General features: G+C 37.7%; 1 protein-coding gene across 16 annotated transcripts; it reads left to right on the forward strand.

Moving 5' to 3' along the window:
- The first annotated feature begins 4728 nt into the window (after positions 1-4728).
- UNC79 (unc-79 subunit of NALCN channel complex) lies at positions 4729-100715 on the forward strand. Of its 16 annotated transcripts, XM_090141531.1 has the most exons (54): positions 4729-4871; positions 6526-6773; positions 8512-8632; positions 14455-14759; positions 18004-18174; positions 20523-20615; positions 21830-21885; positions 22514-22643; positions 24285-24349; positions 26156-26244; positions 27424-27464; positions 28690-28718; positions 29752-29981; positions 30261-30432; positions 31287-31517; positions 33300-33490; positions 34488-34611; positions 35204-35344; positions 36596-36817; positions 37355-37582; positions 38277-38418; positions 38818-38897; positions 38982-39130; positions 40286-40443; positions 40793-40974; positions 41404-41605; positions 43154-43333; positions 44366-44431; positions 47192-47478; positions 50403-50585; positions 51380-51542; positions 53346-53498; positions 54021-55241; positions 57248-57355; positions 57638-57706; positions 61360-61476; positions 63388-63471; positions 65713-65815; positions 67706-67846; positions 70503-70541; positions 71425-71537; positions 71624-71709; positions 72643-72816; positions 74376-74444; positions 75008-75118; positions 80374-80478; positions 84189-84266; positions 86378-86467; positions 88768-88943; positions 90591-90777; positions 92403-92600; positions 94748-94825; positions 98734-98775; positions 99312-100715. In XM_090141531.1, the coding sequence occupies exons 2-54, from the start codon at positions 6728-6730 to the stop codon at positions 99510-99512; spliced, it is 8220 nt and encodes a 2739-aa protein (XP_089997657.1). In that variant the 5' UTR covers positions 4729-4871; positions 6526-6727; the 3' UTR covers positions 99513-100715. The 16 variants fall into 16 exon arrangements, with proteins under 16 accessions (XP_089997657.1, XP_089997656.1, XP_089997662.1 ...); XM_090141530.1 differs by having other exon boundaries at positions 4729-6773; XM_090141536.1 differs by having other exon boundaries at positions 4729-6773; positions 54147-55241.
- The last annotated feature ends 19508 nt before the right edge of the window (positions 100716-120223 follow it).

A 120223-nucleotide genomic window follows, 5' to 3' on the forward strand; every position in this document is an offset into this window, starting at 1 on the left:
TTCTTAAGTCTAAGCACAGAGACTAGGACTGGATATTCTTCTCCTAGGAAGAAATCAATTCTCAGCATCGCAGAAGCACAAGACTTAACAAGCTGTCAGTAAGATTGAACTCTGAGGTGACGTACAAACTCTCTTGCTTTTGTTCATAGACATGATTTTCTGTGAAGGAGAAGAGGTGCCTGTCGCATTTGCTGTGTCCTGGCTGATGCCAGTTAGCCCAGGTGTCTGAGCCTTGAGGAACAGCTCCAGAAATCATCCTGTGTCAACCAGCATACATGATGTAGCATGTCTGATTTGAGCCTAATGGTTCAGTTTAATCTCAGATAGATTTTTTCCTCTAGCGATAATCTATTTTACCATCATTCACGAAGATTAATGCTTACAGAGAGCAAAGATTTAGGGCCAAATTAAATTTAGTGTGGTCTAACTCTTGCTGTCAAATGCACGTCTGAGCCTGAGGGACTCCATCTGCTGTTTGAATCTGATGGGGGGAGGACCTGTTTAGGGCCTCCTGTTCCATACCAACACTGGCATCTGGGCTGGGTTAACCTAGGGGTAGTGCTGGATACCCAGAGAGCAGCATGCAGGTTGAAAAGCCCTAAGGCCAAAGAAGCTCATCCTGTCCTATCTCTGCTCCAGTGGAGTTATATTTTGCTTCTGTTACTGGGATTGCTACTGGCTCATCAGTCAGATCCTTCTCCCTCCTCTCCTCCATTTCATGACAGAGCCTTCAATTCCGTAGCCTGTAGTGACTATAGCAAGAGATTGAGACATCCTCTGCTTTCTCACCTCTGCTGTGGGCCTTAATAACCCCATCACAATGCAGTTTATGATAACCTCATGCCAGATCTGGTGAGCAAACCCCCAGAAATTGGGATACTGGCTTACAATAAATTAAACTGAAAGTTTTGTTTTGTTTTGTGTTGTTTGATAAAGCTTGTGAAGAATTTAAATTCTTCCCTACCAGCTTAATTGCTCATTTGTTTCAAACAATGCTTCGAGTTTCTAAATGTGACAGGTAAGAACCACCTCTTACTTAAAATTCAAATAGAGATTGATGTAATTCCCTGACTCAAGACCTGAACCCTTAAGGATAACATCATGGGAATGTATCAAGAATTGGCAACAGTGATCATATCTGTTTACAAACACATGTAAATATATATAAGCATATACATACATATAGGTAGATGCATAAATAGATGTATTTTTATACATGTATTCATTAATTTATGAACAATTTAAGACATTTTCTGTATGCAGTTGGTGGTAGGAGAGCTTACAGTTTCATATTTTTCAAAAGGATTTAAAAAATAATCAAAAAGATTACTTTTCTAATAGTAAATTATTTAATCTCGGTGATTAAAACCAAAACCTACACTTTATGTCTCTGTTCAGAGACACTTGATGTCTGGAAGACTTCTTACAGTATTTTATTATACATTATTTTAAACTTTACATGCTATTTTGTTTCTGAATTATGTTGCCATTGCAATTCATGCTGTTATGACAAACAAAACCAGCAAAATCCACAGAGGCAGTAAGCTCCCCATCCATTCCAAATCTTATTTGCCTTATCCTACAAAAGGCAGAGTAGAAGGAAATGTGAAAATTAAGTCTCCTATGTTAATGGAAAAAACCTGTGGTCTGTAAATATTTCCTTTGTAAGATGTAGGTGTATTTTGTAGCTCTCTAGAATATACTGTGTCACCTTATCCAGACATCCAGCTGGCTGATCATCAGCAATTACAGTCCCTCCTAACATGAAGTCAAACGTAGGGCAATGGAGGCTTGTGTGGATGAAAGACGTGTTTCTGACAAAAGCCAAACGTAAAAAGGAAGTGTACAAGAGGTGAGAGGAAGGGTAGGTGACCTGAAGGAATAGAGAAACAGTGTGCAGGAATGTCTGAGTGTGAAGAGATGGATGGAGTTAGGAAAAGTAGAGCTCACCAGGACATGAATCTGGTGAGGGAAAATAAAGAACAGTCAGAAGAATTCAGTAAAAAGAAGGCTAAGAAAAATGGGATAGGGGATCTGGTGATGAAGGACATGATAAAGGCTGAAATACTCAATGTCTTCTTCGTGTTAGCCTTTTTTGATAGGGAATCCAAGGCCCTGAGGGCAGTGTGAAATTCTAAAACAAAGGACCCACTCTTAAGAAGGAGAGAATCAGGTCAGGAACATTTAAACAAGTCAGACATACATAAGTCCATGAGAACTAGAGGAATGCGCACCCGAGTGCTGAGAGTAGCCACTGTCACTGTGAGACTGCTTTTGATTGTCTTTAAAAGTGCAAGGGAACTTGGGGAGAGCCCTGAGAAGTGAAGGTGGAAGAAAGCAAATGTCACTCCTAATTTCAAGAGGGGCTGCAGGAAGTTGAAGGGCTGCAGCCTTACCTTGGTCTCTGGAAAAATGATGGGCAAATAATCCTGGAAAACCAAATACACTATGGGGTTTAGGCATTGCTTAGGCATGTACAAGAACTCATGAGCAATAAATCTCTTCCCATATACCTGAGTTACATGCTGAACCGTATAGAGCCTTGCTCAGTAAATGCAGGCAAACCTCCAATTTTCAGGCACTTAAGCCAAATAAATATTTTGCATGAGAAATGGAATTAATATTTCCTCGGTGTACTCCTGCTTTATCAAGCTGAATGGTTTAGGAGGCTCACCACTGTGGTATGTGAACACTTGGTATATTTTTAGGGATACCCATGGGAGCTCAGTCCCTCTCAGTGAAGAGATCCCTATTGTTCTGTAATGAGTGGTAGAACACTTTAGCACAATCTGTTGCAAAACAGACAGAAATTCAAGATAAAGATGAAAGCTGAATTCAACAGCATATTTCTGTGAGGTCTGAAAGCCTCTATTCTGAAAGTCTCCCTTTTCCTCACTGATATTCTTGGGGAAGGGAGGCTTGTAGCTCCACATGACCTTCTTGGGCTCTTCATTACAAGAAATAAATAGAAAAACTCTCATTGACTTCAGCAGGATTTGATATCACATGTCAGTGTCCAATGAAAGAGTGAAGTCTAAGCAATCTCTGCCTCACCTCTGCTGCCCAGGTAGCAATATACAGATCTTGCAGCAAGCTCAGAAGGAAAGACCAAAGCACATGTGGGAGAAGTGCAGAGCTCTTTGCTTTTGTGAAGTACTACTCAGGCAACCAGAGGCAGCTCCTTTCCCAGTTAACTCACGTCCTTCAGTTGCCATCCAGTTCCACTACATGTTCATAGCAGCCACTGGGAGTAGTTAAAATTGGCTCCTCTCTCTCGTGGGCTTGCAACAGCAGGGAGTGTAGGAAGGACTACATGAAGGCTGAGATGACCTCAGGAAAAGGCATTAAGAGCTCTGAGTGTTGTTGGAAAAAATCTTGCACATTCAGTATTTTTAGAAGATCACTGAGGGGGAAAAAAAAAAAAAAAGCCAACATGTTAAATATCAGTGAACAGCATCTGCCCCTTCACCGCTGTTCCTGTCACAGAATGTGCATCACCCTCAAGTCTGGACAGCAGGAACCAGGAGGCACTGCTTGCATGATGAACCAGAACATGCACCCATACTCCTCCACCTACCTGGCACTGTTCTCTTTGTCTGCTCATCCAGTTCATCCTTTTGGGGAGATTATATTGCAACAGTATTGCTTGTCAAGATCCAGATGCCTGCCTTATGGTACCTGCTGACTCCTGCAAAGCACAGGTGCTGAGCAATCTTCTGAAGGTAAACTACTGGATACAGCCATGGACTGCAGGATTCTTAATCTGTGTGCCACCTTCAGCTGTTTAAGCTGGAGTTGGATGAGCACACGTCCATGAATTTGTGTGCCCACTAAATTTTGTGTATTTCTCACCCTGAAAACAGCAGTTATTGTTTCAATTTCCCTCACTTATTTTTTTTTTCCCTCCAGGAAAAATAGAAATATGTATTTGTTTCCTTTCCCACTTCTTTAAATGCAATTTCTTTAAGTTTAATTATGAGGTTATGATGTCCCTGCTCACAGCAGGGGATTGGAATTGGATGATCTTTAAGGTCCTTTCCAAACCAAGCCGTTCCATATTTTCCCATGGCAGCAGTCTACAGGCATTGCTGATATCCTCCGGAAAGTTTAGAAGGAAAGAAATAATTCATTGTAAATCTGGAAGGACCGTGGGACAGGATTTGGTTAGAAAATGCAGGTGTGTCTGTAGTGCAGCTCGTTTATTTAGAATGTGGGGGTTGGCCTCTTCTCCCAGGCAACAAAGATAAGATGAGAGGTAGTGGCCTTAGGTTGCACCTGGGGATGGTCAGGCTGGGTACAGGAGATCTTTCTTCTCAGAAAGAATGGTGAGATACAGGCACAGGCTGCCCAGGGAGGTGATGGTGTCACCACCCCTGGAGATGCTCGAGAAACGTGTAGATGTGGTACTGAGGGACATGGTTTAGAGTGGTCACAGCATGGGTTGATGTGATGGTTGGACTAGATGATCTCGGTATGAATCTATGACACTGTGATGAGAAGGAGCTGCTGCCCTTGGTCCCAAGGCAGCCCCCGAACACCCCCAGAGCCCCACGGGAGAGCACCACCCCTTTCCTGGGAGCTCCTTAGGGCGCCCGGCGCGCAGCCCCTTCGAGGCATCCAGCGGGGCGGGTACCTCAGTGCTGCCCCCCTGAGGCGGGCAGCGGGGCGGCTGCAGGCAGGTTCCCTTTAAGAGCTCGCTCCGTTCCCGCCCCGTCCCCGCCCGCTGCCGCCGCTTCCGGCCCGCATCCCTGCGGCAGCGGCTCCATCCCCAGCGCGGTGCTGCGCCGAGCCGGGGCGTTGCGCCGTCCCCGCTGTTGGGGCAGGCGCTCGGGGCCGCCCCGCCGGCAGCATGTCCACCAAGGCGGAGCAGTGTGAGTGGAGGGGCCGGGCGGCGCGGCGCGACCGGGTGCTGTCCGATAGGAGCGGGTGCCCGGGGGCTGTATCCCGGCTGCGGGGCGGCCCGGCGGGGCAGCGCTCACCCCGCGTTGTCGGACATCCCGGCGACGGGCAGCGGGAGGGATGATGTATGGAGGGGGGCCGCCTACTTTCTGGCTCTTTCTGCCTCCGCCGTTGCGGTGCTGCTGATGGAGAGGCGGCCTTCCTGGGGACGCGACGCGTCCGTCCTCGCCGGGAGCTGGGGCGGAGGGGATGGAGCGGGGATCGGGCCTCTCCGGCATCGGTCCCGGCGCCGTGCCGCCCGGAGGTGCTCCCGGCGTTGCTGCCGTGAGCCTGCCGTCGCTGTGTGATGGAGGCACGGTGCCGCTCTTCCTAGTGACGCGCACCTTTTGGCCGAAGGTACGGCGGCATCGCTGCCTTGCCGTGTTCCTCCACGCCCTGCGGGACCCTCGGCTGCCGCCAGCCCTGCCCGCAGCCCGCCGCGTATCGTGGCAGCCGGGGAGATGTGCCAGCCACCATGTTGGCTCTGCGCGTGGAGCTGCCAGGTGACTGACATGGTGGCTGGGACGGCCGCGCGTGTGTGGCTGCTGACGGCGACTGCTGTTCTGCCAGGGAAAAACACCAGCGCTGTCGGGCTGGTCACCCGCATCAAGGCTACTTTCTCTGCCGATGCTCGGTGTTAGATGTAAGCCTGTGAGGGCAGCCTGTGAGCAGCAGGCTGGATCGATGCCTGCCGTGACTATGTGATGCGATCTAATGGCTCGGAGGCTGATGGCTGTCCTCTGCATCCCGTTGGCCACTCAGGTCACTGGCAAAGAGTCCTTGTTCTGATAAGCCTGTGCTCAACTGCTCTACGGAAGAGATGACTTGTAACTTTTCCTGTAGATCTTGCTGCTTATTTGCAGTAATGAATGATGCTTCTGTTAAAATATTATGTGGATGCGAATTTATTACTGTGGGGCTGCATTTCTGGCCTTGTGAATAGAAAGGCAATGTTCTGACCATACTTCAGGCCTTGAGTGTGCAATGCTCAGATCCGTGGTACTCTGTTTTTTTCTGCCTTCTTCCCAGCCAGGTTCTGAATGTGTTTCCTCTTTCTTTCTCATATGTTGATTATATGTCCCTCACACTGGCCTATAGAAGAATTTCTGTTGCCCATTGTCCTTCCACTGTCTTCAGCATTTTCCCTCTTTTCTGTTTTGCCTCCTCTATTTCCGCATTCCTAATTCTCTTGGTCTTCTCTGCTTGAGCTTCTCTTCCATGTTTTTTTCCCTTGGCTGTCTTTCCTTTTCATCCCCTTGTACCATTTAGGAGACTGCATCTTGGTTCTACTGTGTCCACGTTGCTTTTTGTTGAAAGATCTACTTGGGATCCAGTTTGCACATCTTTCCTCTTCTTGATACTTTTCCATGGCACTTCAGTGCACTCTGTTCAGTTAGCAGACATATCCTGTGCATTCTAACTTACTGAATGTATCTTGTTTACAAAGACTGCTCTCCTGTCTAGTTATTATGACATCACCAAATGTCTTTTTCTCTACATAACTTTAAGATCCACTCACCTGCAATTTTTGACCAGTAGTGATGGTCTCCGACAAGGATTATATTGATGTACATGGGTATTTATCAGGCAAACCTTCAGGCTCCAACTGTTCCTGCTGTTGATTCTGCCCTCATGGACAGACAAGTGAGAACCAGAATGTCTCAAGGAGGAGTCACAAGTCATACTGAATCTGAATTTACCAAGAAACAGAAAAAAAACCAAAAACCCTACAAGTGTGGAAACGGAGTGACCAGTTGGGAAGAGCAACAAGGCATTGGTCTAAATGTGAATGCGTGGCCACCCCTCAGCACTTTGGCAGGTTGTATGGAAAGCAGGTAAAATGGTGGCAATCTGGGAAGTCATCTTGAGAAGCTTCTCTTTTTTTGTGACCACTTGAATTTCATATCTCATTTGAGGGGATACTGACTGGGGATACTGAACATCATTTGACCCACCACCACAGCATGCCCGAGGTATGCTTTTGTATCACAAGAGAATTAGTTCTTTTTCACCTTGAGTTACACTAATTGGCATTTAGTTGTGGTAAGTAGTGTCCTGGGAAACCTGATGTCCATGATGTTTTCCAGGATCATGGAACAACCAAAACCATCTTTAAAAGCTCTTAGTGGTTTCACTCAATTCAGTAAATGCTTATGGGGAAGCTAGGAAGTTTAGTTAGTAGATAATAAAGAAAGACCCAGCAAAATACCATGGAATAGCTTTTTTTCTTTCTTTCTATTTTTAATTTTGAATTTGTTTGATATGATGACCCTATGAGAGTGGCAAAGGAAGTATTTCCACTGATTGACATCACATTTTGAAGTCTGTCTCTGGACGTTCCGGTCATTCACACATTTCACTATCTTTGGGCTCATAAACCTTTGCTCTGGAGCTTTCTTTCAGAAGGTTATTAGCTGTTCTGGGATGCTGTACTGAAATGGTCAGCATTCTGGGCAGCTCTTAGAGGTGAGGCCAAAACCTTGAGCCTAGAGCTATGATAAGTATTTAGAAAGTCAAAATTAAGTGTTTTATTATTTCAGCTTATGTAATTGCATGACTGTGCTGATTAATAGAAAAAAATATATACATGTTATTGAAAATAAGTAGTTATAGGAGGGTGTGCCACAATTTTTGGCATTTCATTAATTTCATTTACAGGCATCTGGCAGCAAGCCATGGCAGCCACATTCAAGGTCAGGCTGGACCAGGCTCTGAGCAACCTGATCTAGCTGTTGATGTCCCTGTTAATTGCAGAGGAGTTGGACTAGATGACCTTTAGAGGTCCCTTCCAACTCTGAAAATTCCATGATTTGGGCAACTGAGGGCTGGCAGGCTGGGTTTCTCAGTAGAGTTGGTCAGTCAGAACAAAGAATGCCCAGGCCATCCTTGATTATTTCTGCATGAGTCTGGCCGGTGTCATATAGGCAGTGCATGGTTTGGTAGCTATGGTGGGTAATTTTTCTTCCAATACTGAATGTGGAGCTTGGTTACATATTAAGAGCACTATTTCTAAAACAACCAGTCTCAAAGAAGGTGTAGAGCTTCTGCTGCTCTTTGGAATGCTCTCACCTTTTTGTTCAAATTTCCTAAGGCACATAAAGAAACAGCACAACTCTTTTCGTGTCTGTGGTTCATTGCATAGTGTACATTTGTAACATTAAGTAAATAATATCAGCTCCCTGTATTAGCTTGTATTTTTCCTTTTCACTATAGAAATGTCACCTCACACGAACCTCCTGTTATCCACTGACTCATTTATTATAAATGAATCCTGAGATTTTTGGAGGCACAGATAACTGCCTTTTTAAAATTACTTTCTTTTTCCTCTTTTTTCCCCCCATTTGCTAGCACTAAGGCAATCTAAAGCACTGCCTTTCTTGTCTTCCCCTTAGCGCTCATGCATGGGAACGTTCAATTTATTCATTAAAGAGAGTAAAAAAGTCTTTTTTTATGGTTTAATTCTTAAATTAAGAAAAAAAAAAAATCAGTTGTGGTAGGAATAGGTGCGATTCCCTCACCATCTGCAAAAAGCTGAATGAAAGTTTCTGTGTTTGTTTTTTGTCTTTTATGTAGTTGCTTCCAAAATCCGTTACCTTCAAGAATACCACAACCGGGTTCTCCACAACATTTACCCTGTGCCCTCTGGGACTGACATTGCAAATACTCTGAAATACTTTTCTCAGACGTTATTGAGGTAAGTTTTAACTAATGCACTTGAAGAAAAAAGAAATTGCTAAAGTATTGTAGGGGTATTCATTGACTTTGAATTGTTTGCAGGATTTAATGGGTCAATGCTCTACCAGAAAGAGTCAGAGCATAATTTAAGAAAAGAATGGTATAAATTTATCTCTTCAGTGGCTGTTGCCCAATTTGCCCAGTTGAGCTGCTTATTGAGTGGCTGATTCTAAAATAAACTTGGTTGTTTACACATTTGCTAGGCCCTCCTAAGTCTTAGGTGAATGTACAAACATACTGAACCCATGAAGAAAGGAGCTAGTGACCTGCAGAGCTTTAGAAGTGGACACTCATGACCTACTTGACAATCCTGGTGCTTTGGGATGGTAGAGCAATGAGCCAGGCAAACAGGACTAGAGTCTGTGCTGTAGTTCAGATCGGGTTCTGGTTCAGTCCCTTATAACAATATAAATAGTTTTGAAGTTGGTACACAGATCTGGATTTGGATGGCAGCAGCAAGAGGTCAGGATTGCTCTGACCCAGGAGTTTGATCTAGTTTGATCCACCATTTAGTGACAATATGTGGTGCAAAATACCGTATGAATACAGAATACATTTTGAATGGGGAAAATTACCTCTTGTCTTTCTAAAAAGATGTGAAAAATTGTGAGGCTTAATTAGGAATGACATGCATATTCTGATTACTCCACAGTGCTATCTAGTGGTTTCGTATTTTCAAATCAGTTTAAAATGGCTTTTGACAGTGAAGATTTGATTTTTATCTATCCAGGTTTTGATTGGCATTAGTTTTCATATACAAAAAAAAAAAGTTAATGCTGCGTTTCTGTGCATAGTTTCCTGAATTTGGAATTTCCTGGGGTGGTTCTTCTTGCTGTCAGAAGCTACTTTGGAAATACAGCCATTACAGTCTCATGTCCTGAGGAAACAGTAATTTATTGCAGTTGACTGTGTATTAGTACATATATCCAGGTGATACAGATAAGTTGAGAAGCATGAATTTAACTTGAAAGAATGACATTAGTTCATTCTAACACTCATTCAAAGCCCATGGAATGTAACATGTCCCTGTTTGTAAACCTATGAGAAGGAAAATACATAGACAGAAATACTCATCAGTGGAACACCTATTTCACTGTTTAAAAACAAACAAAAAAAAAGCAGCAACAAAACCACCAAACAGAAACAAAGAAACCCAGCCCTTCTGTTAATTGAAAATCTCAAGATTAGAATTGTTTAACCACTGTGAAATGTGTTTCCCTCAGCATTTAAAAAAAAGTAAGGCAACCAATAGGGCTTTTTAAAAGATCAGTAAATTGAATTTTGTCTGATAACACAGCAGTGGTAAAAAACAAAAAAATAAAAAATACAGAGTCATTGAAAATACTTGAAATAGGACTTTGTTCCCACATCAGAATGTTTTGATGGTTTGTTTTACACAAGAAACACACTTAAATCATGTTTGAAGGAGGCTCTTAACTAAAGTGTCTCTACTTAAATGCTGTGAGACTTCAAGTCTAACTTTCTTGCTTTAACAGCTTAATTCTGAATGTTTTGTATCTTGTCTCTCAGCTGTAACTACCAACTGCTACAATGAGATCCATTTCTTTTTGGGACAGAAGTTCACTGGAACACAATGAATTTAAAATCTGTTTCTTAAGGAAAATATACTGCCCTGCTGTGTTAATCTTTCTGAGTAGTACAACTGCACATCCTGTGCAACAGGTTCTTCATGCTCCATGGGCAGGGATGATTCTGGGCTTACTGAAGAAACTTTATAATTACCAACTATGAGAGCAGTTTAGAATCAGAATAACAATTGAGCAACTCCATTTCTTTATTTTGTGCTTGGAATGGGACTGAACCAAAATCCTGTTATTGATGATGCTCACCTCATGAGGCAGAAGTGACATTGACATGAAACACATAGATGTACATAATTCACAAATGGCTTTGTCTTTAACGATGTTGGATGTGATCAACTTCAGAGTTAGAGGGATGCCAGAAATTGCAGCCAGGACTTGGATCTAAACTTAAGTGGCCTGCATTCTGATACTCAGACAGGTCGAATCCTTGTAACTGGGGAGTCTGAACTGTGGATGAGAGCCTGATTGCTATGGTTGAACTAGTATAAGTGTATATGCTTGCTGATACTAAGATAGAAGCTGGTTAAAGAAGCAAAACAAAACATAGCCTGTGTTTAGTGTGGCAGATGGAAAGGAGGAAACTCCCACCCACTGCATGCAGATCTCTAAGATTTATCCTGAAACTAAACAGACTGGTTAAGAACTTGTCTTTCTGGACAGTCTGATCAAAAATTTCTTTGCATGCTGAGTCTCCTTTCTGCCTCCTACGCTGATACTCCCTTGTGTAAGGTTTAACATCCATGTTAGAAATATGTGATGGAGAATAACCTTTCTAGCTTGAGACAGAACATATGTAATGAATTCAAGCTGCAGAAAGAGTACTGATCAAACAGCAGAAATGCCCATTGATATTTGGAGATGTGTCTTTGCAGAGCAAGTTGGTTGGGATCATCTATTTTAAAATAACTTTTTAAAAAATATTTTCTACTTTGATGTGTATTCTCTTTGCAGCTGATTTTTAGGACAAACTTTTCTTGATAAACATGTAATCAAAAGAATCAAGAAGGAATAGTGCTTAGTCACAGAAATTCCATATTATGATTGTGTTTTACAGGTGTAGCTTTTATTAGTTACTATACTTCTTACCTTTCCATATTATGGGCACATTGAATGTGCTTTCAGTGGGTATGCCTACTGTTTTGGATCACATTCATATCTGGTGTCATTCTGTTAGTTATCTCACAAGGGATTAGTTTGCTCCTTTGTGCTGTACATAGCTTCAATATAGCACAAGCTCAGGGGTGGGGGGAGCAGATGTGGAATGGCTAAAAAAGTTCAATTCTTTATTTCTATGAACAAACATCACATAAAGTCACCATACACAATGCATAGCATATTGATTCATTTAGTTCTTCCTTAGTTTTCCTCTTTGGACAAAAGCATTTCCTTACATTACCGCATGAATTTGTTTCATGCCCTGCTCATTTTCAGTATTTTAACTCTCATTTGAGGAATGATCTTAAGGCTTAAACATCTTGCAGAACAATTTATTCTTCCACATTTTCTTGGAGAAAAGTCTCCATTTCTAAGTAAAATGTATTTCATAAGAAATAGTGGCAAATGCTTATTGGCTAATTAATAATCAAGCTTGTTTTGCTGCCTTGGTGAGATGCAAATCTCTCATAGACTTTTTAGGAAATGTTTCCTGAAAGACAATAATTTTGTGATAGATTTGCAGCAGAGATGTACAGATCTTTAAGGAAGCCTGACAGTTTTCTTGCATGTCATGGAGCAAGTTTAGTATGGAGTTATGATCTGCAGGCAGTCCTTGTTCTCAGTATGTGCTTTGAGCAGTAACAAGAACAAACTGCATCCATTCTATCTTGGTCTTAAAGGATCTTCTAGATTTTCATTTCTGATTCTTTAATTTATTGCCATTGTAACATATTGGTCAGTCACAAACCTGGGTCTGAAAGTTTTGTATTTTTTTTTTCCCCACCTAAATTTGACATAATTGGATCTGATTTTCAGATATGATTTCATTTCTGTTCCTAGAGTGAACAGAAGGATGACCCAATCAATATATAAGACTATGTGTCTTGGTTTCTAATCAGTTAGCTGTAGCTCCATGTTAAAAAAAAAAAAAAAAAAAAAAAAAGTCTGTAGTGTAAACTCTCCATCACTGCCTTACACTTTCCAAAGCAAGGATTAAGTAATGCAATGATACTCTTTTGAGAAGCAAGACTGATTGAAGTGATGTGCTGGCAAGTTCAGGGATGGATAGTTGGTATCATCTGCTAGTGGGCAGAGATGGAATAGAATTTAGTACCTTCATGTCTATAAACAAGAGCTCTAGAGTACAGCAAATAAACATCAAGCAAATTAAAAGTTAATAGGAAATAAGGAATCAGCACTCTGATCATTTGTTTTTAAAGTCATACTAGATCCTAGTGATTTTTCTGATACAATTTTGTAAACGTTTTCATGGCAGTCACTCCTTTTCTTGTACTGGACATTGGGTAACAGAAATCAAATTAATCTACCAAATACGTAGGGCATGATAATGAAAGAGTAGCCTCTTAATATAGACAATATGCCTGTAATCTCTGACTGCAAGTGTGATGAGAGATCTGCCTGGTAGTAGTCATTTGGCATTCAACTGTAACTGTGAAAGTGTTTTACATATATAGTGAATGAATGGCATCTCTTCTTATAAGCACCTTTGCATGAGTTCAGCTTACTTGTGTGAGTTGTTGCATTGACACAGATGAATCTGTGCCAAGGTGGTTATATGGTAGGGATGTCTGTTCTGTTAAAGATAATGGAGACTTCCAGAAGTCTTCCTCTTGGCATAATTCTGCTCTTTATTAGTCAGTGGAAATTTTGATGCTACTCTCTTGTCTTTTTTAAGTTAAGTTTTAATGCTGACTTTGGGAGTGGAGTTAAACCAACAGAAACTGTTTTTGGGAATCCTGTTTGCTGAGAGGTGCAAAACATGCTTAAAGAAAACAGCAAAACATCAAAAACTGTGTGTGGTTTAATATATTTAAAAGGTGTATTATATTTTCTAGGCACATACAAAGACTGAGATAACCCTATCATTACCTGATAACTAAAATGTAGCACTGCTTAAGTGACAATTTATATCTAAAGTAGCTTTTTATCTTTCTTTTTAGAAAATTAGGTTAACACGTTTACAACATTCTTAAAACTACATTAACAAGGTGGTTGACATATAGCTTCTATTTTGATTCCCACTAAATCCTTTTTTATTTTTTTGAAAATATCTCTCCTTTAGTTTATAGTGAGTTTTGTTGAATAAATAACGTAAGTAGCAGGAGGAATGTATGGTAACAAACTGTTTGATCTGCAGTTATATTATTGGTCTTGCTTGCTTAGCACTTAGATTTTGAAGGTAACTATTTACCAAGGAACATTTGTATTCGTAAAGTAAAATGTTTCCTCCTTAAACATGAGCAAAGTTAAAAACACATAAACAATCATTATCATTAGCTCACAAACATATGCTAAAGACCATCTACTATATATTATTTTATAACTTTTCCAAATGTAGTTTAGTTAACATTTTAGAAATATTATATTATTTCTAAATCCATGTGCCTGTTTAAACTTCATTATCTCAAATGATACTGACTGAGTGGTCATGAAACAGTATCATAAAATACATAGACATTATTTTAATGCAATAAACATGTGATTTTTAAGACTATCTTAACAAACACACATGTTTATTCTTTGCTAAAACATGTTTCTGCAAGTGCCACACCTATATTTTACATGTTTTCAGTCAGTTGGTTCAAAAGATTTCATAGAGGGGGAAAAAAATCCAACAGCCTCTCAAAATCTCAGAGTAAAATACCAATTTGTTTTGGCACTGCTATTTTTCTATAGCAAACATTATTGATACCTAGAATTTTTCTTAACTGTGAAACATGGGTAGGGCACTGAAACATGCATTTTTATATTTTTGCTCCTTATGAACCAGATAACACATGAGATGCAATGAAAATATTCGTAGATGTCAATTTTAATTCTTTTATCTTGAAGCATGAAAATCAATGGTTACTAGATTCGTAGATACACTGGTTTTGGGAGCAATTGCATCTTATGTGGGATGTATCTGGTGTTTTATTATTTGTTTTATAGTGTCATTTCAATGTAATGTGCTGTTCTTTGTGTCTTTGTTGTCTCTTTTTTTTCTTTGTCCCCCCAACAGCATTTTGTCCCGCACAGGGAAGAAGGAGAATCAAGATGCCTCCAATTTGACAGTGCCCATGACCATGTGTCTTTTTCCTGTGCCATTCCCACTCACCCCATCTCTAAGACCACAGGTCAGTTCCATCAACCCTACTGTTACTCGCTCCCTCCTTTACAGCGTCCTGCGAGATGCTCCATCAGAACGTGGCCAGCAAAGTCGTGATGCTCAGTTATCAGACTACCCATCTTTGGACTATCAAGGACTTTACGTGACACTGGTGACACTGCTGGATCTAGTTCCATTGCTACAACATGGTCAACATGGTAAGCAGGCTCTTGAACCCTTCCAGTACGCTTAACTTCAGTGCTGTGAATCCATGAATGATGCTTAAATGCAATAGAAGAGATGGGCCTAAACTGATCTGGATCTGGATGTCATATCTACTGGGATGTACTTACATCAAAGTGTTTGGTTTGCTTTCTGAAATAAAAGATATTTTGTTTTGTGAACCATGGATTTGGGTTTGAATTCTGAACTTGTCTGATTTTCAGTGAAATGTTGGTAGTATGGAACCAAAATAATACAAATGTGTCTAAAAATAGCTGGAACTTGAATATGAATCTGTTGGGATATCTTCAGGCTCGTCTTTCTGAAGTGGCTCTCTTAAACGGGCATTACATGGATATGTATACCTATCTTCTGAGGAATATGCAGATTTAGTGTTTTGGTGAAGGTCCATCTCTGCCCAGAACACAGTATACATTTGATGGAAGAAAAACAATGACAATAGAGATGGCTTTAAAATATTCCAGGTTAAAAAGTTGTCAATATTTCCATCTGACTTGCTGAAAAGCAGTGTTTTCTTAGTTTTTTTTTGAGACTGTGGTGTATTTTTGTTTCTTTTTTTTTCTTTTCTTTTTTTTCCCTCAAGTATTGCAAATATCTGGCTTGCTAATCCATGGCTTCTCATAATGGAGTTTTGGAACCCAGCATTTTCCTTATGTTGCACAAGCCAGAAATTAATTTTCACCATGGTACCAGGGTGTATTATATCATGATGAACTTATGTAGTTCAGTACAGGGAGTACTGTCATCAGTCTGATTCACTGCTAAACTCTTTAGCAGGAAAGCTGCTTCTGTTAAATGCTAAATTACTTCTGAGCTGGCAGCAACATGTTTTGATTCAGTGATTACTGTGCTGGGATCTTGGAAAAAAGGGACTATTAGCAAATTACAGACTTGATGACTTTACCATTTTTCCAGAAATTGAAGTTAATTATCAAAACAATATTTTTCCAAGTAGATAACATGGTGATAATTAAAAACCAATGGAGTCTTCTAAAGAACAAATAACACTGCACAAACATGATTTTGTTTTATGATGGCACAATGGTTCTTCTGGTGAAGTTTTTCTATCCTTAGACTGTCATTGCTGTGTTACTTGACATCCTCATGGGCAATCTGGAGCGTAAGGTTGTCACCTGAATGAGGAAAAGCACTCCAGGAGCCCATGTCGATTGGAAGGTTATACCAAGTGTGAATCTTACAGGAGCCTGTAAACATTTTAATTTTTACTTGGCTGATAGCTTTGAGAAAACACTTTGATTTACAGGGGATATCAAGTTAGTGAAAGTAATGTCCCTTATGTGAACGATTTCTAATTCAAAACAACCTTGGTAAATTGCAGTCTGTTTTGAAGTCTTCAAAGGAGAAAAGTAAAATCCTATATTTGAATAAGAGAAATCAAATGTGGAAATATTGGCTTGAAAGTCATACTGCACAAAGTGCTACAGCAGATCAGAGGCTGACTGATTCATTAATATACTGGCAATATGTAAACATCCTTTATTAGACATCCAAAGCATTTTATTTAATTTTTCATTCTCATACCTCTAGCAAGGTATCAGCTGGAGTAAAATTTTCAGATTTGTTCATCTGGTCTTAAGAAATGCCCAGGCTATTTGGGAGGAGTCTCCAGGAAAAAGAAACAAGAATGATCTGAAGTCTAGAAAATGTGGATGGAAAGGAAAAAGCAAAATATCTTTGGCTTAAAGAAAACTGAAGGGAATTATGGTTACAAAGATTGCTGCAAGGAGAAATAAATTGTTTGTGTTTACAGTTACCTAGGAGCAGGATTAGAATTAGTTGGCTTACATTGCAGCAGAAGAAATTTCAAAAACAAAACAGAAACAAACAAGAAAACAAAAAAATCCAACACCCTTTTATTATATGGCTGGTTAAACACTAAGAAGAACTGGCAGATGAGGGAGTGAAACTTTGTCTTGCAGATTACTAAAGCCAAGTTAGATAAACATGTTCCAGATATAATATGGTTGACTCATGTGTGAGTAAGGGGATTTCACCTGTTATTTCCTGTCCTTCTGTGTATTGATAATTAAGTTTTGTGATAGAACTTAATTATTTTTTTTCCCTCAACGTAGCATTTGACAAAAAGAAACTTTTTTTTTTTTTTTTTTTTTAACTCTGAACAATCCATACTGCTTGGGTAAGTACAACAGGTACACTAGGTGGTCCTCAGATTGGATCCTGCCAGACTATACCAAATTGTCAATACTTAGATGGTAGATATGTGTTGCAAGAGCAAAATGTGCTCTACCATTAAAAGTCTAGTTTTTCCACAGAAGGTTTACTATGTACACAAAAATGAAGTGCAGACTTGTCTGAGCACTCAAATCATCCTAGGAGTAATGATAAGTTTGGAGACTGTAATACAATTCAGTTTACAGAGGGAGTAACAAAATAAATCCCTCTCCTGCAGAGATGCCTTATGATATTTTGTAGTCACCACACAGGTTCAAACCTGGAATTCATTGGGTTCTTGGAGGGTTACTGGCCCCCTCTCAGTTCCTCATTTGGAAGATGTCACAATTCCCACATACACAACAAAGATATCTCCTCTATTTAGATCTTGAAATGTTAAAATTTCTTATGTATCTCTTCCAGAGCATTGTATTAATTAGAATTAGTCTGGAAACTCATAAATTTATTATTATCTTATTCTTTTTAAGCCTTGGGCATTCTTGGTCTCAATGGCTTCTAATGAAAACAAGATCCTCTGTTTAATCACATATTGTTTGCAGAATGCAGTACGGCTCCCCCAAGCCTCCGCGTGGGAGGCAATTTGCAGTTGTCATATGGGTAATTAAGATCAAAATCTGATTTTTGTTGGCAGATAATCTGAGAAGCTTTTTGCAAAAGGGGGCTTTTTCAAACCTAAGTACCTATCAAATCTGAAATAACACCTCTGCTTAAATGCAGGCCACTTTATATAGGTGTGGTCATTTTACTGTCTGAAGTATTTGCATTCCCTCCAAACTGTTCTGGATACTGCTGAACAGCTGTTTCCCTTTGTGTTAGGAGGGGCTTCAGTGATGACTGATGTCACTTATTTGTGACCATGATAATTAAGTAATTAATTATGAAATACTTTGAGTGGAAAACTTGAATTTAAATGCAAACTTTTGATGGATTAATAAATCAAAAAGTACATAGCTGTAATTATTTTCCAATGTAATGATTCTATATTTGTTTCATTTTATCCAACAGATCTTGGGCAGTCTATTTTTTACACTACTACATGCTTGCTTCCTTTTCTCAATGATGATATTTTGAGTACTTTACCTTATACAATGATTTCAACATTAGCTACCTTTCCACCATTTCTGCACAAGGATATTATAGAATATCTCAGCACATCTTTTCTGCCTATGGCTATCTGTAAGTAGAATTTATTCTGGTATTGTTATGGTTCAGAAAATAGTACACTGATACAATATCAGTCTGTAAGAGCTGAAGTTAAGTCTTAGAATTGTTATGCAATATTGTACTGCATGTATAAAAAAGACTTTTAAAATTAAAATTATTCTATAATTTTTGTTTATTAGTGATTCTTGATTACAGAATTAATGGGCAGAATGCTGCTAAATGATGCATGCAATATCAATATGTATACGATGTATAATTTTTGCATCTGTACTGAACGTGGATGAACAATAATGAGTCTTTTCAGTGTAATGATACTGTGATGAATTTCTAGTTTTCTCCCTGCATCTCTTCCTGTCACTGTAATTACTGTACTAAATAGCTGCACACGTAATGTCTTCTACCTGTAAGTTTTAAGGCAGAATCTGATAATGGCTGCCTTTTTGGGGGAGCAGATGGGATGGGGAGTGTGGATTTCACTTTCTCCCCTGAATGTATGATGTGATTACCTAATTCCAAAATTCCTGTAGATTGAGTGATTGAATTCTGAAGTGTATACTTGTCTTTGTTCCTGACCAAAAGCTTGATGGGCTTTCAATAGTAGAGAGAATTTTAACCATTTTCTGCAGACAAAAGTATTAGGTTTAATATTAAAAATCAGTTTTAACCAACAGTCCTTTCCCTGTGAAGTTGATCACTGGGACAGTCTATGAGAAAGTTTACAGATTCTCAAAACACAGCTGGACAACATCCTGAGTACCTGCTCTAGTTGACCTTTCTTTGAGTGGGAGTTGGACAAGATGATCCACAGAGGTTTTCGCCAACATCAACCATCCAGTGATTCTGAGAATATCTCCTCCTTATTTGCGTTGTGGGCCTTTATGGAAGAAACAGGAATGATTTTTAAATAAAGATTTACACTGATGTCAATGAAAAACACAGAAATTCCTCCTAAGACAAGGGAAGAAGTATGGTCCAGTGTTCCAAGATTAAGATTTTGTGGAAATCTACACCTAAATATTTTCAGGCAGTGATGTTGGAAAAATTTCCTCTTTGGGTTAAGAGCAGAATGTTATGTGAAGCTTTTATTTCCTCCATTGATGTTATCTGTTAAAGAACTGCTCATGTACTTACGTAACCTATCCCCGCCATCTTCAGATCTCTAAATAATCTCCAAAAGAGCTGATGGAGCCAAATCCTTGGCTCTCATATATATATGCAATTCTATGGTCTGTGTGGATGACATTCAAAAAAGAATGCTTTAGCTCTCTTTGCATTTTAACATTAGGACATGGGGGAAATAGCACATGATTCTCTATTTTCCTTAAAGAGCACACACCAGTTGTGTGCTCTTTAAAATAGTGTCCTAGGCTTTCTCCCACTGGGGGTGATCTGTTCTTTTGCAAGGCAAGTGTAGAACCTTTCTTTTTCCTGGTGTTCAGCTCTGAGTCAAACTCAGAGCTCCCTAAAAGGGAGGGTACAAGAGATGGCATAAACAGCTGAATAGCCAGTTGGGAGGCATGAAAGTATCTTGCTGATCTATGATTATGTTCTATCCCAAATACTTAGTGTCTTAGTCCTGAAAGAAAGGCTTGGGAAAGAGCTGTAGAACATGAACAGAGAAGATGCACGTCTCCTCTAGTGTGGGTGTGTGCCTTCAAAGATGTGTTGTCATGATGTAGTTCTGCAAATAAGCACCTACACTCTGCAGTTATTCAAAGTATACTATCTGAGAGTAAACATACAGCAGATTATAAGAAACTCTAGCTACTTCATGTGTGAGGTCAAATTTACAACATCTTGGCTACACTGTATTGCTAGTTTATTCTTATCATAGATCACACAGTGGTATATAGCCATAACTTCAGTTCATCCCATGTGGTCCCTGAGAAGTACTCTGTGCTATGTATCACCAGTCAGCCATCACCAGTCTCACAGCTTTGCCAGTATGCATCAAAAGTAAGCTTTCCATTCTCCTTGTTTCCTTACTTTCTACTTCATCCTTGGCATACCTATGACCCGAGTCCCAGCTGTGTGTGACTATATGAGTGATGCTGTTCTGATCAGTCTGTGGATCCTGAAGGAGAGTGCCTGAGAAGATCACTGTCTTTTCTCAAGGCAGCTCTGAGAAAGAAGTCTTACTGATCTAAGAGAACAGATATGTGCTCTGTGAAATGATTCCACATTCTTAGTCTTCTCTTTCTTCCAGGGGGTTGACCCCCACCAATACAAAAAATTTTTTTTTTAATGATGTGATACCTTAGGATTTTTTTTTTTTAATTTGTATTACTTGTATGAGTTGAAATAAGTTATATGCTACTTTCCTTGTTATATGCTGATTTTTTTTTATCCTTTCTCTTAAGTGGGCTCCTCGAAAAGGGAAGGTGTTCCAGCTCATGTCAATCTATCTGCATCATCAATGCTAATGATTGCAATGCAATACACATCAAATCCAGGTATGTGTAAATGTGCAACTTGGTATAATTTTCTGTGAAACTCTGAGTCATGAAATTCTGTGTCAAATGTGATCAAAGAAGTTCAGATGATGGAAAAATCTACCTTACTATCCAACACAGAATGAAAAATCAGTAATTTTAGTCAAAACTGGCTTTTCTGAGCAATGTGCTTGAAGCTGTCATTATGCAGATATGAAATCTCACTGTGATGAAGAAATAGGATTGGGCTCGGGATGAGAGGCTGTTCTTCTTTTGCTTGACATCAGGAAACAGTGTAACTTTATAATATTGTATTTAATAGTAAATGTTTGGTTTCTGTATTCCTCCAAGATGACAACTGATGCTATTTTTAAAGAAGACAGATAATGCTGGCTACAGGCTCAGAACAGAGCTGTTATTCGATTGTAATTGGAAGTACCTAAGCATAAATACCATTCTCTCTCACTGTGGCATAGCCCCAGTTAAATAAGTGCAGTCACACGACCAAAATGAAACAAAATTTTACCTGAGAGAACTGTCATATTTCATGCCTATTTTATACATATGCTTAACTGGTCAGGTGCTGTGTGTAAGGAGGAACCTCACACTGCACATGAGAATTGTTGCATCATGCTAATGCAGTTCAGAGGTAAATAAAAACAGTACACGATTTTTGAAAGCTACTTGTGCAACTTTTTTCATCAACTGTTGCATTTTTGCATGCGAGTTCATGTTCCATCCATCAGAGGAAAATTTGCCTCTGTGGTTTTGGGGAAGTCAGACAAATATTAAGGGGTTCCTTTGGCTCTCGTGTTGAATACAGTATGGCTTCTATACTTTGGTATACAAAGGGATGATGTGCTGTCATGTGTTGTTTCTGTCTCTGTCTCACAGTAAATGACAAAACACCCATTTACAGCTTTATATAGTGCCAGAGAAACAAACTTTAAGTAAATTTGCAGGTATTCCTAAGCAAGATGTCTTAAAAAATGATCTCCATGAGTACCCTCATAAGGCTCATTATCTTACTGCATTAACTGACAGAAAAAGCTAGTAATATTTAAAGTCTGTTATTTTATGATAACTCTCAGGGCAATAATCCTCTGGCAAACTTTTTAAAATAAAAGGTAATTAAATTAAATGCAGACAAAGCAAAACCAGCTGGTTAATTATATCACTTCTGTAACATGAGTTTCCCTTTTAGTATTACATCTATACTGTCTTTTCTCTCTCAGTGTATCACTGCCAGTTACTGGAATGCCTCATGAAATATAAACAAGAAGTATGGAAAGTAAGTTTGTGATCTTATATACTTTGTGGAAATGTCTTGCTGGTAATGAAAACCAGAGGGCTTGAAAATAGAGCTGACTATATGCCAAGAGCTGATAAAAACAATCTATATATCTCATCCTCTGAGTTATGAAGAGGAAGGTACTGATTTTTAAATGAGAGAAGCAACGCTACTTTTTGTAGAACTGACCTCTCTTTCCTACATACTAAGTAGTTGGGGCTCCAAGTGGCAGAAGTTTTGAAAACTACCAATCTTATCAGTTTCTGTGGTATTTAGCTCTTCCAAGGACTCTGTAAATATCGTCTTAGCCCAAATCTGATCTGGATTCAGTTATTTAGCTATATGACACCTCTTTGCCCCAAGAATAGACAAAGGCTTCATTTGCTGTGTGCTGGTGTACCATCTGTGAGGTATCACAGCTGTTGGATGTTCTGGCCAAACTCAGAAGCCAGTTGTAGACATATTTTTTAAGTTTTACATCTAATCTACTTGTAAGAGATTACAAAAAATAATTGGCAGGGCATTAAGTGTATATATTTTATCTGTTCAAGTGTGTTTGTGAAAGCAAATAGTAAATGTTGAATTGTATTTTTTATCTTGCGCAATAAACATGTATTTATTTCCTTAGGATTTGCTATATGTCATAGCCTATGGACCATCTCAAGTTAAACCTCCAGCAGTACAAATGTTATTTCACTATTGGCCCAATTTAAAACCCCCTGGAGCAATCAGTGAGTACAGAGGACTGCAGTACACAGGTGAGTGCAGCTATTTTTGTGTAAGCCAAAATAAATATAAAGTGAATAGTCAGCAGTGTGTTAATTGCATGCTTGCAGTTCTAAGATGTGTTTTGAAATCCTGTTGTTTTGTGAGTTGTGCTTTCATAGGTATATACAATATCACTTTTCCTGTGTTTGCAGAAGATCTTATGAAAAATAAAAAAAATTGATCATGGCTAGTGATTAGGTGGTGTTACTCCAAATACTAACTAAAGGGAACAGGAGGAGAAATAAGTACAGCATTCCAAATGGTCTGTGAAACTGCTTTCTTGGCCTCACAGTGGTTCTGGCTTATGTTTCTTTCAATTACTGCTTTGGTTGCTTTGTTGTGTCAGCTGCTATCACTACTGCTTTTGCTAAGGCTGTTTATTTGGCTGTTGTTGTCAAAGAAGTCAGGTGATGTCAGGTGTAATCATTATAATGGATAAGTGCTCAAGGTTGACTGTAGAGTGAAAATGTCAGCCCTGCAGATAGAACTGAGAAAGTGAATGGTGCAAGTCCTCTGTCCACCAAACTACCGGATGGGAGGATTCTGCTTTAATGGTTGGGACTGTTAAGCAGCAATTCTGTTGCTTTAATGGTTGGGACTGTTAAGCTTGCCTGTCTCTACCTGCCTGTTTCAAATAATCCTTGTCATACGGGAGTGTTAACTTTTAAAATTTCTGGACCAAAATGCAAAAATTTATATAATGAAAATGAAGAAGACCATCTAGACCAACTCAAGCTGATCTTGAATGTTTCTTATAGATATTTGTATGATCTCTTTTAAACATTTGTCTTGATTTTTCTTTTTAAAGAATTCTTATTGTACTCCTCTGCATAACTTCTTTTATTCAGCCAGATTTACAAACGCAGCACCGTATTCAGTCTGAATTCTTACTAACACAGGGCAGACTGGAGTAGTTTTTCTCTATTTTTCTCTTTTTCTAACTTTTCTATTAATGTATCCCACAGTGAGCTGTGTGTTTTCCTCAGTTGCGTGGCACTTTGACTTGAGGGCATTCCATAGAGCATCCAACAGATATCGCTTGAGCCTTTGTTTAAACCTTTTGTTTACTTCTTGTCATTACAAATCTAAGGCTCCTTGTGTGGCTAGAGTGTTTTTCCAGTATTACAGCAGCGTTTTCATTTAGCCTATGAATGTTTTTGAATGTACTGAGCTACTCCTACTGTCCTGCTCTGGGAGGTGGAGAATTCACAGAATGACAGAATGGCCAGGATTGGAAAGGACCTCAAGGATCATGAATCTCCAACCCCCCTGCCACATGCAGGGTCACCAACCTCCCCATTTAATGCTAGACCAGGCTGCCCAGGACCCTATCCAGTCTGACCTTGAACACCTCCAGGGATGGGGCATCCACAACCTCTCTGGGCAGCTTGATTAATTAATTCAAAACCTAGTGAGAACGGGAAGGATCTACAAGGGGAATGTCTGTGTCTTTCTTTTTTTTTTTTTCCTTCATAAGTTGTTTATTGTAGTTGTTAGTCTTCCTGAGGAATTACATCTTTCATATTTATGTAGTACTTATGCAAGAGGATCTTGTTTATTGATACCACTAGACACAAAAAATATAAATAATTTCTGTCTGTTTATTAATCTCCTGTGTTTTGGTTTTGCAGCTTGGAATCCTATTCATTGCCAGCATATTGAATGCCACAATGCAATTAACAAACCAGCTGTGAAGGTACTGCTATGTTGTCAGTGGTCAAACCTGACTATCTGGAGGCAGGGGAAGTTGCACTTTGCCCCAGGTGTGGGGCATGGTGATGTTTAGGTGACTAAGAACAGCTGGGTAGCTAAGAGAATAGAAAAACCTTTCAAGACTAAAGGAGTTAGAGATTTGTGAATGTTTCTCTTTTTTGAATGCCTAAAGCAGGATGGAATATTTCCTCCAATAACTGCGAGTTAAGCCTTAACAATTAACATTAGAATGGTTACAAAGCACCATATAGAATTCTAAGCTGGTTTATAAATATTTTCCTAAACATACGTGTTTGTGTAAATATATGTGCAAATCTTATTATGAAGGTTGCTCTGAAAGTAATGCCTCCTGTTTTATTATATTTCATGATACCAGAGTCAGATGTTGGTCGTATGGCAGTAGAGGTTGAACCTTCCCAACAATAGTCTGTTACATTTTGTTGCTGTGTGACAGGTTGCAGCAGAGGGGCAGTCTGACAAAATGGCATCTGACATGGAAGTGCTTACGAAGCAAAGATGTGGAATTGAATTCCTCCATGCTGAAAAAATTGCATCCATTGACATTCATCTACACTTACTGAATGTTAATGGAGACCAAACAGTGGATGTGAGCACAGTGAGGTGCTGGGTGCTTTGTTTTGGCACTGGGGACAGCAACAGTGAGTCAACTCCGCTAATGCAAATTTTTACAAGTGTGGCATGCAGCCATAGTTCATCCCTGGTGAAAATATATAGCTGATGGTAGTGACTCTGTTGAAAAATAGTATTTTGTAGCTGAGAATTTGTTCTGTCAAAAAGGACTGTTGTGCTTTTTGTGTCTGATGTAGTTCCCATGGAAATAAGTAGGAGACATTACTTTCAGAGGAACCTAAGTATATACATGAAATATGTCAGTTGCATAGATACATGTTCATCTTGGTATCAGACTGATGTCATACAATACTTGTTCTCTCATTGTGATCCTTTCATTCGAATGTGTTCTAAAGCAAATAGCAACAGTGCTTTATATACCACTCTTATAGCCTGCTTTAAGAGGATGCAAATGATGGCTTTTTTGTTTACACACAAAATAACAAGTAAAATGGTTTGCACGGGATCGTAGAGCAGTTCAGTGGCAGACAACAATAGCATCCCAAGTTCAGAGGGTACTATGGCTTGGCACATTAATTAGTTAAATATGTAGGTGCAATTAATTTTCCTGGCATCAGTTTGTACACAAACACAATTAAGTGAGTCAAGAAATTCTTCAGCAAATGTTTTCCACGGATTATTTTGCTGACTGGATATCATGGTGACACTTGCCCCACGTGTGGGGGCATTCTGTCACTGGAATTGTGCTGGATAGTTAACAGCTATGAGGAATGAAAATTAGGTCCTGCTAGAAGGGAAATTACTGAGAGAGAAATAAACTTTTACATTACCTTGTCCTAAGCAATTTTCTCAGTGATTGTTTGGAAGAAATAAAGTCTGTTGTGACTGTGCAACATTAATGAAAGTGAATGTGTAACACAAAATGTACTGGTCTTTCAGAGAATGAAAATTTTCATATTGGAACACAAATTGTTCTTTTCCCATAGATTTTCAATTTCAGTTACATTCCTTTCTTTGTCAGAAATACTTTGAGATCTTTGACTGCCAGATCCTGAGTACCATCTTTTAGAATACTTAATGTTCTCAATAGTTACCAAGGCTGTATTGTATAGATTGTCTCTACATTAATGCATCGAACACTTTCTCAGTGAACTTTCATGGACAGATGTGTTAATTATTTTCCTTCTCTGTGTTTCAGATGTGCATTGACCCATCCTTGTCTGTAGCTTTGGGCGATAAACCACCTCCCCTATATCTCTGTGAAGAATGCAGCCAGAGAATTGCAGGGTAGGTATACTGAGAGATGGAGAGTGATCAGGCACAGTCAGTTAAACTCCATAGTTCAGAAGAATCTGTTACAGAAGACTGTTACACTTTTTTTTTTTTTCCCTGTATGATTAGCATATAATTTGTATAGTTAACTCTCTTCACACATAGAGCACAGTGCAACACAGTGAACAAGGATTACAGAAACTCACCCAAATGGTTAGAACTTGCAGTTAAATGGATCAGTATTGAGTTTTGAAGTTAAGATCATTGAGTGACTAGAGTGTGGGATGTAGTGAGAGTTGTAGGGGAACCTTACTAACGTACAAGATTTTGCTTATGAAATTTTTCTTTCTCCTTGTCCTCTGAATGTCATTAAAGCAGGGTATTACAATGAAAGATCTTTTGCAGAGACTTGGTTACTTTTTTGTGGCATATATTTCAGATTGTTCTCTAATATATACTGTGAAGCAGCAAAGTAAAGAATTGAAACTTGTCCAGGCTTGTCCAGTACATTAAAGGAATATATCCTGAGATGAATGAACCTCATTAACCTCAGTTTTTTAAAATTGATTTTAAATAAATTTTTCTGTGCTTTATCTGCTAATAATTAAGGAGATTTCCAATCATTAGTTCAAATAGATGAAGTTACAGTTAGTTCAGAAGCTACATGTTGTTTTTGTTTTGTCCTCGATTTAACAGCCACCTTTATATCGCACCAGCTGCCAGAAAAAGCAATTACATCTTGTAGAAGTCATCTTAGTTTTTAAGACATTGATTTAAAGCTTCAGGACAGAGTAATTTAATTTGGTAGAGCCATAGCTTCTGAGGAGACTCACAGTAAGTGGTACTAGTACAATTCTTATCCATATCTGTCTGTCACTCTTCGCTATCACTTCTTAGCCTTCAGACTTCCAGAGCACACACTGTTTTCATTTGATAAATTAGTGACTTATAAGTAATTTTTGAAAGCTTTGAACACGATGTACCAATGTCAGAGCAGTAATTTCCAGTAAGTCAGGGACAGCAAAGAGAGATAAAATCAAGCAGCCTGTTGTTTAAGAAGCTGTACTTGTGAAAACACTTCTTTGGACTAATGTTAATGCTTCCACGTTAATGTAGATAATTTTCCTCAGTGCAAAAATAAATGCATACATAAATAAAGAAATGGAAAGCTAATTAGATATACAATTTTTATAGGGATCACAGTGAATGGTTGATTGATGTTCTTCTACCACAAGGTAAGAGGTATCTTAAGGGTAGGTACAAACTAATCACAATTGTACAACCCTATGTTGGTATGATATTTCTGCGTGCTGTGTTACTTAAAATGCTGCATTCTATTTTTAAAAAGTATTGTAGAATTTTAAAGTAGCTTGTTCTTCATGCTGCTAAATGTCTTTAAATTACTGTAAAGCATTAACTAGTTTATACTTGAAATCACATGCAGCTCTTTATTTGTGAGGAAGCAGAGGTAACTGAACAGATTTTAAATTCTTTAAGCATATATTATTGAAGCCAAATTTATAAAATGTATTTTGACCAAGAAGAAGAACTAGTTCTTCTGATAACCTGGCTCTGATTTTAAAGCTTTGAAAGCTTCTGAAAATCTATTTTACAAAGAGGAAGCTGTAAAGGATATCAGAAATGGACATAACGTATTTTTCAATGATCCATTCATTGATCCAATCCTGGTCCCCTAGCCAAAGAATACGTGTGGTATTCTACTATCTGCCAGAAGGCAGGCTAAGCTTACAAGGACAGTCACGTATTCTCTAGAATACTGTTTCAAGGACAAAACAAAGACATTCCCTTTCTCTTTGTTCAGCAAACTGGAAATTCTTAGGCTGTGGAGTTTTTACTTGCTGTTTCCTTACAGTTACAATCTAACCCAGGCTACAAAATGTATCATTTATTTTAAGGGAATTTGAATTCTTTTTTTTTCATTTATTTTAAGGGAGTCAGGGATTCAGAAGCCTCTGAATCAGATAATGGGGTGAAAGACTGAGAGGTACTGCTTACAGATTCAATCTTCAAATATGTCTCTGTGGAGCTAGGGATCATGGATGTAGTGGCTACATCTACATTCTTAATCTAAATTCACTAATACTACCAGCTTTTGCAGACAGTGTAATTATACGAGCCCTGCTTTCCATGGTATGCCAATTGCATTAGTATGCCAACAGGCTCACTGTTGCAAATCCTCCTATGAATAGTGGATAGGAGCACAGCACACTTAACTTACCAAGACTGTTCTTTCATTTCTGTGTAGAAACAGTTAGTAAACAAATGTATGCAGTGTCCTACCTCTAGGAATCCAAGAGACTTCGAGATTTGGGTAGTATCTGGAAGCACAAGTTTAGCCTCAGAGAATTCCTTGCAGCTATTTCATTTTCCCATGGTTGGCATATTAAACCAGAAGAATCATCATTCTATGTTGATTTTTTGTATGCCTTCCCCTTACAGCTGAAATTTCTGCTATATGTCAGAAGAAGGTAAGATTAAGTCATTTATGTGATGAGGCATGATTTGGTGTTGTATGTAATGTCATTCCATTAGTGTGTGGTGCATCCTTTTTGGTACCATTCCAAGTTTTCACAATTTATCCATGAATGCATTTGTTGGAGATGGGAATGATTTAGAAGCCAGATTTCTTTTTGTTTGAACTGTTGATATTTGACTGGAGTTATAGGTTTTTATTCAAGATGTAATGAGTAAGGCAGTTTAATTATACAATTGAGTGGATTTGTTATTCTATAACTGCTTATGAAGTAAATACAGCAAAAGATTGATTTCTTTATCTTGAGTATTCTTGTTTTCCTGAAGTCCTAGATTCATCTTAAATTGGACAAAACTCCTACTGAAACAGTGAATTGTTTTAAATATATGGACTGAAAGTATTCAGTGGTCTAAAAAATTGCTGACAAAAAGAATCTGCTTGCAAAACCTACCAGCTAGTGTGTTTTAATAACAGTTCAGTAATGAAAGATACATATCCTTACATCTCCTTAGAAAGATACATATAACACATGCTAGATCTTGTGTGATAAATAAAGCTTTTCTGTTGGGTCAGACTACTGGAGGGCAAAAATGAAGGTAGTGCATACTTCAGGGGTTTGGACAATTACCAGATTCACACAGAGAGTAAACTGATGTGGCATCATTGATTACATACCTAAGAATGTGTTAGTTTGCTATATGTAAAACTTGAAGGGATGTTTTGGAGTATAAGCAATGGTTAAGAGAACTACTGTAAATTTTAGAGATTGCTCCAAGCCAGAAGTTAATGACTTAAATGTTTTGGCCTGCTCCAAAAGAAGAGCAACTGTGACATTTAAGTCCAGACCTGAGCTCATGTTCTTGAAAGCTCGGTGACACTTGGCATTAGGAGTTTGTACACATCTGTGCTTGTACATAGTGATCTGCAAACAGCCAACACTTGAGTCAGCTCTCCAGTGTGGACTCTCATCAGTTTTCAGTTCCACTGCCTGATATTTATGGCCTAATAAAATTCTTCTTATTTTCCAGAACTGTAGTTCACATGTCAGAAGAGCTGTGGTTACATGCTTCTCAGCAGGATGCTGTGGTCGCCATGGCAACAGACCAGTGCGCTATTGCAAAAGATGCCATTCAAATCATCACAGCAGTGAAGTTGGGGCAGCAGCAGAAACCCATCTTTACCAGACCTCACCACCCCCTATCAATACACGGGAATGTGGGGCAGAGGAGCTTGTGTGTACTGTGGAAGCTGTGATCAGGTAATATTCTAGTTTATACAGAATCTATATACGAAGCTTTTGTGTAAACACTGCCTGCATAACTCATGGGTACTGAACTCCTGCTGCTTTGGACGAATACCAATCAGCTGTGAGTGTTGTCCTCATGGAAGAATCCAGCCTTGTATCCTAGAAGTAAATTTTATTACTGTCTCCGGAAAAATGTTGACATTGAATGCCTTAATCTCGAATCATCATTCGTCAGATATCTGTATCAAGTGCAGGAAAACTGTCTTCACTGCCTACAAACTTGTTTTATAGCTTGCTGAAAGAAGCGGAGTTCCATGCTGAGCAGAGGGAGCATGAACTCAACCGCAGGAGGCAGATGGGCCTTTCCTCTTCCCATCACTCCCTGGACAATACAGACTTTGATAATAAAGATGATGACAAGCACGACCAACGCCTCCTAAGCCAATTTGGTATCTGGTTCTTGGTAAGAAGTATTTGTTCTTTTATTTCTGAAGCCTAAGTTCTTTTTCTCTCCCTCAACCATCAGCTATTGGGTGATTAGAAGGAACTTCCTAGATCTTGTCTTTTTTTTTTTTTTTTTTTTTTTAATTCAGTGCAGTAACCTGACTTGAAACATTCTCCTTCTCCTTAGAAGGTAGCAAAAGCTCAAACAGTAGGTCAGTAAGGGCTTAAAATGTGCCTGGTCTGTGATTTGAGGTACAAACTTTGTCTCTGATTTGGGATAGTCTTGTAGTGCAGACATTGTTTAGAAAAAAAAAAAAAAGTTTGGAGACAGGGAGAAGATTATTGTTAACCATTTTACAGGTATTTTTGAAGGCTTAAAATTCATATTTCTGCCCAAAATGAGACAATAATCAAAATTGTAGAGCAAAGATCACTGATTATACCAATTGAATATCTTCTTTCATGATTTTTTGTTTTTTTTTTTAAAAAAAAACTCTTGATTTGGTTTAAACTTTTTAATTTCTGTGTTTTATATTTGGGTCATATATTTTACTGGACATTAGATTACCTTCTGAAAAAAGAAATGATTTTAAAACTCAAACCAGAATGTTTCAGTTTGTCAAAGCATTGTTTTGATTATTTTCATTGTTTAAAAAGAAAAAGAGAAAAAAATAAATGTTTTTTTTCCCCTCTTTATTGCTATTTTCTAGTTATGGAAATATTTTGTCAATTATCCTGTGCCAAATTCAAAACTAATCAGCTTGGTTACCTTATATTTATTCTGCATTCATGTATCTCTGTGAATATGTGAAATATAGTAGACAAATACTTCCAAATACTTCCAAATACTTTGTTTGTACTTCTGTCTTGCAGGTGAGCCTTTGCACTCCCAGTGAGAATACACCCACAGAAAGTTTAGCAAGGCTGGTTAGCATGGTATTTCAGTGGTTTCACTCTACAGCTTACATGATGGATGATGAAGTTGGTAGCCTGGTTGAAAAGCTCAAACCCCAGTTTGTTACCAAGTGGTTGAAGACAGTTTGTGATGTCCGGTTTGATGTCATGGTTATGTGCCTCCTTCCTAAACCAATGGAGTTCGCCAGGGTAAGAATAATTTATCTGGAGGTTTATTTAGTTGCCACAGACATTAAAGTAAACTGGATAAAGACTATTTCCCCCTCAACTCTATCCGCAGAGAAGAAATTTCATTGATAAAGGAGTAGTAGAGTTCAGGAATTTTTGTTCTTCATAACTTTTCAAGTTCTATTCTGCCAGAAACGCGAAATTATTTACAATAATATGAAGACAAAGTGGAAGAATATAATAGAGATTGAAAGATACTGTGCATTTTCGATAGCTTGACATCTTCATTTTGCGCTAAAACATACATTACAGAAATGAGGTGTCACTTGCCAGCTTTCAGGCATGACCTTCTTTACTAGTCTGCTTTACTGTTATGTTTCCAATTTAAGTGACTCGGGAGACTCATCTGCCATGGTTTGCATTATTGTTAGTGGCGAGAGAGACACTTGTCTGGAAGGTCATTAAGGGGGCATCAGTGAGATCCCTTGCTTGAATAACTCCTTGAAGGAGCCTTCCTCACTTTCTACCATTTAGTTATAAAACAGAACTTGCCTTAACATGAATAGTTAAAGCATGCATCAAAATTAGACATGTGAATATTCATCTATAGAAAATGAAACATCAGGATTAAATTAGGAATTTTATGTTTGTGAGGGGTGTAAGGCAGACTTTCCACGTTTATCACTGCCAACTACACTCCTTCTTTTGTAAGCTTTGGAGATGACTTTTATGATCTCCTTATGTGTAAGGTCAGATGGACGAGTTCATTTTAATTCCTACAATTTGGTGGTTAGTGTAGGAAGTGTCATCTGGAGTCGATACACTACATCATCAGGTATGATATGTGTAGACCTTGACTGTGGGAGGATTGGAGGGCAGCTGAGAGAATCTGGGAGGTGGATGGATTCACTGGGTGTTAGAAATGAAGAGATCTGGGCTTTGAGGTTAAAGAGGAGACGAAGGGCTGAACATTATGCTGTAGTGTGTTGTGGACCTTTTTCTTGGATCTAGTTGGACCTTGTCTTGGATCCAGCCCTTTTCAAACTTTCATAAACCCCACTGCAATGCTGAGAATGGGTTTAACAACTTGCTAACTTGCCAGAAATGCAAGGGTTCACTAGAACAATAAGAAAAAACAGCCATGAAATTAGCTGTGATGAATGGAGTTAAAAATATTTTGTTGGCTGAGAGTAGTAGTAGTTGCTGCCAAAACAGCAGGCATCTCTAGAACCATTAAGGAATAGCAGATGTGAGCTGAGGTCAGTTAGAATAATTAGTCTCCATAGACCAGTTATTTATTTACTTGGATGTATACTTTTTGCCTCCCGTAACACAAAAGTTTCAGTTAAAGAAATAAAAGCCATAAGAAATAAGCCACAAGTAAATAAAAACCATAAGAGCCAAAGACCAGTTTCAGACCAAGCTTTTCAAAATAAAGGTCCTGCACTGTAGCTCATGGCCCAGAGCAAATAATTGAAGGTACAAGTTTAAGCAAACAAATCTGTCCTTCATTGAAAATTGTAGTCAGTGGGATATTATTCTGTGTCATGACCTGGAAGTGAGCAAAATTATTCTAAATCTTGGGCAGTCCTTTTTTGAACTATGGCTCAAATGAGAGAGAAAAAAACAATTAAATCACCATGGCTGAATTCTACGTTTGGGCTGATGGATACTCGTGAGCATCCCTCGTGATTTCTTGGCTGCAACACACTGAGCAAATTGGTGCTTGTGCTGGGCTAGTTATATGGGACTAGAAGTAATGGTCATAATGGTCATCAGTATAATTCCTGAAAATATCCACAGGTTGGTGGATACTGGGATAAATCGTGTAGTGCTGTGACCCAATTAAAAGAAGGCCTGAATCGAATCCTTTGCTTGATTCCATACAATGTAATAAACCAGCCAGTGTGGGAATGCATAATGCCAGAGTGGTTGGAAGCTATAAGGACAGAAGTGCCTGATAATCAACTGAAAGAATTCCGAGAAGTATTAAGGTATGTAGACATTTGTAGAAACCTTTTTATTGTTACATGTGTATATGAAATAAGATGTTGGAAATGAATAAAGAAGTCATTCAGCCTACTTTGTGCAGTAGACAGTAGTGAGTGAATACTTCTGAATTTTTCATGAATTGTATTTAGACTAGAGCACTTAACCTTTGGGAAAGGTTCATTTTATTGTTCTTTGTATCCTTGAATCAGCTTCTTTGTTGAGCAAAGCACACTTTCAGTGTCTTCCTATAGCATGGTGGAAGAAGCTTCATTTTCCTCCTGGCTAGCTGTTGAGGAGAAAAACTGGGGACCAGTAGAGCTGGCACTGAAAAATAGTTGATTCATATTGATTTAACTACTATCTTCTCATGTTGAACAAAAAATTACCAGAATAAGAAAGGTGACTGTTGGAGTCATAATTCCATATTAGCTGTATGCCTTTGATAGCAAAGCTTCACACTGTCTGGCTCTGAAACTAACTGTAAGTTTATATATGTACAAACTGATGAAAACATGTTTGGAGTGGTGAGATGAGAAATTTTTCTATGTATCGAGTATAGAAATCAAATCAAACTGGACATAATATAAGGTGTGATGCAAATTCTTAAAGTGCATACTAAATTCACTGTGGTGAGGCACTAAACAGTTTGCTCAGATAAGCTGTGGAGGTGTTTAAGGCCAGGCTGGATGGGGCCACAGGCAGCCTGATCTGATCTAGTGTAGTGGTGCAATCCTGCCCACAGCAGGGGAGTTATAAATAAGTGGTCTTAAGATCCCTTCCAACTGAAGCCATTCAATGATTCTATGATATGATTCAATCAGAACGGATGGCATCAGCACCGTAGCTCAACTCCCCTGAAGAATGAGGATGGCAGTGAGATTCCAGAAGCATCACAAGTGCTAATTGTGAGATTGCCTTTCCAGTAGTTTTCTGTTATACCCTACCATGACAACATGTCATAATAACTCAGTGATGCTCTACTTTTGTCCTACTTTTCAGCAAAATGTTTGACATTGAACTTTGCCCTCTCCCTTTCTCCATGGAAGAGATGTTTGGCTTCATCAGTTGTCGATTCACAGGGTATCCAGCCTCTGTGCAAGAGCAAGCATTGCTTTGGCTGCATGTAAGTATCTTCTTTTAATAAGTCAGCAAAGGCCATTTTACCTGAGTAATCATGTATCCAGAATTTTTAAGTAAAGTACGATTCTTGTCAATTTTTTTTGCTCCTACTAACAGTTATGACAAGTTCAGATGAACTTATATTAGGTGACAAAGTAGGTGGTGATATTCCCACAGTTATAGGCAGATAACCAACGTTGTCAGTATATTGGCATCTGTAGGCAATCTGGCTGAATTCTTAGAATAAATATAGGAATTCCATTTTAGGTAATAATCAAGACAGTAAATAGTTATTCATACAACTATTTTTAATATTTTTGCTTCACAGAAACATTTTGTGCATAAAACTGATCTCAATGTACACCAAGCACTGTGTAATCAAATATTTTGAAAATATGCTTTTTTTAACAGTTCTCTTTTGCCTTGATTTGAATAGAAACCTAAAATTCACAGCTCACCTCACTGTATTCCAAAATTAAATGCATGCAACTTGCTGATCTGAGGATCATGTGATAAATATGCTTATAGAGTAGCTGGCATTTTTTTATCAATCTTGAAACTTATCTTTTTCTTTTTTACTTATTATCTTTCCTTAGGTATTATCTGAACTTGACATTGTTGTTCCTCTTCAGTTACTAATCAGCATGTTTTCTGATGGAGTTAATTCTGTGAAGGAATTAGCAAATCAAAGAAAATCTAGAGTCAGTGAACTGGCAGGAAATGTTGCAGCTCGGAGGGTAATGGTTATTTCTCCTGCATGGTATTTTTTTTTTTTTTTTTTTTGCTTAGAACAGTTATCCTAATTGAATGCATGTGAAGAGTTAAAGTCATTTTTCAATATGGCAACAGGCAACATTTGATTGGAACCCCAATACAAATTTTGAGAGTGAAATAAAATTGACATGACTTCTTCAGTTAATACCTCTCTGTCAAGTGGTCAGTGTAAAGATAATGCAGGTAGGAATTAACTGCAGTTTTTCATCAGTGAACTCAGATGGGATATTTTTTGAGCGTTTGTCATGATATATTTTCTAACTATTTTCATTCTTTTCATTTGCTTTTAATGTCTGTTAACAATGTTTTTTATGGACAACTGGTCACCCAGAGTTAATTTTTATTTTGATACATGTTTGATGGGTTAGGATGATTTGGGGGGATGACAGAACAATTATTTTTTTTTTGCCTGTATTTTTACCCCTCCAAGAAATGTAAAAATTTCTATAAAGAAAATTAATTTGTCAAAAGCTTATGATCTGTTAAAATATACATATATTTACAAATATGTAGGCATTAACACACTTGGACTGATGGGACTAACTTTCTAGTCATCTTCCACAAAGTGCTTTGTGGACAGAAGAAACAGTGTTAAAAGATTATATCTTTAGATTATAGACCTACAGCATCTAGGCAGTTGATGATCCTGCATGTTTAGTCCTCCCACATTCTAATGTAGCTCAGCAGAGAGCACTTACACAGCTTGTTCATGACCACTTATAAACTAAATAGAAACATTGGATGATATAGTAATCCAGACCCTATAGATGGTCTAAAGATAGTCTTTGTGTAATCTAACCATATATTTCCTCGAAACACTGAGGTTCTGATGTTGTTGTAAGGGATCTATGGTGGTGTGAACATAGATTCGTACAGAAGTGCACATCTTACTGTTGTTATGCCTACTTCGTTTACAGCTACCCATATTCTTGTATAGCTATAATTATACTATTGTCTTGAGATACTCTCTATTAGTTTCCTGCTATTGAAGCTGATATCCCTGGGGCAAACCATTGTAACCTGATGGCCACTGTATTACCAGCACCAATTTTCTGTCTTGTTTATGATGATGCAGGTTAAAAAATAAATAAAAGCTACCAAAAGGAATAGTAAAGCTGTGTCAAAATTCTTGACATTTTCCTCAGTCTTGTATAGAATAAGATTGTTTAAATGCTTAGTATTCATTTGAACATGTTTACTTTATGTGTCTTCAGGTAAGCGTTGCTTCTGACCCTGGTCGCAGAGTTCAGCACAACATGCTGAGTCCTTTCCCAAGCCCCTTCCAGAGCCCATTTCGAAGTCCTATACATAGTCCTTTTCACAGTCCCTTCAAGAACTTTGGGCATCCTAGTGGGAAGGCAATTGATTTTGACTGTGAGGATGACGAAATGAATCTTAATTGCTTCATTTTGATGTTCGACCTCATCTTGAAGCAGGTACTCATGGAAGAAAAATATCCATATTAAGGGACACTGAAGTTCTGTAGTCACTTTTGTCTCTCTAATCCTATATTGAGACCTTTTCTGATGAGGGACTATGACAAAATATAAGGCATTTAAATTTTTCTACAGCTTTCATGTGCCTTCACCTATATAAGAGTTAAGGGTTCATGGTCAGTGAAGAGAAGGTAAACATCTTCACACTCTGTTAAGTTTCTCATATGAGAAAAATTAGCTTTCCTTAGGTGATGTGCTTTTTCTACAGGCTAGAAGAATGTTGACAGGCTTAGATTAGATGCACAATTTTTGGTTAGCTAAAGTTACACATTGAGAATTCAGATCCAACTGTTTTGAGTAATAGTCTCCAAGTAACGTTAATGGTCCTGTACTTGAAATTGTTTATTTACCTTCAAAACCTTACTCCAGCTATTCAGTCTTGGGCTTGAACATTGGAAGAAATGTAGAAATAGGCATAACACTTCGGGCTGTGGTTTCTAAAGAAATATTAAATCCTTACTCTTTTCACTTTTTCAGATGGAACTCCAGGATGATGGTGTCACTTTGGGCTTAGAGAACAGCATTTCAAAAGATATAATATCCATCATAAACAATGTGTTCCAAGCACCCTGGGGTGGTTCTCACACATGTCAGAAAGATGAAAAAGCAGTTGAATGTGGTCTGTGTCAGTCCAGCATTCTGTGTTACCAGCTGGGTTTTGAGCTGCTGGAACAACTTGCTCCAAAAGAAGAGATCAGACTAGTGGTAAGTACAATAACCTGTATTACTGGCATGCTGAAACTCCTCTTCATTATTCTCATTACACTGTGCACAAGGGAGCAAAGCTGCACTGGAACATTTAGGAAGTTAAAGCAAAAATGCCACTGATTTTAAAATCTCCTAAGGTTGAATTTATTCAGAGAACACAGGGAAGATGGCAATATTCCTTCACTGTGAACTCTTCTCCCTGTCAATGCTGCCCACTTTGGAAGTACACTCCCATGATACTGTTTTAAATAAAACGTGAAACATTAATACTTAGTGCTTTTCATCTTCCTTTAAGGGCTAAGAGTAGATACTTTCAAACAATTAATGATTTTGAATAGAAGGAGGCAACTTGAAATGTCTTAGTTCTTGCTTGATTGTTGAAAATGCTCAGAAAAGAAGACAGGTTTGGTGGGTCGAGAGGTCTAAGGATACTTCTCCGCTCAAATATGCAGCCATTAAGTGTGATCACTTAAATCCATGTCTGAAACATGATCTTATTGTCAGAATGCAGTTGCTTCTGGAGGATTTTAGATGTGCAGATAATTTGAATACACAAGTTTACATGGAAGCTAGACAATCTCTGACTCATTTGGGCTCAGTTTATCCACACAAAATGTTACTAACAGCGAGATATGGCCTAATGTATTTAGAAAACATCAAGAAATGAATTTAACTTATTATGTTCTTAAAGGAGCCCACAGATAACCTTGAGGATAGTCTTCTGTATACTAGACCTGAGTTTATTATAGGAACTGAAGGAGAAGAGGAAGACAAATCGGCACCAAAACATGGAGAAAACCCAGGGAATCACACAGAGACCACGGAAAATACTGGTAGGTTTGGTGAGAAGACTGAGTATTTACATTAGGCCTTGAAAGAAATGTTTCATTCATACAGAATACAGGGTTTTGAAGCAGTTTTTCAGAAGCCACAATACGTAGTCACTTTTCTTCTCACACATTTTATTCTTTCAGCATATCAACAGAAGACTGTATTATGTTAGTAGTAGGTGTTTTTGACTCAAAGTGTTGGAATAAATCTTGGCTTTGTGAACATATCAAGTAACAAAAACATTGGATGCCAAATTCTGTTCAGTTGTAAATTTACTGATGTCAGTGTTACTATGGCAAGAATTAATTTGCTTCTGATTACTTTGACATTCTTTAGTTTCACTTTGAATCCACAAATGAGAGGACTTTAACAACAGTTTATGTAACTTACATTTTTAACAGCGATAAAGAATGATACAGAAAGAAAATTTTGTTATCAGCAACTTCCAGTTACCTTGAAGCTCATATACACTATATTGCAGGTAAAATTATTTACTTGTTTGTTTAGCTTGAATTTTCACTTAAGTGGTTTTGCTGTGTTGAGAGTAGTGCCTCTGCTTACACAGGAAATGTCAAGATTTGAAGAACCAGACATTCTTTTTAACATGCTGAACTGTCTGAAGATTCTTTGTCTTCATGGAGAATGCCTGTATATAGCAAGAAAGGACCATCCACAATTTCTTGCTTATATTCAAGATCACATGCTGATATCAAGGTAGTCTTTTATTACACATTTTATCTTCATACTTAATTGATTCCCAAATAAACATTCATTGTGACTGCAAAGAATTTGCAGGTTTAATAGGGAAAATTCAGGAAGCGTGTTACAGAACCATGGAAAGGTTAAGAAGCTGTGTAAATATTCTATCTAATGTGCCCTTATGAGGCTACATGTAGAACTGAGATACCTGCTTTGTCCAGTTCCATATTTACTTGAGCATCTCTAGCCCTATCAGAGGTGAACATACAGCTGGGCAAAAGACAAAGTAATTATTTTGATTTAAGTAGTGTTTTTATTTGCTTTCTTTTTCTTTCTTTCTTTCTTTCTTTTTTTTTTTTTTTCCCCCAGAGAAATGGGAAAGTATTGGGATCTAGTAAAACACTGGTAAGCATTTCGTATTGCCCTGCATCTGCTTGGAAACAAGTTCTGGTGTTGCTCAGTTCGCTATACTTTATCAGTTTGACATGCTATACTTCAAGAGATATAGGATTCAAATTCCAGTAGTTGTCTGAGTCCTCCTTCAGGCCATAATCACGCATTAAAAGTGGTAGTGAAACATTTCAACAAAAAGAGAACAAAGTGTTGCATAGGAACCAAATATGAGACCACCCAGCCCACTGTTGAAATGAGGGCATGTAGTCTTAAGTATTACAACTCTCATACTGATGGCCCAAATTGATTTAAAATGGAGTGTACAATTGACTTAATCTCAGAATTATTTCTCTTTTATGTTATCTCAAGAAGGCTTTTTTTTTTTCCAAGAAAAAAAAAACTACAATGAAAACTTTATCAAAAAATATAAATTTTGCAGAAAGAATTTTACATCACAGTGGTTTGTGGATGCACATAATTCATAATTGCAAGACAGTTCACATGGCTCAAATGCCATGAATTAGTTAAAGTTTTGGTGTTTCAGTGTAAGGAATATCTAGACCTGGATTTTCAAGTAAAAATTTTGAATTTAAAGACTTCCAAGTAGCTCTATTCATGTATAAGCAACTCTGTAGTGTTCACCTGAAGGTCTACGACTGCTCATAGAGATTCTACTGGAAAGTGCATTCCCACTAAATAATACAGTGTGGACATTTCAAAGTAAAGATGTCAAGAGAAAGCTCCTATAAACAGTCTTCATATTTTTGGTCTTTCCAGCTTGTGGGGAGTTGTGAAGTCTGAGTTCTCTCAGCTTTCTTCCCTGGCAGTCCCACTGGTTCTTCATGCACTTTCACTTCCTCACGGAGCTGACATTTTCTGGACAATCATAAACAGCAATTTCAACAGCAAAGATTGGAAGATGAGGTTTGAAGCAGGTAGGCCTGGAAAACATACTGTTTGATCTTTGTTGCTTTCCTGAAGAGGTAGAGCTTTCTCTGCTGCAAGTGAGGAAACATGTAATGGAAGATTATCTTTTTGCTGGTTTGAAGAGCTTGGGAGATAGTGTGGTGCAAAACAATGGCACTAGAATAAGGGAGAACATCAGGCATTATGGAAAATCAAAGCAAAACCAAAATCATGATAACACCTCCCAGCTATTTTTTGTTGTAACTTTCTAAAATATGCTTACTTGTAGGAGAGGTGTGTTAATCAAAACACAGAAGGCATAAAGAAGCTACTGCCTAAGTTAATGTTCATATTTTCTTTCTCTGGGGGTTGCTACAGTGGAGAAGGTGGCCGTATTGTGCAGATTTTTGGATATCCACTCTGTGACAAAAAATCACCTACTGAAGTACTCTTTGGCTCATGCATTCTGCTGTTTCCTGACTGCTGTGGAAGATGTCAACCCAGCAGTAGCTACAAGAGCTGGATTATTACTTGACACCATAAAGAGGCCAGCTTTACAGGTAGTTTCATTATACAGAAAAATGCATTCAAACAAAATCTGGATTTTCACCCAGTGTTTGGAGTGCTTCAGGTGTACAGCATCACAGTCATTGCTAGAACTTCTTCAAACAAGCCTTGTGGGTTTTTGAATCAAATGTGTAGTAGGGCAGAACATTTGCACATCCTTTTATATTCCTCAAAACCTTGGAAATTTCTGCTTTCTAAATATAATTTATCTTCTTACCTACTTAACTTTTCCATTGAGAGTTGAAACATTAGCCCTCATTTAAAGGAGTAGGAAAAAAGGACCTAAACCTTTATCCTATACAAATAGTCAGAAATTAGAGTTTTGTCATGCCTTTGCTTTAAAAAAAAAAGAAAAAAAAAAAAAAGCTTATAGTCTTCACATCTCAGTACTGTTGTTTGTTCGTTTTTTTTTTCCTCCCTAGGGTCTTTGTCTCTGCCTTGATTTCCAGTTTGACACAGTTGTCAAGGACAGGCCCACAATTCTCAGTAAGCTTTTGCTACTTCATTTTCTAAAAGCGGATATTCCAGCTTTGAGCTGGGAGTTCTTTGTGAATCGCTTTGAGACCTTGTCTCTGGAAGCACAGCTTCATCTGGACTGCAACAAAGAATTCCCTTTCCCAACAAGTAAGCAGCATCCAAATCAATCTGACCACCTTTTATGAGCTTCTGGAATTTCAGCTGCTTGGAAGGGTCGAAGGGAGGTGTAGGCCTCCCTTGTCTAGCCTGAAACTTTCAGGCTAGAAGAACACTCAAAGAGCACTTTTTGACTGCCTAAATACAGCAAAGGCTATATTTCATTGTACCTTTTGGCTTCATATTTTATTCTCACTAGGATTTGATTGCCAATCTTGGCAATTTTTTAAACATGGTCTGTTTCTGTGGCCACTCAACTGCAAACTGCATTATCCCACTGAGTTCTTCTGTGCATATTTTTATTCTAACAGCATGCTATTCTCAAAAGTCTATGTCATGCCTGACACTGTTCTGTAATGGTCTGTACAGGGATAGCTGTAGGAGTTGCATGGTCCTTGAACGTAAACAAATGCACTGGGGCACAGCAAAAGAAGTACACAAACTCCCAGCCAGTGCTTGGTTAGCTGTTCGTGTACTGATGAACAAAATTGTTGGTAAATATTTGTCCTGTTCATGCTTGATTTCTTGATGAATACCATGCCTGTCTCCATTCACTAGTGGAGGGTAAAAATAATTCGTGCATTACTGTTTAGTATGTTGAATAATTAAAAACTTCCTTAACTAAGTGTTGGACCGTGAGGTTCATCTATTTCCATCTGATTTGCCTGAAGGAGGTTGGGAACAGCTGTTTGGACAGCATGTGTCCCTCAGCAGCCTAATGCCTTCTCCTACACTTGCATGAAGGCCTAAAAAAGCCCAGGTGGTGCTACTGCATCCATGTAATGAATGTAGGTAGAATAAGTATTTTCATCTGTGTATGTGAGTAGCTTGACCCAAAGCAGAGGGCTGAGGCCTGAGAAGGGAATCTCAACATTAGTTTCTATCTCCTCTAGTTGCAGATGTGGACTTAAAAGATAATTTTTAAGATTCTCTTGAGCCTTTCTCTGTCCTCTGAAAGACATAAGCGGTGCAAGAGATGGGGTCACTGGATTCAGTCACTTACATAATAAACCTCTGTGTTTGAATGCACTATAGACATAAGTACAGAAAAGTGTTAGAGACTTTATTCAGACATGCAATGGCACTGCTAATAACAAGACTATAAAAGCATAATCGCTCTCACAGAATTTTGGAGGAACCGTTCCAATCCAGGATGATAGGTATAGGCAGAACATGAGGCAAAACTACATGCCATGTTTGGTAAGACTGCACTTGTGAGATTTCTGCCATTTTAAATAGGGAACTCCTCATATTACTTTAGCCTGAAATTTAGATTTTTGGTCCAAGAGCCTTTTTCCAGTCTTGAAAGAAGATAGAAGGGACACCATTACTTTTTAACACAGCTAAGCTCTTCGGGGTTTTATGGGTTTCAGATTGGGAACATGCAAATAAGTTCCTTGCAGATGGACCCCTTGAACCCATATGAATCTTTCTTGACTTCAGTGGGACTGGGGGCCCAGTTGCATTTGGCACTTGGCAGCACTAGGGCCTCACCATGCTGTGGAATGAATCCTAACTTGGTCAATTGCATTTGCAAAGCTATCACTGCTGTCCGGACAAATGTCGCCAACCTCAGTGATGCAGCAATGTGGAAGATCAAGAGGGCTCGTTTCGCACGTAATCGTCAGAAGAGTGTGCGTTCCCTGAGGGACAGTGTGAAGGGACCAGTGGAGTCAAAGAGAGCGCTCTCCCTTCCAGAAACCTTAACCACCAAAATTCGTTGAGTATCTGTTTATGTTTTTGTCTCCCTTAGGGTTGTATCCTATTGTTGGGTACACAATGGAATTGTCAATATTTCTCCAAACAGGATAGCTAAACTAGGTTTCTGATCAATTTGGGCAGTATTCAGATATTATTAGTGAGTTTGACAAAGAATATTGACAAACATTATATCTATGCTCTGTTTAAAATACCAGAAAGAAATGCTCCAAAACTAGTTTGTGTATGCATCTTAATTTTTAATTGTGGTTAGTACACAGTAATTTTTTTCTGAAATCAATACATTTATGGAAAAATTCAACTGTTACTAATTCATTAATTGTAATTACCCATCAGTATATACAGCATATGCTTAGGAATTTTAAAAACAACTGTTAATGAATCAAATGTAGACGTCTTCAGAATTCCTTTGTGAGTAAAATTACAAAATCATATCCATGCAACACATTCTTCCTGCTAGCTTGTGTAGGAGGGCCTACGTGATGGAAAATCTTAAGCCTCTATGAAGCAATGTACACATAGCTTTCCAAGCAAAACTGAAGCTTGAACATACTCTTTTAGAGAATTTTACAAACATGGATTTGTCTTATATTCAGATTGGATCTCTTGCATTGCTCCTACCCATATATTAGGAACAGACAAAATGTTAAAACTTGGATGTTAGTGAACTGCTATATGATTTATTTTCTTCAAACCAGGCAGCACTATATTTTGGGACTCTTACGTAATCCTTCTTGACTGGTTTCTGATCCTGCACAGGTGTTCCTGTGTGATGACACTTCCACCAGAAAAAAACTGAATGATGGAGAGAACTAGAATTACAGAACATGGTGTACAAAATCTGTTGAGCACAGGAGTAACATTTCAAATGGTTACACTCATTGCCTTGACAACACTGCATGAGCAAATGAACATAAATATGCTAGCACTGAATGTATGCTGAAGCATAAGACATGAATGCTACTTACTTAAACAGTTGTGTTTTTTGTTGTTGTTGTTTTGTTTGTTGTCGTTGTTTTTTAATTTTTTAAGCTGTGAGCTTGACCAGACATGAGCAGTCTGCTCCAGCACTTGGCGGAACACCAGAGCAAACACCAGGTGGGTTTGAAGTGAGTGCTTTGATGAAACAGGCAAATGAAGTACTGGCTTGCTGGCTCCTGAGAAAACCCTGTGCATGTTGTAAGATATCTAAAAGGCACAACTTAGTTCCAAAGGGTGTAACTTCTTGTTTTGTTCTTGATTTGCCCTTTTTTATACTTAGTAGTTCACGGCTGGAGAGAGGTTGTTCAGAAGCAATCATCTATTGCTGCCATTGTCTCATTCTCTGGTTTCGTTGCCCCTGAAAACAAGCATATCTTTAGTATGGTGGCCCCATGGGTTATGTGTGTTCAGCCTGATCTTTGACTTCTGGATTTTAAAGGGAGGGTAGAAGAATGTTTTTGATTGTAGTTATTACTCTTTTCCATGCTGTATATTTACAGACATTGTAAGTCCATTATTTTATATTTACTGACAACTTTTTTGTGAAGATGCTTCACTTCTGTCAGGTGTGCATTGAATAGTTAGTTCAGCAGGGTTCAAGTAAGTAAATAGTTTTTAAACAATTATGGTTTGCTGACAGTTCTTGTTCTGGCTGAGACCTTTGTAGACTGACCAATTGGAAGTGAAATTCCTTTGATTTATCTCTTTTCACATTAATTCCTTAGAACATGCAATATTTCCAGCCAACGCAACTTCAGAATCAGAACTGATTGTCTTATTGGGTGATCAGCTAAACAGGAGAATCTTGCCACTTTGGCTGCTGACCAAGAGCTGTGGAATGGACTGGGAGAGTCTCAGAATTAGCACTGGTTATAGTACTATTAAGCTAGCCCAGTGAGACTTAGAAATCAACCAGTTCATTACAGAATATGTATGCAGGTTGTCACTGACTCATAGAAGGGGCAAATGAAATCATAATGTGAAGAGGAGAGATATCAGCAAATGATTGTTGCTCATTTAATGATACCATTCACCTGCTATAGGCTGGGCTTAAAGAAACTTGTCACATTAGAAGTGTCAGTCTCACGGTAGGCATTGTTAGCCATTGTGATTTTGTTAAATGCGTTTTGTTATTTCAGACATTCAACTTTTGAGTGCCAGGCTCACCTAATTAGTGGTTTTCACCAAAAGATACATATAAAACATTGTAGGTAGACAGTAAGTATTGATGTGAAAAAAATCTGAATTCAAGGTTATCACAGATGCCTTCAAAATTAGAAGACAAATGGCTGTCCCTCTGCTCCTGCCCAGTGTTTATAAATTCTCTGAAATCTTAATTTTGGTTTTTGAAGGTTTGACTCATGGTTTTTAACTCTTTGCATTGGCAATACTGAGCATATCTTCTGAGGAATGAACCAAGTCCTAAACACAGTCTGTACATCTGTTATAGAAAAGCATTTATTTTTTTGCATACCTCTTGAATGAACTAGTCTTTATACACATCTGTTTTTTTTCTAGATCTAGAACTAATCTTTGTATAGTCCAAATACAAGATCATACTTTGAGTTAATCTTACTTGTAGCTTCTGTCCTAGAAACTTCAATTCTAACAGTTCTTGCAGTAAGGGCTACTTCCAGTAATTGACAGGATTTATTCATTAAATGAGTACAAATAGATCATCTTGTAATTCTGCTTCATACCAGCTTGCTTTATCACAATTATTCACTGTTAGACAGACTTATAAGCACACATCAGAAAATAAATCTGATATGTTTTAGCAAAAATTTTAGTTAACAGTAATAGTATTTACAGAACAAACTAAAAATAGTGACGTAATAAAAACTTAATTTTAGTGTTTCCCTCTTTGATTCTGTCAGAATAGTATTGTCTGTTCTCTTTCTTGATGATCTCAGACAGAATAATTTTTATTGCACATAGAGTGCATTTTATTTATACAGAAATATTTCATTTAAATTACTGTTTTAAAATAGAAGTAGTTAGAATAATATTCCTCACTGTGCTTTAGCCATACACATATTCATGATTTAATAAAATAATCTGATACACTGATGTGTGAAATAGTTTCTGCTTTCCAAGAACTCAGTTGTTATGGTAGGGAATGCTTATTGCTAAAGTAAGTTTTAAACTTCTCTGGGAAAAAGTCACAGTACATGGAGTGTCAAACCTAATAAATGATCGTGCCTACGTTTGGCAAAAGTTATTTTAGAAATATTTGGACTCAGTATTAAAAGAAAAGTATTTTTATTGCCTAGAACTTTATCTCCCTTTTGTCATTTGATACATTCTCTACTGGCAAAGGCTAATGTCCACACCTTGCTGAGGAAAAGCAGAAAATCATGCCAGCTGAGAATGTGGTGGCCATGGAATTTTATTCTCTTAGTGAACACGAATGAAAAGGTATGATAATACTCAGCTTGGCAGAGAGGCACAAAAGGGGCCTGAGGCAACCTGATTGAGTAGGTGACCACTGTGCCTATGGCAGGAATTGGAACTAGATAGTCTTTAAGGTCTCTTCCAACCCAAGTCAATCTATGATTCTATGATGGGAAGATAAACAGCTCTGTTAAACACAGGAAAGCTGAGAAATGGAATTTGGTGTGCATGGTAGGTATTATTGTGCTGTTGACTGTTGAACTGGATGATCTTGGAAGTCTTTTCCAACCTTGGTGATTCTATTTTTCTATGATACTGAGGTGTAACAATGGGACAGTGCCCTCAGAAATGCATGCCTATCTCTCCTGTGACCTCATCCATGTGGAAGTGGAGCAATTAACTCTGGAAGAAATTTGTGGTATATTCTGTATCCTTTTTGCAGTTTTTATATAGCTGATACTAATGTTTCTCTTATATTGATAGGACAACCCTCTCCAGAGAATGATAATACGATAAAAGACTTGCTGCCAGAGGATGCTGGGATTGATCACCAGACTGTTCACCAGCTGATCACTGTGCTAATGAAGTTCATGGCAAAGGATGAAAGCAGTGCTGAGTCAGACATCAGCAGTGCTAAAGCTTTCAACACAGTCAAGCGCCATCTGTATGTCCTGCTTGGTTATGATCAGCAGGAAGGATGCTTCATGATTGCACCACAAAAAATGCGCGTTTCCACCTGCTTCAATGCCTTTATTGCTGGAATAGCACAAGTAGGTGAAGGCAATTATTATTATTATTATTTTTTCTGCTATTTCTCTTTGCCTGTTGTTGAAATGGTGGTAACACAGCTGCATTTATACCGAAATAATGCCTTCTTTCTTCATCTTCAAAGTAAAGAGAGCTGTAATTACTTACCTCATAATGCTCTTCTAAGGCTTGATTCTTACTGATAGAGCAGTTTGTGATCCTAGGATGAAAAATGCTTCATGCTTGCAGAATATTCTTTTTATTTGTGATGAAGCATCATCAGGTTGGTGTTTCATAGGCAAAATAGAAGGTTTTAATTTATACTGAGTAGCAGCAAATGCATCCTGATTCATTGTCTTGGACATTCATTGCAGTATACTGTTAATTGGAATAATTCTTCACTTGTACACTTTGAAGCTGAATTGTGTAAAAGTAGTTTCAGGCCTGCTATTGTTTATTGAGTGTCTGGCAGTGGTAATTTAGATCTCTAGACTGTATCTTCTCTGTTTTTTTTAATGTGTTTTGAGGTTTGGATACCCAAACTTCAGTGACCAACACTGATCTGATTTTCAGTTAACATAGTCTAAATATCAGTCTCTACTTTCCTTTTCCTCTGTCTTTGATACATCTCAGGATAGCCGAATTCACAATTTTTGTTTGAAAAGCTTTACAGTTGAATTCTGCTTCCTTTGAAATGAAATGGAGTTTCAGTAGGCTACAGTTTTTCTGTAGATGTCCCTGTTCGTTGCAGGGGAATCGGAGTACATGACCTTTAAAAGGTCCCTTCCAACTCAAATGATTCTATGATTCGGTGATTTCCTCCGTGTAGCAGGCACCAAAACTAACTTGTATTCTGGGAGGTTTCTTTTCCTCTAGCTGTAGGGCTGCTTTCAGCTTTTGTCCTTGAAAGAGTGCATCTTTCCTAGCAGCAGCTGTTTTTTGAAACCAGTTCAGTGTTGCCCCACATGGTGGCAATGTTGTACAGTTGTGTTCGGGGGGGGGGAAGTACAGCGGGGGTAGAGCCTGGCTTTGTCATTTCAGGCTCTGTATCCCAGGCTGAGTTCTGCTCAGTGTTTGCAACATTATTTATTCCAGATCTTCCTGTGACATCTTAAAAAATGGATCTGCTCAGTTAAGACACATCTGCATTATGTTATGTGTTGTGTTAAGGCTGAGTTCTGTCTTCCTTGTATGGGTGATTCTTTCCTAACTGTGTTATATAATTGTATGTCATCCTGAGAGGACAAGGCACACTGCAGGGAAGAACCATATTTGGTGATTATATGTCATCTGTTCAACAAAGTAACCACACAAAGATAGACGTAGCATTTATCCGTTTAGGTCTATGCACATAACAGTAAAATTTGAGGCAACTACTCATCAAACTGGAGAATTTTGTAGGGACTAAACTTTATTCATCTTGTTCAGGAGGAAACTTGAGAGATGAGCTTTGTGTTCGTAAAATAGACCTGTCCCTTTCTTGTAATAAAAGCAAAACCAGAACAGGAAGACCTGAAGGAAATGGATGATGTGGTTGAAACATTAGTGTCTGTTTAGATGGACAAGTACCCTGTTAAAGCACCGAATCCACTTAAACTGCAGGAAGGTGATAAGGGGGTGTGCTGGAGTTTGCTTGCTCTGCTGTTGTACCTTCCTAGACAATGACCATTCTTCGTCAGTGTCAGGGACAAGGATTTTGTGGGTCCTTGAAATTATCTGATTCAACTACTGATTCCTGGACATAAAGCTTTAAAGAAAAATCATGCAGCAGATCGCACAAGTAGGCATCCAGCCAGGTCTCAAATATGTCCAGAAAAGGAGACTCCACAACCTTTCTGGACAGCCTGTTCCAGTGCTCCATCACTTTCTTCCTTGTGTCAGTATGGAACTTCCTGTGTTGCAGTTTGTGACTGCTGCCCCTTGTTCTACTATTGCTTACCACCAAAAAGAGTCTGATCTCATCAGCTCAACTCCTGCACTTCACATGTTTATAAACAGTGATGAGATTCCCTCTCAGCCTTCTCTTCTCCATACTGAAGTGTCCCAGGTCTCAGCCTTTCCTCATACAGGAAATGTTTGAAGCCCTTAATAATCTTTGTCACGCTCCACTGCACTCTTTCTAGGAGTTCCCTGTCTTTTTGAACTGTGGAGCCAAAAACTGGATACTGTACTCCAGATGTGGCCTCACCAGGGCAAAATAGAGGGGGAGGATCATCTCTTTTGACCTGTTGGCCACGCTGTTTTTAGTGCACCCCAGGATACCATTGAACTTCTTGGCCATAAGGGCACACTGCTGGCTCGTGGCCAAACTGCTGTCCAAAAGGACACCCAGGCCCTTCCCTGTAGGTCAATCTCTAACCTATACTGATGCATGTGGTTATTCCTCTCCAGGTGCAAGACTCTACACTTGCTCTTCTTGAAGCTCCTAGGACTCCTCTCTGCCCAACTTTCTAGTCTGTCCAGGTCTTGTTGAATGGCAGCACAGCCTTTCAGCAAGACCTGGACAGACTGGAGAGTTGCTGCAAGACTGACAAGAAAACAGTGAAAACTGTTAGTACAACATTAATTTAGAAAACAAGCCAACTAAGAACAAGAAGTAACCCATAATTGCATTGTAAACATGGGATATATACAGCATGGTTTTATCTATTAAAGCATAACCAATTTGTGCCATAATATAAGGCTATACCTGCATGATATATGTTGTGGATGTGACAATGTATATGAGTATTCTGACTGTGCAAGATGGAAAACTTTCAGAATGCATCTTCCTTTGTTTCATTTTACCTATCTAGCTAAAACGAGAGCCTGACAAACTGGCAAAAGTTTTTAATTGATAGTAAGACTACCATAAAAATGTTACTGGTATGTAAACTGAATTATTTTACTTTATCACATCAGTGGAGCTGATTTGGTGAGCTAATCCCTGTGCTGATATTCTTTTCAGGTGATGGACTACAACATCAACCTGGGAAAACACCTTCTTCCTTTGGTGGTGCAGGTGTTGAAATACTGCACTTGTCCTCAGCTAAGGCATTACTTCCAGCAGCCTCCTCGCTGCTCCCTCTGGTCCCTCAAACCTCACATTCGGCAGATGTGGTTAAAGGCTTTACTTGTCATTCTCTATAAGGTGAGTGGTCCCAAAGAGGTGCTGTTTATCTTAAAAATCACACTTAAAAGTGAAATTTATTACATGGAACGCCTAATTGTACTGCAAATGAAAGGAACTGCAAAGTACACCTCTGATTTGCTTACCCTTTGTATTTAATTTCAAAGCCCAAAGTAATTAGGCTTTCAACTGTGCTACCTGGCCTGTTATTCCTGCTGTCTGTATTGTCTTTTCCATAGTTAATTGTAAAGGAAAAATATAGGTTTGAAAACTGTAAAATGCTATGTAAAGATTGAAAAATTAGAAAGGTCTTAAATAATATTTAGTTTTTTTAGAAATAAATTATAACTTTTAAATGGGGAGTCAGCTTATTAACATTTACTCTTTAATTAAGTGATTGTTAAAATATAGGATGTTTACACACTGAAACTTAGTTGTGAATAATTTTGATATGCTTAACAGAGCTCTTGCAGTTTTACAGAGCATGCAAGGAAGTGGAGACACTAAAAATGAGTGGTACCTGCAAATTGAAATACAGCATTTGGAGGATAAGAACTTTTTCATTACTAGGTACAATTGGTTTTGCCATATACGTCAATAAAGCAATATATTAAATCATAATAGGGACTCTATTGAAGTGTCTGTACAAAGTTGAAAACAGTCCTGCTCCTCACCATGCATTTAGAAATGTGCGATCAAAGGAAGGCAAAGGGCATCCAAGCTGACAATATTCTTGTCATTTTTCTACTGCCTAAATGTTTATCCATGGAGAAAGGTTGAGTTTTAAGCTGAAGTTTTTTTCTTTCACTGAACAGTACCCCTACAGAGACTGTGAAATCAGCAAGATTGTACTTCACCTAATCCATATCACAGTCAATACCCTCAATGCTCAGTATCACAGCTGCAAGCCCCATGCAACTGCTGGTCCTTTGTATAGTGACAACAGTAACATAAGCCGATACAGTGAAAAGGAAAAAGGTACTTTAAACACTTTCATTTGTTTGATAGTCGTTTATTTAATCCATGAAGTATCTCAGATGTTGTAGAAATGGGCAGATGTGGTCTAAAATTTAGAAAATAATTCTCAGAATTAAGTCCAAGGTCTGATTTATCTGACAACCTGTAGCCCTCTGTTGCAACATAAATAAATTCACTGTTTCTTTGTAGACAAAGCATAGCACAGCAGTCTGACTTTTATCTTGGAGAGAGGATGCCTTAGGCTGAGTAGTTCATTCACACACCTAGGTAGTCCTTGGCTTTTTTAATGAGACTTTTAACTGACTGTACACATACATAACAATTGCAACCACCCTTCACTGCATTATTGCTATATTCAGATACAGGGAGTGCAATTCATCTGACCAAACATGATATATACACACATTCTCTAGTGGTCTAGAGTCAAGAATCCAGTTGGTTAAGATAAAAAAAAGCAGCCCCTTCTGGTGTACGTTTCATCTCATCTTAAAGCAGATGTTAAAAATAGTGACTTAAAACTAATTTATGGTAACATGCCATAGTACCAAATAGTAGATGTTTAAAAGTGGAAGCGATGAACTCAGTCTATTTTCTTCCCCCCATGTAAATGGAGCTAAAGTTTGCTCAGATGCAAACGTGTATGATACTTATGTCTAAAGGCAGAAGACTTGTTCATTCCTTGAAGTCTGAATTTGATTGTTAACTCCCTACTGCTTGCGAACAGGTACTGTGACGGTGTGAGTTGGTGTAAGGTTAGGTCAAAAGTAGTCTCTTGATTTATTAAGCTCAGTCCCTACAGAAGTTCATATCATCAACTTTCTTTGATGTTTTTTTTATATCTTATCAATTAGTTTTCTTAACCCTGAAGCTTTAAGATGGTTGTTTCGGACTTCACATCTAATAGAAACTTCTGCCATTTTGAAGACTAAAGACATTAATGTTCAGTTTGTCTTCAATTTTTGGCCATTCCAGCTGTTCGACTTCTATGCCACCTCCTCATTCCTCAACACCAAATGCACTTCCTTTCCATGCCCACCTAATAGAACTGACAGGGCAAAATTTACTTCTTCTCTTGAATCCTAAGGAGGTGCCTAAAGAGACAGATGAGAAATATGGTTTTTTTCCCCTCTCCTTATTTTTTAAGTAGCTATTTCATATAGGCAATGTATTTATTTTTTGGTGCATAGATGGACTTATGTCTGTCTTCCTTTCTGCCATTTCCAATCACAGGTTCTCAAATTCAACCATAAAACTTTACTAATACTACTCAGATCAACATTTTCATAGTTCATATTATTAGATTTCATTCCATTACTATTACCAGCCATTCAAGATTATTGTTCTTTTTTTCTTTTTCACTTTCCTATTTTGTTTATTACAGACCCTGTAGTCATAGTAATTCCCATCTCCTGCAATTTACAGTTTCTCATTGAGCAGTATAGACAGTTATTTACTCAAGTCAGTGTCCAAAGTTATTGTTTCTTTCATCTAAGGAATCTGTGCTGTTAGTAGGAAAATATCAGCCTAGAATGGTAAAAGCATTGGTATGCTTTTGTTGTATTGTAGCCCATTTTCCATTTATCTCTGCTCTTTCTGACTTGAATTCATGATGTAACAAGAATGGAGCGGTTCTAGCTATTTTCTATAGGTGTTAGGTTTTTTGTTTTTTGTTTTGTTTTTAAACAAAATTTAGATGACTCTTCAAATTTAATTGAAAACTTAGCTGAGGCTTTATCACATTGAAAGCTTTTCAGTCAAGGGATTACACTCTGTGAAGATTAATAACGTTTTTTCTTTCTCCAGCAGAGGAAGACAGTGTTTTTGATGAGTCTGATATTCATGATACACCAACTGGACCTTGCAATAAAGAATCTCAAACATTCTTTGCAAGACTGAAAAGAATTGGTGGCAGCAAAATGGTGAAATATCAACCAGTTGAGATGAATGCTCAGAGAAGTATGATTTTTTTTTTTCTCATATTACTCATGTAGAAATACAATTTCCCACTTACAGTTTCAAATTACCACCTTTCTTTGTAAAGTTTATTGCATTGCATGTCCACAATGCTGTAATCCAAAGTTATTTTGAAACCTCTTCAAAATGGTCTGTGTAGCTAATTTCTTCTTTTACCTTTTATAACTAACACAGCCATGTCAAATGTCCTTAGAAATTACTTGACTGTGCAATCTTCTATCCAATGCATAAGGTAAAGCAGTCTGCCTGCAAGTTGTATCTGATCAGGATGAGTAGAATTTGGACAAATCCTATTATTTCAGTGTGGGTTTTTTTTTGTAATTATTGTTTTGTTTATCTCTTTTAATTTGTAAAAATCAATACAATGTGTCTCTGAGGTGAAAACAAATTTTAGGGTTTTGATTAATACTGGTTTTGTATTCGAAATGCCAGTGAATTGTGAGATGAAGATATCTTGCAGAAGTTTCCAACTAAGGTAGTATTAGCTCTTTCTGTTTTAATCAGGTGAAATAGAGCTGGCTGAATATAGAGAGACGGGGGCCTTACAAGACAGTATTCTACGCTGTGTGAGAGAAGAAAGCATTCAGAAAAAAAAACTGCGCTCTCTAAAACAAAAATCTCTTGATATAGGGAATGCAGACTCCCTGTTGTTTACATTAGATGAACATCGCAGGAAGTCCTGCATAGATCGATGTGACTTAGAAAAACCACCTGTCCCTGCTGCTTATGCGATACACAGGCAGAGTGATTATGGACGATCTCGGCAGAATTCTTCCACTAAAGCTGAAAATATAGAAATACAAGAAAATCCTCTTTCTGCAGAGAGTTTCCAGGAAACAAGACGACCTGTCATACCAGAAGTTAGGTTAAACTGCATGGAAACCTTTGAAGTGAAGGTGGACTCTCCAGTTAAACCTGCTGGTCCCAAAGAAGATTTAGATCTGATAGATTTGTCCTCTGACTCAACGTCAGGTCCAGAAAAGCATTCAGTACTTTCCACTTCAGACAGTGACTCTTTAGTCTTTGAACCACTTCCTCCTCTAAGAATAGTGGAGAGTGATGAAGAAGAAACAATAAACCAGTTAAATGATGAGGTCTCTGGAAAAACCACAGTGTCATCTCCCTCAACACCTATCAACATCTCTGCGCTCAGCCTCAGCACAACACCTCTGGTCCAGTTCAGCATTGAAGATTGCTCCAAAGACTTTAGTTCTAAGGATACAAGTAACAGCACTTCAGCAGGAATAGAGGACATCCTTTCTACTTCTCCCAAAGATAAAAAGAACTCTTTGGATTTAGGTAAGCCTGAAGAACTTCAGGACGTATCCTGTGGGAACTCACTAACGTTGAAACAGAAAAGGGACCTGCTGCAGAAGTCATTTGCCCTTCCAGAAACGTCCCTTGATGATAACTCTGAACTCAGTGTGGAGGAAATTAGGCCTAGTGGAGCAATTCCAAGTCCCAGTGTTAAAACAGTCCTCATAAAAGTTCCTGAGGATTCTGAAAACCAAACCGAAAGTGATAAACTTGGTAACAACCCAGAGTCTGATACTGAACAAAACACAGAACAAAAACAAGAAGAGGAGACTGAGGAGTCAGAATTTAAAATTCAGATTGTCCCCCGCCAGAGGAAGCAGAGGAAGATTGCTGTGAGTGCTATTCAGAGAGAATACCTGGACATTTCCTTTAACATCCTTGACAAGCTGGGAGAGCAGAAGGAAGTAGGTGAGCTCAACTGCTGCCTTATGGTGTATTGTGAAGGTTTTTGTAACAGATAGGTATTTATACAAAGAAAGATATGTGATCTGGTGCAATCTGAACTAGCTGAAATTTTCCAGGTGTTAGTTTTTCACAAGGAATGTACTAGCCATGCAGGTATCATGCATGTCCAGGGGAGAGCCCATGTGAAAAGGAAGTTGGAGCTCAATGACGAAAGTACTGTCCCTCATATCAAAGCTAGGGAGTGGAACTCTGTGACTTCTTTATGTGAGCAGTCAGGAAAATTGTCATTCTTCTGTGCCTTTTATCCTGTTAATCGAGTCCATATTTTGCTGGTCGTTTTCTCTATGTAGTGATTTTTGTCTCGTATTTCTTCTGCAGACAGAAGGCAGTGGAAAGCAAACTGGAAAGCAAACTTAGCAGAGCTAAGAGCACATGGGATTAACTACAGATTGCATTTAGTAACAAAGATATTCATGTTTTGTTTTTATACTGTAGTTGGATATACATAAAGTTTACAAGGCTTGTACTTATTAAAGATTTGAAGTGCTAGCATGTGGAAAACTATGGAGTACTTCCATTTATCCTTAGTTTTTTTCAGATCATTCCAATACAGGGTTTTGTTACTAAGTTCTTCAGGTGGAGAGAAAGTACATTTTTAACTGCAGAGATTTCAACTGAATGTGTCTAGAAAAGTGTTAAAAATGTATTCTGCTGCCTCTTCTGTGGCTATTCCTTTTCAGGATTTTTCAGAGATTGGGTTTTTATCAGTCTTTTTAAAAACATACATTAATTATAAAATCAAAAATCCTCTAGGCCTCAGTTCTTTGAAGAGAAGAGTAATACTTACGTATGCTTGACCTCACTTATTTCTCAGTTACTTCAGAGGGAACCACGGTATAATTTCCAATTATGATTCATGAATTTGTGATATCCCAGTTCTATGAGGAGAAATCATTCAGTGTGATCATAGCTGCACTGTTACATTTGTTTGAGGCTGAATGTCCTATTTGTGGTACTAGTAAGCTGATGAACTGCTGAAGCTTTGTAAAAACAAAAGAGAGCTAAGTGCTTTTGAACCTTTCACATAGGTTCTTTGAGAAGAATGGTCATTAAAAGCATTTGGATTAAAATGTTTTTTTTTTTTTTTTTTTTTTTTTTTTTAATTAACTGTAAGGACCACTAGTAAGTTTTCATGAATTCCCTAACAAAAACATCCTCAAAACATCTTGAAAGGACTCCCAGTTCTGAAACACCACATGGAATCTAGGATTTTAGCATATACAATAGTCATTTCTTGGCAGGCATCTACATATGTCACCTAAAGGGAGCATAAACCAATCACAATGACTCATTAAATGCTCACTTGCATTACAGACAGTTTGCATAACTAGATAATTTAGTTACTTGGGTAGTTTAATGTGTCTCATGCATCTGTTTTCCTTTGTTTTAGCCTTACTAATTAATTTATTTGAGAACGTATTTGTTGTAATTAATTTAAGTAGGCTTAATATCACCATCATAATACAGTGATTGTAAGTTCAAAGCCTTATTTGAGCTTTGTCATCCTGTTGTACATCCGTATGTGTTAGAAGGGCTTCTGACACAAGTGATTTCTGAATTAAATATGCAAATGGTGATTGTTTCTTCAACCACACAACTGTAGGATACAGAATTTCATGCCTGAGCCTCTTTACAGCACAGATATGTATTTATATGTTGGTGGTCCTGTTAGTTAATTTGTGAGCAGGATTGAAAACAAACTCTACATGCATTAGTTATTTCTGAGCTCTAAATGGGCACATGTACAAATCTCCTTCAAAAAGTGATTTTAAGTAATAGATCCCTGTGCATCTATAAACACTACCACTGAGTCCTTTTAGAACTGCTGCGAATGCCAGATGGTGAATGGATGACTGAAAAAGTGTGAGAAAGACATATAGCATGAAAGCAGATGAAAAATATTTATTGATTCTGACCACTGACGGTTTAAGTAAAATCTCTGTATGTAGATCCTGCTGCCAAAGGACTTTCAACTCTGGAAATGCCAAGAGAATCATCTTCTGCACCAACCCTTGAAGCAGGTGTCCCAGAGACAAGTAGTCACTCTTCCATATCAAGTAAGTGCATCCCTGATTCAAGAATTTAATTTCTTGTTGTATTTATACATCAGATACATATCATATATGGCAAATGCCTCCCTCTGAGTTTTATTGATACTTGGAAACATGGCTGTGCAGGACATAATTAGATTTGTTTAATCTATGTCAAGGGTGTTAGCAGTCAGTAACTACAAGATTTTCTGTTGTGACTTGGCAAATTTGTGAAATGTGATTTGCCTGATTTAGGCTAGGTAGCAGATAAAAGCAGAATTTCACTGAAGCTAAATGCTTATTTTACAGCGAGAGAAAACACTGTCAACTGTATGTGCACAGAGAAGAGGATGAGAGCTTCGCAGGACTATTACTGTGGTCTTCATCATATTTTTTGTTTTACCTTAGGAAAAAAACCCACACAAATCTCTTGCAATTTTTGTAAAGTGCTTTTAAGTGCCACTCAGCTGAAATGCATTAACTTCTTATCTGGGAGTGCTATACTCATCTCAAGGGAAAGTGAACAAGGTTGATTTTAAAAGTTATTGTCACATGGCTTAATAGAACAGGTGTAGTTAACATTGGAAGGTGGAGGCATCTTGGAATAGTTTAACAAAATCCAGAATTGCATGTCCATCTAGGCAATGTTAAGTAAGACACCTGAAGGTTGATGGGATGGAATCTGTGGGTAGTAGAAAAGAAAGGGGAAATGATGATCTGCTTTGATACCAGTGAGCTGCTAGATTGGAGTATCACCTTATTAAAGGATGATGTTATTGTGGCATGCTAGATTAGCTCTTGGAACAGTGGTTTCCTCTCTGGTTTTACCAAAAGCATCTTGAGAGATGTGCATTTCACAGAATTGAACACTCATTGTCCACTTAATGAGAGTCTGAAAAGCAGTTAAATAGCCACCAGTTAAGACCTATCACTGTCTGGTTTCAGTGAGTGCTCTGTGTTTCTGTAAATTCCAGTACATGAAATCTGGAATAGTATCTGTATCATACTGAGCAGTTCAAAATGGCGGGAAGCTGCAGGAAGCCCTGGTAGTTGCAGCAGAAACAGAAACAGAAGCAGCAGCAGGTGCAGAAAAGAGTAAGTGGCTAGAGATCCCTGGGGGTATGAGGATGTTTCTGAACCACAACAGTTTGAGTGTGCAATCCCATTGTATGGAAAAGTCAAGTAAGTGGGGCAGAAGCCTGGGCTGTCTGAACAGGGAACTCTGCCTGGAAATAAATATCTGACTTCTGCAAGCAAGGCCTGGCTTCACAGAAAGAGTACAGAGTTCTAGTTTCCATCTGCAGGAAGAAAATGTGAAATGCCAAACATCAGCTTGACACTGTCTACTGTGGTGTCAGACAACAAAAAAGGCTTTTTCAAGTTAGTCGGGTTGAAAGAACAGGAGGAGGTCACCTAAAAAGTAAGGAAAAGGAAATGGCGGAGGCTTAATGCCTTTTATTACCTCAGTATTTAACTTGGGCTGCCCAGACCTTAGAATTGGAGAACCATGATTAGGGGAGCACTGAGCTCCCATCTCTGGTCACCAGAATTGTAAGGAACCGGTTGTATCAGCTCAACATTTAAGATTAAGATTTAAGATTAACATTTAAGATTACGTTCATGGGGCCAGATGGAATTCACCCTCGTGTACTGAAGGAGTTAGATGTTATAGCTCAACCCCTCTCAACAATTTACTTCTTTCTATGTGCCTCAGTTTCCAGCTGTAAAATAGAGCGTGGATATTTCCATCCTGTCCCTTGTATATTTTGACTGAAGTATTTTTGGCCTTTTACTACATGCCTTTACAGTGCTTTGCATAACAAGTCCTAATCAGGATTGTGCACACAAGGTGCTGCATAACACAAACAGATAACGCTGCTTGTTCAATCAGTGCTAGGCCACAGAATGCATGTCACTAATTGTGATGGGAGGATACTGCCTTTGGACTTCTTGGAGAGAGAATTCCTCAGCAAAGTAATTGATCAGATCACCACCTAATATATGAAAGACTCATCAAATAATATATGGAAGTTATTTATCCCCGCATGATTCACAGGTAGACCACCTGATCATGAACCGCTTCCTGCCCTACATCACCAGTCAGTCATAGACTGGAAAAGTCACATGCTGGTCCACAGCATCAGCCTGGCTCCAAAGGCTGACAGCTCTCTGGGTTTTACAGTTTTGGATTTTCTTTTTTAATTCCTGGTAATTGAAATCATTGTTGTACATGAGAAATCAGCTAAATAACAGTAGAAATCCAAGCCTACTTAACAGTAGCTTGATGACGGGAAATGTGTATGAAAGTTTTTTTAATTCTAACCACAATAGCTGTTAAGAAAATTCAAAGAGATAATTTTCTAAAATTTGGCAGTCATCTGCACTCCAAGCAATCTTGTCAGTTCTAACATTAATTGCTGTTTTTTCATTAGGAAAATTCTGTACTTGATAAAGTGATAAAGCATCTATTTAAAATTCTTGCCCTGAAATTGATGAAAATTATATTTTTTCCCTAATTTTCTGTGAAAAACAACTGCAATATAACTTAAAAAGTGAAACACACAATGATGTCCTGGCCTGGTTCCATTCTAGAAATCCAGTTATACAGGGACTACTTTGCAGCAGCGTTGCAGGAGGCTGTACTTGTACCAAAAATACCAAATTAAGTGCACTCTGATACGTTGAAAGGATATAATAAAGTAAAACTTAAAATACTTCACCTAGTAAAATAGCTTGCATGTGAACTTCCACTGAATAGACCCAGTTTAGGATAAAGGCACTCAACCTCTCGCAGTTTTGTTTGTAGTTTATCTCATGTCTGAACTTCTTCATTACAGTTAATAACGTGAAAGTCTGGGTTTGTTTTCATAACTTAGCTAGGTACTTCTGGATTTTTAAAAGTGAACTACTTGATATAACATTAATATGGTTTTAAAACAACGTTGAGCAAATGAAAATAATCATTAGAAAATTTTGATTTGTTGTCCTTGCTGTTCAGCCTTACTGAGGAAGGCATTTAAACATAGGCTTACAGCAATATTTGTAAAGGTTTCCTGCATGGAGATGCGTGTAGGCCTGGTTTGTTCAGTCATAGTCTCTGTCTTCATACTGTGAAAAATGAGTTTGATTTCAGCGGTGGAACTATATTATATTGCTCACCTTCAGCTGGCAAAATGAAAGTATTACGGTTATTCCATGCGATTTTTTCTTATGAATAGAGGGAAATAAGAAAGTCAGGAATATTATATGCTTTATTTCTTCCTTCATTTAAGCACTCAGAAGATACATGACCAGAAAAGTCTTAAATAGCAAGTCCACAAGTGTGCTTTTTCTTTTTTTCTGAAAGCGTTGTCCAGTGAGACAAATCCATAAAATAATGTAGTAATGTTTATTTAAGTGGGTATTACAATTGGTCAGATAAGAAAATGACAAAGGCTTGTTGCTCCTTGGAAGAAGAATGTAAGGGCAGTTATGAAGTGGACCCATCTTCAAAAGCATGCTGGCTTCACGTTTTAGAAGAATGTGCAGATATTATGCCTGAGTGGCAAGTATTTAGGAAGCCTCTGCATGAAGAATGCTGGTAGAACACAGTAAGCAAAACAGATTTTTTTCCCCACTAGTGAGCATAGATACAGTAGTCCTCCATACTTTGCTGGGAGGAGACTATGTTTCCTTTGTCAGTAAACAGGGTGTGAGTTTATCACCTATCTGCATGGGAGCTTTGGGGTAGTATCTTACACTGCACGGATACCTAGTATTTTGAAGAACTTGTGTTATTTGGTGACAAAAAGGCACTGACAATCGGCACACTAGATAAGATCCTAGATTCAAGTAATTTATAATATGTCATTTGGCCATAATTTTACTCTGTGTAGCTGTGTGAAAAGTGTGTATTGACTCGAGCAGGATTCTTGAGCAAGAATCCATGTCCTATCTCTATTTAACTCATACTGGCTTGTAAGTTCAGGAAATAAGAGTAGTTTTACGTGTTGTTTGAGCCCTTGAAATCCTTTTGCATTTCTGACTTGCAGCTCAGTTCAGACAAATGAAAAGAGGCTCTTTGGGAGCTCTGACAATGAACCAGCTAATGAAGAGGCAGCTGGAACACCAGTCTAGTGCTCCCCACAATATCAGCACTTGGGATACTGGTGAGCTGCGTTTATTGTTCCTTATTTTTATTTCCTTAAATCAATTACTTTCTGTATCAATCCACTAGAAAAGTAGGTGTTTTTATTCTAACTCTGCAGGTAAATAATTAGCCTCAAGTCTAAAGAGGAACTGCACAGTAACTAGCAGATTCTCACCTGGTATGAGTTGGGATATTTGGGATGTAGCTGCTCTGGTACAATAGTGTTCCCGTAATTTTGCATACTGGGGACCTAGCTGATTGAAATGGAAGTATTGCTGTTGATTTCATTAAGTATCGAATTTCATCCTTGATGCATGGAATCATTAATTTGCATATATGTTTGCAATGGTGTTGGTACACTAAGGATTTGCACGCTATACTATCCAGTTTCATTTCCCTGTAACGAAGTTTCTGCCTGAAGTTTGTTTTCCATTTACTGATCTTTTTCACCACTCAAGATGAAAATAAAGCAGACAATGAAAATGGAAATAAACACATAATTTCCTCATTCTTCATGTGAAGAGTTTTACTTTTTTTTTTTTTTTTAAATCTTCTTTAAAAATTGTTCTCTTGTGCTCAAATTGACAGTAGATACCACTAAACAATGAATTAATTATATTTTGTATTAGAGACTAGATCATTCATTACCCATCTTGGTGTTAGTGACATTATGGAATTGTGCTTCTTATGAACTTATGAGAAGGTCTACATGTGTCCAGAGAAAAGAATGCTTAAAACCTCTTGTGGAATTTAGTGTGTTGAATGAATGTCTACCAGTTCTGGACAGTTGTGCTCAAGGTTTTGCTTAATTCAGTCTTCAGCCTCCAGTTCCATCAAACTAAATCTTGTATCTGAAACATGGCTAAAGGTATAGTGTACACCTCAGGTCTTTCCTTTCTGATAGTCCAGTCTGCCGAGTGGCATGCTCAACATGAGATCCTTAATAAAGGGGAGAATTTGTCAGTGGTAGTAATGGTTTTTGTCTTATCAGCAAGTAAGTTTATTTGTTAAAGAGACTTAGTTGGTATCACTTCAATTTTCAGACAGGTTTCTAGAGATTAAAAAGTTACTAATGTCCTTTTGTGAGAAGTATTTATCCTACGTTTCAGAAGAACAGGTCAATACTCAAAACAATGTAGGAGCTCCATCTTGTTAACCTTGTTCCAAGTCCACTAGATTTCTTCATAACATCTGCTACTTTTCTGTCTAACATTCATAACAACTAAAGGCCTACAGTCGTGGAGATACTAAGTAAAGTGTTTTCTTCCAGAAACTTTTGCATCTCTGTCTCCTTTTCAACCACTAGCTTTAAAGTAAAAATACTATTTGGACAGATTAACTTTTTTTCAGGCAAATGGTCAGTTTGACTGTTAGTCGTTTCAGTGTCACACTATAGTTTTGAGACTCATGCTCAAGTGTAACTGCTGTTATAATGCAGAATGATCTGATGCAAGCTTGGTCCATGCATGCTTTCTATTTTTTTAAACACGGGTAGGTATCATGCTTCTCATTTCTTACTTCAAACCTTTCTTTCTCAAGCTTGTTATTTGTACATTAAAATCACTGCATGTCTAGCATGTGTCAGAACAAGCTATACATGAACTTCTAGTCTATGGTATTTTTAAACATTAATTTTTTCTTATTGTGGCTCTTATATTCCATACCTTGTTGAATCTTTATGGTTAGCTCTTCATTTCTTGTGTAGTCGGATTTCTGTAATCTGTCACTTTTCCTTTGTGGACTTCTATTTTTCTATTCCTCCCTTTTTCTTTTGCTCTTTCTATGCTTAAAAATTAACTCCCCCCCACCCCCTCCTTCCCCCCTAGCTGTTTTATTTGTCTTTTTCTTGGTTTAACTGTTTATATCTTCTTGTGCTGGTGAGGTACTGGATTCATAGTGATGGAGACTGAAGTTCTGTATTTATTCACAGAGCAGATACAGCATGGAAAGCGGCAATGCAATGTCCCTGTTTGCCTAAATCCTGACTTGGAGGGACCACCGCTAAGAATCAGAGGTTAGTTCAGTGTCCAGTTGACCTGATCTCTCTGCAAAGAATACTAGGAATGTTTTCTCATTGGTACCAAATAACAGTGAATTTTGTGTTCCATTCAGATGTCTTAGAGCCCTCAACTGTCTGCAGAACACATTATTGAAAAAGTATTAGACAAATCTCTTCATTTAAGACAGGGTCAGCTGATGAGAGGCACTGGCTTTCTGGTAGTGTTTTCTCTGGCTGGGCTTGTGCTGTCAAACTGAATGTGGCCAGTTCAATATCCTCATAGCCAAAGATGTACAGATTTTCTTACAATCTTGTGATGTGGCGATGACCTACCTTCTTCCAACTAAATCATGTTTTTTTTTCTTCTGTTCAGTAAATGAGTGAAGGACATTTTTGAATAGTTGAATTCTATGCCAACATTGTGTCCTGCATTATGACAGCTATTAGTACTTGCATGCTGCAGTGGGCCTTCTATCTGAAAAAGATGACAGTGAACTTCTAAATTCATGATAGAGAGATTTGTTCGTTAAGGGGAAAGTAATTGGCTGGAAATATATAGAAAATCTACTTCTATTCCTTATGTTCTGGATGATGTCCTACATTTCTGGAGAGTATTCTGGACTTCCTGGGGTGTCTGTTTTCATCCAGATAAGTCTCAGGGAACAATTATGAAGTAATGAACTCTGTATGTAAAGAAATATTTTTTTCTGAGTAAAATGTCATCTTCTTGTGAAACCAAACCTCAATACTCATATTTTCAGTTCAGATATTATGGAATCTTCTGAGCTTCTTATTTTGCCTGAGAGGTGCTATTAAATTTGATTTTCCTGTAATAGCTGGGATTATTTTATCAGAAATTCTTTCTGAACTAAGCATCCATGGGAAGCCACCTCCATTGTTAAATATTGTCAGAACATGCTAATGTTAAGTTTGAATCTGCAGATTGAAAGAACCAGAAATAAAGTTGGTAACAATAACATGTGATTGAATTCAGATTAAATAGGCATAGAAGTTGATTAAAAAATGTGCTTGTCATAGACAGATCTTTGGAATGAGATGCCTTTGGGGCAGCTTATACATGATGCAATGGTGTCTATCAGCTGAATTCCCTGGATTCATTAATGGAGCTGATCTTTCTGGGAACAGCTGTAATGCAGTCTCTATCACGCCAGCTATACAGAGCACAAACATAAGATATTTTTCCATAGGAACTAAATCTCTCTATCTTGCTAACCTGAAGAATGAAACTGCCAACCATATTTAAATGAGCACTGAAATGTAAATGACATGACTTTTCTATCAAAGTTATGGTGATATACGTTCCTGATGGCTTATCCACGAGCCCATTAACACTGGATTCATCAGCCTGAAGTTTTCTTTGCAACTGGAGTAGCTGGAGTCTTACCTCTTCTGATTTTTTTTTTTCTTTCTTTCCTGCAAGTATTTAACATTAAAACTTAATGCAAAAGAAGGAATTAAGGGAGAAGACTGTCATACTGGTTAGACTCTCAGACTACCTTATTCAGAACATAAATAAGCAAAGAGTTTGGATTTTCCATTATACTCAACTTTTCATTTTAAATAAACATCTGTCTGAAAACAGCGGTGCACAATTTGCCTAGTGCTAAAGGAATCTCATATATTGGCAAAGTTATGCTGACTCTGGGCTCCCAGCTGAAAAACTCAGTTTTATAGAATCAAGATGCTTGTGAAGACTTTAAATGGAAAGCATTTATAATTACCAGCCCTCCAATGCTTTCAGTGTTTCTCAAGTTCTTATAAATTCTTTCTTCTAACTGTCCCTTTTTTGATTTTTCTCTCATGCCTCTGTTAGGGATGCTGTGAGTAAGCTGATGACATGGTGGTCAGGCATACAAACTTTTTTACTTCTTCATGTCATTAAGAATGGTGAGAAGGTGATTCCCTGAAAGTATGAAGAAGGATGCAAATCTTCTTCCAGTCTAATACAATCTGTAGAATTATCCTCTCTTCCTGAATATGAATAGATACACAGACACCTGCCCTTCCCAGAATTTGTTTTCTTTATCTTTTTTTCGAGGAGATATATATATATATATATATATTTAATTGATATTTATAGTTAATTGGAGGAACATGCTATATTTCTTAATCTATGCACAGTCAAATCATTGTGGCTCATCCTTACAAGCCTGATCTTCAGGCCAATGCAGTTTGGGATTCTGCTTAGTGATTTCCTTTTGCTTTTCTGTTTTTATTGTTCCTTACTGCCTAAAGGTGCCACAAAATCTAGCTTGTTATCAGCACCCAGTATAGTCAGTATGTTTGTACCTGCACCAGAAGAATTTGCTGATGACCAGCCCACTGTGATGACTGACAAGTAAGTTCATTTTCTGTTTCTTTCAAAAAACTAGTTAAACTTCATATAGATCAAACTAAATATAAATATACTTAACAGAAACAAAGTTTGCTTCTTATCTTTTACCCGTATGCTATCTTTTTTGAATTAATTAGTATATTTTATTCTAAGTTAAAAGTTTTCAAAACACTGCCCACAAGATGTGTTTTTAACTCAGGGGGATATCTCTGACTTTGCACTGGTGAGATTACAACTCAGGCAACTGTAAGTACATGAAGGGGAAGGGAGACGGTTTCTACCCTTCTTTTAAAACTGGGTAATTGCGTGATTAGAATTATACAATATACGTAACCTACTAAAGACACTTGGGTAACTGAAGTTTTGGATTTTTCTTTAATTTAAACTGATTTCTTAAATGGGTGAAATTGTACTGCTCCCTATTTTAAATCAATGGTTCCTTGTGATCACTGGAAACCACTTTCACCTTAGGAAGAAAAAAGGTTATTTTTCAAATTCCTCTTGTTTTCAGTTGAAATAGAAAGTCGTGATTACCCATCAACACTTCTGTTACCAACATAACACTAATCTCAAAGAGTTTTGCAAACATCTACTCGTTGGTTAAAATGCCTCTGAAATAAGTTTTAAGTGTACTTATTTAATGGAGAAGGAAAGCTGTCAGAAGAGAGTTATGTGTTACTGAAAAAACTATAAATAGAAACTATAAGTTCCTGATTGTGCGACTGTGCTCAGTCCAGTAAACAGATCTACCAGGATGACCACTGGTTAAGGCCACTGAGCAGGCCGTGACTGGAAGCAGACCTTATAATGTGACAAAGTGAAGGATCCCCAAGGTTAAGATTATCTCTGACACATCCTTTGGTCAATTCTCCAAAACTCTGGCTCTAGCAAAATCAAGCTCAGCTGGTCTACCTATTAACATGTAGACCAGCTGAGCTTGATTTTCATGTCTTGTTGGCATATTTTCCTTCTGTTTAGTGACAAAGTCAAGAAAATTGCCTGTACAATTCAGTAGGTTGAAATATCACGATCTGTTGGAGTCATTAGCAACTGATTGATTAAATTGAGCAAACTGGGCTGAGATAAGCTAGTTTCCCACGTTGGTTTGCTTTTTATGTTCCATTCTGAAGCCTTGTCTCATCTCCCCTGAGTCTGACATCCTCTTTATAATTAGACATTAGAGAGTTCTTTCAGAACTTCTTTGGTTGTCTTTTAGTATTTCAGGAGGAGTAAGTGACTAAGCAGCAAATTTGTCCGGGAAAAGGAGGTTTCTCCAAAGTCTAAGGTTCTGTGTCCTTGATTGGTTCTTTCATTTCCTTCTTTCATTTCCTTCAGAGCGACGAATGCTGTGGAGGCCAATCATATTATTGCTTCTAGTTGCACAATCTGTTGCTCATAATTCATGACAGAAAGGACAATGTGAAATTGTTCTCTCTTTTTGAGATCATCTATGTATGTCATTGGTTGTGTCTATGCTGCTATATAGAAAAGTGCCAGGGACACGAGCCCTTGCATGAAACCAACTGGCATGAACTGGCTGATGTTAACTAGGGCTAGTCTTCACTGTGATACATTCCTCTTGGGTAGTGCAAACTGAAACAGTTCAATACAGAGTGAGTGAAGTAGCTAAGCATTACCAGTGTAGGGCTCAAAACTTAGGCATACACTGTGCTCTTCCTTCGTCAGCATAGAAACAGCCAGTGCAGCTAGAGGAAACATTTATTAACATTTAAAAGCCATGGACTTACGTTAATTATAGAAAGATCACAATTACATTTTTTACTAAATTAATTCTGAATAGAAAGTGCTAAATTATAGTACTTTAAAAAGACATAAATATGTCTGCATGCATTGTTTTGAATTTCTCAATGTCTGTTTTACTGTTCCTTGCAGATGCCATGATTGTGGAGCAATTCTTGAAGAATATGATGAAGAAACACTAGGCCTGGCAATAGTTGTGCTCTCAACCTTCATTCACCTTAGTCCAGACTTGGCTGCTCCTCTACTGTTGGACATCATGCAGTCTGTTGGAAGGTAAATTCAGGCCTGTCCTCATTTCCGTGTGATTGAAAGAATTTTGTGCCTGCAAATGACTTTACATAAACTTCATTATATGAAGCTATATGTAATATCTGGTTCTGCTTACTTGAGGGACTGTTCAGATTCCTCAACTATATTTTGTTTGCTGATTAAAACTAAAGATTTGCACGTCTTGGCTTCTTAACCAGCTGCTCTATCAAGTTGTCTTTGATAATGTCTTAAATGTTTGGTGTCTGTGCTGTTTATCTGTTGTGATTTTCACCTAGTATGCATTGGATAACTGAAATGCACCATTGTATTGTAGTACTTGTCATTGCTGCTTCAGCTGCTTCCACAACTTGTTGCCTAAGATGTGGGAGAGATGCATTCTACATGTTTCAGAACAAACTTTTAAGCAGCACTACACAAGCAGAAATGGCACAGCTCTCCTCTCCATGTTAGTTTCAGTGTCTGAAGTTGCTTGACTGACTCGTGCAGGGATATGGCTCTTTACAGCCTTGCCTCCCCATCTCCCACTTCCATTGAAATACAGCTACTATTCAAGCCCTCTATTTTCATTAATTCCAGTGCTGCAGTTCACTGCTAATGAACTCTGGTGGAAGTAAAATTTCTAATCTAGAAAGATGCTTTCCATTCTGTGTGATTCTTGTAAATACAGAAGTAGCAGTCATTAAGAAGCCATTGAGAGTGAATCAATTGGAAGATAAATTATCAGAGATGAGGGCTGAGTGGCTTAACTTTTTCTGTGCTTTGAAGGAGGAATGCTGCATCTTTGAGGAAGCTGATTTTTTAAAGCAGCAGATGGCATGCAGCATGGAGTATTTTTGGTAAATGTCCCATGTTGTTCCTACTAGCTGCCTTTTCTGGCAAATTCTAAGAGCAGTAAGTGGCTATCTAGAAAGGAATTACATTGAACGTAAGTAATGAGGTAATAAGCGGAGATGGTGATGAGAGTTTGTTCAAATAATATTTAGAGTGCTAGTGATAAACACATACAAGCTGTTAATTTCAAAAAAATGTTCCCAAGTATTTAATGTAGTTCATGTCTCATGACGTTTTTCCATTTGGAAATTAGAATTTAAATGTTTTGTTTATTATAAAACAGACAAATAAAAACAACACTCCCCCACAACATGCTTGCATTATAGCATTCAGATGGAGGGGAGAAACTTTCCATAGGACTTTGATTTCCTTCAGTAGAAAATAGTTATGCTTTTGTTTCTGAAAATTCAGTAGATTTTTGGAAATAGCTGTGATGTCTATTGGCATGTGATTAGTTCCACCAAATTCTGCAGAAATCCGCATGCACTTTAAGGTAAGCTGGTGCTTCATTTATTCCAGGATCAAGGCTTGTATTTCCCGAAGGTGGCCTCTGAGCTACTTTCACTCAGAATTAATTTGCACATCAGAAAATACATTTTATTTTAGCCTGGGCTCCTCTTAATAACAGTGGAGTTACGGACTCTAATGATTTTTTTCTGATTTATGCTGGGACAACTGAAGATAATATTATGTTCAATCCACTGTATTATCCAACCTGAGATTATTTCACAGCTGAATGTATGCTGTGTGTCCAGTTTGTCATGAATCATTAATCGAAATCACCATCCATTCTGATTTATGCTGATGCACTTGACTGAGCTGCTTTAGGATCCTTCTTTTGGTTTGTAGTGGAGACTGGAGAAGAAACCACCTTCTGAACTGAGGCTGACAGAGGATTAAGCTAAAGCTAAATCTACCCTGAAAGGATCTTGAATCAAAGACAAATGTTAAAAGCCAGTTCATCAGCTGATGCAAACTGGTCTTTTTCTATCAACTTGCAATTCAGTTGTATCTTATACCAACTGAAATACTGATACGTACCAGATGAAAGTAAAAATTGCGTGGTGTTTTGTATGTAGGTGATGCTTCCAACTTTTAGTGACTTTTAGGAATAAATGTGCATTGCTTTGGTAGTATAAGCTCTGACTCTGTTTGTTTACGTGTTCTGCACACTTAAGTGTGTGATTTGCTTTATGCTTGTATTGAGTATTTTCTCAAATGGATTCCCATTTTGGGCTTCCTACTCTATATTTAGGTAATAAAAATGGATGATGTGATTTTTGAGAGCACCCCGACTTTTGCATCTGACTTTGTAAGAGCTCTGAGGTACTTACTGTTTCTGAAATTAAGCCACTTATTTAGGTGCCAAAATCTGAAATTAGAAGCCTCACTTCAGATTGCCAAGTGGAGAATTTTGGCTCAGTCTATGCTGCTGTGTTAATCAGAAACAATTCACTCAGTATGCAGCTTCTGGCAAAGTTTATTCTTTGCCACATCCTTTTAGATTAGTAATTGTTTTAGATATGCATGTGACATAGTTTTCACTTCATTTTCATCATTCTGGAATAGGAAGGGAAGTAGAATTGTCTTCAAATCTGGGAAGTATTTGTGACAGAACTGGTTAGAGTTTATATGTTATTCCAATATGATTTGTGTGAATTTAAGAGCACTTCAGGAGAACTTTCTGGTAGCATTTTAAATATTCTTTAAAACTTTTGTTTATCATTATTATTATTTTTTAGCTAGATAGTCTATTGACTTTATTCAAAATGGAACACAAAAAGCATAAATGTATGTGAGCTTCAATTGCTGTTATTTTTTATTACAGGTTGGCATCAAGTACCAGTTTCTCTAATCAAGCAGAAAGGTATAGTAGCAAAATATACCTTATCCAGCAATGAATTTCATGCATTGTCCTCCTTGGCCATGAAATCAATTAAATGTAACCTTTTTTTTGTTTTGTTTTGTTTTTAATTTTCTAAGTGAGAGTTTCATATCATTCATATATTTTTTTGTCTCCTGAACATGAACTCGTATTCTTATTTAGTGAATACAAAAAAAAAATCAGATTCAGATTAATTAGATTCATTTAAAGAATCCTGATTTCCAGAATTTCAGTGCAGATCATTCTAGCTTGTTCAGTGTTTGCTCAGTATTTGCTTTGATAAACTGTCTTTATGTATTCAGTGAAGTGAAGTGAAGTGAGTCATCCTCAGCCATGGAGATCCCCTCCTAGTGATGTCTCATCACTTAAAAAAGATGCTGAATAGGATAAATTTGTTTTGAAAAGCTGCAAGAAGTGCTAAGAAGTGCAGTTTACAAGTAAATAGGTAACACTTAAGTTTTTTTAACAAAACCATTCAATTTGTGAGAGATTAGGAAATATTTAAGCTCTTGAAGCAAATTAATAATTGCAATGTGCATGTTTACCTATTTCTCTTGTGTTTTATGGTAAAACCAAGAATCTGTACCACTGAAATCCACAAGGTGAGAGCAGGATTGTATTCCAAATCCTGACAACTCACAAGCAAAAACAGAATTCCATCTCTGAATAGTTGACCTGAATTAATAAAGTAAAATTAATGATTTTTTTGAATCAGGAAAGTTCTGCTTATGTCTTTCTCACAACTGAACACTTTTGTAATTAGGAAAAAATAGGATCTCATTTATTATCGCTATGTTTTTAGGTTAGAGAAGTGTTTCATCTGCAAGGTAATTTCTATACATTCTTTTCCTTCCTTTCATTCCAGCATGATGATCCCTGGAAATGCTGCAGGTGTGGCCAAGCAGTTCCTCCGTTGTGTGTTTCATCAGCTGGCTCCCAATGGCATCTTCCCCCAGCTCTTCCAGAGCAATATTAAAGGTGAACTAGAGTACCTGAGTACATTTCTGACCCCTACGATTCCCCCCATATGGACACTCAGTGAAAAAATGTCATTCCAATTTCAGATGGAAGTTTCTTACGGACCTTAGCCACATCCCTTATGGACTTCAGTGAGCTGAGTTCTATTGCTGCTCTAAGCCAGCTGCTAGAGGTGTGTTGGCTACCCTTCTATTAATGTTGCTAGCTTTATTAGGCATTATCAGACTTACTGAAGCCACCTCTCGTCATGCATTAGGAGTTCAAACTTATGTCACTAAAAGCAATGTGAATTTTTTTAATTTTTTTCACTGGAAGCGGGATCCTCACCATTTTTCTTCTGGGTTTTATTCTCACTGATAGCTTTTTTTTTTTTTTTTTTTTTTCTTCCCCACAGACCAGCTCCTGGAGCTGTCTTATTCCTTAGCAGCTTAGGCCATCTCTTTCCCTGCACTATTTCTGGTTTTCAGAAATATTTATCTTCCTATATTGGCCTTCTCATCTGTGTCTGACGGCACTTTCTTTAAATAATCCAAAGATCTACTGCCTGCTTTTCACCAACTTTCTTCTGTGCTGTTGGCTTGTTTCTATTGTAACTTTTAGCATCCCATGAGTACTAGACACTTCCATATTCCTGCTCTTCCAAGAACTTAGGTGTTCCTTCAAACAAAGATTCTAACAGAACTTTAAAACTATTTACATCTTTCCAGTCCTGTCCTTAGTACACAAGCAAAAAATTGTGCATCACTTACTGAACATTAATGGCTTCTTTAAAATTAGCCAACGGAAAGTATGGACAAGCTACTGATTAATATGAGTTGTGCTTTCTTTTTTTAGTGCCATGACAATATAAGCAGCATATGAGTTAGGACCTTGTATATAAAATTTTCTCTTTCTCTTAAGCTTTTGATATTGAAATCTCTTGGTCAGTACTTTTGGAAAGGAACTAGACTTAACTATCACATACTCAGGTCAAATTCCTCAGACAACATTTTATCATTAGTACTATACAAGAAGTATTTAATATGAAAAGTTAACCTCTGAAATTGCAAATATTGTTTAAGCAGCCATGTTTCCATTTGTTTATAGTTGTCATTTTGTTTCCCAGGGTTTAAATAACAAAAAGAACTTACCAGCAGGGGGTGCGATGCTACGCTGTTTGGAAAATATTGCTACCTTTATGGAAGCCTTGCCAATGGATTCGCCCAGCAACCTTTGGACCACAATTAGTAATCAGTTTCAGACCTTCCTTACCAAACTCCCTTGTGTTTTGCCACTTAAGGTATGATATAGATGTTTGAAATGAGCTTTACTAGCATTGGTCAGGTTGTACAGAAACAGTGGAAAGCTGTGGATGAGAGCCAGAGTACAGGTGGTTGTGAATGTTTTCTAACGATGCAACTAATGTTTATAGAGGACTAAATTTATTGTACTCCCAATCTATCTCTTTAATAATATTTGTTTCCAAAGGAAGCAACAACAACTCTGACCAGAGAGTAGTTCTTCACTCTCTGTTAGATATATTTTCCCCTCTACACTTTCCATACCCTGACTTTCAGATTATATTACTGCATTTGAGAGAATCAGTGTTTTGGCATCTGTCTGGTTTTAACTGTGAAAACTAACTAAATCTCACAAGAAGACCAGCACCACCTAATTAATTTGCTAAAAGTACACAATACTCAGACAGGCAGAGTAAAATGTGAGACTACTGGAACTACTCCCATAAGTAACTGGGCCCAGCCTGCTTGTTTGACCAAGTTATAGTTCTGGCTATATATGGATGGAAATGGAATGTATATGGAAACTGAATCTAGAAGTTTTGGGCTCTTATTTCTGAGTGCTCAAAGCAGAGAGTCCTTAATTCCTACTGTGAAAAAACTTTCCTGAAGTTTTTTTCAGTTAACACAGTAAAAAAAATTCTGATTCTTTCCAGTAAACATGGAATTCTGATGCTCCTATTCTGACTTCTCTTCTCACAGCATGAATGGGCCAAGCAATAATTTCTTCTATGCAAAGGCATGTTGATCAGTGTGAGCTGAAGGATGCAACATCTAACTTTGTGAATTACTTTTTAAATTGTATCACTCTCAAGCTATATGAAACATTAAATTCCTTGGTTCTGTCCATTTAGATGGAGTGTTTACTATGTTATACTTCCCTTTATTCATGGGAAGTATAATTAGTGGTAGAAGTAAAACAATCACCTGTTCCTTCCTCCAGGGTCATATATGACTCTTTGCTCTTCTAGATGTTTGCATCTGGGACAAGGTGAGACAAAAGACAGATCCCTGAAATTCCCATTCACTGTTGCTACCCGTGTGATTTACACAGAGGAAAAATCAATTACACCTTAGGGAACGTATTTAGTGGGGCCTCTGGAGCAGCTATTGCCAGAGCTTATTCTAATGCCATGGGGTGCAGCCCTATCTTGATGTACAGGGAAATATCATAGTCCAGGACAATCACAGAAGTGAGACAGATGGTGCTAATTCACTCAGTTTTTAAATCCATTTTCACTACAGTGGGAATGTATTTCAAGGAGATTTTTGTAAGGTAAATGGTAAAAGGTAAATGTAAATGGTAAAAGGTAAATGTAACTTTTCTAAAGCCAGCACTTTTGTCAAATTTTCTTGAGACTTGAGGTAGTTATGTTACCATTGAGGGGATATGATTACATGTTTAGAAATAAGTAATAATTGAGGCAAAGTAACTAAAAATCAATCATCAGAGATCATTTTTCAGACTTCATCTGTAGCTTATTAATATCTGCCACCACAAGAGATGTAAGAGATGTACACAGAAAGGTACTAACTTTTTTTCCCTTCAAAATGTCCACAGTGTTCTTTAGATTCTAGTTTAAGAATAATGATTTGCTTGCTGAAGATACCAACCACTAGTGCCACCAGGGTGAGTTTCAAGAACTTTCTGTTGCCTTTTGTTCAACCAACCTGCATTATTCTGCAAATGTGTTTTTATCCACTATCTAGGAAAACATAATACTTAAGATAAAATTGTGCAATCTGATACATGGTAGAGAATGGTAGGAGCTTAGGAACCCAGGTTACTGTGAAGTGTGGGTGGGATTGCATTCGTTTGTGGGTGTGAGTGTGTATCTTAAAGATTTTATATTCTCCACTAAAAAAAAAAAAGTAATGAACTTCCTCAGAGGCTGATTCTGCAGTTCTCACTGGTACAGTTCCTCTGAGATCAGTAAGGTTTTCCTGCATAAACACTATAGAATCTCTGATGTCTCATAAACACTAGAGAATAAACTTCTGGAAATTCTTTTTCTTCTGATTTATTGTAATTTGGTAGATAGAATAGCCATTTGACTGAAGCAGCATAGATCACAGCAAAATCATTTCTGAACTAATAATAATGATGGTGTTCCATTCAGATATATCTGAGTTGGGATGCCTTTTGTTTTGCTGAGGAACCAGTTCTGATTTCCCTAAATCATGTTATTGCAGAGTCTTCTGGAGCCTTTTTCAAAATTACTAAGTTTTGTCATTCAGAATGCTGTCTTCACTCTGGCCTACCTGGTAGAACTGTGTGGTTTGTGCTACCGAGCCTTCACTAAGGTAACAATGAGATTATATCTTCCATTAGAGACCACTGAAAATAGGACAGACAAAGTCCTACTACCATCAAGTAGGATATTTGTAAGTAAAGATGAAGTCAGTGTCAAGTTTCAGACATGTCAACAGTTTTAATGTAGTTTGGCTAATCAAGTAGTGATGATGATGCAACACCTATCAATAACACTGAATTTCACATTCCCAGTATAGATAGTTAAAGGGAACCTACTGAAAGCATTGCTCAGAAAAAAAGCTTTCATACGATTTCATTACTTTTGAAAATTTTTCCCTCTTAGAGATGACATTTGGTATTTATGCATGACTGTCTATATAACTGTATATTTCCTAGTGCATGGATTTAGCCACATACTTTGCACAATAAAAACCTGAATATTCCTAGTAGTGCCACTTGAGAGCCAAGCTGTGAGGAGAGGCAACAGACTGCTGATTACAGCGGAAGACTCCTCAAGTTAGGATCCAGTTTTATTCTGTATTAGGAATCTCACTTTGGTGTGCATAGCTCTAAGCTGAGTAGAAAAGAAAACAAAACACCTGGTAAAAGTTTTTAAGATTCTGGTTGAAAGATACAGTATACAAGTAACACTCAGTTTCTCACCAGGTTCATTTTTATTGCAATTGGTGAGAAGTTAACATCACTTAATGCATGCAAGACTTAAAATATCACTGAACGTGCATTAAAAATGAAACAAAAAAAAGCAAGGATACTCTCACAGAAAAGATGCACCACAAGAAAATACAAAGACCTTTCACCAGATGCAATGGTTTGAAGCATTAAGAGAAACTATTAGTATGTTTAATTGCAGCAAGCAAATATTACTTTTTTGTCTCATTTGAAAGAGAAGAGTTTATGAAAGAAAAAAAAAATCAGGAGTACAGAAGAGATTCTCCAATTACTGGCAGTAATTTGGGTTAGATCTATAGTTCAGGCTTTGGGCAAGGCAAAGTAAAATGAGAAAAATGTTAACTGAGAAAAATGTTACCTGAGAATTGACTGAGGTTTCACTGAAACAATAAAAAAACCCCAGGCATTTAAAATTGAAACAACTGCTGCATTTGAGATCTGATAAGGCAATTTTATGTATGCCTTCTAAAGCAAATGGAAGTGTTTCACTCCCCTCATACTGCCTCCACAGTTTCAGTTATTTAATTAAAATTTTATTAAAGCATGTTATTAAACAACCTAATGTTTTTCTTGCATGCTTCCTGGTTCAATATTCTATAACTGCATTGTGTCTTAATTGCATGCAGGAAGCTAGGATTATAGCACTTGGTAAAATCTCCTTCTTGATTTAGTTTAATGCAACCTTGTGACGCATAAATGGAATCATTAGTGAATGTTCTCCTGCAATTTTTATCCACAAAAAGCGCTTAATTTAGTGGAACTTCATAATACATTATCCAAGTTATTGCTGAAAGTGTGCCACGGTTTTACATTGGAAATAACAAATTAATGAATACTTTTAGAAAAAAACCAGCTAGTTGCACTCTGTGTTTCTTTGCAGTGGATATTTTGTAACCAAACAGTGCTGTTTGTAATAGATTGCCATGTAGAAGCAAATTGCAGAGGGAAAATAATTTGAGAGCATCACAACTGTTCTGAATTAATTGTTAGTTTTTACTGGCTCAAACAAAACTCACAGAACAACTTTCAGCTGTAGTATGAAGGAATTTTGTCTCTTCCAGCAGCAAACCACTTTAATGTGCGCTTCAAAGAGAGGAATGCTGCCTGACCACTCCCAATCTTTTTGTTTTTTAATCATCAACAGTTTCCTAATACCTTGTGGCAGAAATATCTCTGTATCTTTGAGTCTGAAGTCTCACATCAGTCTGATATATGTCCTTGTCTGAGATTCTGTTCCAGCTCAGCAATTTGTTTTTTTTCAATGCCTTTGGAACTCTCAGTTGAGAGTAGCATCTCTTTTTTAGATTGTTATCATCTTACTTTCAGTTTTCCTCTCAAGTCTCTTAGGGATACTTTTTGGCTTTCTTGTCTCCTACACCTACTGATGCTTCGTTCTAAACTTAGTGTTTTACTATCATACTGTTGTTACTAATATACTGTTTAGTAAATGCAGTATTCCACTGAACTGTACACAATAAGGTTTTACTATTGAAATTTTGAAAGAACTGAGGATATATCCTCAGCATTTTTAATTACTGCAGTGGCAACGAAGGCAAATACAAAGACTTTCTGCTTTGTCCTGGATTATTTGGAGAGATAGCATGTTACTCTATTAAACCAAATAAAAAGTCTGTTCTATTTACTAAGTTTGGATCCTAAGGTACTGTTTGAAACAAGTTTTGATAGTTTCACATTTCACACATTTGCCTTTGCAAGGTCATAGTTTAAAGTTTGCAAAGCATTTGTTTTATAGGGATGCAGAGGCATTTGAGAGGGTAGCTTTGGCTGAACAGAAACTAAAGGGGTTCCATCCTTGATTCTTTGGTACCATGTTTACACATGTCTGCTCTGGACTTTATTCTCATGAAATTAATATGACTTTGCACTGCTGTGGCAGAATATGAAGTTCTTATACATATTTATCAGCAGCAGAATGGCAGAATGATAGGATTGAGGAGACGTCAGTAGGAAGTGAGCTCTGGGCCGTTGACTTCAGTGTCACCATTCCTGATTAACAGCAGGAAGTAAGAGGTCAGGTGTCTAAAAACATTTTTTTCGATTTTCCTTCATCTGTCTGTGCTTAAAAAACATTAAGAGTTTTGACAGGTAGGAGTAGTTTGAGAAAGAGTTATCTCACTGTTTTATCATCCTTAAGGCCAAGGAAAGCTGGGATTCGTGAGGCCTCTCTTTCTTTTCGAGTGTTCTGACAAAGCAATTTATGATGGCCCAATTACATTCTGTGTAGCTTAGGTGTTAGTTTCCAACATGGCTGAATGCTTTTGATGAAAATTCTACCTCTCTTCCAGCATGTGCAGGCTACTGTGTTGGATTACTGATAGGAAATTCTTTCCAGTGTGCTGGGGCATGTAATTATTAACTGCATTGTGTATGTTTCTCAGGACGACAGCAGGAAGAGTTACTGTTTGAGGAACAGACATTCCAGCAGGTCATCATTGTCGTCTTGTGCCTTGAATATTATGTACCATTCTTGTTTCCCATGCTCAGTAAGGATATAATAGAACTGCAGAAAGTTCAGATAAAAGTAAGAAGAATGATGAAGCTGTGAAGTGAGCTCCATATGAAGAGCAACTAAGTCAGTCTCTTCAATCTGACAAAGCAACAACTGATGGGAGTGTGACAGAGGTTGTAAAGTCACAAGTGAACCAGACAGAAGCAGATAATCTCACGCTATCCCTGAACAAGGACATATTAAGTAGGAACTAATGTCAAAGCAAGTAAAATGAAGTGGTTCTTCAAAAGACTCCTTGCCAAATAATGCTGGTTCTGAAAATTGACATAGGCACTAGTGGTTGGCTGACATGCAATGGAAGAGAAATCTGAGAGTTACAAATCATACAGAAGCCACACTGACCTCAGATGTCCCCTGAGCAGAAAATAGTCTGTGGCTATGAGAGGGATAGTGGGAATTATACATGCTTGCCCTGCTTTTATTCTTCCCTTGGCATCTGCTTATGGCATTGTTGGAGATAAGTTACTGAGGACATCATATGATCAGAGCACCATTCATGCATGTAGGATGTGTGACTGAGTATTTGTCTCCTCAAGACATTGTTTCATAATACAGCTGAGCTGATCCAGTGTTTGCTGCTGCTTTTTTTTTTTTTTTTTTTTTTAAGTTTAGCTGCATAGACTGCTGCAGTATGGGCCTCATTCCATCAGCTAAATGTACTATCTGAAAATGTGTTATCAGATCACGTGCTCCATGTAATTGAAAAATCAAAATTCTGCTTGTATAGGCCAAAACAGTAACTTAAGTCAGGTCTTTCATTCAGAGACTCCATGCCAGACATACCAGTCTACTGTTTTAGTGCCTTCTTCCAACTCACAGGATGATATTTAAAATCTGTTTTCATTAAAAGACATTTGGATGCTGTGGGAGGCAATGGCTTGGCTTTGTATTACCCAAATACAGTGTGGTGACATCATCTTTCTGAGGAACAATGGTGACTGGCTTCTCAGTCTGTGCTAATCAAAGCTCAGTCTTCCAGCTACTCATGTCCTCCATCTCCTTTCATTTTACTTGCATTTGCTACTGCGTGCAGCTGGAAATAAGCTGCAAGCTGACTTCACATATTAAACCTTACAGTCCTTCTTTGAGGAAGAAAAGAGCATTATTCCATTTTGCAGATGTTACAGAGGAACTGAGACCCTTAGTAAATGAAAATGTTAGAAGTTTAACTTACTCAAGTGAGCAGGCAAGTGCTTGAGATTTACAAGACAAGAGATAATAAACTTTAAATCATAAACACATTTTGGAACACACTTTTCTTATTAGAAAACATTTTTTTTCTTCTCTAATGTTCACTTGAAAGAGAGCTCAATGTAAGTCTCTCTGCTGATCAAAGTTCTTGAGTTGTGGAGGTCACTAACAGGCTATGGATTTGTTTCACATTTTTTATCTTATCTTATGAAGTAAGAGAATGTCAAAGTAAGATACGTAACAAGCTCCTCTTATCTCTTGAACCGCCTTGCTGTTTCAGCTCTACAGCTCTATTCTTAGGTTTCTGTGTTCTAATTTCCATTGGCTGATTTTTCACCATGTGTTTTAAAATGTTTCTGTTGTAGCAGCTGTAGCCAAAATGGTTTTTATTGTGTAAGTGGAAAAGTACTGCTAGTCTAATGAATGAAAATCGGTGTTAAAACTGTCTTACTGCGCATAACTTTATTTTAAGGGGGAATGACAATAAAAGTATATATGGTAAAATATAGACCACTTTTGGCAAGTTTAGTGAGAGAACAGTGCTAATGACTACTGCCAGGTTTGTTTTCCTATGTCAATCCTTACTACTTTCCTTTTCCTGTCTATACAAAAGCAAGCAATGACATCTACCCTGATTGCCTTTGCTATACGACTGTCTTATAAAACGTCATGTATGAAATATTAAAATCTTGTATAGCAAAAGTCATTCTCATTGATGTCCGTTCTATCTGATCTTTAGAATTTAAAAAATGTGGAATTTTATAAGATAGTAACAAAAAGTACACTTCTATAACTTTTATATTTTTGAATTTAGGTAAAATGTTATTGCTGTAGTTTACTAGTGGGTGCCAGTGAATTTCAGAGCATTTATAATACTATGTTCTTCTTTTGCAGGAAAGGGACAAATTCTACTTGACACGCAGCGTCATATTGGAGTTACTGCAGGCACTGAAATTAAAATCACCATTACCAGACATGAATCTATTGCTGTTGGTCCAGGTATAGAAGATCTACCTCATGTTATTCTCATCTGGATTGTATCTCAGCCCAAATTCAACAAAAAGAATTTACAAGTTTAGCATGGTTACTGAAAATACCAGTGATGTTAGGCTCTGACAGTTTGCTTTTTTAATTTTTAATCTCAGACTTCTGTTTTGAGTCCCAACCAAGGCCAATTCCAATAACTTAACCACTAACTGCTGTCTTAGTGGTGCAGAGATGCAGCTTGATACCATGTACATTAGTGTTTGTTGACTTGACTGACTTCTCCTAGATTACAGAAAAAGTCAATCTTTTTTGCACTGCTCCATTATATAGCTTTGTTCTGTGGCTATCTATCCTGGAGGATGACAAAGCACCTTAATTTCTGTAGTCTAATCAATCTAGAATTTGCCATTTAGGATTGCAAGCATACCCCTTCAGTCTTGGCAGTAGGATTTAGCTGATAAACACTTGCCCTTCACATTGAGCCAATCACCTGATAAAGTCATCAAAGAAAACTCTCTCCTATATGCAGAAAGTAAAAAGAAACTGATTATTGCCAGTACTTTCCTTCTAGAATTGTTCCTATATGCGATATATCTTCAGGATGCATTCATATCTTCCACAAGAGCAGCCAGTGTAATTGTAAGGATCTTGTATAGCATTTCAGAGGTTAATGAAGTAAGTCGTATTTACTGATATCCAAAGCTTCTTTTGTCCTGTCAGCCATAAAGAACACGGGCTGTATTCAGGCCCACTAAGTGCAGATTGGCAACCCTCAGTAGTCTGTGGTCTAGTGTCAAATTTAATTTAAATACCATAGTAGCCACTATGCACTGCATAGGCACTGCAGTAATTTAAAAAAGGTGATAGTAAAAACAAATATGTATCTATGTGAATTTTCTTTTATGTTATTAATAGAATGGAAGGCTCAGTGTACAATTTTACCACACGAAGCCCATACAATATTCATTTAAATTGAAGGCATTATGGACTTAAAACTGTAGCAAAGGTATTACAGCACCAAATGAAAATGATTTCCATTTTCAAGATAGTCCCTTCTCCATTAACTTGTTAGCCTCTGTACAAGTTCTATACAGACAGTGCATACACAACACAGAGATTCAATTAAAATGTTTAAAATAAAGAAGCTAAAAGTGTTTTATTTTAATGATAGATCAGCTGTGGGCTGACAAAGGAATTTCTAGGAACATATGTTTGACACCCACATTTATTCCAGATTATAAGGTGCCTTCAATGCAACTGTTGACATCTGTGCAAAAATGAGCACAACTGTATCCCACTTTACAAAGAATGAGAATTTTAACCAGCTCATCCCAATTCCAGATGGATATCCTTGATGTTAAGGGTCAAAAAAGTCTGTCTCTTCAATTTGTCCTAGCAAATTAAAGCCATCATCTACATGCTGCAGTTCCATGGGTTTCCATAGGAACTGCTTTTTCACCCAGTGTTTTGTTTCCCAGTACCTTTCTCCTACTCACATTTCATCAGCATATTTCTTCAGGATCTCCAATGATTTTAAATTATATTAGTCTCATTAGGATTTGCTTGTTCAGTCATCCTCTAAAGATCAGTACACTTGACCTGTTTTGTTTAGGTTACTCATATTTCTGCACAGATCTTCAGTTACTGTAAATCTAGTGGTTCCAATTTATGTCTCTGTGAAGATCTGGTCTGCTAATTACTGACTGTAACAATTTAAAGTCACATACATAATACATTATTAGGAATATATATTTTTACAGCTCTGATTATAAGCGTAGTATAATGTAGATAATTATGTTATATAGTTAATTCACTTCATTCAGAAGACATTCCATCTTAAACATTATGCTCCATCTGTATCTTATCAGACAATGTTAAGAAGAGATGTGGTAATGATTTGCCCATTCCTCATCTTTTTGCAGCAGAGACAACATAAATCACAGTGAATTGGACTGAAAATGAAAGAAATTTTCACTTTGGATCTGTTTTCCCCATCTTGTATTGACTGCATTGTGAATTTAGGAAAGATCCTTGCACCTGCAGTCAGATGCTGAGAAATATAAGCTAAACAAGGCCCAACTGCTCATTAAAAATGTAATGGATTTTGTCAGCTGTTTTTCACAAATAAATTAATATTTTGTTTAATCCAAATTTCTCTGTGCAATAGATGCAGGAAGCTTAAAAGAGTCCAGTAGAGGTAGCTTTGTTTGCTGCTGCTGCAACACTATTGCACTTTCAGATAAGGGAACATTAGGAGAAAATCTGTTACTTTTTCACTTAAGTTCACTGATGGGTCTTCTGTTAAAACAGAAACTGAGTATCCTGGTTGCTGCTTCAGCTAAGGCAAAGTCTGGATCAACATAGCCCATAAACCTAAGGCTTTCTTTTCCTTTTTGTATAATGATTAGAGTTCTGACAAGAAGAGCATCAGACCACTTATCAACTGAAATATGAGTCGCATTTTTATTTTTTTCTGTGTGATTTATTTTGGTGTAAAATAATTTTTAAGTAAAAGAAGAGTCAAGGATCCTGGCCTATGTCTGATGATATCTAATTATTAATCTAAGCTCAGATATATCTTTCTATTATTTATCCCAAAGTCGAGATTGTTGGTCAAGTCATAAGTCTAACACGTTTCCAAGTCTTTGGTAGGCAGTTTGAATTCAGATTAAATCTCTGAAAGGTACAGCCCATGGAACTGCAAGAATAAATGTTTTGGAAATATTTTCATTAATAACTTCAGCCACTGAAAGCACTGCTAACACATGGCTTTAGATGGCTGTGAAGAATATTGTGTAGTCAATATCCATCTCACTTTGTAAAGGTACTACTGTATTCATTGTCAAGAAAGAAAATTAAGACTTAACTTGGTGGTTCTTCTTTTCTGTCTGCTCTTTGTTAGAAAGTTTCCTTGCATCATGATAGACAGAAATTACTCAAGTGCGAATAGAGTTTAGTACAAGTTTTAGGCAAGAGCAAATCACCTGTACATTGCCAAATGCATTATTGAAGCATAAAGATTAAATAATGATATTAGTGGATCTAATGTATGAGTGATGTGGACAGCAGAGATTTTGGGGCAAGGGATCTGAAGTTTAAAAAAAAAAAAAAAAAAAAAGACAAAAAAAGCAAGGGAAATAAAAGCATAATTCAGCCAAGTAGAGATAGTCTAGTATAACAGAATGATGCTGATCTTGTCACTGAAACAGCCTGCACTTTTATTTTTTTGGCCTTTATTATGCAAAGGTTATCTTATATTGTACCAGCGTGTTCTCAATTTGAAAACTGTTCATATAATTCATCATTGTAGAACTTCAGTAAAAGCATAGTCATACTAAAGAACATGGCATTCTGCCTTATTTTTCTCTATCTTGTTTTATTCTGGGATGAAGGAAGAGTATTTGATATATCCAGGGAATGGCAAAGATGCCTATTTATGATTATAAAGAGGGATTTGATTTTATATAATATCTTTAAATTGATTCTGTTCAGCATATATGTATTAATGAAACACATTTATGTCAGAATTTTTCTTTAAAATTACTCATAATGGTGAACAAATGAAATTAGTAATAAAGGAAGAGAACTCTACAGGCAAATTGCAACAAATATGAGCAAGAAGAGATCTGAAATGATCTTAATAAAGCCATGGACAATTTATTATTGTCTTCAGGTTCCTCCATAAATTATTCAAAAATAATTCATCTTTAATTTCTTCTTAGTTTGTTTGTGCAGACGCTGGAACTAAACTAGCTGAATCAACAATCTTGCATAAACAGATGATTTCTTCTCTGCCTGGAGTAAGTACTGAATCAAAATCCATCTTTGAGTTTTGGCTTTTAAAATTATGTCTTATCAGCTCATTATGGTTCATTTGAATGTTTTCTCTTTTTCATTTCTTCTGTGGTTGACAAGGTGTGTTGCATTCAGTAGCTGATAGGCTTCTTCCTTTTTATTAATGTTGAAAAATTTTGGACTTGATGCTGCTTCTCTTACTTTTGCTAATGATCTTTATTCACATGTCTGACTTTAGCTGGAGCCTGTGCTCAAGTAGCTCTTCAATAATGCCTTTCCTTTCCTCCCAACAGAATGTTTTAATTTGCAAGTCGTTTAAGTAATGACATTGCTGTAAAAGGGTATGATGGGAAAATGATCATTTCAGAAAAAAATTAAAGGAACCAACTAACTTACTGCTTGAATGAAACAGAAACTCAGAGGAAAGATTTTTGTAATGGAACGTTATTATTCAGAGGTCTGAGTATGTTATCTTTTATAATTCTGTTATTCAATACTCCACATAAACTAGATGGAGGATATGCTGACAGGGCTGTCAGTGACTGTTTTTTACTGTTTGTTACTGTGTCAAGGGAACTGGCAGGCATAGCATTTGAAAAAAACAGAAAGTGGTATAATTCAACACCAAGTAGATTGATATTAACTTAGGAAAATCATCTGGATGAATTGCTTAAAAATAAAATGCTAACTGTTTTTCAAATTTCAGGCACTAAAACTCAATTATGGCTTAATAAATTTGTGGTCAAAACTACATCTGATTCATTTGTGCACTCAGCTTCTGTGTTTCAAAGCATAGGTGATTAAATAAAGGTCAAAGAAGAATATTTCCCCCTCTATGAACATTTTGCAGTATTTTGTGTTGAGCCTATGACTTGGGGTTCAACAGGGTTTTTGTTTTGTTTTTCTATTGTAAGAAGAAAGATACCAAATTTAATAATTTCATCCTATATCCTCTAAAGTCACTTAGACCCTAAAATTGAGGCAAATATAAAAATTTGATTTTGAGGAATATTGGAATTTCTAGTTCCCCTTGAATTCAGCTAGAATCATCTTCACTTCTGATTATTAAAATATAAACATTATATGATACCTTGTGGGTCTGCCATATCATCTTCTGAAAGCTTTTCTCCAGAGTTCTCTGGTTTGAAAACCTTTATTTAATCTCACAGCTTTATTATACTGAGTACTGTGCACATCTTGGGCATGTCTTGTACTAGCCAAAGGCCAAACTGGCATTTTTCATTGTTCTGGGAAGGGACTATGAAAATTTGTGCTGTGGGAATGCAAGTGCCACATTGAATCCTTTTGTTTTCCCTTTGGGGTTTTTCTTGCTCTGGCATGGATTACTTCTCAGTGCTTAGATGTTTATGGTCAAATTGAAATAGTTCATAAGAATTGGATTTATTCCTTCTCTCCCTTGCATCCACCTTTCAAAATTACAACTAGCTTGAGTGCTGTATGAGTTTACTAGAGGAATACCCCAGAAACATTTGTTAGTTAAAAAACCAACCAACCAGCCAACAAACAAAAAACCCAACCCAAACAACAAAAAAAAACCTAACAAATTTCAGTTCATTTCAGTGATACTTACACAGAAAATACATAAGGCCAATCATTTACCCCATTTTTCCATCATGATTCACATGAACATTGGAGCATCTGTGTCTGTGACTGAATTTTGTTTTCTGCAATTACATCTGATTGGTTTTACTTGCAGAGATGCTCAAATGCTTGAAGAACTGAGTTAAACTCTCATCGAACTTTTAAGACTTTGATTTTGGACCGCTGTAAATTTCAGGAGCTGCATGACAAAGAGATTGTTGAAAGTTTCATTAGTTAATCTTTCATTGCTGTCACAGATAAAGAACATTTTATGATGCGTGAAGAAACTACAGTGACTGGTCTATCTTTTGATTCTATCATTAGAGAAGAGAACAAATTACAGTGAGAAGAAAAGCATCAAAGAATGCCTATTTCTAATTAAAGTAATTCAATTAAAAAGTAAAGAATTTGAAACAGACAAAAACAAACCTGTGTTGTGGCGCATAAGAAGCAAAAACAAAAATAGTAACTTATTTGAAAGCTGGTACTTAAACTTGTTTCTTTTATGTTCTAGTGTGGAACAGCAGCAATGGAGTGCATGAGGCAGTATGTTGGGGAAGTACTGGATTTCATTGCAGATATGCATACCTTAACCAAACTGAAGGTTGGTTATGGGCATACATAAGTGTATGTGGAATTTTTGTTGTTGTTTTAAATATGCTTTCCATAATTAGCCTTCCTGGAAGGAACCACTGTAAGCCTTTGAGAAAGACTGACTTGGAAGACTGACTTGTTTTTTTTCTTTGCGTCTTTTTTTGCTTCTTTTTTTTTTGCTTCTTTTTTTGCTTCTTTCTTTGTTTCTTTGTTTTTGTTTTAATTTATTTTTATTTATCTCACGTACTCACTTGCTCACTTTCCCCTTGCCCTCTCCACTATTCTCTGTGCCTTGGAGGGGACAATTTTTTGCAGGATAATAATACCACAGAAGAAGAAGAATTCCTGTGAAATTGAAAATCCCATCTCTTGAAACCCACAGTAACCTTGTTTTACTGGACAAAGTACCTTTTTTTTTGTATGTTCTTACCCTATTGGCCTTATGCCTTGAATCCCATTGTGATTTAAAAGAAAATCTTCAGTAGGAGAGGCAGCCTTTTGTACAGTAGCTGGAGCAGAAATTTACTTCAAAGTACAAAATAATTAATCATTTTAAGTTAAATTGAATTGCCTTCCCGCTGTATCCTTTAAAATTATTCACCCATTTCTCTTCCAGTTCAGAACTACTTTCAAAAGAGATTGTCAAATAAATCATAAATGAGAAAGAGATACATCTGATTTGTCACTTCCATAGAAACAGAGAATGGGAAAAAATCATGTGAAAATACTTGCAGATTATCCTCTCTGCTGTGTAAAAAGTTTCTGTGGGAAGATTTTTTCCACTTGTGCTTTTTTTTTTTTTGGTGCCCCTTTTCTCTTGAATTGCAGTCTGCTTTTTAGAAATGCTTTTGCAAAGCCTGAGTCTGAGTTGATCATTTTTTATGCTTGGTAAGGCTATTTATTTAGTACATTTGTATACCTAGATATAGCTAGGACATGAACTAAAACTTTACCCAGTTTGTCACTTTTATATTTTTGAATTAGACAAGAAGCTCTCAAAATGTGTACTCTGTGGCATTTTAAAATGAAATCAGAACCAACTTAACAAAATTGCATGTTGTATTTGTTTGAATCCATGTTGTTTGAGTCCATGTTGTCTGAGTCCATGTAATACAGGACTCTTCCAAAAACATAACAGAGACAAAAATACTAGTAATTTTATTTATTTTGATGATTAAACTCTGTCTATCTTTGCAAAATTGAAAGACGATTCTTATTAAATATGATGAATTTGAGAAGTCAGATTTTTCACTTTCAAATTCTAGTAGGATCATAAGGTAAACTTATTATGAGCTTCCAGCATTGTTGGGAAAATATTGCATATGTTTCTAAGTTTAGAAGTAGTCAGAATTTTAAACAAATTCACAACATCTTGATTTACTTTCTTTTAAGCTGATTAAACATAATTATTATATATAATTATATATATAATTATATTATATATAATTATATAATTATACCTTTCTATCCTTCTTACCTGTCTGTAGCAAAGTCACTAGATATACGTGCTGATAGATTGTTTTTTTCTTCTCAAAGAGATTTCAAGTGATTTTGAGAGTATATGTTGTTGGGCATCAGATCCTGTTATAGAATATTATTGAACACTGATTTTGATTCTTTCATAATAATTCAATTATTGATAGCCTTTTTATTCTTATGCAAAGCATATATTTATATGTACTCAGCATATGTTCTGTTAGTCCAGAGAGAGAAGGTAATGCAAAGTTAGCTCAGCTAGAAATATGGAGTTATCTTGAGGAGCACCAGTGAAACATTCCTTGCAGCTGTTAAAACAGAAGTTATTTTTCCAGGAAGAAATGTATGCCAGTGTCTTGGTAAAAGGTTTATCCCTTGTACTTCCAGGGCTTAAAGGCATTTGTAGCAAATAACTTGAGCAGCAGAGTCATATCATTGGTGAATGAGAAGCAGCTTATTTCTGTACATGGAAACAGAATATTGCATGGTTCTGTTGTACAAGGAAGGCATTTCCTGCCCAGGGTGCTACCCTTTTGAATGGCTGGATTATTTGATCTTTCGTTAAATTGTCTGGATGTGCAACCATTAGTTTGCACTTAGCAGCTTTGAGTTTTTGGTACAACAGATGCTTAGACATTTTGTAAAATTAACCTTTTGCATGGGCTCTTGAGAACATGGCCTCTTTGAAAAAAGCTGCACCATAATACTCTTACTGATATAGAGACTGGAGAATGTCTTAAAACCCATTTCTAAGTTAGATTATGTAGAGATCTCAAGAAAGGAAGTGAAGCAGAATACTCTTTTCAGGTAGGAAATAAGATCTTTGCTTTGCAGAGTCATATGAAGACTTGTTCTCAGCCGCTGCATGAAGACACGTTTGGAGGGCATCTGAAAGTTGGTTTAGCTCAAATTACTGCTATGGAAATCACACGAGGGAACCACAGAGACAACAAAGCTGTGATCCGATATTTGCCTTGGCTTTACCATCCTCCTTCAGCAATGCAACAAGGGTGAGAATGCTTTTTCACAAAAAGGAACACTAACATGAATTAGAAGTCTCCACAGAATTCTATGTTTGTTGCTAGATTGAGTAGTTAGGATGCATAGTTGGGATTGGTGGCCATGAGTCATTAAAAGTGCTCATCAGCATCTCCCTGATCCTTGTCTGAGAAGCTCATCAGTGCAACATTTAAAGCAGAGACCAGTGGAAGTATCTCCTTTGACTTGAATGGAGTTGCACTGGAAAATGGACTTGATTCTCCATCTTGAAGCAAACAGTGAAAAGCATGCAAGTACTTTATTAGTCCTATAATTATATAAAATAGAAAAATGGAAATTATGCCCCTTGATATTACTGATCACAAATAAGCAAGATCTTTAAGTGTAAGTCTGCATAGATGGTTGTAAAACATACTGACTTTGCCTAGGGAGAAATCCTGCTCTTCAAGACCTATTTGTTATTTTTTTTTCAGTGTGAGAAATCCTAATGTGCAACTTCTGATCTTTAAAAAGAAGAGCAAAGCACTGTCCTTTGTCTTACAATGCTAGCAAGTGAGATGTTTTGAGTGTAGCTCACTGAGCTGTATTTTAATGAATCTGTATTCTGGTCCCAGCTTTGTCTCAGGCTTTCTGCCTGGGCTTCTGAGGACTAAGCGATTTGGTTTCCAGTCCTGCAGATAGAACATATACAGGTTTGAAATAAGGAGAATAAGAAACTCTCTGGGTTACAGTTTCTTATTTGTAAAAATTACATCTTATATTCTGAGGTGAAGATGTGGACTTCCCATGAGACCCCATATGTATTTGAGGGTGAACATTTTTTCAGTCTGCACAAAAAAGTACATTAATGGAATGTACCTTTGTTTCTATGAGGCCTTGACAATGACATTAAATTATAAATGAGTGAGAGTAGTGAGTGGTCTACTAGGTAGTGATTTGTTGATCTAAAATATTTTTTTCCCATGCCTTTGTGTTCAAATGCGTGTGTACAGTTTGAACTGTTTCACAGGAAGGGAACAGGCAAGATGACTCCAGAAAATACTATTCCTTCTTAGATTAAGCACAGAGCTTCACAATTAAGCTTTGCACTAGATGGTGGATGAATAATTAATAACAGTCACAAAGAAGCACATTCTCTGCCCCCAGAAGAATGCAGTTCCAATGTCCAGGGGGAGACAAAGGAAAAAAAGGAGTGAACTCCACTTGGAGTTTATGTATGGAGAAGTGGAACACAGCGAAAGTAAGGCAGGGCAGAGCACCTGTGTCTCAGAGCTAGCTGTGGAATGAAGAATATCTTGTCATAGCCTTGTCAGCTGTGTGCTGTCCTGTGAAACAAAGAGAAGCACTTCTGTTGGGCAATCCTCATTTGATGATTTCTGTGTAAAAAATCACTGTGTGTGGATCAGGTGAATCCGTGTATGTTTTATCCTTATGTAGAAACCACTCCTTAAGCTCCTCCAGTTATGTTCTGTTGGATTTGTTAAAGATTATGTCAAATCCACTAAGTTCTGTGTGGTTCTAGACTTCCTATAAGCTGTACATATGATTTGTGCCTCCAGAACTTAAGACTGCATCTGCAAAGTGTTTAAAGAGGTTCTTTGTTTTGGGGAAGAAGTAGAAAACTTTGCAGCATTATAAAATCCGCTCTTTCTTGACAGGCCCAAAGAATTCATAGAATGTGTTTCACATATTCGTTTGCTGTCCTGGCTACTCCTGGGGTCACTGACACACAATGTTGTCTGTCCAAATTCTCCATCATCTTGCATGCCTATTCCACTGGATGCAGGTTCACAAATTGCTGACCACCTTATTGTTATTCTGATTGGGTTTCCAGAGCAATCGAAGGTAAGGGATTCTGCATTTTTAGAGGAGATGTGGTGTATACTGGCCTTACTCTAGAAAATATTTATCACTAAGTTGTATTTTGATTGTGATATAAAATTTTAAATTTCACAAGTATTATCAAAACTGCATCATGTAAACTGATATCTTGTTTAAAATGGCTTATGCTTTCAGCACAGAATCCCGCAGACCCTTTCAGAAGTATTCCAATACTGCTGTTTTGAGAGTTTAAGAACCCTCTGCCTTTTTTATATTCGAGAAAAGATTCCACTGGATTGAAGCAACCAATATAGGGATATATATTTCTTCTGATGTAAAAATAACATTAAAATCTGAAATCTAGGGAAAGAAATCTCTAAAGTTTTTCTTACAAAGTTAGCTCTTTATGTATAGAAAACTGGTGATGAAATCATTACAAATAAGTTTAAGAGATTTAACTTTTTCAAAATATCTCAGTACAGGAATAGGGAAGAGGACAAACTCAATTCCAAATTGAATCGTTAGCAATGACCATGTCTGTAGCAAATTTCAGGAGAGTTGCTAGTTCTTATCTAGGTGTACAGTGGTACTGTGTAACCTATTAATGATGCCGTGATCAAAAATTACTTACAAACAGTGATGGTTCAAGTAAAACTTTTTGTTTCTAAAGAAGCTATTGACAAGAGAGTTATTGCAAATCATAAGCAATTTGTGACAGAAGCTAAATACAGATATGACAGTACAGTTGCACCAACCAGAATTTTATTAACTGCAAAAGCAGGAGGATTATGCATATTTCTAGTACTTAAAATCCCCTTAATCCCCTTTTCTTTCCCCTCACCCAGCCAATGCACCGGTGCTTCCCATTTATGTCTCCTGGCTTTTTTTTTTTTTTTTTTTTTTGTCTTTTTCCTTCAGTCAATTACCTCTTTCCTGTTACCAAGCAACCACTGCAATATTTGATGTGGTCATACTGCCACAAAGCATGGATCACTGTTGCACTATAAAACTGAGAAAACATTTCTGACCAGTAACATCATTCTTTTAAGGGAGTAGCAAATGTTCAGGACTCCTGGAGCCTCAGACATTGCAATATATAACACTTATTAGCAAAGTCATGATTGAGTCCACAGGATGAATTCTCTGTTAGCTTCGTAGAACTTACTTTCCTGGACTGTAAGCAGCAGTGTCCCAGCAAGACAGAAATAGATCACAGTTGTTCAATGATGCAATGATATATTTTGTGTAATACTCTTCCTTGTAGGTGATCAGACTAATAGATGTGATTGATGCCTCCAGGCTTCCCTTAAATGGTGGTAAGGGTTTTTCAGCAAGTCTCAGGATTAATCTTTAGTACCTGTTCTGCAAAACTAACCTTTTCTTTAGAGAGACTGACCTTAATGTTGTACACTAAGATTGAATGGGATTGTGCAAATGCAGTTTTTAGTCCATAGATATGAAATCACTTATAAACATGGAGAAGTTATCAAATATGATTAGTTCCTAATTGAAGAGAAACATTCAGGAGAGTGAAGCACAAGACTGCACGGTGCAGTGCATGAGAGGGGAGTACTTCTGGGAAAGCCTCTGCATTATACTCCAATACACTTTTTTCAATAAACATTGTCCTCTCTTTTCTATTTCTACAGACATCTGTTTTGCACATGTGTTCCCTCTTCCATGCATTTATATTTGCTCAGCTCTGGACAGTGTATTGTGAACAAACAGCAGTAGCTCCAACCGTCCAGAATCAGAATGAATTTAGTTTTACAGCAATCCTTACAGCCCTGGAGTTTTGGAGCCGAGTGACACCTAGCATCCTACAGTTGATGGCCCATAACAAAGTGGTGAGTCAGATGTTGTGCATAGATTTGTATAGATTAAACTTGGATGGGGCTTGGCTTTGTTTCCACGTTCCAGTGGAATACAGTCTCTGAATAACTTTTTAAAGCAACGTTGATACTTTGAGAAATTAAAGAGAAAGATAGTTAGTATTGGTTTAACCTTACAGTGGGCCTGAGATAGGGTATAGCCAGGATTTGCCTGAAACAGAGGTGTGGTGTTCCAGAGCTAGTCACTGCTTGTTGGATTGAGGGCTCTCTGCTTCAAGTCTCATTTTATATATCCCTGCTCTTCCCACCGTTCCTATTGCTTCATCTTACTCTGCCTCACACAAGCAACTGAGTGTTTTAGGATAATTCTGTGAATATCCTTTTCAATTGTTTTTTTAACCATACAGTGGTGAAAAACACACAGTGCTGATGCTTCACTATTCACAGCCCATTGGTTGCTTATCAATAATAAGGTATGTAGTTATCTCTAGAAACACTTTTGAGTAGCTAATAACTTGAATCTCCAGAGATAAAGTTTGAAAGGGAATTATTCATGGTGCCCAGAAATTATCCAGGCCATTTAAAATAATAATAATTCTAATTATTCACTTATCTCAAACGTTCATTGCTTTTGGAGAAACTTCATACAGTAAGAAACAAAAAATATGTGATTGGCTTTCACATAGGTGCTACCTCTGCTTCCCACTGACTAATGATTCTCTGTGCATGCAGGTTTAGGATTGAGATCTTGTTTATGATGGGCAAGATGTATTGTTAGCTACTTCTCAGAAGGACATGAAGAGTGTGGTACCATTACTGTATGTTAATGACAGATTGACTTTAGCTGAGTTGGTAACTAGTAGACAAGTGAGAAAGATTTATAGATGGCCTCATCCTCTAAGCAAGATGCTCTGAACATCTGGGGGTTTCATTCTTTTTTGTTTCTTTTGCTGCTTTTCTTTTCCTCCCCTTTTTAAAAATGTGAGTTATTTAATGCAATTCCCCTTTACTCTTGTAAGGAATCTTTCACACCACCTTTGTACCTTTGTATTGACTTCAGAGCTTTGTAATTGCGTAGGTGCATAGGCTGTATTTGGAATGTCTCTGGCACTCTTTCCTTGTCTCTTGATATGGCAGCTGGCACTGAGTGGCTGAAATATCACTTAAAAACAGTTTCAGGTGTTCCTTGCCTCTTGTCCATATCCTTGATATGGACCTGAAACTGTCTTTAAGTGATATTTCAGCCACTCAGTGCCAGCTGTACATAGTATAACTTACTAGCCAGTTTAGTCAGACATAAAGGAAAATGTCAAACTTTAGGACAAGGATATGACCTGGAAGCCTCAAGTTCCAGTCCTTATTCTCAAAGCATTTCACTGTGTGTCTTTAGTGCAAATTATTAAACTATTTGCCTTGGCTCTTGCTCTGTGAAATGTGATAATAATACTTGCTCATCTCACGTGGGTTTTGTGAGGTTAATTAGTGTTTGCCTGAAGTGCTTTGAAGATAAAAAAAAGACTACATAAAAGTTTATTATTGTCAGGGGAATATACACAGGGGAATTTATGCAGGCACTGTAAATACTCACTGTTGACTCAAGGTGTTTTTCTTAAGCCTATGAATTTACATAATATAAAACATAAAATGTTGTCTAACCAATAAATAAATATCTTCATCTGTCGTAATTAATCATACAAAATGGAAGAATTATGGATTAGCTGCCAGTTCAGAACAATAAATTGTCTTCTGATAATAGAAAAAAAGATGTTTTGTGTGACTATGTTAATTGTCAAAGGATTCAGTAAATAAAAATATCAATTTCTGACACCTTGATTGATGAGAACTATACAGCAAAGGCAAGTAAAAGGATTTATGATGTCTGAAAGAAAGAAAGCTGAAGAGAATTTGTTTTGCTGCGTGATAAGAATTAAAATTCATCATGCACTTTGAAATATTTGACAGATGTTGCTGCATCAGGGGAAAACTAAAGAAAAGTGTGCTTTTTATGTACGTATTATCTTATGTGTATTTAGTAAATACGCATCTAGTGATCCAGTAGAACTGCCAAGCAAACAAAGGAAGGTTCTTTTTAGTGTTTGCTCAGTGTACAATACTGGATATTGATTTGTTTTAATTCTTGATTTATTTATTTTTTTTACAAGATGGTGGAAATGGTATGTCTGCATGTGATTAGTTTAATGGAGGCTTTACAGGAGTGCAACTCTACTATCTTTGTAAAGGTAGGTGTATCACTTTATGAGCATTTAGTCAAGGATGTTGTTTACCAATTGCGATTACTAGAGGATGGTCCCTGCAACTCTTAAAAACAACAACGGAAGTAGAATTTGAATGTTAGTGAAGAAATAAAATCTAGTAGAGCATAACAAAAATTATAATCTCTAGTAAGGTCAGACTCTAATTTAAAATCCATATTCACCTGATATTTTGAAATGGACTTCTGATCTACTTTCTCCTTTAGTTGTTATGATGGTCTTATTCACCTAATGATCTCAACTAGTATCTCTGACTTTATGAGAACCTCTAGGTTCTCTGTCTGAATTTTCAGCCATTCTGTAATCTTAAATCATCACAGATCCTTTGGAGATCACCTCATTAATCAGTTCTCAAAATTCTTCTAGGTTGATTACAAAGCCTTATTCCACAGTAATGTATTAAATGCCAGGGTGTCTTTCTTAGTCAAATATTATTTGATAATAAATCTTTCTAATGGATGTGCTTCAGGCTATTTTTGATTAAAAAATCAAATAAGGCATGCTTCATTAATGTAAAACTGCTTTTGAAATCAGCAGTCAGGCTCCTGAGCATTTTCTGAACTATTCAGATCAGAGAAGAACAGCTTGTGAAATGGTTGGGGTAGTTGCAGTTGCACAAGCATGGATCGATTTTATTAGCCTTTTTTTTAACCTGTTTTGCCATCACATTATTCTGAAGGTGTTGTTTTTTTTTCTCCTACAGTAAATTATAACAAACCAAGTAGTTAGATGCTCTCTGAACCTAACTGATATGTGTTGGTTTATATAGTTCCTCAGTTGCCATAAAGGGAACTTTGCACTAATGTTTTACTCCCATCTTTTATGGTGAAGGAGGAATTGAAAATATAGTAGCTAAAATGAAAGGATTTGATGTTAACTGACCTGAAAATATTCACATTCATCGTGAAAATACAGATTTACTGTCAGTAATGTCTCAATTCATCACAAAAATTCTGTCACTGTAGGGACATCAAAGTAATTGTCACTGTCTCTAGAGGAGCTGGGAGCAGTCTAGGATGTCCAGAATTTGACAAGGATATGTCTTTAAAGAAAATGGAAGAATGGCTTTAAAGCTGTCAAAAGAGAGACTTTTGGGGCTTAATTCCCATCACAATTCACATATACACTTACAGAGGGTTACATTTCGGAGTATATAACAATAATATGCTAAATCAGGTTAAATCAGGTTTTGTTACTACAAAATGAAGCTCATAAGCTTATGAAATTCAGTTAATGTGCTTTCTTTCATGCTGTGTGGATGAGAGGTGGAAGAGAAGAGTCTGGGTGGCCAAATTCCATTTACTTAGCCCTAAAATGCAGTCATGGAGAAACAATACATGGACATAATAGTAGTTTAGGATTGTAGTCCCAGGCTACTAACTTTTTCAGAACTAATTAATTGTGTAATTATTTTTCCTAGTTTTGTTTTTTTTTTCCAACATTCTTTCACCAAATATATTAATTGCTCTTGGAACTGAGCACAGTCCTGATCATTTGTCATTCATGCTTTGTCTACTGCAGTGTCTTTTATTCCACCTGAAGAATCCAGGTGCTGCAAAAACTTATTGTTAATGAAGTCATTATGTAATTATGTGTGATTCAACACATATTTCCAATGCACCGCAATGATGACACGCCATTTGTACTAAGTGAACATTTTCTGAAAATTCGTCTTAAAACAAGAGAGAAAGGGAAGACATGAAAAATTAAGCTCTCTCTCACTGAAAGAAGAGCTGTAAGATGCTGGTAAAAGCACTCTTTTATCTCCTCCTTTGAGTTAGTTATATGAAGATCCCTCCTCCAGATACTGTGTTGACCTCTGCTATTAGACTCATTCTGAATTTAGTGGAGACATATCTTTGATTGCTTTCTATGGTCTTTAAGTGATTTCCTATTTTCTTAGAGGATGGTTTTTGGATCTGACTTTAGAACATTTTGACTGATGCGTTGAGGAAAACAAAGTTTATTTCCTGTGAAAATATTTCAACCATTATATGTTTATTTTTCTTTTTAAGTGGGCAGAGCTGAGGAGCCAGAAAAGCACAGTAACCGATCTACTCTCCAGCTTGGCTTCTGTTAGAACTTGTACTGGAATCAACATGATCCTGTTGAAAATATCAATTCCAAAAATTGACAGTGACAGCAGTCTGTTCTTCCAGCTGTTTTTTTCTAGCCAGCTTTATGTATTATTCCTTTGTGTGGCTGGCTGGGAACTAGGTCATAAAGCTTAAGTGCTTCAATAAAAATTTCTTCTTGTCTCATTTATCTACGTGGCAGCTGTAGGAGTGGAGGGTTTACTTTCTTGTGCCTGAAGGAGAACGTTAGTTGTCCTCCATGTGTCCAGATTCTGGAAGATGGAAGTGGTGTTGGATGACATTAATCTTATCTAACCTTAGACTTTTGTGGCATAAATATCAATACGAGTTAGTTTCCTTGACTACCCTTTTCAGTCAATGGATATAAACACATATTTTTAGGCCATGACTCATCTTTATCTATTTTAGATATCCAGTTCATCTTGTACCAAAGCAGTGATGAGAAGTGCTTATTGTTTTCAGCTGACTCTAAAAGATGTCCAGTTGGTTGGTTTGGATGCAAAGGGAGGTATCTTGGCCCTGAGGAAAATTCCCTTCCCTGTGTTTTCTGCCTACCTTCTTTCCTTGCATGATTTACCTCTGACACCAGTTCTGTCTCTACTGGATAATTTCATAGTGAAGTCATTAATTCTGGGTGAAATTTCAGTGATATTTGTTAATGGCAGTAGGACACAGAACATAGATTTTCACTATATGTTTCCTGTTCCCACCTCTCCAATAATCACATCTGGACTTAGGGGCACTAGACATTACTAGGCAGGCACTTCATTTAGTGTGGGAGTCTACACAATGACATAGAGAGTTCCCACACTTATTGTATCTGGCTAACTTCTGGCTCTTTTGGCATTCATCTGTCTAAATGCTGAGGTCCTTTATTTGGTAGGCTAAATAATTGGTCCTGACAGATCTGCATATGATTCCCCAGCAAAATAGCACTGAAATTGAAACAATTATCATTCCTTGCACAAGGCAAACAGCACTTTATCTAATGTTGTCAATAGTGATTAGGTTTAACTTGCAGCTCCTGGTAGCATAATTGGTACATTACAAATTTGGATGCCATTAAGAGGGAACATTTTAGAACAATAATCTCAGTGGTTAAATTAATATTGGAGAACATGAATACTTCTGTTAGAAGGGCCCTTCTGTCTTCTAGAAGCTGTCATGTTATACTTACTCAGAAATAGAAGTTCTCTGAGGAGCAGGAGACTGAAATAAATATCAGTATTTCTACACAGTTAGGAGAGTATATTTGTGCTTGCAAGTACACAGGTCACAGCAGTGACACTGACTTAGTGGCTTATGAAGTGCTGGTTACTATTTAAATATCTGCCTTTTATTAGGAACTTTTCTGTTTTTTCAGTTCTTGATGGCATCTTTGCAATACGGAATATGTACTGTATTCATTCTGTTATTGCTTATCTTCACATACAGATATGCTCTGACAGGAAAATAAGAAGTGATTTCCTTTAAGTTTATTTTTTTTTATTTTAATTTTGCACTCTTGTCGTTGTCTAAGGCAATTCCTAGAAAGACTATCAGTAGATACTACTGGTGCTTCATCAACCTGCAAACAAAGGAAGCTGGCTTCTTAACCTCAGAGAGTCATTTGCCACAAAACACATGCATCATTGAAAAATAACCACATTTGTAGATTTATGGTTCAGTCCCTGTGCATTTTGACAACTAAATGGGTTAGATGTACCCTTCTTTGTCTCATAGTTACTACAGCATGTCTACAGTCACTTACATAATAACAAAATGCATCTCTTCTTGCAGCTAATACCAATGTGGTTGCCAATGATACAGTCAAATCTTAAGGTAAGTTTTTTCTCATAACTTGTCCTTTTATTCTTTGTCTTACGTATTTCTGTATATTCTGGAAGAAGGGTTTCTAGACTTGGTCTTCAAACTTCTCTGAAAGTAGGTCATTGTGTCACATCCAGGTGCACTGGGTAGCTAGCACTTCAGAAGGTCTTGGGTATCTTAGCATCATCAGCTAAGGTGTGTGCTCTGAGCTCAGTCCTGCTCCTCCTTTCCCTTTTGAAATACCTCTTACTGGGTTCTGCACCCTAACCTTTTATTTTTTTTTAATGAAGTGTTGTTCCCCAAGCTGTGGTTTTCTTGTTCTGGGGTTGAAAATCCTATAACAGATCAGGACTGGGAGTCTTAGTGATTTGTAGGCACATTTGTAATTCATGGCAACACTACAGTGGCGGATGTGGAAGAAAAGAAAACATGACACTGGGGTAGTAGAGGAGCTTTTCCTGACCAACAACAACACTTGATGACAATAAGTACAGTATTAATGCATATATTAAAGGAGATAAACTAAATGTTTTGCATTATTTTAACAGCATTTGTCTGCTGGACTTCAGCTGCGCCTCCAAGCCATCCAGAGCAATGTCAACCATCACAGCCTAAGGATGTTACAGGGGTCAGGACAAATGAACAGTAGCTCGTCAGTGCTCCGCAAATGGCTGCAGTGTACCCAGTTTAAAATGGCTCAAGTGGAAATTCAATCATCAGAAGCTGCATCTCAATTTTATCCTTTATGATTCACATAAATTGCTCCAAATATTAATTTTTAGCCTAGCAATAATGGAGTTAGAGCTGTAGAACACCTTTTGTAATAATCAGTATACAGAGTATATACTGTATCTATACTTTTTAGCCTAGAACAGATTGTGGAAGTTTATGTGAAGCTGAGAGTCTGATCCTGCCAGTCCTCAATTACATTAATCATTTATACTCAAAGGAACAGGATCAACAGGTATTCAAGTCTGCATTCACAAACAGGATTGGACTCAAATCTATCTCGTTGTACATATCTCTCTGATCACTGAAATATCCCGTTAATAAATGTTTCTTTACGTTATTTTTGAAGCTAATAAGAAATCACCTTTCTTTAACTTCTATTTTTTTTAAAACTAGAATTGTGGGTATTCTCAAACATATGGAAGTGCTACATTGCTATTTTTTGATGATAATAAAGAAAACTGGCTTTTTAGGAACCTTTATAGTTATTTGGGGAGACTTTTTTTTTTTTTCAGATTCACAGCTGGCAATGCAATAAAACCTGTCACTACAAAACAGTGGTGTTCTAATGAGGCTTTTTGTCATCATCTGGGAAAACAGCAGCTTTTAAGGAGAGTTATTATAAAGTGCACTTAGAAATTAGATTGTTAAACTGTGCCAATTCATTTGTCTTTTTTTATTTAACACTGTTTTCCAAATCTGCCAGGCCTCATTTATTATTTTTTGAAATATTGCTTTTACTTCATCGATGCTGTGCTGCTCTTTGTAGGTTTCATATAAGCCTCTGATTTTTTGTGAATACTGTATTGTATTCTTCTGTAATACTTGTATACAGTGCAATTAAAAATGGATAACTCAGACTTATTCTGATTGATGTCTACGGAAATTGTATTTCGAGACTTGAAGAGAACATGGTTGGACCTGAACATTTGCATAATAATATTAACAAATTGCACCATTTGCATACTGTTGTGTTGAACATGATGTTTAATAACAAATGGGTTTTAATATCATAAAGAGACTCAGCCAAAGCCTATAGAAATTTAAGAAGATTCAATAAATTCAGTGAATTTTGCCTCAGATCTTAAAAACATCATGATTTACCACTGCTTGTAATTTAAATCTGTGCAATCAGAGTTGTATTTTCTGTATTTATTACTATAATGCACTGACTAGAAGAATAGCAAACACACATTTACATTGTGTTTTAGAACGCTATTAAATTCCTGGACTTTATTACCACTCTAAGAACTAAGATTTTTCCTTCTACACTGTGTGGAAGTAGAGATGCACACCTGTAAGGATCTGTCTGTTTCAGTTGTTGTGGAGGGTCAAGCTTTCCTCAGTAATGATACTGAGGAAAGATGGAAGTGGAAATGTTGGAGGTATGTCTTTAAACGATCATTACACTTAAAAAATCAACAAAACCAAAACAAGAAAAACCCACCAAGACTTTGATTGTAAGGATATGCTAGATTGCTTAAAAGATCCCTTCCAGTGTTTTCAGTGGAGTGGCACTGATCAGAATGAAGTACAGTAGATTCATTATAAGCCGTTTTTTTGTAGCTAGTTTTGCTATATTTGACTTGCATCTGACTAAGCAGAGTTTTTGAGCATTTGCAAAGCATTTCTGTCTTGATTTGAAGATTATTAAGAGATCCACCACAAAAAAAAATCTCATGTTTTACACATAGATTCTTGTCACGCTGAATTGAGATTGCACATATCTGCATACATTGATATGAAAAGGCTTCTTCCCAAATGTTCACGGTGATAACGGTGAGGGAAACAGCACTTTTTTTCTCCAGCTTTTGGCTGGCGATGAGGAGAAAGTTGTTGCTCTCCAGGCGCAGGACTTTGCACTTCCCCTGACTGAACTTTATGAGGTTCCTGTCAGCCCGCTTCCCCTGCCTGATTGAGGTCCCTCTGGATGCAGCACAACCCTCTGGCACATCAGCCTCTCCTTCCAGCTTTCTGCCAACCACAAATTTGCTGAGTGTAAACTTTGCCCCATAAGCCAGATCATTAATGAAGATGTTAAATTGGACCTGAGAGAGTACTGACTGCTGGGGTACACCTGTAGTTACTGTTGTTAACTTTGGCCTTCACGCAAAAAGAAGCTGCAGATTTTGGTTTCAATGGGTTTGACTCCTTCCTTTTCTGGACTGCATCTTGTTCCTGCTTGTCTGCAGTATTGAAGACATTTTTGCTGGGCTAGCACACAAATAAGGCCTGGGTTCTTCTTTGGTGGAGTCTGGTGTGATCTCAATGAAATGGAAATGTGATTGTTTTCCTGAATGTAGGATGTGCAGGAAAGAGATTCCTGCACTGTTTGTGTAGCCCAGTGAATCTGAAAGACAGCTGAAAGGCAAAGTGTGGGAGAGAACATGAGGGCCTTGGGTGTGAGAATGGATGTTATCTTGGGTAGGCACAGTGGGTTTGTGAAGACTTAAAGAATGAAAGCATTTTATTTGTGGCAAAGAGGTTTCTCTTCAAAAGTCGCTTCTGGATAGTAGATGCCACAAACAGGCATCTCAATGGATAATTAATGTAGGCAACATGGTATGAATGTTCTCCCTGCCTAGCAGAATCTCTGTCTTTAAGCATCTAGCATTCAGAATGGCAAAACACAGAAATAACAGAAATATAATGTGAATAGATACTAAAATTAAACACAAGCCAAGCCAGACATGCTGAATCCAGGTCCATAAGAGTTCTTTCAGACTTTGTAGGAACTCAGATCTGGTTTTAACCCAGGGTTTTGAGAAAAGATCTAGGCACAGAACGTACTTCCATAGATAAGCATAGGATTTAGGGGTTTGATATAGTTCTTGCAGAGCTGTTGTCATGTACAACTGTAAATATGAATTGAGCAGCTGCTCTAGCATAGAGAATATAGCCTGGAGGAGATTCTGATGAAGGATTATGCTGACTAATAACAACAAATAACTTGGCTTTACTGGATGTGTGTGGTTTAACACTTCATGAAAATCACTAAATGAGCTGTAGACTTCTTACGATACACAGAAATCTGCATTAACTGTTTTTTAAAGAACAGTAAAATATATATTGATGGTGCTTGAGGCCAAGATAAAATTCAAGTGAGTCATTCATATTCTCTCTCCAAAATAGCCCAGAGCAGCAATTCTTTGTATTTTGTAGGCAGATTAGGAAGTAAATAATATTTGGCACTCCATACAAATGCTACCAAATACTAGAGGCCAGGAGCCAGGCCATCAGAGCAGAGTCTAACCTCCCTCTGTCATGAAGAGCTGTAGTTTAGAAGCACTACTTAGTCATATGTTGTGATAAGCAGCTTAAATCACTGCCTCTTAGCAGGGCTGACCTAGTAAAGGAATCAATTTACTGTTCATTGAACTGTGAAAGTTTCAACACAGGGCACTTGGGATGAAATGGCAGTAAAACCCACATCGTCCGCAGTGCAATGTACGGGTAAATTACATAACTCTCTGTCCTGAAAGTGAGGTTAACTTCTGCACTGAATGCCTCACAATGCTGGGCAGGCCTCTCTGCAGCTCATTAAGAAAGTCACTGATGTACATGCAGGACTGTGCAAACAGAAAGCTTCATCAGCTAGATAAGTTAGATATCAGTTAAACATTCCATACACACGCCTTATCTTGTGTGTGACATTTCTGTGACTTCTTATTAGAACTGCAGTAGGGTCAGAGGCCCTACAAACACACAGTCACTTTCCTGGTTTGTTTTTTTTTTTGATGCAATGGGACTCAATGTACTCTAGAACTGATGAATGTTCTGGGCCAAGAGATGTCTCTGACCTCTGGTCTGCATGGCCTTTTTTCAAGCCAGAACCCAGTACTGTTTTGTCCTTGCTAGTGAGTCCTGGGGAAAGACTGAAGCAAATATTCCTCTGCTGCTCCCCAGGTACACGCAGATCAGGGACAGCTTTGTCCACACCTTTTGTTGTTGCTCCTTAACGTGACTCTTTGACAGGGCCAGAGCATGTCTTCTTTCTGTGGAATCTGAATCGTAAGTGCACAAAGAATGTTCAGTCAGTGGTATGGACCTCATCTCAGGTCTAATAGCAGGTGAAGGCAGCAGCAATGCAGTCGACTTAAAGTTGACATGCCATTTGTTTGCCTTGATGGAACTCCAGAATCATAGAATCATTCAGGTTGGAAAAGACCAATATGATCATCTAGGAAGCGTACTGATTTGTAACTCCAAAATACTCCATTGCCTTTGGTCAAGCAGCAGAAGGCCTTGTGCAGGCCTGCTGTGTCCAGTGAGCTGTGGTGGTGCTGGAGTCCTGCAGCGGGAGTGGGGCAGCTGTTAGCTCTCACTGTGTATGGCCAGTGCATCACAGCTCTGTAGCAGGACACTGTGAGCAAAGCTTGGGATGGGTGCTGGTTTCTTGTTCATGCTGACAAAGCATTAACAGGGAAAAGAGGAGCTAGGACTCAGTAACTGGACGTCTACATACTCAATCACTTTCCAGCATTTTGCAGGACTTGATAGGTACTGCAAGACTGCCAGCTGACTGACGAATATCCTTCCTGTGAGCAGCCCCAGATAACCTACTCTGACACTGTCTTTAACCAGTTCCCATCAAAAGTGACAAGCCACGACCGTGAGCTGGGTGGCTCCACGTTTGATAGACATATCGCAACTCTGGGTCAGTTTTCACTATGTATAATTCAGCAGCTGGTCAACAAAACCACTAGGGCTGTTTTACTGTTTTAGATCCTTTCCGAAGGGTACAATAGCACACCTGTGAAGTTATACGCACGCAATACAAAGTTTATAGGAAATCCTTTCTTCAGGTCAGCTTTCCTTTTCTGACAGCTCCTTTGCTTTCATATGAAATCAAATTGATTGCAATGAAGTTCTTTATAAAAGCTTTTCTAAATCAGTGAATCCTTGCCATGCAGAAAACATCAGTAAAACAGAATATAAATGAACACTATTAAAATAAATAGATAAATCATTAAAAACATTACCCATTTTGCACTACTGAGAAGATCCTGTGTAAATTATTTTAATTAGTTAGATTCAAAGCAAGTATAAACTGCCAGAGGTTCACTGGAATCTGCAGAGACAGGTAATATACCTGCTTAGGATCAAACTCAGCATTTACAGCTCACAAGGAACAAAGACTGATACTTTGAAGAAACAAGGTACCAGTTTCTATTGCTAGCTGGTTCCAGGGAGGTGCCATATGAAAGTGCTAGAGTAATGCAGCCATGATCTGAACTCCATAAACATTTACTGAACCCCACTTTTTGCAATTGTTGCACAACCAAGTGAACAGTGATTTTATTTTATTTTATGTGTGTGGAGTGGTATACTTGTTCCCCCATGTTCATCTTACATGTTCACTTTGCTCTGATCATACAGACCTTAGAGCTCAGCTTTTTCCTAACTCATCATGGGATAGCTGATATTCCAGAAACTGCAGCTCTACTTTTGTTCAGGAGATCATATTAATTATACCTGACCAAAGCATTTTAAGCCTTCCAAAAACATTTAATATAATAGCATTAACGTTTCCCTCCCAGTGATCTCCACTGCGATGACAATAAGCTGGTTCAAATATCAGATGCTTATCTGCCCTAAGCGTATGTCACTTGATATAAATAGCCCGGATATATTTCCAGGCCCTGAAAGGAAGAGTGTGAGAGAGTCTGTCCTATTATTTCATCTTTTTTATTTTCACTTTTTTTCTTAAATCACCTCTCAAATTTAACATTTCCTTCGTTTCTATGGTCTCATTCTTGGGTGATCCTGCATGGAGCCAGGAATTGAACTCAGTGATCCCGGGTCCCTTCCAACTCAGGATGTTCGGTAATTTTATATTTCTATGACTTAATTGCAGCAGACCCACAATGTCTCAGCCTAATCGCCATCTACACGTGGATTCTAATCAGAAAGTTCTCTCTCTGCTCATTTCCAGTGAGCATTTATGCTCCACTGGGAGTTGTCAGGGTGATGAAAGCTGTACAAGCCAGGAAGAAAATATGCTTCCCACCCCAAGGATTTTATGAAACTCAAACATATGCATCTCCAGTCCTTAAAGAGAAACACTTCTGTATAGTGACCACCTTCTTCAGAACCACTTCAGTAGCAATATTTATCTATGTTTCATTGTAAGCATTTAATATTTGCTAATATTTCTGTCACATGTGAATTGCAACTGATTCACCAAATGTGATCTAATTAGCAAATCAACTCCATTAACTGAGTTAGTCTTAATTGGTCTGTGTCGTCCCATTATTCATCTGATTCACCTAACTACATGCAGAAGTAACCCCAGTGGCTTACTATTCTGTTCTTTTTCAATCACAAAACACCTGCTAGCTTTCCCAGCTGTGAACTGAAACCAAACATTAGGGCTGCTGAAGATCACAGAATGGCCAGGGTTGGAAGGGACCTCAAGGATCATGAATTTCCAATCCCCCTGCCACAGGCAGGGAATGACGCTTTGCTTCAAACTGCTGTTAGCTACCACTGGTAGCCCTGCAAATGCAGAGGGAATGAGGGCATTGCTGAGCACCAGGAGCATACATGCTCTAGTAGAAGATGGGGGTGGTTGGTTCCCCCTGAAAGGTATTGGCAGGGTTGATCACATGCTATGAGTTTGTTTAGGAACAAGGTTGCAGCAGGTTTTCAAGTCTGAAGCCCTCCTTTGGAAAGCATTAGTTACTTTGGTCAAGAAAGGCCCGTATATGCTGCATGTTGATTTTTTCTGGCCCTAAGGGCATAGCTTTTAGGAACACAATAACATCCCTCATTAGTTAATTATCTTTGAGTAAATCAAGTCACTTCAGCTGTGCTCTTGTCTCAGGTGCCATCTGTGAGCAGAACTAATTCTGACTTTACCCCTTTTGCCCCCCTTTTTGTTGTTGCTGTTGTTGCCTCTCAATGGAGGAGCTGATAGAGACTGAGCTTTTTCCTTTGCTGTTCAGGATCTCATCAGGTAAAAAAATGTGTGTCTGTACAGTTCTGACCTGTGCCAAAATATTTGATAAGATCAAGGTTAACCTGTAATTCTGTTCTCTAGCAATGGGTAGTTTCAGAGTTTAGGAACTGAACCTTGGATGCTGGGACAATTACGACCTTTGTTAGCCTTTGCAGTTAATTTCACTGTGATAAGCTTCTCAAGTTTTTCTTGCTGGCCAGACTTTTGACAGGTATCTATAGCAGAAAAGAAACCTCAAATACATCGACAAAGCTTAGACACAAGGTTAGGAGGGGTTCCAGCACAAAAGGAGCATTTGGACATTGAATGCTGGATTCTGGTATTATTAAATAAAAATCTAGATGTGATTTAACTTAACGTCTCTAAGCTGACAGTACCTTACCTGAGTTCTTGCATGATACTCAAGTGAACCCAAATCTTGTGTGCCCCCCATACCCTTAGTTTACAGTTATTTATCTCAGTAAAATATTAATTCTCAGTGCTGTGGTTATATGAAAAATTGAAAGAAGCAGTGATGACTATTGATTTCTTTTTATGTCCAAATTGAATCCTAAGGGAGTATGGATAGCTCAGAGCATTGCATAAGATATTAATCCATCAGCCATTGCTGTCTCTATAAAAGAATGGTGGCTTGTGTTTGTAGAATGATGCTTGCTCTCAGGGAATAAAAACCTTGAGCCTAGAGATTTCTAGGCAATCATTTCAAAAGAAGCTGGCAGTTGAAAATCATTACAGTACTGGGCTAAAGGCTTTCAATTATTGCTTGATACTTAAGTTGGTGTTGGTTTTTTCGTTTGTTCATTTGTTTTTGAGGGGTATTCTGTTGCTGAAAATCTCCCTTAACGAGCTTCAGTAGAGATGATAATGCTTTAAGAACTCCATAAAGGAAAATATATTTCCATCATTGATAGGAATGATTTTTACTTTTCTTTTCTAGATAAGAAGAATATTTCAAATTTGATTGCTGCTTTTCCTCTTTAGTATGCTGAAGCAACAATATGAATGTAGCTCAGAACAATTGTAAGGGTGGTTCCCAATATCTGCCTGCAAATAATGCCCTTTTTTTTGTGCTCCAAGCAGAGTTCTGCAGAAACAGCAAAGCTTTTCATCGCAACTTTTTAATTAAAGCACCAGAATGTGCCGCTCACCATGGAACCTCTTTGTCTTCTAAATAGGAATTATAATTTCAGCTTTTTATCACCACTTACACTAAGCAAGAATCAAAAAGCAATCTAGTCTGAAGGACGGTAGGAATCTCAGATTAATACAATCAGCCTGATGCAGAGAGGCTTCTTTTTTCAGTATAAAAATAGCAAATAACAATGCCAAGTAGGTCCTGTGTTTTCTTTTTTTTATTGCCACTTGTTTCACACCATTAAGTGCTTTGGAAGAAAGGTACAGTAACTGCAGCTATTATAGGCAAACTTTAGATGAACGTACCTGTCAGAATATAAATGAAATCCTATATCACTTTGCTCATTTTGTTTTGTTTTCTCCATCCTAAATGAAATTACAGAGAATTAAATTTTTGAAGCATGACCATTGCACAGAGAATTATTCAGCTAAGAGCTGGCCACCTGCAAGAAGTTCTCTCTTCCCTCCCCTTAAGCTTGTTATTCATTGTCTCTGTTACTAATTAGGTTTCCTAACTTAGTTTGAGATGATGGATTTTGAAGAATATTGTAAGGGACAGGACATCAAGGTCAATATATAAAACCAGTGGAGATTTAACCTTCAGAGTGCTCTGTGATAGCCCAGGAAAGTGTGCTGAGCTGACAGCCTTGCTGCTGCTTGTTGTTGTTATTTTACCAGTGCTTTACTGCTATTAGTGGCATCTTAGCTTTGAAAGATAAAGGCACTCTGTGTTGTGTGAAGGTCTTCCTTTGACATCCAGGATATGCTTCCAGGATTGTGGTTACACAATATATTGCCTTACAGTCTAAGGGCAAGCTGACAAGGAGCACAAGGGAATGGGAAGAACTGTAAGAGTTTTAGATAAACATCCACTTCTTTATTGCTGACTGCATAATCAGAAATGGAGCTTTACAGGACAGAAGGGAGAAGAGTCATAATTGGGTCCTTGGTAATTCTGCAGAAGCGTGGCTCAGTTTCAACCTGATCTCTCATACATACAATGTGGAAAATTCCACTTCAGTCCAGTTCTGATGCTAGATCTACTTTAAATACTTCTTTTCTCCTTTGGGATGTCTAATGGCTTCATTACAGTCTCCAGTGAACTAAGGCAAAATAGGGTGATTGGAGATGGTTCTCCACTGGTTTCATGGCTCAGAAGTAGACTTTCACCATCTGCACTGTGGAAGTGAGGAAGCTTTATGAGGAGTATTCCCAGAAAGTGAAGCCATGGTGAAATAACAAGGTATCCATGATTTTATTTTATTTTTAATTATTTTTGTTTTTAAACAAGAATGTGCATATGCTCACAAAAACACACACGCCTGCTTTTTGATAGTGGACATGTATGTATCAAAGTGCAATCAGCAGCTCTAGTACTGCTCCAGCAGAACAACTTTATACACAGCAGTACTTTTGCTGGAGCCTTGTCTGGTGGATCTCATCGTTCTTGGGACTCCTTCCATCCCTGCCTGATATAGTGGTGCTGAGTCTGCTCTGAAGTCTATCTGTCTTTCTCAACTTCCATGACCTTTTCTTTTTCCATGACAAACTCCTGATACAGGGTGACTCTGAGATGCTTTTGTATTTAGAGCTTTTCTCTGAACATCTGCTGTGGTAAAAAAGACCTACAAAATGTGTCTTGGCCAAATTTGCAAAGTTTGTTTAAGACTTCTTCCACGGGATGCAGGTGGTTGGGGATAGAGCCTTGAAATGTTTCCTAAAAAATCTAAGAAGTGGTAATTATCATGACATATTTCATATATAGAGATATACTGGGATGGTAAATTAAGCAAGCTTGGGATCAGCTTTCAACTAAGTTACCAAACCATCCAGTAATTCATGAGTTACTAACAGAATAACACATATTTCAGGTCATTATTGTTCCATTTTTGCTTGAGATAACTCAGTACTTAAATATGCAAAGGCTTGTTTTCTCACACTGGGATTAAGTGTTGGGAATCACTAATTTCAATCAGTCTTATATCTCTTATAATTCAACTCTCCCCAGCAGGTTGATTAGGTTCACTGGATAAGACAGCTGTGGCAGGGAAGAATAACTGTTTGCTAAAACATTGCTGTTGATGGAGGTGGTTCATTTGGGAAATGTCAGCAGTGGGTGGGAAGGAAAGGTTGTTTCTGAAAGTGTAAAAGCTAATGGTGGGACAGGGTGCTTTCTGCAAGGGAAACAAGATGAATTGCAGTAATTGTTGCTGTTTTTATTCCAACTCGCTGCTCTTTATTGGATTAGTCAAGTTAAAATCCCTTCTAAACTAATGCTTAGGAACAAAACATTTGGAATGAAATAAATAATACTTACGTAATTAATTTAATTTGTCTTTAAATTCTCTGATCTTCCTTGCCATCATGGAGAATCATATTTTCAAATGTAAATACTTGGATACTGTATTCACTTCTAACATAAACAGGCTTAAATTGTCCCTGATGCACTGAAACAAAAGTTTTATGCTTTTATGAGGCAAGCTAAATGTGAAACTTGTATAGACCTGCTATGCAGTATACAGATAGTATGGACTAAACTAAGTTTTGTTTTTCTGTTAATTATATGAGATACAGTGACTACGTTCATTTGAGTAATTGTCAGCAACCACATTAGTCTGTGTAGGAATGTTTGGATCTGTACATGGAGAAAGGAGGCTTGGCTTCCATTTCCTCTGTCCCAAAGTAGGACCGCTCTTGGACGAAGGATCTGTGTCTTGGTTCCTTCCCCACTGTGAGGAACCTCCCTCATGTTTATATTTATTAAGCCTTCTGAGAAATATAAAAGGAACTTTTTCACTCCCAGTGTCCGTGTGTAAAAGTCTTATGTGCACAAAAGATGATGTGTGTTGTTCAAAAGGAAATGAACTGATGGAGATCTGAGAAGGTAGCTTTGGGGGCAGGCAATTGGAGGGAATTTTATATGGACCTGTAAGCAAAAGAGATAAAACCAAAACAGAAGTTCATTTGACAATTCACAGTAGGTTCCAGTATTCATGAAGGGGAAATTAGCTGCTTGGGAAATGCTTCGGAAGTTACATTTTGTGAATATCTGTTTTTGAGGATGTACTAGAACTAAATAATGAAGTAGATTAGCTCACATAGCAGATGGAATGAAAAGAGTTTAATTTATTGAACTTTCACAGACTGTGTCATGTTTTGATATTTAGAAGTAAACTTGAAGTCCAGATTGGACTTCATATCAGACTGATTGTAGTCTAAGAAGAGCAACTTGATATGTTTTCATAACAATACTTTACTAGTGTTAATAGGCTGCCAAAATACCAAATGGAAGAATTGAAGCAATATACAGAAAAAAGCTGAAGTTTGGCTGGGAAGTCCTTAATGAGCAACACTGAAATTGTGCATTGTTGTTGATGACCAGTAAACATTTCTGGCATGAAATGCTTCTTCCTGTTAAGAAGGAAGGAGATGCTTTTAAATTCAAACAAGCACTGGGAATGAAAGGGGTTGGTAATAAAAAGGCATGAGAAAGAGATGGGCAGTACCATGACAGGAAGTTGGAATACTTTGTATTTTCTCTAAAGAAATGCCTTTTAACTTTCTGAAAGTTGAATCCTGTCAGTATAGGGTACTATTTAAATGGTCCATTATTTTTAGTGTACATCTAATGTACACTAATGTAGTCTGATTTCCTTAGGGAACTCATATGACTGAAGTATCTCCTTGTACACCTAGAAAATATGTTCAGAGATCAGAAAACTTTGAAACAGGTCATTCAAAGCCCAAGACTGAGCAAGGAGCTGTGCAAAGTGAGAAACTGAGTACTGTAGTCTTAAGTTTTGGTATCTCAGTTGAACTCATAACCATTTCCTTGCTTTGGAAATTCATCATTGACCCCTTCCTAAAGATATCAGAGTTGCTATACTGAACAAGGACTTTTTGCCCTTCCAAAACAATTGCTGGAGAAAGATGGTAATAAAACCACTATTACCATTATGATATTTTATATCATATCCTGAATACTTACCTGTGATGCAAGAGAAGTGTGTCAACCTCTCACTTCCGCGCCAGGAATCTGTGAACATCTCCCCCTTTCTTCTAGTTTGAAATCTGTTATCAGTCACCACAAAACAATGGAAAGAGGGAATGCCACAAAGAGCAGCCAAAATCCAATGCTATGTGATTACACTTACCAGTAAGGAATGCTAAATATGGGTATGCAGCAGAATGGGTTGAAGGTATGAGGAATGGCAGAATCTTGCCTGTAGTGGCAGTCCAAGTGTGTGTTTTTTTCCCCAAACATGTAAGTAAATGATTTTTTGGGGAAAAAAATACAGTTATTGTTAATAAAAGTAGAGGTGTTCATTTTCATGTTTTTAATGCGTCATTTTAGTATGAAATATCAAGGCTTAAAGGTTGAATTAAGTTATGATCCTACAGAAAACTTCTTCCAAAATTCAATTTACATCCTTCTTTTCCTTAGCAGAAAGACCTCAGGCCCTGCACAGCAAAGGAGTAACTTTTATTAAGCTTCACCAGCTGGAACTGATTAGCTTAGGAAAAATGTCACAGTGAGCCATTCTTGCAAGTGTATATATTGGGCAACAGTTCAAAGACAATCACTCAGTCCAAAACAGGCAACTTCATCAATGCCAAAAAAAAAAAAAAAAAAACAGTAAGAAAACTAAATTGTTGAAAGCTGAGCTTGGTCATTTACTTTCTGAAGAGCTCAACGGAGTAGGAAATGCATAGAATACAGCCCCTCTGGGCAGGAAGAACCATGCTCCTTCTTTGCCTGCAAAAGCACCTGGAGGGCTGTGAGCCTCTGCTGCGACAGTAGACCTGGCCCAGAAACTTTGCCAGAGATTGTAGGGAATCTCCAAGTTAACTGTGAGCGGTCTCCACTTGTCTGATCCTGGCATAGGGAGACTACTGGGACCCTGTGAAACACATTCACTTTTTCTGTCACAACTTGAAGACTTCTAGGCTTTTAATCTCAGAAACTTCTCTGAGGCAGCCAAGGGACTGATAGGCCCTGAAGAGGCAGCACATTTTTTTGAGGACCATGATCTTCAGTGGACCTGGTGCCACCCCTCTGCAATGTAGTGACATACTGTGCTTCTCAGCTTTGTTTCCCTTAGATGTTTTCTTTTACTGACGATTTGCATAGTGCTAGCTAAGGTGATACCTCTGTACTGCTGCACATGGACTTTAGGTATCTTCAGTCTGTAACTCAATGCTTTACAACATGGTGAGCCTATGGACTACTACATGGAAGCCAAGAAGTATGTGACAACAGGCATCTGCATCAAAGTGTCCTGCCGTTCACCTCCTTGTTTTATTTCAAAATCAAATTCTAGAAAGAAAAATTCTTTTGGATGGAAATTAATTGTGGAAGGAGGGTAGAGGAAGTTGTTTATAAAGTCAAGGTCAATGGCTCAGAAGAAAAGAGAAAACAGAATTCGTCTTATGGGTCACACTGTTCAAACTTGAGACTGTGACTGTTTAGAGGATTTTTCTCTACAAATTGTTTGCAGAAGAATGCCAATGCACTTAGATTTGTTTAGATAAGAGTAATGAGAGATCCACTTGCATGAAGGACGAAAGATCCTAAATGAAGAAGAAATGATGGGTCAGAATGTCAGCTGCTTAATAGATTAGCTTAATGGATTTGGCTCTCCAGAGAAGTGCCTCTGCATAATTTTTTCTTTTTTCCATTTCTTTTTAAATTTAATTTTTGAACTTCGCATTTATCACCTGCTCATTTTAATTTGATTTTTCAGACCCCGTTTTGTCTTGGTACTCCAAATCTTCAACAGATTATTGTTATACAAAGGAGAAAACCAAGACCCACCAATATTAAAACAGTAGATGCAAGTTTACTTTTATTCCCATTGGGATAGATGAAGCATAAGAGGCTTTGCTGAATTTGCTGGATAAGTTCACATTTTGACCTTTATCTGTTATAAAACTGATAAATATAGAAAATCATATTTCAGATCTTCAGGGAAGATAATTTTCTGTTTGAAATACTGCTCTGAGGGATGTTCCTTCTGTTTTAGGAAATTTCCCCTCAGCTAGAAAAAAAATACAAAAAATCTTCCAGTCCTAACAAGTTTGGACAAGGAAACCCTGAATGGATCTTTATTCCAGTAGTCCAGTAAGAAAATTAGGACTCATTATTATAGCTAAATTTCCTGCCTTTTACTACTCTTGCCAAGGATTCTACATAGTGTAAAAAACATTTCTTGTCCCAATTATACACACATACAGCTACATTTATAGGATCATGTTTCTGAGAAGTCCTCTTATTTTTTTAGAATTATATGAAGCCTGAGAATAGGCTTCATTTTTCTCTAAATGTTTTTAAGAACCTGGCATTTAAAATAATAATAAATGATCCTTAAAAAAAAAAAAAAAAGTAAAATAAGCCTTTGTCCCCAAAGCTCTCTATCACTTTACTGATTTGCTGCAGCATAATTCCATATGAATTGCAGCATAAAATATCTGTTACAGGTCTCTCTTTCCTTCTGTGTAATTACAGGGCATCATGCTTAGCCCTAAGATATCCAGACCATGGCAATATTTCATGGGCAGCACAAAGGTAAGAGTTGCCATTAATGTTACATGGCCACAAAACACCACATCTACCATTTGCCCCTGCTCAGCCAGGTAAATGCTTTAAAGTTCAACCCCTCTGAATGTGTAAAACAAAACTGATTAACTAGATCATGAGTGTTGTTTAACAATAAATGCTAAGATGGAAAATAGCAAGGTCATTTCAGAAAAGCAAAACAAAAAGCAAAGAATGGAAACACAGCTGAACAGGACCAAATGAGGAGTGCAGTGCATCTAGTACTGTTGCATGCAAATCCTGCTATTTACAACATTTGCTGGATAGTGGCTGAGTTTCAAGGAGAAGCTGGGTACTTTGTTATTATATTAATGCAGATAAACTGGCGCCCTTCAACCTGTCTGGAGAAGTGTTCTGTATTTGTCTAAATAATGGAGATAAGGTAATGAAATGCTCAGGGAGGCTGGAAACTGTCCTCAAGCTTCAGGCAGATTGAGCAGTGCTGTGCAGAAGCAGCCACAGTCAGCGCATGTGGGGAAGGCAGCCAGGCACAATGTTGGCTGCACAGGGCAGCCACTCTGTCTGGTTGCTTGGCAAAGGGAGGAAAAGGGATATTTCTTTTCTTTTGATAAAACTGAATATAGATATATAATATCATATATATGAATATAGAATCATAGAATGGTTTGGACAGAAAGGGAGTTTTAAAGATGATCCAATCCAACTCCCTGCCATGAGAAGGCACATCTCTCACTGAACCAGGTTGCTCCATCCAACTTGCTCTTGGACACTTCCAGGGATAGGCATCCACAGCTTTTCTGGGCAACCTGTTCCAGTGCCTCACCACCCCCAAAATAAAGGCTGTCTTCCTCATATCTAATGTAAATCTTCTCTCTTTTTTTAAACTGTTACCCCTTGCCCTGGTGAAAAAAAAAGTCATTCTCTGTCTTTCATGTAAGCTCTGCTTATGTATATTGAAAGGTTCCAAGGTCTCCTCTGAGCCTTCTCTTCTTCAGTTTGATCAATCCCAGCTTTCAGCATTTCTTCATAGGAGAAGTGCTCCAACCTTCTGATAATCTTTGTGACCCTTCTCTGGATCAGCTTTGTCAGGTTCACAACCTTCTTATGCTAGGGATAGGAGAGAGGGATACTACAGCTGCTCCAGGTGGTTGCATCAGAGTCTGACATTGCCCATGGCCTCAAGTCACTTTGTTACTCTGCAGCCTGCTGGGTGTTATGGGGGAAAGCCCCTGGCATAGTCCCTAATTTTGTAAATTCCCTTTCCATGCAACTGGCAATGCTCGCCTGAGCCTTGGGGCAATATCAACACGTGATTTGTGGGTGCAGAGCAGGGGTTTCATCAAGTTATGGTTACATTTATAAAAGCAAACAGAGGAATTTTGAATTTGGCCTGGAAAAAGTGTCACTTAGCTAATTAGATTTTTGTTGAAATATTTGGAATCGAGAGGACAAAGATCAAGCTTGTAAGATGGATTTCCTAAAAGCTGTATTAAGAATGCTTATGTGGGCCTTGTGTTCATCCTTTATCATAAATGCAGACAAGAAGAAATAATCTGCATTGTGGGTCCTATAGAAACATGACATTTTTTCCTTTCAATGCATTTCAAGACTGTGACTTCTGTTAAGGCTGGCCACACTTGGTGTATGAGCTGCACAATAGAGCTGGAGCACTGGCTCTGAGAGAGGGATGCCCACTGTTCAGCTCTGCTGAGTCAAATATGTGTATGAAAAATGGCATCTTCTGCGAAATCACATTTAATTAGAAGGGAATAAAATGCACATGCTAAATAATGGAGACAGGAGTGGTTGCAGAAATGAAGGTGAAGTAATCCATCTGGGATATTTCTGAATAATGATTATTATTAATAACACTGAGAGCTTCTGTGACATTTTTTGGGTCAAGTTCATTGTTGTGAATCATCACAATAAATGCAGAATGTGGGTTATCCCTGAACATTAAAATACCTTGCCTAATTTATACTTGGTCATCACTATCATATATATGTAGAAAAATTGTTTTCTTGTCCCCCTTCCTGCAAATAAGTATCTCATCAGTTGTGCAACTCCTTGGTTTGTGTCCTGGCCTATTAAGTATGGGATAAAGTGTGAAAATCATAATATGGAGTAGTTGTTTTAATCTCTGGTGTAATTTCAAAATGTGTTCCTTTTCTGCAAAATAAATTTGCAGACAAATGTTCTTTACTTAGGTTTCAACAAACACCCTCTTAGCTACTTCAAAACCCAGAACTCAGTGTGAAATGTAGCCACACTCTCTTTGTTCTTGAAAACTTGAAAATGGCCCCCCCCAGCAGCCAGATCCTACACTGTGTAAGTCCATGGGAGTCCAGACACTGAAATCAGCACAAGTAGTGCATCACTCTATAAAAAGCATTAGCCACGTAAGACCACTTTCCCTCTTCAGTTCTCTAGATCTGTCAGCAACAGCAGATCATTAATTGCTAGCAGTCAGCATCACCCCCCTGGGATTTGTACTTTCCACAATGTTTTAGGGAGTTGCAATCCCCCTCTCCAATCTAGCATCAAGGGTTTGCAGCCTCAGGTGAAGATATCTTATTGTGCATAAACATTATTTACAGATGATTGTTTTAATTCAGCTATAGTTGGAAATTAATACAGATCAAAGCAAGGTTTTAAATTGCAATAGTTTTTCAGGAGAACTTTAGAGATATTGACAATTTAATTGAGACAAGTTGGTCTGGAGCAGGCCTTGACCAGTTGTTCATGTAGTGAGAATAGGTTTGAAAAAGAACTTAGAAACAGCTATTTTAAAAATTCTGCTTATATTACAAACGATATCACCAGGAACACTCCTGGAACAAAGGCATATTTTCCTGGAGTAAATGGGGCTAGTGAGCTTGAAAAGATTGGCAAAGGTGGGTTGGTAGCTCATATATTTTAGATTCTTTTTAAAAACTATTTTTATTTTTTGTCTTCTGCTAACTAAATGCAAGTCCAGACAGAAAATCCTTGAAACCCCACAGATATAAATGCAATGCTGGTTGTTTTCAAGCTTTCTGATGAAAGTTAAAGCTGATGAGGTGTCATGTTCCTTTCAGCTGCTTGGTTCCCTCAGAGAAGGGCACGTCTTTGCCATGTGTGCTGAAAGCAAGGGACAGTGACAGACTGTAGCCATCAAAAAGGCTGACTTGGTCCTTTTTGTTGGTGGTGTGTGCCCTGTCAACCCAGACAGATGATGCAAAGCTGAGCCTTAGGGGAGAGACAGTTCAAAGGGCATTCACTTCCTCACTGATGCTTTTCCCTGGTATGAGAAACTGCTCAAAGACTGATGGAAAAGTGGATTTGAAAGACATGTCCTATGTCCACAACAGCTTTCCTTAGCACTCACCGAAAGAAAATCTGATGAAGTTCTTGTTTTAATATGTTTGTAACTTGTATTTCCATGTTCTCTTCAACACTAGAGAGAAGACCTTGCCAGAAAGCCCTGGGCTCCTTCCCCATGTACTCTCCAGGCCCCTGTGAAATTCCCTTTTGGGTGAAGCTGAGTTGCTAGCAGCCCTGTAACCATCATCAAGGCATGCACTATGCTGGTGCTAGCTGGGAAGGAGGAGGATGTGCCACTGGTTTTCCTGTTGTCCCATTCTGGGGATGCCTGGCCAAATTGCTCAATTGACCTCAAAGGCATTGTCTACCCCGTAACTATTATTTCAGGTTAACCCTTGTTTGTCTACACAGAATGAATTACATTGTACACGTGTGCACATACACATGCGTGCACATACACAAGATAATTTTCTTCAAATTTTCTGATGTCATGTTCAGTATTAATTAATCCACTGTATTTTCAAGAATGAAATGGGATTTTTTGTAGAAGTTTGTGCAACTATATCCAGTTTTGAATGTAATATCCCCGCTCTGATTATGGATTATTATTATTACTTAATTTTGCGCTATTTCCCACTAGGATGGGAATGCCTTACAGCTTTTAATTCGTTGACAACCCCCTGCTGTTATACAGTCATGCAGCAATGCCTGCTCTCTTGGTTAAATTTAGACCCTGTGAGCCACGTCCTGCATTGCAGCAGTCAGCCCAGCATCCCCAAACAGCCTGGGGCTGTTCAGTCCTCCCAGCTTGGGTACTCATTTCTGGGTTGCCATCTGGAGGTGCTGTCTTTCTCCAGTGATGACAAGATTCTAAACAAGTTAGATATTTTAAACACCTATTTTGTAGTTTGGTTAAAATTAGATGAAAGAAATCCTGCCCCAGCAGGTATTCAGTGACTTCTGAGTGGGGCTTCATAAATCACAGCTGTTGAGAATAAACCACTTCTCCCAGGTGACAAATGAAAGTCCAGCATTATTGACATCTCTCATGGTTATGACAGCAAAAGTTCAGCTTGTTTGGATTCTGTGGTGCTGGACAAAGGCTGTCTCTCACTGTGTTTTTACAGCAGCTTGCACAGTACAAATACACAATGGGATTACATCACAAAATTCATTTTCATAAGTTAAAAGACAGTTACAGAACATTTCAATTTTTTCCCCTCAGAAGCGGTAAATTCTAATTCTAGAAAGTGCCTGGATCTATCTCCTGTAGTATCTTAACAAACACAATTCCAACATGAAAGTGGAATCAATGAAACAAACTGCTTGTACTTTCCCTGATACCTGTACCTACAGAAAAGTTCTACTGCTTTTAGTAGAGACTGTGAAGCTGGCAAGTGACCTTATGGACACCATCCAGTCTCATGCATTTGCTAAGGAGCTGCTTGCCAAATTTGCTTTTTTTTTTTTTTCTTTTTTTTTTTTTCCTGGATAAACTCCCTTAGCATAGCTAGAAGTCAGGAATATCATAATCTGAGAATGGTGAGTTGTTCAGATGCAGCTGAAAAACTCATTTGTAGACATGAATTCTGTAATTTCTTCAGTCAGGTAAATTCCTTCATCCCTGTAAACCCTCATTAACTTCAGACGTGTACCATTAGAACTTAAAAAGTTAGGAAAAAGGACAAAATTGGATACACCTACCACTGTCATTTTTCAAAGGAGAATTGGGTTGTAATGATTCTGCCATAGTGATTAGGGCAGGGGGAAATGTTTGCTTCAAAATATGCACTCAAACAGTTTACAGTGTGTTGTCGTGGAAAGTGGCAAGAACTGTGTGTACAGGTATACTTGCATGTGTGTGTTGGTGTGCCTACAACCTGAGGTAAGATTCAATACCTATGGGACTGTAACTTAGTCTGGGCACTGTCCAATGTAGCAAGAGTGAGGAGACAGGAACAGACTTCTGCCATCATTCAGTTTTGAGGGATTTCTTAAGCTGAGTCTCTAGCTGCATGTATGATCAGCATCACTTGTTGGGCTGGAGACTGAGGGGCTTTGAAAATACTTATTTGTTCCTAAGGCAAGAGGCAGGGAAGACTCTCCAGCAGAAGACTCTCCAGTAGAGCTTGTTTTTTTCCTGCTAAGTGGTTGCTTTATTCTGCTAGAGTCTGTTCTTATTGAGACACCTGAAGATGAGGGCATCCTCCTCTTAAAATCAGGATAAAACAGTCATTGTGGGCACACCTCTGTTTTGCTTTGCAAGCTGGTTTTGAGCGCTGCTAGCATTTTATTATGCTGGCACTAAGGGTGGTTTAAAAGATGCATTCATCATCTTGGCTCTTGTCTGAATGTGCAGGAAGAATATATCCAAGCAGGAAGAACACAGCAATAATACATTTTTTTGTTATTGGTGGCTGGTTGTTTGTATTAATAGGACAGTAGATAGAAGTGGCATTCATAGATTTCTTTAGACAGTAGAGAGAGAAGAGAGAGTGAGAAGAACAAATTCAGCCTCTGCTTTGGAAATGACATAAGTATGTAATATTCAATGTTCCCTGGTAGGGACAGGAAACTTGAATTGGAATTGTCAATCTATCTGCTGGGTCTGAGTGTGTGACGTATTTAATGTCCAAAATAAATGTTTTGCCATTTCAGAGTATCCTCTTTCCCATTCTAATTACCACAAGGATTTTAAGGGTAAAAATTATTGATCATTTTGAACTGAATTTGCAAATGGTTTCGATCCCTCAAAACTAAAGTTTTTTAAAACAAGT

This window comes from Phasianus colchicus, chromosome 5 (assembly GCF_987193195.1).
Source record: "Phasianus colchicus chromosome 5, bPhaCol1.hap1.1, whole genome shotgun sequence".
Classification (NCBI taxonomy): Eukaryota; Metazoa; Chordata; class Aves; order Galliformes; family Phasianidae; genus Phasianus; species Phasianus colchicus.

Excerpts from the sequence above, each read along its gene's own strand:
- UNC79 (XM_090141530.1), top strand. The coding sequence starts at position 6,728 with ATGCGTGGCCACCCCTCAGCACTTTGGCAGGTTGTATGGAAAGCAG. Across the intron at positions 14,760-18,003 it reads GCTACAACATGGTCAACATG|ATCTTGGGCAGTCTATTTTT; the intron begins GTAAGCAGGCTC and ends TTTATCCAACAG. Across the intron at positions 29,982-30,260 it reads ACTGTGGAAGCTGTGATCAG|CTTGCTGAAAGAAGCGGAGT; the intron begins GTAATATTCTAG and ends CTTGTTTTATAG.